This window comes from Capricornis sumatraensis, chromosome 22, assembly GCF_032405125.1.
Source record: "Capricornis sumatraensis isolate serow.1 chromosome 22, serow.2, whole genome shotgun sequence".
NCBI lineage: Eukaryota > Metazoa > Chordata > Mammalia > Artiodactyla > Bovidae > Capricornis > Capricornis sumatraensis.
Window position 1 is genome coordinate 40,841,335 of NC_091090.1, and position 144,179 is coordinate 40,985,513.

Genomic DNA, 144,179 nt, shown 5'->3' on the forward strand with positions numbered 1-144,179 from the left:
GACATGAGTTTGGGTGAACTTTGGGTGATGGTGATGGACAGGGAGGCCTGGTGTGCTGCGATTCATGGGGTCACAGAGTCGGACACGACTGAGTGAATGAACTGAACTGAACTGAATGAGAAAGAAATGGCAACCCACTCCAGTATTCTTGCCTGGAAAATCTCAAGGACAAAGAAACCTAGTGGGCTACAATCTTCAGGATCTCAAAAGAGTTGGACATGGCTTCACAACTAAACAACAACCTCCACACATGGCAGAGTGAGGTCTAGAAAACAAACCTAAGCATCTAACTTTCCTCCTGACAATTCTTCAGTAGCTTCCAGCTTTTTTTGTAATAAAGTCCTACATCCAAAGACCTTGCATAAATCAGCCTCTGCCTGGCATCACGCACACTTTGTTCCCTATGTTCCAGTCACACTGGCCTGTCTTCTGTTCACTGTCTTCTTGCCTCAGAGCCGGCACACAGGCTGTTCTCTCTGCTTGCAACACTCCTCCATTTCCCACCGTGCTAATCCTAAGTGTTTCCTCCTCACAGAGACCTTGTCTGATTTCTCCATGGAGGTCAAGACGTACTGTTAAACTTCTCTTCAGTTCAGTTCAGTTCAGTCACTCAGTCGTGTCCGACTCTTTGCGACCCCATGAATTGCAGCACTCCAGGCCTCCCTGTCCATCACCATCTCCCAGAGTTCACTCAGATTCATGTCCATTGAGTCAGTGATGCCATCCAGCCATCTCATCCTCTGTCGTCCCCTTCTCCTCTTGCCCCTAAACCCTCCCAGCGTCAGAGTCTTTTCCAATGAGTCAACTCTTCGCATGAGGTGGCCAAAGTATTGGAGTTTCAGCTTTAGCATCATTCCTTCCAAAGAAATCCCAGGGCTGATCTTCAGAATGGACTGGCTGGATCTCCTTGCAGTCCAAGGGACTCTCATGAGTCTTCTCCAACACCACAGTTCAAAAGCATCAATTCTTTGGTGCTCAGCCTTCTTCACAGTCCAAATCTCACATCCGTACATGACCACAGGAAAAACCATAGCCTTGACTAGATGGACCTTAGTCGGCAAAGTAATGTCTCTGCTTTTGAATATACTATCTAGGTTGGTCATAACTTTCCTTCCAAGGAGTAAGCGTCTTTTAATTTCATGGTTGCAATCACCATCTGCAGTGATTTTGAAGCCCCCAAAATAAAGTCTGACACTGTTTCCACTGTTTCCCCATCTATTTCCCATGAAGTGATGGGACCGGATGCCATGATCTTTGTTTTCTGAATGTTGAGCTTTAGGCCAACTTTTTCACTCTCCACTTTCACTTTCATCAAGAGTCTTTTTAGTTCCTCTTCACTTTCTGCCATAAGGGTGGTGTCATCTGCATATCTGAGATTACTGATATTTCTCCCAGCAATCTTGATTCCAGCTTGTGTTTCTTCCAGTCCAGTGTTTCTCATGATGTACTCTGCATAGAAGTTAAATAAGCAGGGTGACAATATACAGCCTTGATGTATTCCTTTTCCTATTTGGAACCAGTCTGTTGTTCCATGTCCAGTTCTAACTGTTGCTTCCTGGCCTGCATACAGATTTCTCAAGAGGCAGGTCAGGTGGTCTGGTATTCCCATCTCTCTCAGAATTTTCTACAGTTTATTGTGATCCACACAGTCAAAGGCTTTGGCATAGTCAATAAAGCAGAAATAGATGTTTTTCTGGAACTCTCTTGCTTTTTCCATTTCAGAGCATTTATTATAATAGTAATGTTAAAATTATGGATGTAGTTGGCTAGCTGGATGCTAGATTATTAGCTCATGAGGACAGATAGCTGTCCTTCTTGTTCACTGCTGTATTCTGAGGGTTGGGCACATAGTTGCTGCTCAATAACTTTGATCAAATAAAAAATATATATATACTGCCTTCTAGGAGGGTTGAATCTTGTTGACTGAGGCCCTTTGTTTTTCTGAGTAGGGTTTGGATATGGGATGTTTGATAGTCAGGAGCTGAGAGAGAAGTTAAATCTGTGAGGAAGAAGAAAAGAATCAATGTGGTTGGTGCTAAGTGGGTTGTAGGTGCTCTAGTTGGCTCCTCTTGGCTCCCAAGGGCTGATGGTTGGCATTTCTTCGTAACTCCATGTTCAGTGATATCATGTTGATAGTGTTAACTCAACTACAATGAGAATATTTACACCACAGCAGTTGGCAGCTCTACAAATAAGTCCTTTCTACCCCTGAAAGAGCTGGTTGGTAAACATTTAACACTGGATCAGTTCAGTTCAGTTCAGTTGCTCGGTTGTGTCCGACTCTTTGTGACCCCATGAATTGCAGCCTGCCAGGCCTCCCTGTCCCCAGTAAACACTGGATAAAATATACCAAAGCAGCAAAGAAAGTTGCTTAGAAATGGAGATATATAAGAGATATATTTGCAGATTATTTTCTTCTCATTCTTCCCATGACATCTTTAGTAAAATCCCTTTTATTCACTCTTGCTTTCATGAATTCTTAAAAGAGCTGAGGACAAGGGCACCACTGCTCTCTAAGTGCTGACAAATAACAGTAATTGTCTTTATCATCTTTTGTAATAACTGTAAAAATGGTGCCATCTCTTCCCCACGTGGGTGCTAATGGAGCTGCCCTCCTCAATCGGAGCAGAGTTCTTCTCACCTGCTTCATGGCAAGATGTCCGTTTCGGGCCCCCCCCCAGTTATGAGAGGCCACTACTCCATTTGAATCTCATATGAAGAGGAAAGGACTCTCTCTCATATGAAGAGGAAAGGACTCTCTAAAGTAGTGATATGTAAACTGAAGCCTAGAATAAGAAGCCAGAGGAGAGAGAATATGTGAGGAAGCAAGGAAAAAAATTCTAGGCAGAGAGGACTGCAGATTCAAAGGCTCCAAAGTGGAAAAAAGGGGCAGTGAAACTGAAATATATGAATGGGAAGAGAGTGGCCTGACAGGAGTGAGACAGAGACCACTATGCCAGTCCTTCTATACTGTTAGACACCAAGAAAGCTACATTGGCCTCAAGGAAACTGTCAGTGATTATTGTGTCATATTTTCTGATACTCAACACTGACTACAGCTCAGTTGACAGGTTCAACATTAGTAAAAGATTGCCTTATGGGTATGGAGTGCATGCTTGTCTCCTGCCTGCCAATGCAGGAGACTTAAGAGTCACAGGATCGATCCCTAGGTCGGAAAGATCCCTGGAGAAGGGCATGGCAACCCAGTGTTCTTGCCTGGAGAATCCTGTGGACAGAGAAGTCTGGTGGGCTAAGATCGCAAAGAGTCGGACATGACTGAGGCAGTTTAGCACACACTCACACGTGGATTAAGTCAGAAGAGCTGAGAGCTAGATTACACTGTTGAAAGGTTTTATGACTTCATGCCACAAAGTGAAGTTAGAGGACATATGGCAGCCAATGTCCAAGATGATCCCAAGAGGCTTAACTTTATATATTCCTCTTTCACAGTGAGTCTGGCTGACTTGGAGAACCACAAAGATACTGAGGAAATGACTGTGTGTGATTTGGAAGGCTAGGACATAAAAAACAGTGTAGCTTCCATCTTTTTCTTTTTCAGATCATTCACCCTGGGAAAGCCAGTGGGCCAAGCAATTAGGACACTCAAGTAGACACTCAAGGGTCCACATGGGATGGACTGAGGCCTTCTGCCAAAAGCCAGCACCAACATACTGACCACGAGTGAACCAACATGAAGTGGATACTCCAGTCTCAGTCCAGTTCAGAAGACTGCTGCCCTGGCTGATGACTGGAGCTTCCTGAGACCCCTCAAGCCAGAACCACCTAATAAAGCTGCTCCCCAATTCCTGACCCACGGAAACTGTATGAGATAATAAATGTTTATTGTTGTCTTGAGCCAATAGGTTCTGGTATTTTGCTATGCAGTGATAGATTAAAGCAGACATGAAAAGAAACGACCCTAATAAACTATTGCTAAAATAGTACCCATTTTTAAGAATGTCTGTAACATCAACTAGAATAATAGATGCAGCTATTTCAAAGAATAAAATGGAATTATATAGACATAGTAGAAGCTCCAACTCACTCCAGTATTCTTGCCTGGAGAATCCCATGGACTAAGGAGCTGGCAGGCTACAGTCCAAAGGGTAGCAAAGAGTCAGACATGATTGCATGACTACACACACAGTGGAAACTCATGAGATGTCATCTATATTTTATTGCAGTTATTGTTGTGACTATTTTTTTACTTTTAATTTTAACCTAATCTGTTTCTCCTCCTCTGTTGTTTTTTTAAAATCAGGAAGACAATGATCCAGACAGTTAAAATACCAGAAAACTGGATATTATCCTTGATATTATATTATGCTTTTATTCTTCCTCTTTATACCCAATCACTCATTATGCTCTAATAATAATATCTATAAGTACTTTCAGATAATTTTCTTTATTCCTACTCTCATTGCCTAGTTCAGGCCTCCATCCATCAACTCCCATCTAGACTGTTAAATAGTTTCCTAAATTATTTCCTGCCTCTAATCTTATTCCCCTGGAACTTGTTTTTCACACTGCAGCCTGTGACCTGTCTACAACACAAATATGATAAAGGCATTCCCTGATGAAACCTTTCCTGGCCTTCTGACAGCTGTACAGCATCCAGTCTCCTTAGCATGACCAGAAAGGCCTGTCAGGACCTGGCTGTTGTCTGTCTCTCCTCTAAGGAACACAGTGTAACCAAGAGTTAATTCTCTTACTTGCTGCACTTGATGCCGCTCGTTCAAAGGGTTGCTCTTCCCCAGATGCTTGGTGGATCTTGCATTGTTTCTTTTTTTTTTTTTTCTTTCTTGTTAATGTTTGCTGTGTGGACCTAAATTAAGCATCTTATTTCCACACTCCAATGAGCGTGCATGTGTGCTGTCACCCCAGTCATGCCTGACTCTTTGCAACCCTATGCACTGTAGCCTATCAGGCCCCTCTGTCCATGGGATTCTCCAGGCAAGAATACTGGAATGGGTTGCCATACCCTCCTCCAGGAGATTTTCCCGACCCCAGGATTGAACCCACATCTCTTATGTCTCCTGCATTGACAGAGTGGGTCTTTACCACTAGTACCACCTGGGAAGCCCTCAAATGAGGCTCTCTGGTTACCTATCAGTGGATTCAAGTTTGTTTGTTTGTTTTTTAAACATAAGGTCCCGCCTTTTTTTTTTTTTTTTTTTTTTTACTTATTTTTGGCTGCACTGGGTCTTTGTTGCTGCATGTGACTTTTCTCTGGATGCAGCAAGCAGACTCAGTAATTGTGGTGCATGGGCTTAGTTGCCTCACAGAATGTGAAATCTTCAAGCTCAGGGATCAAACCCATGTCCTCTGCACTGGCAGGTGGATTCTTAACCACTGGACCACCAGGGAAGTCCAGCGGGCTTAAGTTTTGATCATGGAAAACTATTTCTGATGATGGCAAGTGAGAGCTGGGTCATGTGGCAACAGGAGCATTCACACTCTGACACTTGGGCGTAAAAGACTCTGCACAGAAATAAATTATTAAAGAGAACACAGGTGCCTTTTCTACTCAGGACAGGAACTCAGTCCTGGCACACTGAGATCTGCATCCCTAAACATCTGCTGTCATGCCAATACCTTCCCTCAAGTCCATGACCTTGAAATGGAAAAAAAAGTAATCCTGTCCAAAGGCCCTGAACGTTTGTTAGTTGTGTTCTGTCAATTTCAGAAATGGGTATTGTTTTAGCAGGGAGGTTTTAAGAGGCAGAAACACTAAAGAGAGAGAAAATACAAAATAATTCTTGTGACAAATACTTTCTCTCAAGGTGAATGCAGTAGATTCTTGCATAATGAAGGATTATTCTCTAAGTGGGCTCAGTATCCATTTTTCTTGCCTGCCTTTGTGAATCTGAAGATTCTTTTACATTAGCTCAACATTTGTAACAACTGTACAGCTGAATAAAATTTTCCAATATTATCATTCATATTACTCTTAAATTTGAATATATATGTACATGTTTAGACATAATAGGCATGTCACATGATGCTGATTCTACTGACAACCAGATGGATAATAAAAACTAAATATGTGACTAGCTTTTAATGTATTTTATTTTTAAATTAATAACATTTAAATAAATTTTAAAAAATAAGATTAAATTTCAGTTTTAAAAGTAATTTGATTTGAAAATTCAATATTCATTAACTTAAATTTGTAGTTTGTCATTTTAATGATTTAAAACTTTAGAAAATATAACATTTGAAACCTTATGTAGGAAATAATTTTCATATTTTCATACACATTTTCATTAAAATAATTGAAATTTTATACATTTTAAAGATATTTACATTTTTAATCCCTCAGATAATAACTGCCAGTAGAGCACCAATTATGTGAAAATATTGATATAATAATAAATAGTTTGCTGATATGGTCAATAAAAAGAAATGCTATGGATTAAATACATAATCATTTATTAATTACAGATTTTTTTTTATACGTTTAAGCATGATTGGTCATCCAGACAGATGTAATACTTTTAAAGTCAGACATCTTGAATATATTACAAACCATGGCTTTGAATACAATACTAAAAAAATTTTTGTTATGAAGGAGTATTTGTCAAAGTAGAAAGATAATATATACATAATATACATGTGTGTACGTATGTACTTGTTTATATACAGAAAGAGAGATCGAGAAAGATTGAGGATGATTTTTGGAGGCACCTTCCTCTTACCTGGGGCCTCTACCTATCTTTTGAAATACAATTCTCTTTACGGAGCAGTGCTCCTGACTTTAATTTGGAATCTTTCACCCTCTATGCTGCTGCTGCTGCTGCTAAGTCGCTTCAGTCATGTCCGACTCTATGCGACCCCATAGACGGCAGCCCACCAGGCTCCCCCGTCCATGGGATTCTCCAGGCAAGAACACTGGAGTGGGTTGCCATTTCCTTCTCCAATGCATGAAAGTGAAAAGTGCAAGTGAAGTCACTCAGTCGTGTCCGACTCTTAGCAACCCCATGGACTGTAGCCCACCAGGCTCCTCCGTCCATGGGATTTTCCAGGCAAGAGTACTGGAGTGGGGTACCATCACCCTCTATAGTCTTGGCCAAAGTCTAGAGTTACCTCTGGCGCCTCCCTGCTTTGCTCTCTGACCCAAATATCCATGGTAATTCTAACCCTAACCATTCCTTGCCGCGCTTAGAAAAAACATTCCCAAGCCTTTATTCTGGGGGCAAACTGTTGGCTAGCACATAGGGAGGAGAGGGAGATCCAGAAGATACTGCTGTCCCAAGTCAGACCTTTCAGGAATTCCATTTTGATGTATCTAGGCTCTTTTCTTGTTTTCTATGTATGGACAACCAAACTTGGGGTTTCCTTAAGAAAATTCATTCTTACTCTTGAAATATTACTGAAGTGACTTTCTCCTATTTGTGTTTTGCCTACAGTTTCTCCATTTTGTTGCTTTGCTAATATCATGCTATAAATGTTCCATTTTCCATGAATCCCTCAACTCTTTTATCTGCTGCCTATAGCCCTTCTACATTTCTAGTGTTATTATGAATTACATTTTTTAAAATATCTTTCCTGATATTCCAATAGGCGTGTGCACAGACAGAAAATCATCATGTTTAGTGTATTATCTGAATCCTTGAACATTTACTGACATTTTAAATCTCCTTGCCTGCACTGGTGAGCTTTGGTGATACCAAAATGCTTGAGTTCCCCTCTCACATACTGCCATGTCATGCTTCTATGCCTTTAGTCCTGTTATTTTCTCTCTCTCACTCAAATACACTTCCTGCCTTTCTTCCCCTGGTGAACTCACACACTTGTCCTTTAAAACTTAACCCAAGTGATCTTTTTCCAGAAAAGAACTAACCAAGCAGATATATAAATAAATAAGATTTCTCTGACAACACAGTTTGAATTAAGTACCCCCATCTCTAACAGCGCTTCCCAGGTGGCACAGTTTCTAAAGAATCTGCCAGCCAATTCAGAAGACACAAGCGATACGGGTTTGGTCCCTCAGTCTGGAAGATCCCCTGGAGGAGGACAACCCACTCCAATATTCTCACCTGGAAAATTCCATGGACAGAGGAGCCTCATGGGCTACAGTCCATGGGGTTGCCAAGAGTCAGACATGCCTGAGCTAGTGCGCGCGCACACATACACACTTCTCTAACATCTGTCTGCGGTTTATCCTTTCATTGGGGTTGCCAGATAAAATATTTGGGAATCACTTATACTAAAATGTGTTCATCGTTTATCTGAAATTCAAATTTCACCAGGCATCCTGCTTTTGTTTTTGTTTTCTAAATTTGGCAACACAATGTATCTCCTCACTTAGTATACTGTGTAGACTTTATCTGCTTAGGTGTGTACCTCTCCATTGGGTACTGGAAGTTCCCTGCAGGAAGGGACCATGTCTTTTTTTTTTTTTTTTTTTTTTGGTGGAGAGTTGTGGGCTGGTGGGATAAGAATATCTCTTTTTTAAATCTCCATATCCCTATTGGCTGATAAACTGTCTGACACACTAGGTTATTAAATTAGTTAAGAGGTTTTGGTTGCAAGTAATACAAAAAACTTAAGCCCAAGTAAGCAGTGAAGAATTTATTATAAGAAGAGTTTCAGGGCTGGAGGGCTGCTGGCCTCAGGAACATGTGGAACTCACTGCTCTCTTACTTCAGTTTCTCTTAACCTCTGGAGTTCCTTTTTCTTTAATTGCCATGGCTTCCTCTGCAACTCACTTCATGTGAAAAGTGGCTACACAACACTCCTGAATCGTTTCAGCTCCTCTATTCAAGAAATAGACATGAATTTCTCTTCACTTTAATTCCAATTCCTAGAGAAGAGACTTTGTTCAATCAACTGAGTCTAAGAAATGAGGGTCATGTAATGTTAAGTGCCAAAGAATTGATGTGTTTGAACTGTGGTGTTGGAGAAGACTCTTGAGAATCCCTTGGACTGCGAGGAGATCCAACCAGTCCATTCTGAAGGAGATCTGCCCTGGGATTTCTCTGGAAGGAATGATGCTAAAGCTGAAACTCCTGTACTTTGGTCTCCTCATGCGAAGAGTTGACTCATTGGAAAAGACTCTGATGCTGGGAGGGACTGAGGGCAGGAGGAGAAGGGGACGACAGAGGATGAGATGGCTGGATGGCATCACTGACTCGATGGACGTGAGTCTTGAGTGAACTCCAGGAGTTGGTGATAGACAGGGAGGCCTGGCGTGCTGGATTCATGGGATCGCAAAGAGTCGGACAGGACTGAGCGACTGAAATGAACTGAACTGAACTGAATATTAATCAGAAGGCCCACCAGTGTTGACTCAATGGCTTGATTTTGGAGGAGGTACAGACACAATTTTCTACTACACAGATGCTACAGTAGTCAAGTTCTCCAGAAAACAGAACCCATAGAATATCCATATAACAGACTAGTCTTTTTTTAAAAAAGTCATCCTGTTACTGAGCCCAAGATTATTCTGCTTACCTCACAACAGGCCAATAAATTGAGAGATGAGTTCTTAGAACAAGAAATAATTATTTTAATCAGAAAGCTAGCAGACTGAGAAGTTGGCAGACTAGCCTCTCAAAAAACCAACTTATCTCAGTCAGAATTCAGGGTCCTTTTATATACAAAACGGGGAGGGGGCCCCTGTGGCACCGACCAATGGGGGAGCAGGAGCACTAACGGTCGCTAGCTGACAGTTGCTCGCTACTGGTCGCTTGCTTGGGGGAGGGGCCGATGTGAGCACCAACCAACGGCCGCTATAACTCGCACCCGCCACAACCGGTGCCCATCTCGCCACCAGAGTACCCCGAGCTGAAAGGTGTGACTCTAGAAAGCTGCCAGGTCCGAAGTAACCGCCGCTCCAGCAATGTCATCCTCCGTCCCCAGTGGAGCGAGGCTTGCAGGCGGCAGAGATCATGAAGGCCACGTAGAGGCAGTTGACACACCCGTTAACCAGGATCACTGCCTGAGGCGGCGGGAACCGTGGGCTCAGCCTTTCTCTGGCCCCACCAGTCACCTCACGACCAACAAGGCGGTCTGGGAGCTGGCACCTCCTGAGTGGAGCTCCCGTGTGCCAGTTTGCACAGCTGTGGGTAGTGGGAGCAGTGGCCTAATGAGTTAGGCCCAACTGGGCTCAGAGAGGTGCGATGAATCAGCCCCTGCCTCAACAGAGAGCACTAGCCAGTCCAGGGAAGGAAAAGGGAAGGGATCATCACACCTCGGGTTTGGGCTGGGGAGCCACCACTACCATCATATGATTTGATTCTCACATTCGTTCCATTCCAGCCTTCCTGTTGAGAGTTTCGAAAGAAACAGCACATACCATCAATCTCTCACCGTTCAAAGCATAATGAAAGCCAAGCGCTCAATGATGCAATGTGTTGTCAAAACAGCTCCAGGCATTTTTAAAAAATTGAAGTATAGTTGATTTAAATATGGTGTACCTTTCAGCTGGAGAAGACCATAATGCAAAAAGATACAGGCACCTTCATGTTCATTGCAGCACTATTTACAATAGCCAAGACATAGAAGCAACCGAAATGTCCATTGTAAGTACTCATTGACAGATAGAGGGATAAAGATGCATATGTATACAGGAGTTTCCAAGGTGGCGCTAGTGACAAAGAATCCACCTGCTAATGCAGGAGACTTAGGAGAATTCGATCCCTGGGTCAGAAAGATCCCCTGGAAGAGGGTATGACAACCCACTCCAATATTCTTGCCTGGAGAATCCCATGGACAGAGGAGCTTGGCAGGCTACAGTACATAGGGTTGCACAGAGGTGGATACATCTGAAACAACTTAACACACATAAGGATATATACAGGCTTTTTTTTTTTTTAACCGGCTTCAACTGTTCTCCATAAAACCATCTTAAAACATATGCTATGGGGCTTCCCTGGTGGTCAGGTGGTTAAGAATCTGCCTGCCAATGCAGGGTACATGGGTTCGATCCCTGGTCCAGGAAGATCCAACATCCTGAAGAGCAACTAAGCCCAAGTATCATAGCTATTGAAGCCTTAGTGCTCTAGAGCTCTGCAACAAGAGAAGTCACTGCAATGAGAAGTCCATGAACCACAACTAGAGAGTAGCCCCAGGTCGCCACAACCAGAAAAAGCTCATGCACAGCAAAGAAGACCTGGTGCAGTGCCCCCGCCCCCCGACCTCTGAAAACGATGCTGTTTTCCTCAGATCTACAAACATAATGATTCTAGAAGAAGCCCTTTGTTTGGGGGTATAGTATATAGTGTGTTAGTCACTCAATCATGTCTGACTCTGCAACCCTATGGACTCTAGCCTGCCAGGCTCCTCTGTCCATGGAATTCTCCAGGCAAGAATACTGGAGTGGATTGCATTCCCTTCTCCAGGGGATCTTCCCAACCCAGTGATCAAACCTGGGTTTCCTGCATTGGAGCAGATTCTTTACTGTCTGAGCCATCAGGGAAGCCTTCTTTGGTGGTGGCAGGGCTAAAAAGTGAGTTAAAGTAAGAGAGAGTTGCTGAGGTCAAGACGAGAACTGAGAAAAGTCTTTGTAATTATAACTGAATCTGTTCAATAAACATGGATGGCATTAGAATTTTCCTGAACCATCTGGAAAATCTTAATTACACAGCTATATAATTAAGTTTAGGAGGTTACATTGAAACCACTATATTTTTGATAACTGAAGCAATAGGAACTTTATTATGTACGTAACACTAAGAGTTGAGGCTTTCTATGTGATGTTCGTTCAGCATCTCCCCGGCATCTCCAGAGTAGCAGCTCTAAGTGGTACATAACAAAATGAGGAAAGGCCAGAGAGTGGTCCCCATTTCCTTTTTTGTTTTTTAATCTTTATTGAATTTGTTACAATATCACTTCTGTTTTATATTTTGTTTTTTTGGCTCTAAGACATGTGGGATCTTAGCTCCCTGACCAGGGATCAAACCTGCAACCCCTGCATTGGAAGGCAAAGTCTTAACCACTACCAGGGAGGTAGCCCCCATTTCTTTTTCTATTATCATATCACCTTTTTACCCTAGAAAGAAAAATAGTCATCCTAAAACAAAAGTTTTCATAAGTGACATAGCATTAGTACTATCTATTTCAGTTATGTCAAATAATCATATATATATATGTAAAGACAAAATTGTGATTTTACCAGAAACAAAATACCTCTGTGATTTTCAGAAGCTAGATAGCTGGGGCGGTGGAGGAAACTGGCTAGTCTGGTTTCAAGCTGGAGTTGGGTTTTCTCCATCTGTTTCCAGGCACACGGTGCTGCACAGGGCAGGGAGTCGGCTCAGCAGCACCTTGGATTTGGTTCTAAGGGTCCTGGGTTGAGAAAGGGTGAGTGGAAAAGATCTTGGGATGGCCAGAAGCTAGGTATGGCTGGAAGTGAGAGAGAAGATCCCAGGAGGGAGAGGGCTTCCAGTCTTAAGGGGGCAAGAAAAGGTGCAAAAGTCGCCTGAGAGCACTGGGTAGGCGGCAGGCAGGTCACTGTCCCTGATCTGTTTGGGAAGCACAAGCTTAAGGGGAGAACCAGCAAGGGGGATGCGGGGAGTCCAGGGTGCTTCCGGATGATCAGGAAGACTTAAGCCAAAGGGATCTTGCACAGCTGTAGAGAACCGGGGAGAGAAAATTTTAAGGTTATTGCAGCCAAGAGCCAGGAGCCAAGGGGTGCAGGCAGTGTGGGTCAGACTTGGGCATGGCTGGCCGGTACTAGGTGGGAGATACTGATTTGGAATTTTCTAGTCTTGCCCTCCTTGGGGAGAATCACAGAAGGAAGGAGCCAGGATGGCCTGGGCTCTGCAGCTGCCTCTGGTGGAGAAGGTGACTGAATATGGCTGGGGTAGGACTTTGATGCTAGTCTGTCCTGGATCCGCCAGCAACTGGTGCTGGTACCTGTAGCAGAGGGGAAGGAGACCCTGCACCTTCTAAATAACAAAGGTAGGGTACAGAATAAGGGGGTATAAAAAAAGTGTAAAGAGCTAGTTTGTTTCTAGTTCTTCCAGGGAAGAGGAACTTGTTTCTTTTGTTGTTTTGAGTATTGTGGGAGAAATGGACAAAGAGCTAGTAGGCAGTGTCAGGAAAATGACTCGTAATTAGCAAGCAGATGAGTGTTGAGAGACTGTTGTGTGTTGTGGGTGACTTGGAGACTCTTAATGTGTGTGTATGTGAGGGTAGTTTGCACTGGACTAAAGAAGAGGCCACAGTGAACTTGTAGGTGGTAGGGAACTGAGGCTTGATGATAAATATTGGTTGACTGCTTGGGAGGAAACGTGAGACTTCAGTGACGAAATCCACATCACTGCAGCTTTACTCAACTGTAGGGTTTCTGATTTTTGAAACATAAGCAGTGAAATGAAAAAGTGTCAGAAATAACTTTTAGACGCTTCTAGACTTTCATGTGTTAAGCCAAATGTTGATAATACCTAAAAATCTATTTTGAAAGCAAAGAAGAGGAAGAAACTAAACAATTAAAGGATAAAAGTACATAGATTATGTAGAATTTTCCCTCAAAGTACAATAAGTGGGGGGGGGGGGGGCGGTGCGGGGAAACAAGATTAGAGAACCAAAGAAGGTTGTAAAATGAGTTGAATGGCTGTTTCCAGAGGATAGTTAATGGAATATTGTTTGATTGTCTCTGCTCTTTCATTAGTGCATACTGTGAGAGTCAGAATTGGAATATTAAGGACTAAGATGCAGAATACTAACTCTGGGTGGTAAGGGGGGATTTGGGCTCAGGGTTGGGAGGTCAGTGCTGGGTCAGTAGGCATCTGAATCAAGTTCACACTGGTTGTGATCTTCTGACAAAGAGCAGGCCTGAAGGAAGAAAGAAGATAAGGCAAAGATGATATGATATGGGCTGTGAAATTTGGAGGTGAGACAGGCAAGAGAGAATAAATCAGCAAGAATGGCTTAAAAAATCCTTTCTTATTCCAGTTTTTGCTGAGTATTTTCATGAAATTACTACAAAAGGGGCAAGGCACACATTTCAGTATCAGTGGTGGTTCCTGCTCTCACCGACCTCTACCCTGTTGGCACCCGTCCACAAGCAGGTTGTGCCTGGGGCCTTTGAAAAGGTAACTGAACCCAGCTGGACAAGGGGCCTGGAGGAAAAGCAGTTTTAATCGAGGGCAGTTCGTGGAACTCTGTCACACACATCAGCACTTCAAAGAAGTGCTAGGCAGAGCATGCCGTTGTCCTGCTGAGGTGAAACTAATTTTTTCTGTCTACTTGTTTCTCTCCTAAGCATTCTGTTTCTGATTTAATTCTTGGCTTTAAAAAATAATGAATTGTAAAGCTTTGCCTTTCTCTTAATTTTACCCAATTCCCTATTTTTATCTATCAGAAGGCTTTATTGTAGTGTGCAGCACAGAAAAAAAAAAAAAAAGATAATTCAATCTATGGTGGGTTAGCGGAGAAGCCGATGGCACCCCTCTCCGGTACTCTTGCTGGGAAAATCCCATGGATGGAGGAGCCTGGTGGGCTGCAGCCCATGGGGTCGTGAAGAGTCGGACATGACTGAGCGACTTCACTTTCACTTTTCACTTTCATGCACTGGAGAAGGAAATGGCAACCCACTCCCGTGTTCTTGCCTGGAGAATCCCAGGGACGGGGGAGCCTGGTGGGCTGCCATCTATGGGGTCGCACAGAGTTGGACACGACTGAAGCGACTTAGCAGCAGCAGCAGCAGCAACAGCAGTATATGAGGTATTAATCTATCATATTTGGTACTCTAAAGAGCAGTTGTCCCCCTTCCCAGGTGGCTCAGCTGGTAAAGAATCTGCCTGCAGTGCAGGAGACCCGGGTTTGATTGCTGGGTGGGGAAGATCCCCTGGAGAAGGAAATGGCAACCCACTCCAGTCTTCTTGCCGGGAGAATCCCGTGGACAGAGAAGCCTGGCGGGCTACAGCCCATGGGGTCGCAAAAGAGTCAGACATGACTTAGCAAATAAACCACCATAAAGATCAGTTGGTTGTCGCAGAACATACCAATCCGTTGCCTTTATCCTTCTGACATTTTGAGGCCCAACCTCAAAATTCAAGAAAAAAAATGTGTAATTATTTTACAAAGTATTATGTGCAGGGTGAATGTAAGGTTGATACTTAATAATAAAATGAGTACCTATGAACTCACTACCCACTTTTAAGAATAAAGGACCATTACTATCATATCAGGAGAAGGCGATGGCACCCCACTCCAGTACTCTTGCCTGGAAAATCCTATGGACAGACTGACCAACTTATCAAAACAGTTTTCACAAATCATGCTTTTGGTGTTGTGTCTCAAAGCCATAACCAAGCCAAAGGGGACCTAGATTTTCTTCTATTCTATCGTCTAGAAGTTTTACGGATTTGTGTTTTACATTGCTGTTGCTGTTGCTAAGTCGCTTTAGTCGTGTCCGACTCTGTGCGACCCCATAGACGGCAGCCCACCAGGCTCCTCCATCCCTGGGATTCTCCAGGCAAGAACACTGGAGTGGGTTGCCATTTCCTTCAATGCATGAGAGTGAAAAGTGAAAGTGAAATCGCTCAGTCGTGTCCGACTCTTAGCGATCCCATGGACTGCAGCCCTCCAGGCTCCTCCATCCATGGGATTTTCCAGGCAAGAGTACTGGAGTGGGGTGCCATTGCCTTCTCCAATACATTAGGCCTATGATTAATTTGGAGTTAATCTCTGTGAAAAGGGTAAAAACTGTGTCTAGATTTTTTTTTTTTTTTTGCATGTAGATGACCAATTGTTGTAGCACCATTTGTTGAAAAGACTGTCCTTTATCCATTGAATTGCCTTTGTTACTTTCTCAGTGATAACTTGACTACATTTTTGTGGTTCTACTTCTGGACTCTCTTTTCTGTTTCACAGATGAGTTTGTCTATTCTTTTACTGGTGTCATACTGACTTAATCACTATGGCTTTATAGTAATTCTTCAAGTTGGGTAGTATCAGTCTTCCAACTGTGTTCTCCAGTTTTGGGTTGGCTATGCTGGGGATTTTCTCTTTCCATATAAAATTTATAATCTCTTTGTTGATATCCACAAAATAACTTGCTGAAATTTTAATTTTGGATTGAATCTATAGGTCAAATTGGAGACAACCGATCCCTTAACAATTTTTTGTCTTCATATCCATGGACACGGAATAGCTTTCTATCTGTATAGATGTTTGACTTCTTTCATCAGAGACTCACAGTTCTCCTCATGTAGATCTCATACATATTTTATTAGGTTTATGCCTAGGTGGCTGCTTCTGGGGGGCACTAATTCAAATGGTGTTGCTCTATCTGAAACTAATATAGCGAATCCACTTGCCTTTGGTTAGTATTTTCATGGCATATCTTTTTCCATTCTTTTACATTTAATTTAGCTGTCTTTGTATTTAAAGTAGATATATTATAAATAACATACAGTTGGCTGTCGGTTTTTTGGTTTTTTTTTTTTTTTTTTGGTGTTTTAAAGGCCAGATTTGGAGGTGATGGCCAGTGCTTTCATTCATTCCATTGCATAGAAGGCAGCCACGTGCCGTGCCTCGCTGCAAGGGCAGCAGGGAAGTGCAGCCCAGCTGTGTGGCCAGGGAGCAGGGAGGTACATGTTGTGATATGTGTCTGTGTCACAAAGGACTGCACACATGTGTGAGAATATTCTTGAAGTAAGTGAGGTCAGCAAGGGCTTGGTCTTTGTACTGAAGTCATGTTTATGTTAAAAAAATGTGTTGCAGAACTCTGCACCTCCCCTGTGTAGTGTCAGCATCTCTAGATAAGGCTAGAACGATGTATTTTGCCCACCTGTTCTAGTTGCTTCTGGAGGTGGTGTGGCAGAGTGAAAAAACATTGGCGTTGAAATCCCCAGTTTGCCACTTATTAACCCTGTGAATTTGAGCAAATCACCTAAGCTCTTGGAGTCTCGGTTTCTTTATTGTTAAATGGGGGACAGAAAGAAACTAGGTAAAGCAGTCAACATTTATGGAGGTGCTCCTGTGTGACACGTTCTGTAGCCCATTGGGAAATAGCCGAGATCTGCTAGTGTTGGAGGGTTTCTTGTGAAGACGTGGGTCGCAGTGGCTCACCATGGGGGCGGGGGCACTGGCAGCAGCAGTGCTGGGAGGTGCCCCTTGGTCTGAGCCCTCCTCGAGTTTGTAATTCACTCTGACGGTTATTGATTTTCACATTGTTCAGTCTTTTTCTTGTTTCGAGGACAGGTGTGACAGCTTCCACACTCTACATGTTGGACCAGAAACCACCCACCACCTCTTTTTGTACAACCTGTGAGCTAAAAACAGTTTTTACATTCTTAAAATGGTTGAGAGAAGTCAAAAGAAGAATATTATTTCATGACAAGTGAGAAATACATGAAAATCAAATTTTAGCATCCCTAATTTTTATTGGAGCACAGCCATGCTCATTTATTTACTGACTGTTTATGGCTGCTTTCACGCTACAGAGTTAAGTAGTTTTGACAGAGACCTTATGGCCCACAATGCCTAAAATATTTATTATCTGGATCTCTCAAAATGTATTTATATTTTCCATCTCCTTTTCTCTCTGTGCTACACTCTGGGTAATTTTGTCATACCAATTCATTTTGATCTCTTTAGCTGTATCTAAACTGCTGGTTTAGCCATCATTTCTTTTCTTCAACAATTATATTTTTAATTCCTAACATTTTATTCTTTTCCAAGTCTCTGGGGCAGGTATTGATCATTTCTTCTTGGTCACTCATTTTTGTAGTACTGTTTCTTAAACACTTCATACCTATTTATCTTATATACTATATCTGGTAATTCCATTATTTGAATTCTTTGAGCTCTAAATCTGACGTTTTCTGCTTCTGTTATCAATGCTGATCTGTTTCCTTTTGTATTTGTTCACCTTTCACTGTGATCTTATATTAGGGGCCTCCCTGGTGGGTCAGATGGTAAAGACTCTGCCTGCAATGCAGGCGACTCAGGTTCGATTTCTAGGTTGGGAAGATCTCCTGGAGAAGGGAATGGCATCCCACTCCAGTATTCTTGCCTACAGAATTCCATGGAAAGAGGAGCCTAGGGGCGCTACAGTCAATGGGGTCACAAAGAATCAGACATGACTGAGTGACTAACACTCTATTTGGTAGATACAGTCTGTGGTCCTATGTGGTCTTGTCCGGAATATGGATGAGTTTGCTCTGCTGAAAGCCAGAGAGATGACTCTGAGCTGGAGCACTAGAGCCTTCTTCCAGTTTATCTGGTTTAATCTGAATCTTAGGTTTAGTTCTTTAGGCTTTCTTTGTTGACCTGAGACATTTTTTTCTCAATTCCAGCAACAGTATTAGAAATGCAACTGGTAGCCAACCTTAGGCTTATCTGTCTTTACTGTTTACATGCTCTTCAACCTTTTTAGCTCAGCTCTTTTTTATTCTTCTGGCCCATGGGAATTCGTTGTAATCTCAGCAGTATAATAAAAAATTTTTTCTGTGCAGTCTAGATGTTTTGTAACAGGAGGTTTCCTGGCCATTTAATCTGTCATACTGCCAGAGCAGGAGTCCTATCCAATTCTTTCTTCTTCACTTAGAAATAACTTTGCCCCCCTGTTGCTGGTTTAGCTCCTTCTCAGTACCAGGTAAGGGAATAATTTCTACACTTTCTATTGTCTCCTTTTCTTTGCTGCACCCCTATGCCTGTCCCTGTCTTTAGTACTCACTTTATTCCTTCGATAGATAACCAAACTTTGAGTCAATGGTGATGGTACCTTCTCTTTGACTAAAGAACAGCTGTACTTTGGTTTCTTGCCAAGGGTAGGATTTGGCTGTGGCTCTTTTCAAGCATCTTGGGTCTCATTTTGCTTCCTCCCATTTCTAAGCACATACAACCTCTCTTCCCCTCCCTAAACTATTGAAACATGCTCTTTGTTGACATGGTTTAATTTTTACTTACTGATGTCTTTATTTCAGATCTCTCCTGTGGAATCAGTGTTCTTTCTTGTTCCTTGGGTCTCCAGAGTATGGCTTAAAGCTAAGTGCTTTTCGTCCTTTCTTTATATCACTGCCCACATACTGTTCTGTCACTTTTAGACTGATTGGTTACTTCTGCAGTTAATGCCATCAGTTACAAATGGCTTTATATGCAGAGATAAGGCAGATGAAAATGCATTGTAAACTGTAAAGTCCTGTACAATGCTACGGGCTGTTCAAGGCTGAGAGACACAGTATAATTTAGGTTTCAGCTGAGGCAACTGTTCCTGAATTTGATTATGCAGCAAAAAAGTCTTAAAGGCTTCTGGAGCTGAAAAGTAGTCTGTACAGGAAGAGAAGTTTGAGTCTTTCAAGGGGGAAATGGAATATCCTATTTAGAAGCTGTTGTGGATTCAATTCTTCCTCTGTTTAAATACAGCAAATTCATTTTTATCAAAGACTGAGGACAAAAGAACCACTGAGGAGTCCTTCAACTTAGCCTTCCAATGGTTTCCATCTCTCTCAGTTTGTAACTGTGCAGAGGCACAGAAGATAGTGACAGCATCCATCAAACATGATGGGGAAGAGTACAAGAAATTAGTGCCAGTGGACAGGATGGCCACAGATCTTCCAGAAGGTGATGTTAACTCAGAATGAACTAACCACGTCAGCCAGGCTGTGGTTCCAAGAGTAAAACTGGGAAGAGGCAAGTTTCTCATATATGTCTGAGGAGGAGGAACTAGGAGACCTTAAAATATTGCAGAAAAAGCACTGGATTAGGATTATGGAGATGGTTTTCTTGGTGAAAAAAAAAAAGCTAAATTGTCACATGAGGACACCAGCTCCTTGTTCAGGATCAGGTTGCTTTCCAGTTCAAATCCTGTGACTCTCTGGTCATTATTAGTTGACATGGTTTTGCTCAAGTTGAAAAAGTAGGCCTTAATTAATGTTTTTGGTTTGTTTATCTGAATCCCCTGCTTATCTGATTCCCTTGTTTCTGTATACCTGATGTGTGCAGGCAGCTACTGAAATTGATGCAGGAAAGAGAAAAGACACACATATTCTTCCTTTTCCCTAGGAACTAACTCTGTCTTTTCTGTTGTATATACTCAAGTCCTAAAACAGCCCAACAGAAGCCCAACATGCCAGAATTTCCAGTTTTGTTACTAAGGCACGTGATAACATGGGGACTTTGTCCCTTCTGTTTCCCACAACACTTTTCAGACACCTCAGCATAAGGAATTCCAGAACTTTTTGATAGGACTCTTTGCACAACAAAGTATAATAGTAATTCCTAGTGTTATAAACGTTCCAGAGTATTTTAAGAAATTGTTCTATTTGTCTTTCAGTCCCAGATTTAAGGGCACAACAGAAAGCTTGCTCTTTGCATTCTGTGGATCACTGCAACTTCCTGCTGTTAATGGTATTTCTGTTAACTTCTGACTGACTCCTGGGTGATTAATTCTAAGTAGGCAGGGCAGGGATTCTCATTCATATCCCAAGGCATGACCTACCATTTAATCTTTTCATTTTCTTTCATGATATCTGGATTGTAGCCTAGATCGGATTCAAGTGCTCCCCAGCTTCCTAGGTACTAGAAGATGAATCCATTAGCTATTCAAGTTTGAGTTATGCCTACCCAGGCAGTCTTCTGCAAATCTTCCTGCCTCCAGATGCATAGGCCCCTAAAGCTCTCTGGATCAGAATCTCTCCTCCTTGTACAGCTCTCCAATAGCAAGGCTTTATCTTCCCTTCATTTCCATTTTTGCCTCAAAGCATCTATCCTTAAGTCTTCCAAATATGGCTTCAGAAGAAAAAATCACTTAAGAGCCTGTCCTCAGAATTTAATTCTCCTAATTAAAACTTATTTCTCTCCCTACTAGACTGTAAGCTTCTTCATGCTGATAAGGATCTATGTCTTTTTCTATTTGGACTCCAGCACTTGCAACCATATCCGGCATATAGTAATCACTTCATGCTCATTCCAAGAGTGACTGAATGAATAAATGAACAACTACTTCACTTAATGAACATGGAGTGAATCGAACAAGAGAGGCAATTACCTGTATTGAGAAATAATCTACTGCCTTCCAGCTCCTTATGAGGAAGAAAACTTGACTTGGTGTTTTCTCGGTGTACAAATCTGTCTTCCATACCTGGGGTGGCTTCTGCAGGTGATCAGAGATATGGCAAGTTCTTTTGCTTCCTAAAGTGGCAAACACTCACAAGTGGTCAAAAAACCTTTTGCTTAATGTTCCCCAGATCCCAAATAAACAGGAAGGCATATGATATTTTGAATTTTTGTTCAAACTTTCCCCTTAACTTAAGCATGTCTTTAGAAATATAATGTAGGAGCATAAGCCAATAGTAAGAAACCATCCACAAGGCTGAACTCTTAAAAAAAAATCATTTTATTGATCCTTTACCATACAAAATTTATTCAAATTACACCCATTTGAAGTGGTAAGATCACAGCTAGAGAACAGGTTACCCTGTAACAAATCTATTTACAAAATCCATCATAAAAGCTTTTTTTTTTTACATTATATTACATATTTTCTTTTTTAAACTAGCATACAACACAAAGCTAAACTGATTAGTAGTTTGCATACTCCCAATTCTGGGAGAAATACTTCCTTTTGACAAAATCTCGTACCCCACAGGAAAAGAAATTCCCACAATCGGACAGTTGCCACCCGACTCACTCTGCAAGGCATCTTCCTTCAAATCCCTCATTTCGTACACACGAGTTGTCATGCACACACTGAGTTCTTACTTTCTTTCTCCTGAAAGCTAAAGCTTTAAATACTGCAATTGTATTTACAGATCTACACTTACAACAAAAATGAACACAAGAACCACCACAACAAGAACAACAAGAAAAAAAAATAACACTCTTTAAAAATTACAAACCAGCTAGAAAATATTCTGGCAGTGTTTACAAATTAATTGCTATTTTTGTACAAAATTGCTAGATAATGAAAATATGAGGAGACTGCATATCAACTTAAATAAAATGATTACTATGCACAAATCTGTACATATAAACACACACCTAACACTGTTTGACAGCTCATGTGTTGCTCTTTATACAATTTACTCTCTAAGGCTCACGCAGTCATAATTCGCATACTTGTAACTTTTAGCCATTTCATGTGTGAGCTTTAATAGCAGCAACTCAATGGTACCAGGAAACCTGCATACTCAGTACTTAAAGTAACACAAATACTGTAGTACTAACCCACTTCGTGTGCCAGAAACTTATGTCAAAAAGAAAATGACTAATGCAAACAGAATACAGTATGGACGTCTACTTACTATACACCAGTTAAGCCCATTAACTGGGAAAGCCTTATGCATGAAGGAACTTTTAAGACTTATTAGGATTCCTTTCGTTTTTTAAAACAATAAATACGGCATCACGTTACGAAAAGGTTTAACGAGAAATTCAACCAAACACACAACCACCTAGCCAGGTGAGCTCAGTCTTTAGACTTTGGGAAAAAAATCAGCTTTGTGCAGCTGGCAAAGAGAATTACACAAAGCTGGAAGCAGAGGCAGCTAACCAGATGAGATAAATATGGGAAATAGGGAAAAGCTTGGCATAAATGGTTTCCCATACAGGAAGAAAACCCCACAGTGCATTTCCAGTAGGCACTTGACACAAAGCTCCCCCTCCCTCCCCCACCCAATGCTTCATCTCGGACCAGGTCCAGTGTGTGTCCAGGGGAGGAGGGTGGGGATGGAGGCCGAAGAAAAAGGAGGATAAACTGCACCTTTGTTTTTCTTCTCAAACATACACCCATGCATACCTACACAAATAGTTTAAAGTGCTGGTGTCATTTGTGTTGACCCCACCACCACTTTGCATATTGTGGAAATCTACCTAGAGTAAATTGGCTGGGGCTTTCGTGGGTTTTGTTTTGTACTTTTCCTAAGGGATATAAGTAAGGAATATTCTGTAAGATGGTATGGAAAAGCCCAAATGAACTTTTTGGCCAACCCAGTATTTCTTTTTTCCCATCCTGTTGAATCGAGTGCCTACCATGTGCCTCCCACTGTGTTGGGCAGAACAGCAATTCAACTCAACCATTCTTGGTGTTGAGGTTTAATTAATTTATTAGATGACTCCCTCATTCCCACAGTCGTTAGCATCCAAGGAATGGATGTGAGGTACTCTGCCACATTCCCAGTGGGAGATGGCCATCTACCCTGTGGCCAATGGGAAAGCCATTCTTGGACTCAACTGGTAGGATTTTGCCGCTGTCAGGAAGCCTCCGACTTGGGATGCCATTCCTAAAGAGTTAAGCAGAAGATGCCCTGGCATCCTGCCCTGCCTTTTTTCTACAGCCCCAGCTTTCCTTGGTCCAACCTGCTCCTTCACAGTGGAAGGGGGAACAGGGGTTCTGGCCAGGACTCCTGTAGCCCCCGACACAGTGGGAGCTCCCTGCTCTCAACGGCTGAAGTGAAGTGCTACTGATAGCATGCTACTCACGACAGGGGGATGTCCTTCTCCCCAGAGGCCTCTCCATCCGACCTCATCCTGAGAAGTGGTCTCCCTGAGTGCAGTGTAAGAGCCCTTTCCCTGGTCACAGGGGGCCTGGGAAGCCCAAGGGACGGAGGGATCCATCCATACCTGCTGCTCCTTGGGGTCTGACCTGGTTCTCTCCAATGGGCCACGCCCCTGTCAGTGAGCTCCACTCGCTCCGAGCACCCCCTCCTGGGGAAGGATGCGAGATGGGGCAAAGCTTCTCGCCGAGGCTATTAAGCCTTAGATCACACATGCTCTGATCAGTAGAGGTTCTCTACCTCTGCTTAAAATAATTTGAATTAGCAAAAACCGCTTCAAAGTAAACAATTAAATTGAAATGGTTGATGGGTGCCACAGGAATGCTTAAATGGCAGCTAAAAAAAAGAAAGAAAGAAAAAAAAACAATCCACAAAGAACTCCTAAGTAGGCATTTGCTATAAACTTCAAACTTACAAATACGTTGGGGGCAAGAGAGTGGGAGTGGTTTATGGAGACATGAAAATCCACAACAGCTTAGAGGGGCAGAACTCGACTGTTCTTCTGTATCTGCAATGAATATTGGAGAACAGTTTCTTCATCCGAAAGGCTGTGGAAGATCTCTTGGCCTCCAAGTGGGACACGCGGTCCATAGCTTAAACTGAATTATGACAGTAATTTAAATATTCCTAAGAAGAGCTGAAGAAATCCATTTCATACTTTTGCATGACTTCAAGTTTACAGTTCCTGCAGTTTCCATCCCAAATTAGCAGACCCCAAAGACATGCATTCTGCGGAGAAGGCACGGCTTGAAATGCTATTAAGGAAGATTGCTGTTTTCGAGTGGGCCAGGTGGCCAGACCCCATTCTACAGCCCATCCGTCAGGCACAGCAAGCCAATCCGGGAGGGAGGGAGGGAGGAAGAGGACGGGTGAGAGACACCTGATTGCACATTTTCTCACTTGCTGACTCATCCAGGAGATTTTGGAGCCTGGGGCAAGGCAGGGCTTTCCCAAGGGAGCCTGCAACTGTGCGTTGATAGACAGTTTTGTTTTTTTTAATTCATTAAAATGTCAGCTTTGTCCTGAAGTCTGTAGTTTACTTCATGATACTATCTTGGAGGAAGAAGGGAGGAAGGGACAACACTGCATGACACATGTTCTGGTTCCATAATAAAAAAATATTGGTTTATAAGGGGAGTTCACACAAAGCATAATCAACTACACATAAAGTCTTCCACCAGCGGGAGCTTTTCCAAATCATAAGCATCAAAGAGATCACTGATGCCTTCTTCCTCCCCGAGGCTTAGGAGATAGTCTTCTTGGAGCAGGGGAGGCAGTAAGTTCACAAATGGTCCTTCTAGGTTGGAAGGAATTTGGTCCTCAGTCTGCTGTAAAAGGTTGGCCGGGGAGGCCAGAGGAGAAAGGTTTGCCATAGAAATCGAGCAATCACTATGTCCTGAGTTGGTTGAAGCCAAGTCTGAGAAGAAAGAAAAAGGTGGTGGAAACAAGAATATAAGTCAGGCAAAAATCTATTCTGGAGGAAGCATATACATGTTGCTGTTACAGAAGCATGCACTCTTTCGCTAAGGACAATTAGATGACGTTACGACATTGTTGTTGTTTAGTCTGTAAGTCATGTCCAATTCTTGTGTCTCCACGGACTATAGCCTGCCAGGCTCCTCTGTCCATGGAATTTCTCAGACAAGAATACTGGAGTGGGTTGCCACTTCCTTCTCCAGGGGAACTTCACAACCCAGGGATGGAACCCATGTCTCCTGTATTGGCAGGCAGATTCTTTACCACTGAGCCACTAGGGAAACCTGGCATTATGGTATAGATCACCTCTTATACTACTGTGCATTGTTAAGGAGGGACTCTGGTCAGCTTTTTTTTTGTTCTTGTCTACTCACTCATCTTTTAAAATATCAACTGTTAACAAACAAGAATACAGGTAGCTTCAAAGATTAGAGACTAACAAGTTCAAAAACAAGTTTCTGATACCAGTTAGTCATCCTTTAGGAAAAACAGAACAAAACATGCAGACGGAAAAGCTGGCTTCCCCATAGAGATCACTGATTTTAACTTAGTCTTTTTTTTTTTAACAACTAGCTTATTAAAGATAATTCTGAAAATACAAATAAAAGGACACATCCACTTTGAAGTTCTAGGGTGGGGGGAAAAAAGTGGTCTTTGGTTTTACCATTTGAAGTGCCTTTTTTTTTTCTCTCAATGTTAAGTCAGATCTGATTATTTAAATCACTTCTTGCTGCTATCTTGGGAGGGAGAAAAAATGAAGTACATATCTCCAATCTGAGACAACAAAAAGACTACAAAGAGCTTCCTTTGCTGTGGAGACAACGAAGGGAGGAATTAGATTTATTTTTTCTTCTCTTCCCTTATTCTCTCCCCATCACACTGGGGGGGGAAAATTAAGATAAAACTTCTTGGGCAAAAGGCTTCCTTCTCCCAACTTTTTTTCAGTTCCCTCTCCAATGATCTGTGATATCACTCAGAGGTATGTGGCCAAGTATAGCTGGTGGTTCAGCTGGACAGCTCACACCTCCACTCTTCATTTTCGCTGGTTTTCCAAAACATTGCAAAGAAACCGTTTCTGCTGATAGCAAAAGCCTGAGGGGACTCCATTAAGTGGGTGGAGGAGCCGTTTGCCCAAGATCATTATTTTCTTCTGCAAACTATTCGGAATTTTTTTTTTTTTAATGTAATATTAATGATAGAAATTTTTGTTTCTTGCCAAGACTTGTGATTCTGATACTGGATCCTTCTAGTTACCTTCATTTTTAACATAGTTTCCAAATGACAAAAGTGGAATTTTTACCTTTGGAAGTGGGTTTAGGGATATTCCCATTGTGGTCTTGGTTGTTTGTTTTCATTGGACTGTGTGTTTCAGTCTCTTCTGGACACAAATAAACCTCAATGGGTCCTTGGGTACTTGCCAAATGTATCTGTAGGCTCTATGAATAGAAGCGAGAAAAGTTCAAACTGGAAGCTGTTTTGTAATGTTCATGGAAAAATGGAAAGTAAGGGTAATTTTCGTTGTTGCGTTTGCTTCTCCACTGGTAGGCTATCTCAGTCAATGACTGTTAACCTATAGAGCAGGGGTCAGCAAACTACAGCCCGAAGGTAAATCCTGTCCACCAACTGGCTTTGTAAATAAAGTTTTATTGGGAAAAGTTACACCTATTCTCATTGTTTATCTGTTGCCTCTGGCTTCTTCTTCTTTTTTTTTTATGCTGTAACAGTAGGGCTGTGCAGTTGAGTAGTCACAACAGACTATAGGGCTCACACAGCCAACAATATTTACTTTCTGGCTCTTTATAAAGAAAAACTTTGCTGATCCCTGCCAAGAGGAGATGAATCTTTTTTTAAAAAAAATTTCTTTTATGCAAACTATTAAAAGGTCTTTTAAATGTTCCAAATACCATATTTCCATGTTACTCATTCCTGAAGAGTAGATTTTTTTTATATTGAACTTTAATCGCCACTACATGAATAGTAAGTAGTCTTAAGTGCTAGGAACTGAGTTTAATAAAAGAATACAGAACACTTACATTTAAAATTCTTCATCTATGTCATAAACCTATTATGATCATTTAAGACGAGAACTCTACACTAGATGGGAGTTTGTAAATTCCATTCTTTTTATTTTGTGTGCATTCTTTTACTACATTTCTTTATCTTATAGTCTAAGCTTGTATTATCAAAGTATATCTGAAAACAATCACAAAAATATGCTCTAATTCTCATCTATCAACAATCCCAAAGTCTCATTTGATTGTGTAAATGTTAATGCGTTATAAATAAATAAATTCTTTAAATGTGCTAAGATAAGGTAGGGAGCTACTTTAAAACATCTATATCTCTATTCATGGTGGGGACCATATCCAGGGTAATCAACATAAAAGTCCCCACTGGTTCAAATCAATCAGAACCACCAGATAACAAATTATGAAAAAGAGTAAACCACAAAAGGGACAGGGCCCCATATGCCACTTTGTAAACTATCAACCACTTTGAGTTGAATGCTCTGCTATGTTAAAATTAGACCTTATGGACATTCAATACACAGCAAGCTGTTCATATGTTTTTAAGGTTAGGATTAAGTAAAACAGATGGGGAAGAACTCTCAAGCTTTCAGGAATATATGGATTTTAACTGACGTCAATGGTTCTTTAAACACTAGGCATTCCAATTTGCAGCAACACGGATGGACCCCGAGAGTGCCATACTGAGTGAAGTCAGTCAGATAGAGAAGGAAAAATATCGTATGACATCCCTTTTACGGGGAATCTAAAAGGAAATGGTACAACTTACAAAACACAGACTCACAGACTTGGAAAATGAGCTTATGGTTGTGGGGGTAGGGGGACAGCTGGGAGTTTGGAATGGTCAGGTACACACTGCTATATTTAAAATGGATAACCAACAAGGACCTACCATATAGCACATGGAACTCTGCTCAGTGTTATGTGGCAGCCTGTATGGGAGGGGAGTTTGGGGGAGGACGGATACATGTTCTATGCATGGCTGAGTCCCTTCACTGTTCACCTGAAACTATCACGACATAATCAGCTATACTCCAATACATAATAAAGTTTATAAGGAGAAAACCAAAAAAACACCGGGCATTCCAAAAAGATCTCTGCAGATGAACAGAGATGTTATCTCCTTACCTCTATTGGGTCAGGCACTTCAAGTCTTGTTTCTGGAGGGGCTTTCACAACTATAACAGTTTGGTCTTTAAGGCCACTAATTTTTCGAATATCTTGATATGTAACATAAGCTAACGTAATGAGTGTTAAGGAACTCTTCCAACTAATTGTCTCAGATGTAACCACTATGAACAGAACCAAATAGATGCATGGAAAACATTTTAAGTATTCTACGTCTTATTATCTCCTTGTAGATCTTCCAAACAACAAATCAAATATATAGCTTTTTTCCTGCCCATTTCTAAAAAGGCCATGGCTACTTGAGATATTAACATAAAAACAGAAGCAGAATAGTTAAACTCTCAAAAGAAAACTAAAACTCAGTTTGGTCAGGGCTTTTCAAACCAGATTCTGAATGTTCTGTCACTCAAGCTGAATGACGGCAGAATCTCAATTTACAGAAAAAATTTGAGCTCTATTAGCCACAATTTTGTTGAAACTGCAGTAACTTCTATTTGCTACTCTACTATTTGAAAGTGTCAGCAGCCACCCAAAATGAATGAATGAGTAGCAACTACATTTATCCGTGGAAGAACTCCAAGTCCCACTCAGGCAGACAGCTTGTTTTCTTAAGTGCACCTGGGCTGGTTGTGCTATAGACTGCTTGCTGATAAGAGTGTCATTATTTCTCTGTTAGGGAAACTGTCCTTTCTATAATATTATTAACTACAATATTTTGGTGCTCACAAGGAGGAAAGCAGCTTCCAGATGCTCTGCAAACTAAATGATTAAGGAAAAGAGAGTAAAATCATATTCAGTACTCTCAGTAGCTACTTCTGGGCACTGAACAATTCTTTAAAGTGCCCTGACTGACAGTCAAACCTAAGAGGATATTATGAAAGAATATGGTATTTATTATATGATAAAGGTATTTGTGCAAGCTTGCTTAGAGAGACAGGCTTTGACTTGGTGCTACTAGAGAAGAGGTCACATAGCTTTCTTTTATAAAGGATAGGGAATAACATAATTAATCTACAATGGCTTTAGCCAGTTGCTTTTTTATATTAACTTACCAAAAAATGCCTAGGATGAAACAGCAAATCACAAGCCAATGAAGGCATTTCCGAAGAGAACATAGTGAAAGGAGTCTGTGATCTAATATGTTCGATACAGTCATAGGACTTAGCCTAGAGGAAATGATGTCCCTTAGATTAGTAGCTTTTTATTAGAAATTAAAGGAAGCTATGAACCTACTGTCTAGAAAAAAACACCTTCACCCATAATCTACATGCACATTAAAAACATTTTTTTTGGCTGCACTGAGTGGAATGTGGGATCTTAGTTCCCTGACCAGCAATCAAACCTGCCCCCTGCAGTGGAAGTACAGAGTCTTAACCACTGGATCCCCAGGGAAGTCCCTGCATGCACATTTAGGGGCATCTCTCACAGACTATTGGAGTAGGAAATGGCAACCCACTCCAGGCTTCTTGCCTGGAGAATCACTTAAACAGAGGAGCCTGTGGGCTACAGTGTTTGGGGTCACAAAGAGTTGGGACATGACTGAAGCAACTGAGCATCCAGCATCTCACAGCCTAGCATGTTAAGTCTCAGTAGTTCAGACAACAGCTAATTTACTGCTGAGCTTGACAGAACAGCTCATGCAGGATTCTAGGTTTTAGGTCATCTGTCTCATCAAGGAAGCCAATTGCTTTCTTTATGGAAGACTTGACAGTTGTGAATTTTTACTGAGAACAGTGGGGAAACTGATAACTAGGTACTTGCCCCACAGCCCACTGTCAGAAAGCTATCTGACAACTTATTAAAATAAAAGCTCATCTACAATTACCCAACATGCTACAGGAAGGAAAATTTCAACACATATGTGAACAAGCTGTACCACATTCGGAACTGGATGGCAAATTGAAATAAATTGTGCAAACATATTCTCTAATCTTACAAACTTGAAAGTGCTTCCCCTGTGGCTCCCTCCTGAATTTGTTTCTCAGGATAGCAGTCCCTGTAAGGAAGCTTTCACCTTCTGCCACAAAGGCACCAGAGAAAGCTAATGTAGGTGATAAAGCTACAAGTTGCCAATCATGTGTAAAAACCACACCTCCTCCTCTAAGGGGGCTCCTGACTACACAATGTAGGAAACAGCCCAGCTATAGCTATTCTTATTTCTTCCCCTGTAAAACCACCCTGGAGGGCGGGGTGGGCGTCAAATCATCACACCTCTTCTCCAGCTCACTAACCATCAGCTGACAAGGTTAATCCTTTGGCCAACAGGAAATGAACAATTGAGTTTTTTTAAAAAACTGCTTGAATTGGAAAACAAATGTCTCCATAACTTTAAGCGAAAGGTTACTTTAGATGAGACTCTACAAGAAACTGGGCAGGTCACTTTTTATTTTTTGTCTAACGAAGATAAATGTGGAGCTAAAACTAGAGACAGGATTATTTAAAATACTGGTTTTGTTTTCTACTAATAACTGAGAAGATTGCAAAATCTTCTTGTCAACACAATGAAGTAATCGCCCTCCTCTATGGTCTGACGTGAAGTGATGACCAGTAAGTTCCCTTCAAGCAGTCAACAGACTGCCAGCCAGTTAAGAACAAGAGTTGGCCTTCTAGTACTTTTACATTCAAGGACTAGAAGAATGGATAAACTGAGATTTCTTAAGCCTTAGGGTGCTTCTGAAATCAGTTTTCAGTGCTGTGATTCAGCACTGTTGCTGCTGTTTAGTCCATCAGTCATGTCTGACTCTGTGACCCCATGGACTGTAGCCCACAAGGCTCACCTGTCCATGGCATTCTCCAGGCAAGAAGACTAGAGTGGGTTGCCCTTTCTTTCTCCAGGGGACCTTCCCCACCCAGGAATCCGACCCGCCTCTCCTGCATTGGCAGGCAGATTTTTTACCACTGAGCCACCATAATGTGCTTTAAAAATTATAGAACAATTCTTCTTACACTCATTCAAGTCCTTCAACTATAGTTCGGTCACAGAGTCAATAAATTCCAACTGCTTCCAATATCTGATGAAATGAAAACAGAATATAAGAACCCCAACAATGACAGCTAACACCCATCCAAAATCCGGGAAGCCTAAGATGAATCTGCTGAATGTTATCATTAATATGAATACTGACACCTTACAGATCTCATGAATAGTGTTGCCCTATGCTATGAATGTACTCGTATGTCCCAACCACACGTGAATAAAACGCTTTAAAAAATAGTTCCCGTCTGGTTATCAGAAGAAAGATGATAGGATACAGTCTAATAACTATCATTCCATACATACTGAATACACATACATCGCCCCCCCCGCCCCCAACTTACTTGGATAAAACTAGGGTAAAATTCTACCTTGCACATAAAAGTCAGATGGTCAACTCTGGAAATAGTCTAGAAAGCACTGACCCCCACTGAACAGGTGGCACAAAGGATATCTTTGATTCTCTGAATCCTCGGTTAACAGTTTGAGGTCCAGGGTGCAGCTTTGGATCAGTTCATCTAATTTCTTCTCTTCCTGACTGAGCTCGGTCACTTCTTTTGACAGGCCTTGACACTGGGCCAGCATGCCCCCGTCCTCAGACAGACTGCAGCCCCTGGAAATCCAAACACAGACTCTGCCTGGCTGTTCAACGGGCCAAAAGGGTGGTGGGGGCGGTGGGGGGTGGGTAGGGGTGGGGCAGTGAAAGGTAGGGCTGGGAGAAATGGTCCTTCGGGTAAATGTCCCCTCTTGAGGCAGGAGGTCACATTGCTTGTTAGCAAAGTGTTAAAATTAGAAAGTTTATACATTTTTTAAATACATATAGTCCTTCACTTTTCACACCATAGAAATTAAGTGAAGAAACACTGCTATTTTCAGGTTTCTTTCCTCTATAGGAGGCCTGTTTCTTTAGAAGACTCAAATTCAAAGGGCAGAAGGAGGCAGCTCTTCTTCCTGCCACGTGCCTCCCAGCGGGGAAAAAGAAATGGGGAGGGGGGTGTGGGGGGAAGGAAGGAAACAGTAAGGTAGAGAGACTGGAAGGAAAAGATGGAATCGTTCAAAAATTCAACCAAACATCATCCCAAAAAAGCATGAAAAACCTAGGTAATTTCTGAGGGTCTTATATCAACAACTAAAAAGGAAAAGGAGGTTAAGGAAACACAGATGTGCTGGATGCAAGAACAAAGACCAATCCCCAACAGGTCTGTCTCAACCACTAGCTAAAATGGGTTACTGAATCGTCACAAAATTCCAGAAAGTTCAAGAAAACTACCTGTTTGTTTTATTATGTTTGAAGCAGTATTTTTTCAAAGTCAACCCATAACAGACTAATTCCCTCTAATAAGGCTTTGGAAGTTGCTTCTCAAATACTGGGTGTTCAGATTCTCTGTCCGTAATTCACAAATGATGTGATCACACATTTAATCACACATTTAATCATGCACGTGGGTGTGTAGGTGACAAGTATTATCATCTCGGCTTTCCAGAAGGAACGAAGGCATTTGTCTTAATTTACACAGAAAGTGAGTTAATCTGCAGTGAGAACCATGGATAAAGATACTGTGTATATACACGTATGTGTTCATACACAGCCATAGACAGTTTCTAAATTCCTATTAGAGACAAGCCAGAGGCCTGTGTAAGCATCTATTAGATTACATGGGAGCACACATGCTGATATGAGGGTGACAGTCGGACAGCAAGTTACTGTACATCTGCAGGGCCCTATTTAATCCCAGGATCCCCTTGCTTGAGGCTGATTGAATATAAATCCTTTTATCTACAATACCATCTAAACAGAAGGTCTCTTTGTAAAGAGACTTTGAACTTCTGGCTAAGGGAACTGAGGAGAGAGAAAAGAGTAGGAGAAAAAAAGGAATGAAGTGTGGGCATGAGTGTGAAAGCTGGGGCTGGGAGAAACCCCGCTGCAGTTTGCAAGGAACCCCACCCCCAACCCAGCCCAGGGCCAGCAAACTGGAGGTGGCGGGGGTGATCCATACTCACATCCACTGCACGTTATTTTTAGACTTCTTCTTAATGAGGTGGATGCCTTCCAGGACATTGGTGATGTCATAAATCCTTCTCTTTTGCACCTTCAGCACCTCTGCTGCCTTGTTCAAATCCAAGACCCCATCAGGTGATTGGCTCAGTAGCTGAATGAACTTCTTGGTGAGCAGACCAAGGGATGTATCATACCGTGTTTTTTCTGAGGGAGATTTTGGAGCTTAAAGAAAAACAAAAACCAAGCGGGTAGGGGGGATAGGGGGAAAGGTAAAGAAATGAAGGGTTTCTTTGCAGTCAAGCAAGCCCCCTCTCCCCCAGCAGCCCAGGTATTAGCGTCAGAAGTAAAGCTGTTGTTGCTGATGTTTTTGGTGAGTCATAGAAAGCTATAAACTGCTTTATTAGAAAAGGAAGGGATGGAATAAAAATTCCTGTTTGATGAAAGTGTTTCACTGTGAATTTCTCAGTAGTTTTTATTTTGACTTATCTTACTCTCTGGGACTAGTGAAGTATCTCATAGATGGTAGGTGTTCAAAACTATCTGTTGAATGAATGAAAAGTGCTGTAGCCTCATGGAATCAGCACACATGGAGCCTTAACTCAATGGGTTCAGACTGTGAACCTCTCAGCTTTTGATGACAGACCCATCCTAACTGGCTTTTCAGACTCCTTTATCTGTTTGTATATAACTTGTTTACCAACTTTTCAAATAATGTAGATGAAGAATGCCTAGGAAAGTCTGTCAATCCCATCTCCCATCCCTCTGGTATGAAATATCCCCATTTAATATTGTATTTACTCTCTTATAGGTATACAGGTCAAGGGTTTAACTGAATATGACACACAATTTGTGGACTCCCTAATTCATAAACTACAGGTTAGAAGATGAAGTCTAAATTAATTTAGCCTCCACATTAAATGCCAGAGACATAAAGGACAATTAAGCTATTTACAACCTCCTTTTCTCTCAAAGAAACAAGGATTGTGTTGATGGAAATGCAAACTAGCTGCAATTCACTGGTCTCCATCAATTCTTATGCTGCCATATGCTGAGCTAGAGATTTAGGCCAACGGAGGTAACACCTAATGCCCAGCTAGCCTTGGTCCCTCAAGTAAGGTCCATGTAGGCAAGTTAAAGTTAGATTTGACTATGGAATGGTACCAAAGAGTTTACATTCTGAGTTGAAAAACCAAACTGCTCACATCAACAGAGGCCTCCCCTGAAGTCAGCATACAGGTAACAGGACTCACTCTGTAAACCTTTCACTGGGTGTCTGCAGACATATTTATTTTTTTGGACAGGCAAAGACAGAAATGAAAAAGAACCAAACATGCCAAAACTGTCCACACCTCGGCGTCCCTTCAGCCACAAGCTCTGAAAGTTGGGAAGCTCACACCTGGGGGAGGGAGAGACGACAGAATCCTTACTTTTTGGGCTGTCTGGACTCCGGAGTGCCGCTCTTCCTTTGCCCTTGGGGGTTTTTAAACCATCTGAGAGGTACTGCTGGCCGCTTTCTCCTAGCTCCAGCCTGCGCTTTGCCTAGAATAAGAGAGTACAGTTGTTGGTCGCGGGTCATGTGGACGATCACAAGTGAGGCTGCGGCCTGGCTCCTGCCAAACGCAGCAGGCTTGCATCAGCCCTACCCTGGCCCCCTTGGCCTCCTCTGGGTCTCAGGTCCCTCCAGCCTGGGCTGCCTGGAACCCTCCAAGGTGGGGCTCTCGCCTCCTGTGCACAGATGGACAAATCCAGTGATCCTTCAGGCTTAGGCTCTGCAGCCACTTTGTTCACTTACTCATGGATTCCACACACGTGCCAGGCATGGGGCTGGAGACTAAGAACACCACAGGGGCCGTGGAACTTTAATTCACTTTCCCCTAGCAAACCCTGGCTGCTACCTTCATCTCTGACCTGGACTGAACCCCCTTCCATGTGTTCCCCCAAACACTCTAGGTTTGTTGGTATCATAACACTTGCTGGATATGAGTTATTTTACTTATCTGTTTCTCATTTCCTTTAAGGCAGGGACTGTTTCCCATTTATCTTTGCATACCTAGGGCTTGGCACAGAGCCTGGGTTTCTGTAGGTATTCAATCACACACACAGTCTCTCTCTATACATATACATATACTGATATATTCAATGAAAGAAAGAGTGATTGAACAGGAACACAACTAGTCACAGACTACAAATGGTCATTCATCAGAATAAAAAAATACCACAAACACTCAATCTTGGGCTTCCACTAGGATTACTTTCTGCATTTTGTTATCAACCTGGGCAAACGAGAAGTTCTCACCCAACTTTTTCATCTGATTTTCACTTTAAAAATATCCACTTTCTGTCTTCTGTGTACTGGGCTCTGGGCTTAGGGAACAGAGCTAAGCAAGACAGATAAAGAGTCCCTTGGTTCTTACTGTGTAGAGACCAGGAGAGAAGCCAGATAATTAAGTAAGTAACTGCTGACTGCACGAGTGTGAAGGGCGTTCAGACAGGGGTGGTACCAGCTAGACACCCACATGGCAATGTGCATTTAGGCTCATTTCAGGGCGGATTCTTCTAATGAGGAGATTCACAATTTCAAAATAACTCCCCATGACATAGACACCGAAGTAACAACTTATCAGCTGATGACACATATCCAGGTTCTCTACGGAAAAGTTATCAGCTAAATTCATTCTGTTCACTACAGTGGCCATGAGCCACAGGAGGCTCATGTGAACGGACATGTGCTGTCCATGTAAGACACATGCTGGATTTCAAACACTAAGGGTGAAAGAGCTCATGAATCTTTTTTTTAATATTGATTACATGTTAAAATGGTGCTGTTTTGGCTTCATTAAATAAGATACTATTAAAGTGATCATTTTATCTATTTCCATATCTATACACACACACACATATATATCTTTTTATTGTGTGGCCTGCGTTTGTGGCACACATTATCTTTCCACTGAGCAGTGCTGAGCTAAACATTGTCCACTCCAAAGGCTCAGAAATGACAATTAGCAAATTAACTCTGTGTGTGTACTAAGCAGCTTCAGTCGTATCCAACTCTGTATGACCCTATGGACTAGCAAAGCCCGCCAGGCTCCTCTGTCCATGGGATTCTCCAGGCAAGAATACCGGAGTGGATTGCCATGACCTCCTCCAGGGGATCTTCCAGACTCAGGGACTGACCCTCCCCCGTCTCATGCCTCCCGCATTGGCAGGTGGGTTCTTTACTACCACTTGCCCCACCTGGGAAGCATGTCATCATCTGCTCCCAAATAGTCCGTCAAATCCTTGTATGGGCCTGTTGCTTTGGCTGGCCCAGCGAACATTCCTTCTTCATCAGGCAAGTTCCCTGATTGTTCTTTGGGGAGCATCTCTTCCCAGAGACAGGTGTATCCGTGCACACAGGTGACCCGGACTGGGCTTGTCTTTCTTTCCATCCTCCCCCTCCCCCACAATGATTGAATCAGATGACCTAGAACCAAAGCTGGGTGAACAAGGCAACCCAAGGAAGTTTTCTGGAACTGCTAGGAAGGGGTGTGGCTTGTTAGTAAGGTTAAGCTGTTAGCCAGAAATGGCCTGAAAATGAGGCCTCCCCAGGGGAAAGCGGAGTGAGGAAAAGCAGAGATGGGAGTCTGAGGCCATCCTTCAGAACTCTGCGTAAGGTCATGAAGTTGGTCTTCCCCAGACTTTTCAGTTACACTAGCCAATAAAGCCTCTTTTTTTTCCTCAGAGCACTTTGAGATGGGCTCCTGAAGGTGTGCTGAGGACCTTCTGAAGGACCGACCTCCTGAAGGAAGGTGAGGTGGGCAGAGTAAGAGCCTGTGGAAATGGCTGAGTCACGACGGGCTCCAGTGCAATGTGGAGCTGGCGTGCATCGCTACAGAGGGACAGGGTGTGGTGGCCACTTCTTGTGGTCTTCAGGAAATTATTACTGGGAGAGACAAGCTTCATTTGAGGCTTACCTAAAAGTAGAGAAGGAGAAAAGCTCTACAGCTCTGCTCTAGAGATGCTTTCTCTCTGTAAAAAGGAACCCAAGAACTTAAGAGAGCTGTATTCTCTGCCCCGGTTAGCGCCCACAGAAGGAAAGTAAAATGGGAAAAGAGCTTGGGATCCTAAACTCGTGCACCCTACAGGCTGCATCCTCCTGACCCCTCAATATTATGAACCATCTGCTGGCCAGCAGCCTGGGGACAAACTCGTTTTTGCTTCCCCACCCTAGGCTGTTGTTTCTAACTGCTCTGAGGCTAAGGTCTGTGGAAGCAGTAGGCTGCGGGCTGGGGGAAATTCTGAGATCTGTTGCTAAGAAATTCAGATTCAACTTCAAGGACCAGAACTAGTCAGGCTGTGTGACTTTGGTAACCAAGCACCAAACCAGAGTGGACCAAATCTCAATACTAGATAGAAAATCGACTCAATTTGAAAGGCACCCGAGAAACTGACGGCCTATGACACCTCCGTCTCTAAGGGAATCAGTCACTAAGCCTGTGAATTTATACCCAAAGGAAATGAAAGAAGGGCACCCTCAGAAAAATCCTCCCAAAGGATAGAAATCAGAGTGGCCATCTTGGCCCCACAAGCAGGTCACATCTCCAGGAAGCCTTCTGCTGCGGGGAGGACACAATGCGCTTTGGGAGGTGAACTCTGTGTGTGATCTCCCCTTTTTCAAATGGAAGTTTAGAGCTATCCTGGTACCTTTCTTCCACTGGGTAGTGAATGGGGACTAAACTGAACCACACAGAACTTGTGCAGGTCCTAGATCTGAAGACAGGCACAGTAACAGGACTCTGGGGGAAGGGCTCCACATTTTGATATATGATCCAACAGCATTACCTTAATGGTTACCTTAGCAAGTTCCAGCACACATGCTTGCTGAAACAAACAAGAAGCCAGATGGGAGGATTTAAACAGGGCAGGTAGTCTCCACCTACACACCCCCTTGCCCTGGGCAGAGCAGCAGCACAGAGGAAAATCTCCTCCTGGTTATCTCAATGTTTGTTTGCTCTTAGTCTTGCTGAACGGAGAGCTACCCGGTTTATAAAGGGATCTTCATACTACACGCCCTCTACCAGTAAAGCAACTAATACATCTGGTACTTAACAGAAGGCCCAGCCATTTGGTCCTGAGGAGGAGTAAATGCTGACCATGAGCCATGCAGCATCTTCCTGAGCTGTCATTATCAAGGGTGGCTTTTACTGGAAAGGAAGTATGTGCTAACTTTAGGACCTCAGCCCCAACTATGATGACATGACTCTCTATGGAAGAGTTGCACCATTAAGCGGTTCAGAAAACATACACATGAAAATAACAGGAATAACTGTCAGGCAGCCAAGCCAGGCAGTTCCAGTGGGAACATACATGGTTTCTGTCTTCCTTGCTATTTCTTGCTCCTAATTTTTTCATCTGGGGAACTTCTTCACAGTTCTTAGTTTAGGTGGTTTCTTTGTCTCCAAGCTTGAGAACAAAATGTCTGACACTGTTCAGCATCTTAGGCTGGCCCTTCCCATTAAAGTTGCAGAGGTGGGTGCCTCAATCTGGGCCCACCCATCAGCATGGTCCAATGACCAAAGCAGGATGAATCAGTCAGTAATGGGATTTCTGATGGATAGTACTGGGTTCTTTTCACTGTGAGTTATTAGGCTAGTAGGACATGAGCCTGGAGCTCTCTAGGAGATGAGCCAACAGAGAAGAAAGCAGAGTTAAGAGCTGAAGGGAGACTGAGTCCCTTCAAAGGGGTTGCTAGATGTCACCAGTCCCCAAAACAGAGCTACTATGGACTTTCATTTGTTGTGAGCTGACAAATGTCCCTTTTTGATAAATGACAATGGTTAGATTACTATCACTTGCAACAAAGAGTCCTAGATACAGCCTTTTAGTATTAACTATAGTCCCTTGGACTGCAGGGAGATCCAACCAATCCATTCTGAAGGAGATCAGTCCTGGGATTTCTCTGCAAGGAATGATGCTAAAGCTGAAACTCCAGTACTTTGGCCACCTCATGTGAAGAGTTGACTCATTGGAAAAGACTCTGATGCTGGGAGGGATTGGGAGCAGGAGGAGAAGGGGATGATAGAGGATGAGATGGCTGGATGGCATCACTGACTCAAATGGACCTGAGTCTGAGTGAACTCCTTGGTGATGGACAGGGAGGCCTGGCGTGCTGCGATTCATGGGTCTCAAAGAGTCGGACATGACTGAGCGACTGAACTGAACTGAACTGACACTCAACATTTGAGTGCTTACAATATATCATATAACAGGTTAATCGCTTTCCACTTGACTATGTATCTTATTTTTACAACAACCCCATAAAGTGGTTAATATAATTTCCTACTTTACAGGAGAAAGTGGAGATTTCGATCTCTTAAATAACTTTTCCAATATCCCCACAGCCAGTAAATATGTACTCTAAAGTCTGTGTCTATAACCATTCCATAAAATGATAGTGAAAGATTGGCATATAAAAATATTTGAAGTTATATTAAACTGATAACATCTTACTTTATGATAAACTTGTTTTATTTTATTCATAATTAAAAAAAACCTTTCCTTTACATAATAAACGCATAAGATAATTTAAGCAGCACAAATGGATATACCTGGACAGCTAATCTGTCTCCCATTCTTTTCTGTTCCTTTTAAAATTTTTACTGAGGATAGCTGATTTTCAATGTTGTGTCTTTCTCCCACTCTAGATCCCCAATTCCCTTCCTCAAAGTAAGCACTACCAAGTTACTTAGATATCCTTTTAGACAGGCTGTGTAAATACAAGTACATATAGTTTTAAACCATCACACCTTATTAAAAAAATTTTTTTTAAACACAAATGGTAGCAAACCACACACTGTTAATAATATGTCTTGGAGTTTGGTCCCTATCAGTATACATAGAATGACTTTATATTTTAGAGCTGCATAATAGTGTATCCATTAATATATCATGGTTTGTTTACCTAGACAGACACCTACTAATGGGCATTCAACACTCCTCTGTTATAACCACTTCCCCAATAAATATTCATGACAGCATCATAGGCTAGGCATTCCTAAACCCATCTTGCACTGAGGCAGAGAAGTTAAGGATTTACCTAAAATCTCAGTTAATAAATCACAGAAACCAGGATTGAACTCGGGTCTGTTCAAATAGCTTGTCAGTGACCATGACTTCCTGGACTGATTGACACGTCTCTCCTTTGCTGGATAGTGGTTTCTGAGCTGTTGGGGCATGATTTCACTATCATAACACATAGACTCTCCAGGTTTCCACACTGGACCATGAGCTCAGATCTTAAGTAGCTTAGTTTCCCCAAAGCCTTGCATATGGTATGCACTCAATCAAACTGACGTATTTATTTTCAATGAATCGAGGAATAAATTCCCAACGTTTTCTGGCAGGTAAATCACAAAACTCCAACATTACCAACCTATAAAAGGGATAAATATATACATACATATACATACACACAAACATACGTCTACATGTTTTGAAATATTTTTTTTCAGACATATTTATAAAGGGAAAAAATTAAGGTTGCACAAGAATATCTCATGGGGGTAAAAAACTATAAAACTATAGACCTCAATATGAAATTTCCCATGTATCCACAGAGGAGAGAAGTCTGAAAAGATGCACATCCAATGTTAATGGAGATTATGTCTAAGAAGTAAAATTAAATATGAGGTAATGATTTCATGTTTATAGTTCTGTAATATTTGGTTGGATTTCACAAAGTGAGGAGTCTGTATACACATTAAATGTCTATCTTTCAAACTAGAACTTCCATTTTTTGGAGTATATTCTGAGAACATTTATGTTGTTTCTACAGTTTGTCTATTAAAAACAGCACACCCAGTTTCTTGAATATTTATACTTTTCCATATATATCTAACATAAATGCCCAATCTCAGAAGAAAAATTCAGGAAGTTATTCTACATTTATATAATGTAATGTTATACAATTAATAATGATATACATTTATGTATATAAGTTTAAGGATACATAATAACAAACAGTTTAACAGTATTAATCTTTGGGTGGTAGGATTACAGTGATTTTATTTTCTTAACTTTTTTCTTTTTTTTTTTTTTAATGCTTTATTTATTTATTGGCCTCACTGTTCCCTGACCAGGGACAGAACTCATGCCTCCTGCAGTGGAAGCACAGTCTTAACCACTGGATTCCACAGAAGTCCTCTTCCTAACTTTTAATATTACTAAGTCACTTTAAAGTGAGTGTGGGTTTCTCGCATCAAAAGAAAAATGAAAATCATTTCCATTTGGAGTTCAACAAAAAAAGTCTAGTGGTTTATACTCACTCAATGTGTATAGGTATTGGTTCAAAACAAAAATGGGGGTAGGCTACCAGAACAGGCATCCCATTTTCATGGTGGGAAGGGAAGTGGTGTTCTTATTTAGCATTCAACTGAGTCATAGGGAAAAAAAAGATAAATCAAGAAAAAAATCATTCTGGGAACATTAAAATAAACTCCCTTTACCCTGGTTAACAGATCTGAGCAAAGGAAAGAATTTAGAGATATTTTGTCTCCAAGTCAAGGGCAAGATAGGGCATTCTGAACAGAGGGAGGGAAATAGAGGAAAACAGACTTTAAATAAATAGCATGAGGACCAGATTCAATACAACAGTGAAATAACCCAAAGGAGGCGATCTCCAGCTTGAGACCAGACCACACTTGAAACTCACTTGGATTCTGGCCATTAGGTCAGTGGGTTAGGGCACGGGGATTTTAGGAAAAGAATACCTAGTTTCCAGCTGTGACTATATATTAACTCAATCTGGTTAACCATTTAAAAAGGGAGTGGGAGCTGGGGGCCTTAAGCAGGCAGTCCAAGCACAACTGGAAGCACAGTGACTTGCAAGGGCCCTGGTTTGGAGGGGCTAAGTGGGTAAGGAGGGGAGCTTGGGCTCGGAGGATGAAAGAAGGGCCAGATCATCGTCCCTGAAATACCAGACTAATAACCACACTGCAAGCATCAATCTTTCATTGAACATGAAGTTACCTAAGAGGAAGAGCTCTGGTCTTCCCAGTTTTTTCCAGCAACAGGTTAAGTTTAGAATCTATCAAGAGAAGCTGTTAGGTGAGAAGCCTACTCAGAAACCAGTATCTCAGGGGACTGATGAACTGAACGGCACCCGAGAAGCGCAGATGGGAGCACTTGGCACCGGCAGTAGCCGGTGTGCGTTTTGCTTGGAGATGCCGCTTGAGGTCCCACATTCAGCCACGAGCATCTGATGGGCAGAATACTCTTTTCTTTTTCAGGTGCCCCCCTCCACGCCTGCTTCACGGCCCCAGCCAAATCCTTCTATCACTTCTCACTGGACTACTAGAATGGACCCCAAAACTGACCCTGTTGCTTCTTTTGATTTGTAAACAACAGATTTAGGCATTTTAACTTCGCTCTAACTTGTATTCGTGGACTAGTTTGGGAATCTAACCAGGACACAAGAATGCTTCTGAAGGAAAAGAAATCTTAAATTGACATACAAACTTTTGGAACAGAAGTCAATTACTTACGAACTGGTGACTGCCTTCCTTTCTATATTTAAAAACTTTGAATTAAAAGTTACTTGACTGTGACAACCTAGAGAGGTGGGATGAGGTGGGAGGTGGGAGGGAGTCTCAAGAGGGAGGGGATATACACATGGATACTTACAGCTGATTGAGGTGGGTACTTATGGCTGAATGTGGTGGGTATATGGCAGAAACCAACACAATATTGTAAAGCCGTTACTCCCCAATTAAAAATAAAAGTTACTTGAGGAAATAGATGGGAAAAATATATTTTTTAAAAAAACCACCCTGTCCATCCCCCCACCCCCACCCCATTCCCCATGAAAGTGGGAAATAACTCTTTCATATGAAGGTATAGAAAGCCTTATCACCAGAATTAGGGAATTCAAGGGTAAGGAAGCCATATAAACAAACTTTGTTACTTCTTCATCAGTTTGTTACCCCAAGCACAAGCCCCTTTGTGGTTAAGTTTTCACAAGTAATTGGTTCTTCATCTAAAATGATAAATGGCCTGCTTTGGTCACTTTGGGGATCTTAGTCCTCTGAGACCTCGTGCATATGAATTGCTTTTTCTTTTTTCCCCCTCCTCTGTTAATCTGTTTTGTGTCAATTAAATCATTACACGAGCCAAAGGAACTCAAGAGGGTTAGGGGAGAAATTCCCCCCTCTTGAATCAATCACAGAAACTGAAGACTCCTAGTCCTCTCTCTCAATTTCCCTAGAACCTGGGCTAGGGTTCCCTGGGCTGGGACAGGCAGATACACCTTCCCTAGATATGCAATTTGGAGTTGTTCTGGCCCAAGAGCAGATCGGTGATGATGGCTGCGGTGAAATGTTTTAGCCGTGGTTCTGGCTACAGAACATTTCTTGTTTCTGCCTGTTTGCCAAGCCTGGTTCTCTAATCTTCCTGACAATTTAGTGGAGTTATCCAATATCCTTTCAATAAACATCTTTTCTGCTTAAGCTGGCCAGAGTTGGGTACTACTGCTTGCAACAGAGTCAGTTTCCGGATCCTGCTGTTAATTCGTTGTTTTCCTGGAACGCCTCCCAACAGTAAGTAGTATGGAAGAGAGAGTCTGAGCCCTTACATGCCTGAAACGTGTGTTCCACCCTCGCACCTGATGGTCTGTCTAAGCTAAGAATCAAAGGTTGACCGTCAGCAGCCCTCAGGACTCTGAAGTCACTGTTCCCAGGGTTTTGATATCCAGGGTGGATGATGAGAAACCTGCAGTCACAGATTCTCATTCCTTTGAAGCTCTGCGATTTTTAACTTCCCTCAAAGCTTCCAGGCTTGTCTCACATTTATTGTAAAATTTCACAACACATAGTCAGGTGTGCGTCTTTTTTTCACTCACTGTGGGCTTCTAGAAACTACATGCTTGGCCTTCAGCTGTGAGGAATATTTATGCTGTAAGCCATTCCCTCTCATTGTCATGGTCTCATCTTTCCGGAATTCCTATTCCTCTTGGCTTGATCCTCTAAAGCTTTTATCTTCTATTTTCCATGTCTTTTTGTTGTTGTTGTTCTACTCACTAACATCAAATTTACTTACTTGCTTACACCAAATTTAGCTTTTACTTGACTTAAAAAACGGGCAACTAGATTTTTAATTTCCAAGAATATTTGTTTCGCTCCCTCAACCTATTTTCATAGCATGTTGTTCTTGTTTTCTGAATAGAAAAGCCTCTCTAATACCACTAATTATTTTTAAGTGTTTTTTTTTCAATTGTGAAAGTCACACAACAGAAAACATACTATTTAACCATATTTAACACTATAGTTTAGTGGCATTAAGTACATTCACTAGTGCATGTATGTGGAATCTAGAAAAATGGTACAGATGAACCTATTTGCAAAGCAGAAAGACAGATGTAGAGAACGTATGGACACCAAGCTGGGGCGGGGGGGACAGGGAATTGGGGAGTGGGATAAATTGGGAGATTGGGATTGACACATATACACTATTGGGTCTCTAAGTATAAGGCACTGTGCTTGGCACTTTATATCAGTAAATGAAACCACATAATAAAGGCAACTGTTTCTTTTGCAAACAGGAGCTGAAGCTCTAATGTCTTTCTACCCCTAATAATATGCTCGTCTTAAAAAGTGAAGATCTCTGAAAACCTTTAACAGAGTAATTCTGTCAATCTGTCTGTCTGGCTATGTATCTCAGACTAAGAGTAAATGGGTAAGAAGCTTAAGATAAAGTAATGATTAATAAGTTATATAGACCTAATACTACTCAGATGAAATAAGAAAAAATGAGTAATACTTTTAATAATAAGAAACACTATGATCACCCTTTTTATCCGTGAGTCACAGAGGTCTCTAAATCAGAGTGGGCAAAAGATTTTTATCCCCTCTGCAATGCTTACACTTTATTGCTCCCTTCAAAGTCTGAATTTTCTATGCTTTTACAGAAAAATAAATGACAGGGAAAATTGTGCAATTAAATTGCTAACTTAAAAGACAGCTTTACATTTATTCATACTACCAAATTCATAATGTGTTCTTCTTTAATTTAAATGATTGCTAGCCTTGAATACGTAGTTATTGCCCATAAAATGGAATTCAAGAATTCTTCTCTTTAGACATCTGAATTTCCAATTTGGAGGTTGGCAAAAGTATTTAAAGTATATTCAGTGATGGGCAGTTAGGAAACAGGCTCTCATTCTGCTGCTCCCACTGGAGTACTATTTAATCTCTACTTCCCTTTCCAATTCCTAGATTTTTTTCCTTAAGATTTTACCTCCTTTCATTAGCAGTGGAATAAAACAGGAAGACCAGGTAGTAAATATCTTAGGCCTTGTGGGACACAGCTCCGTTGTAACTGCTCAAATCTGCTGTTGTAACAAGAAAGCAACCAGAGCACATACATATACCGGCTTGACTCTCTTCCAACAAAACTTTATTTAAAAACAGGCAGTGGAACAGATAGGGCCTTGGGCCACAGTCTATGGACTCACAGGATAAATCATCACCATCTTATAAATGTTCATTATGTTTTATCAAAGGACATCTATGTTGCTCATACCAAACACTAAAATTTTATGAAGTGACAAAGCCAATCATCTTTTGGGCTAATGAAATTATATCTCTGTCATGCTTAATGTTATCTGTGAGGACTCAAAACAAGTACTAAAAATAAAAGCAAATCTGAGCTATCCATTTGAAGAGTTGGACCTCATCCCATCCATGGAAAACAATGATAATTAAACACACAAAGGTACTTCTTTTTATGTCCTCAACCATTCACCTCTAAAAAAGGTAGTTTATAGATGCAATAAACAGATATAAACAAATTCTTACCATGGGTTTGATGGATCAGTTTTAGAGTAGTAATTCACTGTTTCATTACTAGCACCAAAAAATATCAGCAATCTTTCTCCCACTGAGTTACTGTTAACACATGAGGGTAATTGTTCTGAATCCAGACTGGTGAGTTCACAGAAGCTTGCTTCAGAACATAGTTGCTAAAATAGCTTGTAGCACAGTGCTGGTACCTTAAATCTCAGAAAAACAGCATGTGTTTAATTATCACCCAGGGTTCAAGGGACAGGGCACTTCGCTCTGGAGGACATAGATTCACAAACTATCTCCTGGTACAGAAGCAAGATATTAATAAATGGACTTCAAGAAGTAAGAATGGTTTGGGAAGATTTATGACCCTAAGAACTAATTGAAGAACTCCTTCTTAAAGTAGTAAAGTGTTACTTTAAGAAATACAAAGAACATAAAGCTGACATCTGCTAGTGTCGAATCATGTCAGCAATATTCAGTATTTGTACAATTGACTTGATGGCCAAAAAGTGTTGTTTTCCTGCTCACTCAACTTTCATTTTGTGGCAAACTCAATTCCTCTATTTGAGGGCTGGGAGTTTCTAGCCTGCAGTAGTACAGCAGGAAGGAACCCAGGTGAAGGCTGAGTTGAGAAGATGTTGCTTAGAGTCTGGGAATTCAAAATAGCTACAATTTGGACAAAGCACCAGAAAGGAAAGACCTATTTAAAGAGAGAATCTTAGAAATCTGCAGAAGGTCCCTTGAATTCAGCAGACCCCTGACTGGTTGATGTATGTGAAGACACGAATCAAGTCCAGGAAAAACAAACACCCAAAGGGGATGGAAAACACCGTCGAGAGTTCCCACAGGGCGTCGAGAGTTCCCACAGGGCCTGAAACTACAGGCACATTGTTCCTACAATTGTTCTCAGGCTGGAAAAACAACAACAACAACAACTACTCATAATTCATGAGGTATAGGGTAGAAAACTCAGAAAAGTGTTGTCTCATTGCTGAGGCAAAAGTAGCCCTTGAATAAACATGCTCTTGTCCCACCCAAAAAAGCAAGGCCTGACAGATCAAACTGTTTCTAAGAAACAAAACTGCATTTCAAAACAAAACTCAAGAATATTTACAGAAATACAAAAATGTCTAGCACCCAATAATGACTGTCATCCAACCAGAGATTACCAGGCTTCCAAGGAAGCATGAAAATCCCACCTATATTTAGGAGAAAAAAAAAAATTCAATCAATCAATCAACAGAAATGAACCTAGAACCAACACAAATGTTAGAAATAGTAGACAAAGACATATATAAAAGTTGATGTAACTATATTGCATATGTTCAAAAAGTTAAGTGGAGACATGAATGACATAAACGTAGTTTTTTTCAAGAAGTTCAGTATCTCAAACACAAGAAACATAAAGAAAACTGTATCAAGGCATATCACAATCAAATTGTTCAAAAATCAATGACAAAGTGAGAAAATCCAAAAAGCAGCCAGAGGGATTAAAAAAAAAGGACAAGTTAAAAAAGGAAATTAAAATGATGGGAACTTTCCCATTTCTAACTATGTGGTCAGAAAATAGTGGAGCAACATCTTTGAAAGCATTGACAGAAAAGAAACTGTCCAACCAGAATTTCATACCAAGCAAAAATATCTTTCAAAATCCAAAAGGCAAAACAGAGATTTTTTCTGAGACACAAAAGCTGAAAAAAACTTTAACCAGTATATGTGCACTAAAAGAAATATTAAACAAAGTCCTCTGAGCAAAAAGAAATTATGCCAGATGGAAGTATTTGTTGTTCAGCAGCTCAGTCAGGACAGACTCTTGGTGCAAGTCCATGGACTGCAGCATGCCAGGCTTCCCTGTCCTTCACCATCTCCCAGAGCCTGGGCAAACTCACGTCCATTGCGTTGGTGATGCCATCCAACCATCTCGTCCTCTGTCATACCCTTCTCTTCATGCCTTCAAGCTTTCCTAGCATCGGGGTCTTTTCAAGTGAGTCGGCTCTTTGCATCATGTGGCCAAAGTATTGGAGTTTCAGCCTCAGCATCAATCCTTCCAATGAATATTCAGGGTTGATTTCCTTTAGGATTAACTGCTTTGATCTCTTTGCTACCCAAGGGAGTCAAGAGTCTTCTCCAACACCATAGTTCAAAAGTATCAGTTCTTCATCACTCAGCCTTCTTTATGGTTGAACTCTCACATCCATACATGACAACTAGAAAAACCATAGCTTTGACTATATGGACCTTTGTCGGCAAAGTAAAGCTTTTTAATACCTTGTCTCGGTTGGTCATATCTTTTCTTCCAAGGAGCAAGTATCTCTTAATTTCATGGTTGCAGCCACTGTCTGCAGTGATTTTGGAGCACGAGAAAATAAAGTCTGTCACTGTTTCCACTGTCTCCACATCTATTTGCCATGAAGTGATGGGATCAGACGCCATGATCTTTGTTTTTAGAATGTTGAGTTTTAAGCCAGCTTTTTCACTCCCCTCTTTCACCTTCATCAAGAGGCCCTTTACATTTGTCTTTGCTTTCTGCCATTAGAGTGATATCATCTGTATATCTGAGGTTGTTGATATTTCTCCCGGCAACCTTGATTCCAGCTTGTGCTTCATCGAGCCCAGCATTTTCCATGATGTACTTTGCATATAAGTTAAACAAGCAGATAACAATATATATACAGTCTTGACATACTCCTTTCCCAACTTGGAACCAGTCCATTGTTCCATGTCTGGTTCTAACTGTTGCTTCTTGACCTGCATACAGGTTTCTCAGGAGGCAGGTAAGGTGGTATGGTATTTTCATGTCTTGAACAATTTTCCAGTTCGTTGTGATCCACACAGTCAAAGGTTTTAGTGTAGTCAATGAAGAAGATGTTTTTCTGGAATTCTCTTGCTTTTTTTTTAATTTGATCCAACGGATGTTGGCAATTTGATCTCTGGTTCCTCTGCCTTTTCTAAATCCAGCTTGAACATCTGGAAGTTCTCAGTTCACGTACTGTTGAAGACTCACTTGGAGAATTTTGAACTTCATTTTGCTAGCATGTGAGATGAGCGCAGCTGTGTGGTAGTTTGAACATTCTTTGGCATTACCCTTCTTTGGGCTTGGAATGAAAACTGACCTTTTCCAGTCTTATGGCCACTGCTGAGTTTTCCAAATTTGCTGGCATGTTGAGTGCAACACTTTCACAGCATCATCTTTTAGGATTTGAAAAAATTCAACTGGAATTCCATCACCTCCACTAGCTTTGTTCATAGTGATGCTTTCTAAGGGCCACTTGGCTTCACACTCTAGAATGTCTGGCTCTAGATGGGTGATAACACCATCCTGGTTATTTGAGTCATTAAGACCTTCTTTGTATAGTTCTTCTGTGTATTTTTGCCACCTCTTCTTTTATCTTCCACATCTGTTTAGGTCTATACTTTATTATGCTCATCTTTGCATGAAATGAGAATACCTGACAGCTCTGTTGTAAAGAATCTGCCTGCAATGCAGGAGACCACAGTTCGATTCCTGGGTTGGGAAGATCTGCTGGAGAAAGGATAGGCTACCCACTCCAGTATTGGGCTTCCTTTGCGGCTCAGGTGGTAAAGAATACACCTGCAATATCGAAGGCCTAGGTTCAATCCTTGGGTTGGGAAGATCCCCTGAAGAAGGGAAATACTGGAATACCCACTCCAGTATTCTGGCCTGGAGAATTCCAAGGACTGTATAGTCCATGGGGTAGCAAAGAGTCAGACACGACTGAGCAACTTCCACTTTGCAAGAAATATTCCCTTAGTATCTCCAATTTTATTGAAGAGATCTCTAGTCTTTCCCATTCTATTGTTTTCCTCTGTTTCTTTGCATTGATCACTTAAGAAGGCTTTCTCATCTCTCCTTGGTATTCTTTGGAACTCTGCATTCAGATGGAAATATCTTTCCTTTTCTTCTTTGCCTTTAGCTTCTCTTCTTTTCTCAGCTATTTGTAATGCCTCCTCAGACAGGCCTTTTTGCAGTTGTTTTTCTTGGGGATGGTCTTAATCACTGCCTCCTGTACAATGTCACAAACCTCTGTTCATAGTTCTTCAGGCACGCTATCAGATCTAATCCCTTGAATCTATTTGTCACTTCCACTGTATAATCGTAAGAGATTTGATTTAGGTCATACCTGATTGGTCTAGTGGTTTTCCCTACTTTCTCCAATTTAAGTCTGAATTCAGAAACAAGGAGTTCATGATCTAAGCCAGAGTCTGCTCCTGGTCTTGTTTTTGCTGACTGTATAGAGTGTCCCCATCTTTGGCTGCAAAGAATACCATCAATCTGATTTTGGTACTGATCATCTAGTGATGTCCATTATAGAGTCTTCTCTTGTGCTGTTGGAAGAGGGTGTTTGCTATGACCAGTGTGTTCTCTTGGCAAAATTCTGTTAGCCTTTACCTTGATTCATTTTGTACTCCAAGGCCAAACTTGCCTGTTACTCAGGTATCTCTTGACTTCCTACTTTTGCATTCCAGTCCCCTATGATGAAAAGGACATCTTATTTGGGTGTTAGTTCTAGAAGGTCTTGTAGGTCATCATAGCACCATTCAATTTCAGCTTCTTTGGCATTAGAAGACCCCTCATTATTCTAATTGGTTTTTCCCCAGTAACTTCCATGGAGGCTTCCTGTTTCTGGGAAACATTTTAAATGTACTACCCACTTGCAAAAAAAATGTAAGTTTACCTGCTTTATAATGACAGAATTTTACCAACAGGCCTACCTGTTCTTGAGAAACTTCCCAGAGTTTAAAAAGATAGAATGGATTCACTGGAAAGTGAATAAAATAATACTGATAAGACACATATTGCCTCTAAGATGAGAATTCAGCACTCAAAATGTTCATGTTATTACATGCGGCTATTTTTTTGTACCTTTGTACCTGAAACATTTTATAGTAAATTAAAAAAAATTAAACAATGAACAGGAGTTGGCTAGTAAAAGAGTAGGTACATGCCCAACAATTTGGAGGGTAATCTGGCAGTGTGATCAACATTTTAAATGGGCACATCATTTTGACCCTACAATTGCACTTCTGAGAACCAATTTAGAGATATACTAAAAACACATGCACAGAGAGCTAAGTACAAGGATTTAAATACAGCTTTGCATTTAACAGGGTTGGGGGCGGGGGGGTGAGGGGAGCTAAAAAAAACCCACAAAACCCTAAATGTCTGTTGTCCATTAACTGAGGAATGGTTAAGTAAAACATTACATTATACACCCATGTTATATAGCTGCAGTATTTTATGGTGAGATCTATCTTTGGCTTTATCTAGGTAGAGAAAGAGAAAAAGCAAGTCGGAACAGTATTTACCCTATGGTATCCTAAGTAAAAGCAAAAACAACCACCGTTGAAAATACACAGAAAGGCCTAAGTGGAAGTCCATCAATGAGGAGGAAGGTGAGAGATGAAGGAAGGCACTAAGTTTTATAGACTTCTGCTAGAAGGTATATCATAATACACTACCTTGTGATTCACTTCAAAAACTGATTAAAAAAGAATATTAATAGAGGAAACGTTAAAAACAAAAATGCCTAGGGACCAGGAATTTGCAAATGACCAATGTGAGGAACTAGAAATTAAAGATGAGAAGTGTGAGGGCCAGCCAGCCCTGGCCTTCGTGATGATGAGGTTTGGGGATGGCTGGGCTTCTGGGAGGCAGGGTGGGCGGAAACTCTGTGAAGACTGACAAAGAATCAAGTCTATGAAAAGGATGGAAGGATAAGAGGGAGAAAGGAAGAAAGAAGGGGATGAGAGCCTTCAGGTTTTAGGATTATTGACCATTTCTATAATATCACTTCTTTGCTTCCCTATAATTAGGTAACTTTCAAATTTTCAGAAAGGAAATTGATTATCCAATGCCTACTGTGTACTTTCATATAGATTATTTCAATTAAGGAAAGGTGGGTCCTCTGACAAATTTTTCACTTCTTAAGATGAAAATTTCTTCTTATAAAAAAAACAATGTAAACATAGTGATGTCAATTCTCAGATACACTGACTATTTAGAAGCACAATATTAAACACAATACAGTGGTAACTGGAGAATTTCAGAGTTCCTTTGTCCTTCAGTGTCCACAGGGGATTTGTTCCAGTACTGCCTCCCCACCCCACTGCCCCTCAACCAGGATACCAAAATCAAAGGACTCTCAATTTTTTTGTACAAAATGTCATAGTATTTGCATGTAATCTATGTACATTCCTCCCATATACTTCAAATCATCTCTAGATCACTTATAATATCTGATATGCTTTGTAAATACAATGTAAATGCTATGTAAGTAGTTGCTAGTGTGCATGTCAAATTCAAGTTTTGCTTTTTGGAACTTTCTGGAATTTTTCCCCCAGAATATTTTCAATCTGAGGTTGCTTAAATCTGTAAATGCAGAACCTGTGGATAGGAAGGGCTGACTGTGGTCTCTCCATATAAAGGTAATAAGGGAGTCTTGGTTTTTATAGGTTATCCTGGGATTAATGAGTCTCTTCACATAATCCCTGTAAATCCATTCCACCCACTGGTGTTCTTCGTGGCAAGATCACTGAAGAGCAAATACTTATGGAAAATTTAACATAGATCCTAATTCATATGAGCCCCAACAAAGTAAATATGGGATTAAACAACTTTTGAGATGGGAGAATCACCTTAAAACACCCAGACAGGGAACACATGATAGAAGACCCTCATTATTCTAATTGTTTTCTTCCCAATAACTTTTACAGACGCTTCCTGTTTCTGGGGAACAGATTATTTTAAATGAACTACCCACTTGCAAAAAAATGTAAGTTTACCTGCTTTATAATGACAGAATTTTACCAACAGGCCTACCTATTCTTGAGAAACTTCCCAGAGTTTAAAAGATAGAATGTATTCATTAGAAAGTGAATAAAATAATACCCATAAGACATGTATTGGCTCTAAGATGAGAATTCAACACTCTAAATTTCTATTCTTTAAACATTTTTATTCTTTAAACAATAAAGAATAGAAATTTCTCACCAAGTAGGACAGCTAGTGAGTTTTCTAAGGCTGAAGAAATGGAGAAATGGTCTTAGGCAGGGGAGGAGAGGAGTCGTCTGTGTGAGTGGGGGCCCTGATTTAACTGCAAAGCAATTCCTGAATGGTACGTACTGCCTGACCTAGGTTTTAAAGACCCCTCAGTCTGGAGAACACAAAGCATGGGTCCTCTCTTTTTAGATTTGCAGGGCAAAACAATACAGCCATCAAGATAGAAAAAAATATAACCCTTTGAAAGGAGTCAAATTCTCCTACTCACTTTTGCAGTTTTTATTTCTCAGGTTCTGACACACGAAATGGACTTTAATTCCCTGTTATATTAACGTGAGCAAACATTTTGATAGAGATTATCATTCAGAATCCTTTCACTTACCCAGGAAAGGTTCAGAACAAGGTCTTCGCTTTTTCTATTTCATAATGAGCCACTACCTTTGAGGTCCAGAAGAAAATCAAACAGAAAGGCCTATGGCAGTGATGCCTAATGAATACATATGAAATCGGTTCATTTCCCAAACGCACATAAAAAGATCTTGCAAACATATTAGGAATAAATGCTATGAAAAACGTGGGATTGAACACTGGTGCTACAATAGCTCTAAAAATGTACAAACTTGATAATATTGAATTCAAAGAGCATGTAGGCAAAAATGTTTTTTTATCGCGAGTTAAAAAAAAAAAAAGCTACTGGGTTGTATAGGAGATGATGATAAATGTTAACCTTTAGTAATGATGAAAATCAATAACAAGCTATAAAGCTTATCAAGGACCTGGCTCTATTCAGCAGCTTGGTAATTACAGGAAAAGCAGCGATTTATCTGAACAGCGCTTAAGCTCAGTCGTGGAACAAATCAGGTTCTTTTTTAGGGGCCAATGGAGCTTGTCTCTTTTTTTAAAAGTGAGGGTTTTTTCCTTTTTCTAACCCCCTTTATCTTTTTACTACCTCTAGCCTATGTACCTTATTCGGGGCACTGGATGTTATCTCGATAGATATTATGTTAATTGGGAGACAAAAGAGAGATCATGAAAATGACTTAAGTTGAACCTGACAACTTGGAGAACAATTTCTCCCCTGTCAGTATACAGTCTGCCCTCTGGCTCAGTGGGTTCCGCATCCAGGGATTTTGGTATACGTAAGAGTCCTGGACCCAAATCTCCCGGGGAAACCGAGGAACAACGGAACTTACTTCCAGATGCCGGCATGGTGGAGGCACGAAGCACAAGCACTCTCTTCATCTCTGCAGTGGTACCTGCATCGCGACCAAACACCGCTCCTTCTGAGTGCTGTGAAGCCTCCTCCCGCGGCTTCTGGGCCAGGAAATCTCGCGGTTAGCAACGTGAGGTCACAAACCGGAAATGCATAGCTTTTCTTGACCTAGGACCCCTGGCGAACGTTCCTATAACTTGTGTTAAACTTTTCCACAATTAGTTATTATAAATGTGAAATGAGTACCTGGTCATTAAAAATAACAAATCTGTGTGATAAGTTTCCTGATCTCTGCAAACCACTATGTTTACCAACCTGAGGATGTTAAGATTTTTATAGAATAAATGGAACCAATCCAAAAAATAAAAAACCTGGATAGTTTTTATTAAACATATCATTAATGAATCCTGTAATTACTTTGGTACTTTTTTCAACTGGTGAACTGACATTGATTTTTCACAAAAATCTCTATTTGTACTCACAATTGCATTTGCTCACTGAAAGACATGTGCAGTGTAGGCAGCCACTTCATAAAAAGCAGAGAGGAAAGGAGGGCTATTTGAGTCACATTCCAATTTTGGAGAACGCTCTTTATTTTGATATTCTCAGAGTGGTTTATAAAGGGGAATAAAATAAGAAGCTACAGGAACATATACATTACTGTTATTTCTACCACAGTAGTATATCATTCTGTCAGTTCACAAAATATAACTTTAAAAAAAAAGATTTTTCTCTTAACAGTGAGACTGTGAAGGGCAAGAAATGTTGGCCAAGCTGCAGAGCTTTCTGGGCCTCAGTTTCCTTGTTTGTACACAGTGAAGACAGGACTAGAAAGATCCCTAGAATACGTTCCAGAGTCTTGATGCCTGTGAACATTTCTGAAACCTCATCTACTAATAAAGTTCATCTACTAATAAAGTTCACTTGTATTTACATTTCTAAGCAAGATCCCTTCCATAAGAGGGTTCTAACCAGACCCTGGGAAGTGTTAAATTCACCAGAAATTTTTACTAGATTGGTTATGAAAATAAAGACACTTCAAAAGCTGTCATAGAACCTGAAGCAGAAATTTAAGAAGAGCAAAAGTCTCTTGATTTGTGACTTAGTTCATAGCCAAACACAGTTTTGCCCTCTCCCCAGCTCCTTCAACCGTTAAACTTGAGTGGCCAAGGTGTGTGCGTGGGTGTGTAAGCAACCTCTGGATCATTTCCCAAGCTCTTTCCCGGGTTCCTCAGGGTCTGGTTCTAGACTTGTCTGGAGATGTAAAAGGGATGAGAGAGTTTCTTTTCTGTCCCCACCCTGATATCACACTGTTTATGACCAAATGGCACCCTTGTCAAAGCATCTGGGACACCCTTGCCTCAGGGCTTGTGCAAAAGAATGTTTGCTTTATTATGAACAGTCCCCTGTCTTCAGGGAATGCAGAATGTTCAAAAAGTTTGCACTCAATCTTCATTTTCCCTTTCGGCCAGCTATGATTCTCTACAGAGAAACTTATATGGCAGAGTCAGTTAATAAAGTCACAGACTTCTAGGCGTGATTATCGACTCCTGCTGTAGAGAAAGCAGTATCTGACGGGCAAAAGGCAGGAAAAGATCTGAAAAGGACCACGGCTTTCCCAGAGGCGCTCAGACAGCAGAACCTTCAGGAGGTCAAAGTTTCCAAAGAGGGTTGGAATCAACCCACTAAATGCACGAAAGCAGAGCCAATGGGAAAGTCCAATAATGACCCACCTGGACACTTTGTCACTTTCTCTTCAGCCAACCAAATCAGAGAGGCTGTTACCACGAAATACAGGGGGTTTGGAGAGAAACACATGCTACCACCCCGAATCTTCAAAAGATGAGAAAGTCATCCCCAAAGCAAGTGATTTAAGTTTCAACCCAGTTGCTGTTTCAACTACAAGTTTCTTGTTCTGATTGTATGGGGCATTTTCAGGACCATTTTCTTTGCATGTGATGTCTGGTCACTGTTAAGAGTCTTTGTTGTGATATGTGGGATGACGGTAAAATAAACACCCAAGTCCTGGTTCCCAAACTTGGACATACATTGGAATCAACTGGGACATTACTGATTAGGTATATGGGTGTGGTTTGGGTGGCAAAACTGTGTTTCATATTCATTTATTTAAGCCTTTTAAAATGAAATATAGTTAATTTGGGTTTCCCTGGTGGCTTAATGGTAAAGAATCCTCCTGTTAATGAAGGAGACACAAGTTTGTTCCCTGGGTCAGGAAGTTCCCCTGGAGGAAGAAATGACAACCCACTACAGTATTCTTGCCTGGAAGATCCCATGGACAGAGAAAGGAGCCTGGCGGGCTATAGTCTATGGGGTTGCAAAAGAGTCACACATGACTTAGTGACTAAACAACAAAAACATAGTTAATTTACAATGCTGTGTTAGTTTCAGGTGTACAATATATATATATGAATATATATATTCTGAAAAGGAATATATATTGTTCCAGATTATTTTTCATGATAGGTTATTACAAGATATTGAATATAGATCCCTGTGCTATACAGTAGGTCCTTGTTGTTTATGTTTTATATAGTAGTGTGTTTATAGTAAGTCCTAACTCCTAATTTATCCCCACCTCACCATCCCCTTTGGTAACTATAAGCTTGTTTTCTATGTCTGAGTCTATTTTTGTCTTGTAAATAAGCTCATTTGCATCATTTTCTAGATTCTACATATAAGTGATATCATATTTTATTTGTCTTTCTCTGTCTGACTTATTTCACTTAATATGATAATCTCGAGGTCCATCCATGTGGCTCTACATGGGTGGCAAGAGTTTTTAAAGCCTTGCAGCTGAGCCTCACGCCTAGCAAAGTTTCAGAACTACAGCTCTAAGGTAAACCCTGGTTGGCAATTAGGCTCAGAAGGTACTGCTGTTTATGAGAAGTCTGCCTTAACCTTCCAAACAGAAGCACAATTTTGGTGTAGGGAACATTCATCAGAGGGAAATATGTATTCTGTTCTGATACCAAATTATTTTTAAAGGCAGAAGGGCAAGAGACAGAAAGAACGATGATGCTTTGTAGGAGTAAGGCAGGTCTTCAATGCTACAAAACTTCCTAGCGTATGACAGAAACCAGTTGTTTTTTTGTTTTTTTTTTTTTACTATATGACAAAGGGAAGCACTGACCCAATCGGCTGAATTCTGGATGGAAGATGTACTAGTCCAAAGCACTAATGACATTATCTCTGGGAGAATCCAGAGAAGACGTCTATTCTAAGAATACTACTGTCAAAGAGCAGATATTGTCATTTCTTACCAGTCTTTAATTTTCCCATGGCAAGAAGATAAGGATCAAACCTATCTACCCTAAAGGCAGTGCTCTAAGGTTGCAATTTTCCATTCACAGATTGAATATAATTTCTAAGGCCATGGGTCCCAAACTTAAGCACGCTGAGAATCACCCACAGGGCTTATTAAATGCAGACTGTTGGACCCTGAGCACAGATCTGTGATTCCAGAGGCTGAGGATGCAAAGTTGCATTTCCAAGTTCCCGGGTGCCACAGATGCTGCTGGTGTGAGGACCCTATGTTGAGGACCTCTGTCCCCAGAGCTCACAAATGGCATGCTCTGAAGTAACAAGAAATGTTTCTATCTTGCTTCAGGCTTTGTGATAAAGAGAAAACTCACTTTGACTGAAATGAGATATTAAGATAAATCTTGAGATTTATGTCAAGAGGCAAATTTGTATCATCCCCCTAGAAAGGGACAGAGGAGTTAACTTCATTCATTCCCTTGTGAGTAAATGTTACTCTCAGAGGAGAAAATGAAAGAGATGCCTCAAGTTAAAAGAGGAAGACCTTAAAAGATTTACCCTCAAAAAAACATCAACTCATGATTTCTTTTTTTTTTTTTCATGGTTTCTTGTTTTAGAAAAAAATAGTGGCTATTTTTCATTTACAGAATGCTTATTTCATAATGCGGCATCTGTGCTGTGTGTCCAACTCCTTGCAGTTCTGTCCAACTCTTTGCAATCCTATGGGCCGCAGCCAGCCAGGCTCCTATGTTCTTGGGATTCTCCAGGCAGGAATACTGGAGTGGTTTGCCATGCCCTCCTCCAGGGGATCTTCCCAACCCAGGGATCGAATCCACATCTCTTGCGTCTTTACCACTAGTGCCACCTGGGAAGCATTTAATTGGCTGTAAATGTGGGCTTTTTAACTAAGTGGTCAGGGCCATTGACTAATACCTGGGAAAAAAAAAAAACAACAACAAAGTTGAGTCTGTACTTTATAAAAGAGTAGGAAAAACCTCAAATGAAGCAAATATTGAAATATTAAAAAAAAACCTACATAATTCTGCAAAAAAAATAAAACGGGCTCAATTTTGTATGTGTGTGTGGAAGGGGGATAGTGGAGGATGCTTTCTGTGACTCAAAATCTGGAAGTCAACAAAGAAAGAATGGAAAAAAAATATGCTTTATAAAAATTGACTTCTGAGTGTGGCAAACCAAAACCTTAAAGACTAAAGAAAATGATAAACTGAGGAAAATATTTGGAGATCATATCATGGTCTCAGAGCTAATTAATCTCCCTATTAGATAAAGCGCTCTATAAATTAATAACACAAAGACCAGCAACTCAGTAGAAAAGTAAGTTAAGTACAGGAAGATACAGTTTGCAAACAAAGAAATACAAATGGCCTTTAAATGGATAAGATGTCTCATCTCACACTCTCTAAAAAAGGCATGCAAATGTAAAATATATATTGAGATATGGTTTGCATATCAGACTGGCAAAATTTCAACAGTGTGAAAACTCACTCTGTTGGTAAAACTCTCATATACTATTGGAAAGAGAGCAAAATAAAACAATTCGTAGAAAGGGCAATTAACAACATCAAGTATGTGTAAACATATTCTCTGATCAAAATTTTGACCCATCCTTCAGGAAATTGCTCTGCAGTTACAGTTGCAAGTGAGTGAAGCTGATACATCTGCAACCTTGTTTGTAGTAAAAGAAGACTGACAGAATCTATGAGACTATTCATAGAAGCTTGGTTTAGTAACTACAACTTCCATGCAGTGGAATGTTCAGTTCAGTTCAGTTCAGTCGCTCAGTCCCGTCCGACTCTTTGCGACCCCATGAATCAGAGCACTCCAGGCCTCCCTGTCCATCACCAACTCCCAGAGTTTACCCAAACTCATGTCCATTGAGTCAATGATGCCATCCAGCCATCTCATCCTCTGTCTTCTCCTTCTCCTCTCGCCCCCAATCCCTCCCAGCATCAGGGTATTTTCCAATGAGTCAACTCTTGGCATCAGGTGGCCAAAGTACTGGAGTTTCAGCTTTATCATCAGCCCTTCCAATGAACACCCAGGACTGATCTCCTTTAGAATGGACTGGTTGGATCTCCTTGCAGTCCAAGGGACTCTCAAGAGTCTTCTCCAACACCACAGTTCAAAAGCATCAATTCTTTGGCGCTCAGCTTTCTTCACAGTCCAACTCTCACATCCATACATGACCACAGGAAAAACCATAGCCTTGACTAGACGGACCTTTGTTGGCAAAGTAGTCTCTCTGCTTTTGAATATGCTGTCTAGGTTGGTCATAACTTTCCTTCCAAGGAGTAAGAGTCTTTTAATTTCATGGCTGCAGTCATCATCTGCAGTGATTTTGGAGCCCCCAAAAATAAAGTCTGACACTGTATCCACTGTTTCCCCATCTATTTCCCATGAAGTGATTGGACCGGATGCCATGATTTTAGTTTTCTGAATGTTGAGCTTTAAGCCAACTTTTTCACTCTCCTCTTTTCGCTTTCATCAAGAGGCTTTTTAGCTCCTCTTCACTTTCTGCCATAAGGGTGGTGTCATCTACATATCTGAGGTTATTGATATTTCTCCTGGCAATCTTGATTCCAGCTTGTGCTTCTTCCAGCCCAGCATTTCTCATGATGTACTCTGCATATAAGTTAAATAAGCAGGGTGACAATATACGGCCTTGACGTACTCCTTTTCCTATTTGGAACCAGTCTGTTGTTCCATGTCCAGTTCTAACTGTTGCTTCTTAACCTGCATATAGGTTTCTCAAGAGGCAGGTCAGGTGGTCTGGTATTCCCATCTCTTTCAGAATTTTCCACAGTTTATTGTGATCCACACAGTCAAAGGCTTATTTACCTCCAAAAATCACGACGTAGCTCTGTATGTTCTGACATGGAAGGCTCATTAAAGTATTTCATTAAGGGACCTACTGTATTGCACAGAGAGCTCTACTCACTACTCTGAGTATATGAGAAAAGAATCTGCAGTAACAAAGACTGGATATATGTACATGTATAACTGAATAACTTTGCTGTATACCTGAAACAGCATTATAAATCAACTATATGCCAACAGAAATTTTTTTTTAAAGTATTTTGTTAAATGTAAATACAAATTGCAAAATAACAACAGCTGTCATCTTTTGTAAGAAAAGGAGGAAAAGAAAAATATTTAATTTTTTGAGTTTGCACAAACAGTGGAAGAATTCACAAGACACTAACGGGAACAGGAGGGTGGGGTGGTGAATGGGAACAGGCCTGAGAGTACGATTTTCAGATACACCTCATAAAAGTTCCTCTATAATAAATAGTGATTGAAATCAAAGTGTGCTGGGCTAAGTTATCTCAGTCGTGTCCGACTCTGTGCGACCCCATGGACTGTAGCCCGCCAGGCTCCACTGTCCATGGAATTCTCCAGGCAAGAACACTGGAGTGGGTTGCCATGCCCTTCTCTAGGGGATCTTCCTGACCCAAGGATCAAACCTGCATTGCTTAGATCTCCTGCACTGCAGGCAGTTTCTTTACCATCTGAGTTATTACCAGGGAAGCCCCAGTCAAAGTGTAGTACTATTCAAAACATGAGAAAACTTTGGTGTCTGTGAGTACTTTTCCTTTACATGTTTTCAGCACCTTTCAAAGTCCTGTACCCTGCCCCCATTCAAAAAACAGGGCTTAGCAAATACAGTCAAGTGATAGGGTTGGGCCAAAACCACTGACCTCTAGGAGGTCAGACATTAGGTGGCAAAGTCCACTCTGTAGGCAAGGGCTTTTCAGAATAGCATTTACTACAACTGGTCTCTGAAGATGAAAGAAGCCAGGCTTTTAATTTTACTGGATCATTCAATTTCTATAAATATTCTCTTCCAATTGAGTCAATGAATTTCCATTTCTTTGCAGCCCATGCTTTTACGCCACACTCAAGATGTTTGCCATCCAGTGTTTTTCACTCAGTGGCACTCTCCCCCCACTTTTGTTTTAATAAATAAACAATCAACAGAAGCACCTAATTATAGACTTCAGGAACATAAAATTCCCTAGATCAGACCAAGAATGACACCCTCCCCTTCCCCCACATCTCAGACCTGTCTTTTCTCTAATTCAAAACCAGGAAACATCTTTTGATACTGTACAAAGTACAATATATAGAATATACAAATAAGTCAGAGTAACCAAATTTTTAATACCTCCATGCCTCCCTGAAGAGATGCCAGTTTTTACATAATCTCTGAAGTATCTTATTTTAAAATCATCTCTATATTCAGATGGTTGTTGCATAAAATTTATAAAGTAAATATAAACTTCAATTTGTAGTTATCAGAGATGAGGGGAGGGGGGGAGGAGGAATTGGATGAAGGCAGTTAAAAGGTACAAACTTCCAGTTATAAATAAATACTAAGGAAAGTGAAGTCGCTCAGTCGTGTCCGACTCTTTGCAACCCCATGGACTATAGCCTATCAGGCTCCTCTGTCCATGGGATGTTCCAGGCAATAGTACTGGAGTGGATTGCCATTTTCTTCTCCAAGGGATCTTCCCGACCCAGGGATAGAACTCAGGTCTCCCACATTGTAGACAGACGCTTTACCGTCTGAGCCACCAGAGAAGTTGTCAAGGATATAATGTACAATAAGAGAAATATAATTAACACTGCTACATGTTAAATCTGAAAGTTAAGCGTGTACATCCTGAGTGCTCCTCATTTGCCAAGTGTGCTAAGTTGCTTCAGTTGTGTCCTACTCTTTGCAACCCTAAGGACCATAGCCTGCCACTGTCCATGGGGTTCTCCAGACAAGAATACCGGAGTGGGTTGCCATTTCCTTCTCCAGCGGATCTTCCTGACCCAGGGATCAAACCCGCGTCTCCTATGTCTCCTGCATTGGCAGGCAAGTTCTTTACCGGTAGCTCCATAAACACTTTTTTCTTTTCTTCTCTTTTGCACATATACGAGATGACAGATGCTCACTAAGCTTGTGGTAATCATTTGATGATGTAAGTCAAATTGTACACCTTAAACTTACATGGTGCTGCATGTCAATAACATTTCTATAAAATTGGAAGAAGAACAAAAACTAAAGTTAATATAAACCTTATATATATAAATGTTATAGAAAATTTTAAAAAATAAAAGCAAGCACATTTATTATTCTGGCCACATGTCAAGGCACTAGAGTTACAGTTCTGACTCTGTGTCACATATCAATGAAAGAAAACAAGTCAGCTGACCTTTCCTGCATGGACTCTCAGCGGCAGGAACCTACAAAAGGGCCTTTATCAGCAAGCACAGACCCGGCCACTGCACAACACTCCCTGGAGAACCAATGATCATTTCCCGGGAGGTGTTTCTAGGCTGTGCACAGAGAGTGCTCCTGACAACCAAACCAAAAAAAAAAAAAAAAACCACCTACTCCACAAACTAGCTTTCCAGCATCTCTTGCTCAATTTCTACAATTGCTACCTGTAATCTACTTGGAAAAACAGAATGGGGTTGGACAAGTGAAAGACCTTTCACCTCAACCCTAAAGAAGGAAATCTGAGGAAAATCCTATCCACTGTGTCATCAGGAAATGGATTAGAGAGACCCAAGGACATTATCAAGAACTACCCATTTCCTGACCCTCGATATGGCCCTGAATTGCTGTGTGACCCAGGGCAAGTCACCGCTTTCTCTGGGCCTCTATGTACTCATCTCCAGAAGGTGGTGGTGGTAGTTGAGGTCTCACAGAGGTCTTCCCCAGCATTCTCCAGCAGAGACGGGAACTCCAAGTTGCTTAATTCCGCGAGCTTACTCTGTCACAAATAAATTATGGTGACGACAGGGGCTTCTGTTGCTTTACAATGAATGAGCGTGTTGTAACCTAGCTCGTGGGCAGAGTGACTTCACGGCCTAATCCTTTCGATTTCTGACTCCTGATTATGTAGCAGTCTCTGCATGAGATGACATAGTATAAAAATAAATTCTCTATTTCATCCTGTCCCTTCCCCTTGGAGGCTGGATCAGTACAAATCACTGACACTCAGGAAAAAGTATCCCAGAAGATCGCCGTGGGTCTCTGTCGAGGGCAGTGGAGGAACTGCCTCCTTGAGAGGCCCAAGCAGAGAAGGCAGGGGCTTGGCTGGTCAGGTGTAAAGAAAACGGCAGGACCTACTCAGCTCCGCTACTGTGAGGTTCTTTCTCTCTCTCCCTCTCTCACACACAACCAATAATGCAGTACTGCTTAGCTCATTTGTCCCATGGGCAAAAAAACCTCGCAGGAGAGCCTGGGCCCTTCCCCCAAGTGTGTCAAAAGCTGCAGAACACCAAGGCAGTGGCTGGTGTTATTCCCCTTCCAGTGGCATTCAAGACAGCGTGGAGGGTCCTCTCTCCTCTGTGCTCTGAGGACCTCCCTGTCTTCTCTGGAGCCACAGCTAATACAATACATTAATCTAACTTATCACACTACATCCCGATATTAGCCAAGGAAGACACTTTTAAAAACTAATGTCTTCTGGGTCCAAGGTGGCCGCGTTTCTTTATAACGATGCAGTAAACCAGTGATATTTTACAAAGCTGCTTTTTTGGCATGAAGGTTTATTTGTTCTTAAACTTTCTAGGTTTTTTATATATATATATAAAAGGCACCGAGCCTCTGCTGAAAGTTGGATTGGGGTGCTCAAAATTATTATTTCATCCTTCCTGAACTCCTATGGCACAGATGAGGAAACAATGGCAAAGCGAGCAGCCACTTGAACCCGTCTTTTAAGTCCCAGAACCTGTCTTTCTAATACCCAATTTCCCACCAAGAGTGGATGAGAAAACAAAGTCCTTGGCTCTGAGAAGCCCGATTTCAAGATGTACCATCGTTTCATAAATGAACGGAGAGATCAATGGTAAGAGGCAGATAACATCTGCCAAAAAATGTCATGTCTTGGAAAATGGAGAAAATACACTGATTCTTACACAAAAGCGACAACTCATGATGACCTGCTCCCCACTTCCTGCCCTGATTGAGGAGGAGCCTGAGGTTCAAAAGGCTGTGATTTGACCAAGGGTTCAAGGCGTGGCAGGACCAAGGCAGTTCAGCTCCAAAAAGCACGCACCTATTATGTGGCAGAAACTAGGCTAGACCTGGGTCCCGTGGGATACCGGCCTCCGGGGAACTTAGCATCAGAATGAAAGCTCAGAGGCCCTGATGCTATGTCCCGGCCATAAACTACATTCATTCATAACTCAGGGTGACTTTCCAAGGCCTTTAGATTGACTCTGTAACATTTCCTCAGACTTAGTAGAAAGCCTTGAATTGAATAGTTAAGAAAGAAAATGTGTTTTCTCTGTTCTTTTTGTTTTGTCTTTTGACATAACATTTCATTTCCAAGGGTCTCGCTGCTACTGGGTGAGGATGTGAACAACGTGGGCAGAACTGCCAGGATGGCACTCACTCTGCTTTCTTGCCTTTTCTTCTGGAATCAGTCACAGTAAGGAACTGACATACAACGCGATAAAGAGAAACAGACCCATGACTTGGACAGGTGGATGGAAACTAACATTTTTTGAGGGCTACTAGGGATCCTACTAGAAACTAGATGTTCTTGTTTTGTGAAGGGATGAACTAAGAGATGGATAAACCTTTAAACTGTTCAGGTGGCGCAGCTGGTAAAGAATCTGCCTGGCGATGCAGGAGACACAGGTTTGATCCCTGGCTTCGGAAGATCCCCTGAAGTAGGAAATGGCAATCCACTCTAGTATGCTTGCCTGAAAAATCCCAGGGAGCCTGGCGGAGGCTACAGTCTGTGAGGTCACAGAGAGGTTGACACAACTGAGCACATACTGGCTGGCTTAATCTGTTCAAGGTGTCAACTACGCAACTCTTCTGCAAAACACACTGGACATTTCAAAGGTCTGAATGAAGCTTATTTCACAGAGGCTGAACTTGTGATGAAGCATGAGTATCTAATATTAAAAATCTCTTTTCGAGACTTCCCTGGTGGTTTAGTGGTTAGGACTCCACACTCACAGTATAGGGGCCACCAGTTCAATCCCCGACCTGGGAACTAAGATCTTGCATGCTGCAACACCTACCCCTCCCCGCCCCCCCACAAAATACCTCTTTGCTCAAAAGTACTATATCAAATCATAAATGTGTGGTACAGGACACCATAGGGAAGACAGTAACGTGTCTTCAAAGGTACAAGGCACTAATATGGAACTTTTATCTCAACAAAACTTACAAGCTAAACAATGATCAAACAGTTGATAGGAAATTTAACTGAAATAAATAAAATAAAATAACCACTAACTTTTAACTTACAGAAGACATGCAATATTAGTGCACTGTAGTCCACCACACTCCTCTGTCCCTGGGATTTTCCAGGCCAGAATACTGGAGTGGGTTGCCATTCCCTTCTCCAGGGGATCTTCCCAACCCAGGGATTAAATCCAGGTCTCCTGCGTTGCAGGTGGATTCTTTATTGTCTGAGCTACCAGGGAAGCCCATATCGTCGCTCAGTTGTGTCCGACTCTTTGCAACCCCATGGGCTATACAGTCCTTGGAATTCTCCAGGCCAGAATACTGGAGTGGGTAGCTTTTCCCTTCTTCAGAGGATCTTCCCAACTCAGGGATCGAACCCCGGTCTCCCACATTGCAAGCAGATTCTTTACCAGCTGAGCCACCAGGGAAGCCCAAGAATACTGGAGTGGGTAGTCTATCCCTTCTCCAGTGGATCTTCCTGGCCCAGGAATCAAACCAGGGTGTCCTGTACTGCAGGCAGATTCTTTATCAACTGAGCTATCAGGGAAGCGCCTATATTAGTACACACACAGTCAAATAATTTCCATAGGCAATAAAGCCATGGGAATTCACACAGGCTGAGACAGCATCTGAAGCACTACAGTTTTCAAAAAACGTTATCCCAAATCCCTGGGGATAACAGAGATTATCCCCATACTGGGGATTCCAGATGAAGAAAGTGTGTATTTGTAAAGTGTGAGGGTATGGGGAAACAACAAGTTGTGATGTGGGACGGTTATGTCCATATCCAGCATAGTAATCCAGGAAGAGAAAAAGAGTGAGGACCCAAAAAGGACAAGGCTACAGAGAGAGACAGAAATTAAAGCAGAGGTCTCTGCCCCTACTTGTGCCTACACAGCTCCCACCACAGATGGTGGTACCCAATCTACACTGGCCTTTCCCACATCGTACCCCCAAAGGAATGTGGGCAGGTCCAGCTTTCCTCATTGACAGACATGTTCCTTCATCTGCCAAAAAAAAATGGTGCTCAAGCTACCTACTTCATGCAAATGTGTCAAAGGTTACAATATAAAAGGTTTCATAGGTTTACAATAGCTAGGACATGGAAGCAACCTAGATGTCCAACAGCAGAAGAATGGATAAGGAAGTTGTGTTACATACACACAATGGACTATTACTCAGCTATGAAAAGGAACTCATTTGAATCAGTTCTAATGAGGTGGATGACACTGGAGCCTATTATCCAGAGTGAAGTCTGTCAGAAACAGAAACACCAATACAGTATATTAACACATATATATGCAATTTAGAAAGAAATGATGACTCTATATGCAAGACAGCAAGAGAGACACAGATGTGAAGAACTGACTTTTGGACTATGTGGGAGAAGGTGACGGTGGGGATGATTTGAGAGAACAGCATTGAGACATGTACATTACCAAATGTAAAACAGATGACCAGTGCAAGTTCAATGCATGAAGCAGGGCACTTAGAGCTAGCGCTCTGAGACAGCCCAGAGGGATGGGGTGCAGAGGGAGGTGGCAGGGGAGTTTGGGACCGGGGAACACATGTACACCCATGGCTGACTCATGTTGATGTATGGCAAAAAACCTCCACAATATTGTAAAGTAACTAGCCTCCAATTAAATTAATTAATTTTAAAAATTAATGTAAAATTTAATTAAATTGACTAATTTAAAATTTAATTTAAAAAAAATCTCAGATTTCCATAAAAATGATTATTTGGCAAACCTACATGAAAGGCTTTATCTGCATTGATGAAGGAAAAGAATCATGTCCAAATATAAGTGTGTACACACACACACACACACACACACACACACACACACAAATACATATGCAGTTGAAGGTGTCATAGCATTTCAAATAATTCTAAAGTTTGCTTAGTTTACTGTTACTAACTAATTATAAAAAGGTGTAAAAAGTTGAAGGTTATGGAGACTCAAAATAATTCTAACCTTTGCTTGAGGAAATGAAAAGTACAGAAGTTACCAAGATAATTGGTAAAATAATATCTGACATGTGAGGAGCCTTTCCTTTGGGTAAGCAGCAGAAGATAAATTTTTCATTTAGACGACCCGGCAGCTATTAAGATGGTTACCGAGAGAATGAAAAGCCTGGAAAGTAGGCTGCTTCTGGAGGGAGGGTGAGCCTTTGCCACGCAGCTCCCTTTACAGTGGACACACAGACCACAGCACCCACAGCCAGGCCCCAGGAAGCCTTCCTACAGCTCACAAACAGGCCTCTACGTCCAACCAGGTAACAACACGACAAAAACGCTCCTTTCCCCAATCACAGCCAACTCACCAGATAGTAAAAACAGTTACTCATGGGAAACCCAGTGAGGAATGAGGCCTGGTGAGCAAATCAGAATTAGGCGACATTCATAGGGGTCAAAACAAGGATTCCCAGCCTTGTGCAAGGCTGGTGGGAATGTGGAAAACAGCTCAGAGGTTCCTCTAAAAGTTAAACATGGAAATGCCATGTGACCCAGCAATCCCACTGCTGGGTCTATACCCAAAGGAATTGAAAGCAGGAACTAAGATATTTCTACACCAGTGTTCATAGCAGGACTATTCACAATAGCTCAAAGATGGAAACAACAGCCCATTGAAAGATGAACAGATAAACAATGGGTGTATTATGTACACAATGGAATATTATTCAGCCATAAAAAGGAGTGAAGTCTTGATACATGTTACAACATGGATGTACCTCAAAGACACTAGGCAAAGTGAAATAAGGCAGACACAGACGGACAAATAGTTTATTATTCCACTTGTATGAGGCACTCACAGTAGCCAGGTTCAAAGACAGTAAGTACAACGGTGGTTACGAGGGACTAGGGGGCGGGGGGTGTGGGGAGTTACTGTGTAGCAATTTCTATTAGGGATGGTAAAAAAAATCCTGGAAATAGTGATGATGGTTGTACAACATTATAAATGTACTCAGTGTCACTGAATTATACACCTAAACATGACAAATGTTATGTGATATATATCTTACCACAATAAAACTAACTAACTAAACAAAGATTCCTAAAGGATTGCTCACCCCCGCAGGTCCTTGCCTGGTGTGGGTTTCACTGGATTGCCGGGTCTCCCCACCCCTACCCCTGACCACTTTCCCTCTCCTTGACCATCTGTACACAGTGAGATATCCACTGAAATTACTCCTGGCAGAAGGAGGCGGAAATAAACTTGAGTTAAAGCAGCTTTGTGATCCTCCGTCCTGTTGTTCCACTGAGAGCTCCAGCGTGTGACTTCCCAGTCCAGAGGAAAAGAACTCATTCCTAACGAGTTTTCACAGAGACGGTAACTACCAACACTTAAGATCATTATGGAAAGAAAACTTCAGTGTCTCCACTGGTTTCCAGAGAGCAGACCAAATCCCAAGTAAGAAAAACGGCCTTTTTGTACTGGAGTCACTGACTTCCTACCAGGAAGCCTGAGAGACAGAGGTGAAGCCTCGAGGTGTGTAGATGGTTTTTGCTCTCCTGACGGGCAGGGAGGGGGGCTCAATTTTCTCTTCTCTTTTTTGGACAGATGGATATATAACTCTCATGATAAGAAGTAAGCTAGGGCTAAGGTAAAAACTCATAGCAAAAAAAAAAAAATCACAGCAACCACTTGTTTCTACTGAATAATTCTACAGGAAAGTTCAATGTAAGATAATAGTGACACTATTAACCTAGGTTATTATAATTAAATAAAAATAACTCATTATTACCATTTCTTTGATAGTAATATCTCTGCCACAAAATATTCATTGGTTAAGTGTTTGTGGAATGATGAATACAACTCCCTCCAATGAAAGATGAGTTCAAAATCTCTGAAGCTTATAATTCAATAATGTGACTACATCCTTGATGTACAGTGACGGGAGTTCAGAAAGTGCGATGAAGGGTCCTGATAGCACAAAACGTATTTTTGTTTTTAATTTTACTTCTTTATATTTATCCTGCTTATCATTATAATTGAGTTTCATTCTATTTATTTGACTGCACCAGGTCTTAGTTATAGCATGCAGGATCTTCGATCTTCATTGGGGCATATGGGATTTTTAGTTGCGGTGTGTGGGATCTAGTTCCCTGACCAAGGACCAAACCCAGGCCCCCTGCAATGGGAGCTTGGAGTCTCAACCACTGGACCACTACAGAAGTCCCCATTCATAATGTTTTGATAAGGGGATTTCACAGCAACAGGTGAAGTATTGGGCAGAGAACACCCTGGCTAGGCTTATGACTCACTGCTTTCTCCACTGGAGTTTATAAACAAAATACAAATATACAGAATGCATGGGTCATAAAGTATCTTCATTACATATGCTTAAGTAGGATGAGGTTTGTGAGGTCAATGAAAGGTGAATTTTTTAAAGATTTTTTTTTGGATGTGGACCATTTTAAAAGTTTTTATTGAATTTGTTACCACATTGCTTCTGTTTTTTGTTTTGCCTTGGTTTGAGTGTTTTGGTCCTGAGGCATGCGGGGTCTTAGCTCCCTGACCAGGGGTCATACCTGCACCCCTCCATATTGGAAGGAGAAGTCTTAACCACTGGGATACCAGGGTAGTCCCTCTTTCTTTCTTTTTTTTTTTTTTTTAGAAAAAAAATAGGAGGAAAAAAAGAGGGATTCAGATGGACACGTCACTACACTGGTAATCAGTTAAAAGTATGTGGAAAGAACTTCAGGATTCAAATCAGATCCAACAGAGAAATGGGCAAATAAATTAAGAATAAACATACACACAAACAAAATGAAACATGTGAGTAAGCATCTTCCTCCCTCTTGAGAGAGCAGCTTGCTTTGTCAACCCATGTGGAAGGGTGGTGTCTACATTCTAGAATTCAGTTCAAAATTTCAGCCATTTTACATTTGTTTTCACATTGACAAAGCAGCTCTTTGCTGCTACTTATTTATAATTTAATTCCCCTGATGGTTCTAAAAACAAGGGAAGAAATATTTTCAAACAAAAATCATTATTTATACAGCTGGAGTTTCCATTTAGTTAGGAAAATTAGTAGAAAAATATTTGGTCAGAATGTGAGATAAGTTTTGAATATTTCACAAAATCTCAGACCATCAACTTCCAAATCTCTTTTATTGTGTGTGTCTTTCCCAGAGCCAACAAGGGAACCCCCCAAATCAACTAAATTCATGGGTTCTCATCTGGGCAACTCCTTTGGCAAGAGATGGGGGACCTTTGAATCAGTGGCAAAAATAGCTCAATTAAAATACCATTCTAATATGTAGTTTGGTTTTGTCTGAAAATGGAAACCAGCAACTTGCTTGCATGAGTAAACAAGACAATTGCTCAGGCTGGGGTCTACAGAACAGAGAGCAGAGGAGACAGCTGGCAATTATCTGGCTAACTTAACCAGATAACTCATGCCTAAAAATTCACTCTAGTGCCCAAATTGCCCAGATCGGTTATATTCATAGAACAAAAGAATGCGATTACCAGATCCTCCTTCCAATCTGTGTTGCCTAGGTGGGCTGTTTTAAAGTGATGCTCTTATCACAAACCATACTTAGTTCTCCACTTCCCCAGTGGAGAGCAAGCTAGGATTTTCACAATATAAGTTTGAACATTTGCTTCACATCAAATGAAACAAAAATTTAAGACAGATCGAGGGACTGACAAATTGCATCAGAGGTACTACTTTGAGTGAATACACCTTGAGACAAAGGCCAAATCAGGAGAGAGGCTATCATTCCTAGCATCTAGAAATTCTAATGGGAAAAGATACTTAGAGTAAAAAACAGAGAAAAAGCATTTGTATTGATTATGCAAATTAGGGTGAGTGAAATTTGAAAACATGAATACCCTTATGCTTATTTAGCACTTTATACTTTACAAAGCTTTTCACAACTAATCCTCACACTATGGAGGGTAAATTGGGTATTATTATCCCCATTTTATGGATTAAGAATACAGGGCTCTCAGATTTGCTGAAGAGAAGCTAAGGTCGAAGCTGAAACTTGAACTCAAGTCTTCTGGATCCAAGTTTAGTGCCCTTTCCAACACACCATGCTAAGGGCTAAAGTTAACTTAAAGCAAATAAAAAGGATCACATTACCCAGTCAAATCTGTGGTATTCACCATCACAAATAATCCTAGGTCAACTCATGTCGTTAAATAAATCTTATAACCAAGCATGGCCGGGGAATACAGATGGTGCAGGGAAAGTGGTAATGAAAAAAGCAGCATTCCCACTGGCTTTGTCTGACCCTGGGCAATCGATTTCTCTGACTCAGTTCTTAAGCAGCAAAGCAAAAGTACTAAGTACCGAATCTCCAAAGTCCTTTCAATAGCAAGTTGGTTACACAACTGAGTGGCTTCACTTTTTTCTGTTCATGCCTACTCAGAATTCCGTGTTGAATTTCTTTCCCTTCTGGATATTAGATGCTTCTCCAAGTCAATCACTCTCCATTCTCCCCAACTAAATAGAATGTTTTTGCTGTTGTTCAGTTGTTAAGTCATGTCCGACTCTTTGGGACCCCATGGACTGTAGCCCACCAGGCTCCTCTGTCCATGGGGTTTTCCAGGCAAGAATACTGAAGTGCGTTGCCATTTCCTTCTCCAGGGGATCTTCCCAACCCAGGGATCAAAACAGAAACTGGGTTACGAAATGCATTTTGCCAACTTTTGGCCAACCTAAGCAAAGCAATATATGAACACTGAAGAACCAACATTTTGAGACTTATCTAATGTTTTCTGTAGATTAGAATGCTGTTTCTTTTCCAAATTGGATTTGCATCAGCCAATTTTTATACTCTTCTGATAGATCAAGGCTATCAGAACCCAGAATAAGAACAGTCTTGCCCTAGAGAGAAGAATTGTTCCTTTAAAATTGATGCCATTTCAAAGGCTGATAAATGCTATTCAAAATGACCGGTCACCTGTAGCTGGCAATGACTGATGTTTCTTTCACTTTCCGTATCTGTTAGGTCCAACCAAGAGACTTCATTTTCTCGGTAGTACATCCCACCTGGGAATGTTGATTTTTGATATTTTAAAAGGTATGAAAGATTTCCCTGTTCCCTAAATGGACTTAATGGCTACAATTTTATAAGTCCATATTAGAACTTTACTGGAATTCAAGGGCTTGCATTACAGTCACTGTGATCTCTTTACCTGCATGCTTCCCTACTCCTGCCTGGTCCTTTTGTTTAAGGGAGGGGGGAAAGGGCTGCTAATGAGAGAAAGCTCCTAATGCACAGAGAGAGGAAGAAAATCTAGAATTTCCATTCTACTGTAAATGTTCTAAGAGAAAACGCAAATATTCCTTTTGCACAAAGGCACTTCTTGGTGTATGATCTTAGTTTTGATAAAGTTCTCTTTTTCCCCAGGGGAAGTTGGGAGGAACAAGAAAGCAAGGAAAGAAGGAGCTGTAATAACAATTGCTGAGACCGGAGTTCGATCCCTGGGTTGGGAAGATCCCCTGGAGAAGGGAATGGCAACCCACTCCAGTATTCTAGTATTCTTGCCTGGAGAATTCCATGGACAGAGGAGCCTTGTGGGCTATAGTCCATGGGGTCGCAGAGCTGGACATGACTGAGGGACTAACAACACTTTTATTATTCTAGAATAACAAAAGGAGCTCATTCTTCTTACCTCTGCTGCTGCTAAGTCACTTCAGTCGTGTCCAACTCTGCATGACCCCACAGACGGCAGCCCACCGGTTCTGCTGTTCCTGGGCCTGTTATCCCTTTAATTATGATATTCAGCCAGTGCAATGAATTTTAGTAACACATATTGTTCCCTCTTTTTAATTTTTTTTAAAGTTAACAAACAGACTTAGTAAACTTTTACTATGCTAAAAAGTCTGCTCTTGTTATCAAGTCAAAAAGTCCAAGCAATATTCAAGTCGCCACATATTCAGGGTGCACTATTAATTTTTTACATGACTTTGGGCAAGTTATAACCAACCTAGGTCTCAAGTTCTTCCTCTGTAAAATGGATCCACTAGTAAACTACTTCAAAGAGCTGTTGCTGGGAAGAACACATAAAAACCATGATGAAATATTCTGAAATAATCCAGTGGGACCTCACTCATCCACGGTGATGCCCACTAGCACATCGATGCTGTACTGAGGGCTGGGGGCAGATGCCAACTGTCCTGGCTCTGGTGCCATACTCCAGGGCCTTTCTCCATGGAGTATGCCTGGAACTGGTCACTCTCTAGGCTCCCCACCTCCTCTCCGTCTGCCAGGCTTTGATTGTGCGCATGTGCCTCTGCTGATTTTGGAGGGTAGAAGCCACTCGCTCTGCTCAGTATGGCGCGGGTCTGGTCCCCAGTGCTGTCATTCCAGGGATGCCCAGAGGCATTAAAAAGTTTGCAGCAGTGAATGGGGTGTCCAGGCAGGGAAAGGACATTCAGCTACCTGGCCCCTTTCGGATAAAAATGAGACCAAGAAGAGAAGCTTCCAAGGTCTGACGGTTGAGCTGAATAAAAGGGCATTTTGGAAGAAACCTGCATTGCTCTATGTATTGTCTAGAGAAAGAACAAGCAGAACACTTTTGTCAACACTGAAGAATCCACTGATGCATTGAGGTGTTTTTTGTGGGTCTAAGAGGCTTCTCGCATGAGAAGAGAAACTGAGATGTATCACTGGTAAACTGTTCTTCTAACACCTTGACATCACAGTTTAAACTATATATAAATATGTCACAGATTATTGTGTCTTCGGGTTCAGAGACTCCCAGATCTTAGTGACCAAACCACTCCCTAATTATATGGTTCACAAACTGTTAAGTGACCAGTCCGAGGTTTCTTGGGTACTCTGCACCAAGTTCACCAGGATTCGAGCCTCCTGACCCTTGCTGGCATACTCCTTTCTTTAGACCACAACAGAGACTTACTCATGGTTATTTTCCTTTAATAAATTCTTGCCACAAGTGAATTTAGGCTGTTTTTAATTAAGGTCTTAAACCAAAAGATCATTTGAAAGCCCTGTCCCTCCCACAAGGCAGGACAAGCTTGTTTTGACCAGCTGTCCTAAGATTTTTCTGCTCTATCATCAAAGCTTGCAATATCCTCTTACAGTCCTGTCAAGGTGAGTATGTCTTCCAATCAAACTACAAGAAAAAAAGAATCTTTCACACAAGGTCCATCTCAAAATTACAAAAGATCCTGGGGGCCGGAAGAAGACTCAAGAAGAATCAGTAAGCCCAGAGCAGGGGACCATTTTTGATAGGAATTACCAACCATCCTAATTTAAGATAAAGTGATATGACCCGTTTTTTTGTTTGTTTTACATAATTCCACTAAGCCTCTTAACTTCTTTTGTGCCAGGGGCTTCTTCTGGGGAAGCCCATGTACTCTTGCTCAGACTAATGTTTTTATATGCCTAAGATAAAATACACAGGATCATAAAGGAAACACTTGTACTGAGATAGATACAGCTACTCAAAAATATTAAAAAGACATTTATGATACAGTAATCTGTGTGTTTCACTAAGCATTCAACAAAAATATCCAGTAGCAGGTCCAAAAATCACTGTCTTTTTGAAGCTGTGATGAGCATTTGAAGATATCTGCCACCAAGTGTAACACGATATGAAAATATCTGTGATTTCTATAGGTGATGAAGTCACAGGTACTGTCAGTACTGCTCTGATTTATTGCCTACATTCATAATGAAAGGAAATGCAACATTTCAGTCATTGCTGCTGTAGTTTAGTTGCTAAGTCATGTGTCATTCTTTTGCAACCCCACAGGTCACCAGTCTTCTCTGTCCATGGGACTCCCTAGGCACGATTACTGGAGTGGGTTGCCATTTGCTTCTCCAGGGGATCTTCCCGACCCAGGGAGGCAACCTGCATCTCCTGCATTGTCAGGCAGATTCTTTATCACTGAGTCATCTGGGAAGCCCCAAATTTCAGTTAGAGGCTAGTAAAAATAAAGAAAGAAAAATCTAGAATTCTATTTGGGAACCCATCAAGAACCATACACACTGGGGCCTTCCCTGTTGGCTCAGTGGTAAACAATCCACCTGCCAGTGCAGGAGACATGGGTTCAACCCCTGACCCGGGAAGACCCCATACGCCACGGAGCCACTGAGCCGGTGTGCCACAATTACTGAACTGGTGCCCTAGAGCCCAGGAACCACAATTACTGAGCCCACGACTGAAGCTCAAGCACCCTAGAGCCTGTGCTCGGCAACAAGAGAAACTACCATGATGAGAAGCCCGTGAACCTCAACTAAAGAGTAGCCCCTGCTCTCCGCTACTAGAGAAAAGCCTGCATGGCAACGAAGACCCAGCACAGCCAAAAACACATAAAATTGTTAAAAGAAAAAAAAAGTTACTGCAAACTCAAAAAAAAAAAAAGGACCATACACTGACCTGTGATCTCCCTGAGGTCTTATTTGCTCTGTGATTCCTGAGACCTATTTAACAGTAAGTTTAATGCACAGCCTGGAGGAGGGCATGGCAGCCCACTCTAGCATCCTTGCCTGGAGAATCCCATGAACAGAGGAGCCTGGTGGGCTCCAAGACAATTGAGCAACTAAGCACAGCACAGCAACACACAGCAACAAGACAGGCACTCAGTAAGTATTTGAACTGGAGTAAGCAAATATGACCTAAAAAAAAAAAAAAGAAGATGCTGAAGAAACTTAGTGACCTTCAACCTCCCACCCACTGCCAGCAACTGAAAAGAAACATACCCTTAATCCACTGCAACAGACTCACAACTAGCTGCATGGGACCCGGAAGCCAAGTCCACAAGGACAGCTGGTCAACTGGACGGTCCGGGCCCTGGAGCCCAGTTGAGTTCTTTCATTTAGCAAATATTCACCAGGCACCTGGTCAGTGGCGGGCGACATTCTAGGTACTGGGTGAAGAGCCCAGGTCCAGAGGGAGGTTAGTGTGACACAAATAAAACGCAAGAAGAGGAGACAACGGCTGGTGGGAGAGCGGCATTTTTAGACTGGCTGGTGGCAGGGCCCTTTCTGAAGTGTTGGCTGAGTCAGTCCCGACCAGGAACCACGGCCACGTGGGAAGACGTGAGCGAGGCCATTCCAGGCAGAGGGAACAGCAAGTACCAAGGCTGTGAGGTAGGAAGAAGGTTGGCTCGGGCCTTTCTTACTTCCGAACTTCTTTCCCTCTAAAAAGCTGCTCTACTCCCTAGACCCCCCTTCCCTCCCACAAAACACCACCTAGAGCATCTTCCTTTGTTCTGTGGGACCCTTGAGAAAACACATAAAAAGGTCCCTTTCCTTCCACTCACCTGACTGCACCATGACCTGTCAGCATTTCCTCTCACAGACCTTAAAAAAGTAAATATGACCTTAAAAAAATAAGTAGTAAGATGCTGAGGATCCCTTCCAAGGTCCCAAAAGAGACTCTGTTCATCTCTGCCGTAACCTTCCCTTCTTCCCTTCGTCTATCACACGAGTTCACACGCTCCAGGCCACACTGATCTCTCAATCAGGGAATCTCAGGGTAGGAGTTCCACAAATCACCTAATTCAACCATGACCTGTCATAATCTGATCATTCTTTCAGGGATAAGAAATTCAACCCACTGAAGGAGCCCATCTCCCCTAAACTTCTAAGTTCACGGACTATACCATATAGTCAGTTATTATCTCAAACAGTTTTCTGCTAATGTATGTCTAATAATCTCTTCTTCTTCTTTAAGACATTAAGCTCCTTCAGGCTAAGAGGCAGCCTTGCCTGGCATGACTGCTCCAGAATGTAGGCTGCTCACTAAACTTAAAGCAAGATAGCCAACTACTGTAGTTTTTTTCCACTCCAAGTTCCTAGACCTACCTCTCCAAGGTCCTAGGATAGACAAGATGGAAAATTTTTGTGGAAACAGCCACAAACTTGGGACCAAATAATTATGGTGGGGCGGGCTTCTCTGGTGGCTCAGACGGTAAAGAATCTGCCTGCAACTCCAGAGACCTGGGTTTGATCCTTGGGTTGGGAAGATCCCCTGGAGAAGAGAATGGCTACCCACTCCAGTATTCTTACCTGGAGAACCTCATGGACAGAGGATCCTGGTGGGCTATAGTCCATGGGGTTCCAAGGAGTCGGACATGACTGAGTGACTAACTTTCACAACAGTTCATTTTCTACGTCAACCTTTTCTTCTTCACAGGCGTTCTGGGCTGAGGAACATCCACCTCAGAATTCATAGGTTGAAGCGCTAGCCCCTAGTACTTCAGAGTGACTCTTTCAAGAGATGACTAAGAGAAAAAGAGGCCGTTAATATGAGCCCTAGCACAATGACTGGTATCCCTATTAGATGAAGAGATCTGGACACACAGAGGGACACCGGGATCCACATGCCCAGGGTCCATGAGAAGAGGCAGCAAGAGGGTGGCCATCTGCAAGCCAAGATGAGCGGGGCCTCAGGAAAAACCAGCCCTGCTGGCCTGAACTGAACCTAACCTTGATCCTGAACTTGCCAGCCTCCAGAACTCTGAAAAATAAATTTTTATTGCTGAAGCCACCTAGTCAGTGGTTATTTCGTTATGACGGCCCTAGCAACTAATGCAACAGGTGTCTTAACATTAGACATTTCCAAAAACAAAAACCAAGACAGGGATTTGGGTGCAAACAGTTTATTTGGAAGTGCTCCCAGGGAGAAGAAGTGGGCAGCAGGGGGCAGGAGGCAGATGTATTGTTTAAGAGAGTGTGGACCAGTTCACGGCCATGGGTAACAGAAGGCCCCCTAAAATTGTTCTGGGAGGCAGGGCCATTTAACTGGTGGCTTCCTTCCTATCCCAGGGAGCGGAGGGTTGCCTCTACAGGTGTTAGCTCCCTTGACTTGTAGGCTGCAGTGCGTGTGGCACTAGAGAGCTCCTCGGGAGAAAGCAAAAAGCAGTTCTGCTGGCACCGGAGGTGGCTGAAAACAGGGTGGACCGCAGGAAGAAGATATGGGACCCAAGGGAATGTGCAGTTAGGTGACGACAGTTGACACAGCTGGCTCTTCCTCCAGAGGCAAAAAATTCCTTAAGACAGCAACATTCTGCGATGGACCCATTTCCAGGCCACAAAGACGTAAAAGATGTTGGCATCCATGACAGCTGCTTTCTTCCCAAAGGGTAAATATGGGTATCAGTAGATAATTGAGAGGAAGGTTACAGAAGACTCACTTGGGCATGCAGGCTTTCAGTAGACTCCTGCGAATTCTTTTATTGTTTAAGATTCTTTTTTTAATGTGGACCATTTTTAAAGTCTTTATTGAGTGTTAAAATATTACTTCTGTTTTACGTTTTTTGGTTGGTTGGCCACGAGGCACGTGGGATCGACCTTAACTTCTCAGCTGCCTAACCAGGGATCAAATCTGCAGCCCGTGTTGGAAGGCGAAAAGTCTCAACCACTGGACCACCAGGGAAGCCCCACAAAAAATTCCGTCTTTCAGAGAAGAATTTTGGTTGGCTTTTTTTTTTTTTTGCTATTTTCCAAAGCCAATCTAAAGTCTTTTACAATCTACCTGTTCCATTTGATGTAACAGGCCCTTCAGCACTGAAAAGGAATTCTACCACTTTACGAGAAGCAGAAAGAGTTTAGAGATTATTAAGTCCTCATTTAAATTCCAGGTAATCCCTGGAAGTCACACCATAGAAAGGATTCTCTCCCATCCAAGTTTAATCTCTGAAGCTGAGTTTTAAGGTCAGATATATGGCACTTCTGAACTTCAGATGAGATTACTTCTAGTTTATTCAAGCTACCCTTAAAGACAGATGAATGGGATCACAAAACAAATTTTCTAAATTTCCTTCAGAAAATTATTTCCATCTTTTTGGCAAATAATTGTCTGAAACGTATTATTTAACAGTTTTGTAAAGTACAGCATCCAAGATGAAGTTATGCAGGGAGATGCCAGACATGAGTGGTATTTCCTGGTATTTTCCAATACTCTTGAGTTCTATCACCAGAGTTGCCAGATTTAGCAAATAAAAATGCAGAACACTCTGCTGAATTAGTTTCACACAAACAGCAAATAATTTATTATAAGTATATCCTAAATATTGCATGGGACATACTTAAAGGACTTATTTATCTGGTGGCATCTTTTATTTTATATGGCAATCCTACCTACCTTAATATCCTAGAATGGAAAATTACCAAAATTAGGATTTAAAAGTAAGATTTCTTTTTAGAATTTAAACTTCCTATTTTAATTTCAATAAACCACATGCTCAAAGCATGACTAGTTCAAATAAGCTGCTATTCTAATAGACAGGATTCCCATTAGAATTGATGGTTCATTCTAACAATTATGGTCATTCAATTTGAAAGAAATTAAAAAGTTTAAGAATAAATATTAAAATTCCCCTGAAATCGATGTGCAGGAACAAAAAGCCATAAACTACCTGTACAAAAAAGAGCGATTAAAATGTATTAAGAACCCATTTTATTTGAATAGCTTACTGTTTACCTAGTGCTTACAAAAACTAAAACATTAATGTAGGCTATATGACCCTGGGGGGGAAAGAAACACACAAAAAAGAAAGTTGTTGAGAAAAATTGATTGGATTTGAATGCTTTACACACCTCGAGGAGAGCTGAACAATTTCTTCTGTCTCCTCCTCCCCTTATACTCTGAGACATGGTCCAAGGTTTTCAGGACTTAGAAGACAGCTCACATGGAAAACACTATACCTTAGGAAATGAGTACACCTTGTTTGAAAAGATTTGAATGATTCTGCAATAACAGAAGAAAGTCTGACTGCAACAGAAGTAGGATTACCTGAGAGCACGACCTCTCAACCTCAGCACTGCTGACATTGGGGGCCTGATAATGGACTTCCCAGATGGGAGATGCAAGAGACATGGGTTCAATCCTCGGGCCAGGAAGATATCTTGGAGGAGGAAATGGCAATCCACCCCAATATTCTTACCTGGGAAATCCCCCGGACAAAGAAGCCTGGCGGGCTACAGTCCATGGGGTCATGAAAGTGTCAGACACAACTTAGCGACTCAACAACAATAATCCTGTGTTGCAAGGAAGGCTGCCCCTGTGCATTTCAGGGTGCTTAACATCCCTGGCCTCTGCCCACCCGATGCCAGTAGCAACCCAAAATGTCTCCAGACATTGTCAAATATCCCTCCCCAGGAGGGCAGAATTGCTCCAGTTGAGAATCACTGGCCTAGGAGAACCTTTAATCCTGAGCTCCCGGCAATTTTTTAAAGTATCATTGCAGCACAGCTTAGAACAACAGAGAGAAGGGGGAAAAAAGTTATAACAAAATTTGCACCAAATCCATGATGATCAAAATTGCTCTAAATATATTTATTGGAGAAGGCAATGGCACCCCACTCCAGTACTCTTGCCTGGAAAATCCTATGGACGGAGGAGCCTGGTAGGCTGCAGTCCATGGGGTCGCTAGTATATTTAAATGCAACAGGTCTATTTATCTAAAGACGCCTCCAATTCTCTTTATATGAGGAAGTGGAGCGCTGTTTTCGGTCCCATCTCTCCTACTTGCTCACCACGTCTAGAAGACCTAACCTTCTGGTCACTTTCTATGATGTGCCTTCTCGTCTGTCTATCCATCAACCTGGAGATGCAGGCCATGAATTGTCTCACCTTATGGATGAGTAAACTGAGGTCTAGAAAAGCGAAGTAACTTTACTGAGCCCCCACAGCTTGAGAGATTTTAAAACTAAGTAACTGCAAAGTTCTAACCTCTTAACCTCAACGTGGGGGGAAAACAAGTCACTAAATGTCTCTGACCTTCATTCTGTTTCCTCACCTGCAACCCAGAAATAACATTTCTCAGTATTTCTCAGAATCGCTGCAGGAACTTAAATTTCAGTTCAGTGAGTTGTTAGATGGCAGGGACCAAAGTCCTGGCCGCGGGCAGGCGGCGATCTTCAGCGATTTCTGAATGACTGTGGCATTCTCTAGGCCTGCTGCACTTGAACTGTGCCCATCTCAAAGGCCAGAAGAACCACACCCTGCTTCTGAGATCTACTTAGACTAGAAAATGAGCCAACTCACTGTGAAAGAGCACTATCAGGAATGCAAATGTAAACAGTAAACAACATAATTAACCCTTAGGACTTGAAAAGAGGAGAAGTGAGCGACATTAAGTCTGGCTGGGAAAGGGTGTGGTGACTGATGGGAGGACTCCGCCCTCAGTGGTTCCCCTCCTTGCTAGGGTCCCAGTCACTCCCAGTGGAGCACCCAATGTATGGGTGCAGCTGAGCGGCTACCCTGAGCCCCCAAGTACCCCTGTAGCTTAGTGGACAAAGTCACAGGGGATCTGAGCGCAAGGAGGCCATAAAGATGGCTCACACCTGACAGATCAGAAATGAGCCAAGGTGTGAAAGAACTGATCTGGCCCTTCCAGGCTGTGAGCCCCACCAGGCCCCAGGTCGCCACGAGAAGCCTGACCCCCCAGCAAACCCCTCTGCTGGCTGGGCCCTGGTCCATCCTTCTTTCCTAAGCAGCCTCCCAAGAAATCACCACGCAGTCTGGCCCGTCTCCAGCACAGTCATATTTGTCACACACCTATCTTTGCAGGAGTAGTTTCGGGACCCAATTATTATTTTGAACCTCTAAAGGAAAACGCCATTAGGGCAGCACATTCCCTAAAGCACAAGGGAAACGTTTCATCTCTGGTTTACAAAGTCACACTAGGGTGAGAAGCAGCTATGGGTGTGAATACAGGGAAGGTTCTCGATTTCTATCACAGGATAAGAAATGCAATGAGGTTGAAGTCCATTCAATATGCTTGAGGGGAGGGAGCAGTTAGCAATGGTGGGCAACACCCCGCTGCTTTATTATGGAGGCAAAACCAGCTAATGCAGTACCTTATACAGAACTTTTGATTCTAAGTCCCTTTCCCCATTTCCCCCCACCTCCCCAGTTATCATAGTGGGGAAGGTACAGATAGGTGGTTTGGAGTAGCAGTAGATCACCGGCTGTTCGAAGAGAAAAATGTCTCTCTCACCCATCATTCCATGAAGCCGCATTTAGATTCTAGGTCTAATTTCAACAGATATCAGCACAACGGAGCTACGGTTACAGTGGACAGATCATTTGTCAAGAATGGAAAAAGCCAGGATGCCGAGGCAGTTGTATTGGGGGTGGCGGGGTGGGGCGTGGATGGGAAGGAAAAAGTGAAAGTATATTTTAAAAGAAAGATGGAGAAGAATGGCTAATAGAGTGGGCAGAGTTAAAACTTCAGCCCCAGGAGCAAGGGAAAGCTCAGGTCAGCAGAGGAGAAGCCAGGGCGTCAGTTCCCCGCATCATGTGGTCACCACCAGAGCAGCCCCGCGGCCCGCCTGGGGGTCATAGTCCCGGGACACTAGGTGGTGTTTGGAAAGATCTGCCCAATGGGCAGGTGGGACTGAAACGGATGTATCAGCCCTAACTGCAGACCTAAAGTCAAGGCCGGGTAGCCAGTGCTAAATAGGTAATAAAGTAACCATACATTTACCTTTCAGTCTGGAAGGAAACCTTGCAAGTTTTCACAAAATTAAGAGTGCAGTCATGCAGCAAAAGAATTCTTTGATGAAGTGCCTTGTATGTTACGGTAAAGTGGACTGATTAAACAAGTGAACAACAAAGCACAACTATATATTATTATTTTTATACAGGTCCCTGAGATTTAATAACTATGCCTCTATCCTTACACCTGCGACTGTTGAAGAAAAGGAAAAAAATGAAAGAATTTAGGATATTAAAAAACAAAATTTGACCTGCTGATTGCCAATTTACTGCACACGAGAAATTCACTAAGCATCTAATAATTTACATTCGGGGGTAGTAGTTCTGCCCGGCTATTCTGTTAGGTATTTTAAATTATAATTTCAAATGGACTCATTGTCACAGGCCTCTGGGTCCATTTTACACGCAAAATCAATATACTACTACTAATAAATAGGATTACTTTTCCACAGCTCCTGGTGGGAGCTCAGCTGGACTTGTTTGGGAGGCAGTTTCAAAGTTCTCCTAAGAAAATTACTTTCCTGATGTTCACCCTTAAAAAGCCACAGAAGGCACCTGAGAGAAATTGAATCCAGAGGCAACCAGCAGTGGGACGGGAAGTCTTAGACTGGTGCTCACTTGCTCAGTTGTGACCAACTCTGCGGGCCCGTGGACTGTAGCCCGCCAGCTCCTCTGTCCAGGGAATTTTCCAGGCAAGAATACTGAACTGGGTTGTCATTTCCTACTCCAGGGGATCTTCCAATCCAGAGATTGAACCCGTGTCTCTTGTGTCTCCTGCATTGGCAGGTGAATTCTTTACCACTGCGCCGCGTGGGAAGCCCCATAGACTGGTAGGTAGATGGATTTAGACAAAGAGAGAAAGCGTCCCTGTTTAAACCCTCCTCTTAGGACCTCTGCAGGCCTTTGTTCCTCCAACATGTGCTGCCCTTTCTCTGAAAATGTAGAAGCTCCCAGAGTCCTGTCTGTGGCCTCTTCCATCAAAACACCCCTCCTTTAACATCCAGGGCTGTGTATACCTCACCTCTGTATGATCCATGCCCTGACCCGAAGATGCTCTCAGAGCCGAGGATGAGTTAAACCAGTATCCAGCCTAAGAAGCATCTGCTAAGTGATTCCTCTCCTCTCACTTTCTATATTTTACACTGTGACCCCACCTTGACTCATCCTAAATTGGAAAAACTACTCTTGGTAAAGCCAGGTCTTTCAACTCTTGCTGCCCCAATGTGTGAGTCCTTAGGAGAGATCTTGTTAGGTCTTCTTCACACAATAAAGACTGCTTAAGTGCCATCAGCTGCCCCGCAGAACACGGAAACTCTTGACAACCCACCCCAGACAAAGGCCTGTAAGTATCCCATGAAGAGACTCCACGTGTCTGGGGGTGGGTGGGGAGCATCAGAATTAAGAGAGAGGTTTGAAATCCTTTCGTCTGGAAGTGTAGCTGGGGACAAACAGCTTAACCACTGAGCCTCACCTTCCACCTTTACAGATGAGGGAGGGTTGCTTTACAAGATGAAATAATATATGTAAGATGCTCATTGCCATTCCTCGTGTACCAAACTATTCAATCAGGTTGTTGTGGTGGTGGTTCAGTCACAATAAAGTAGGTAACTGTTATCTTTCTTATGGCCCCAAACTGACAGTGGAGAGGGGAGAGAGAACCCCAGTCTGTACAATTGCAAGAATGAACAATGAAAACCAATAATGAATCAATAATGAAAAGCAATTTTAATGAAAAAAACAAGTATAAGATGAAAGGGGATGGGATTTTTCCAATTTATAGCAAAACTTAGCATAAAATTACTGTATTTAGAGGGATAGTATTTCCTTAGAAAGAGACAAAGCTATCAGTAGAGCAGAGTAGAAGGTCCAGGCACTGATCAACACAGATCCGTGCACGAGGCTGCACATGTACACACACACAACAAAAGTGGCATTTCAAATTTATGGGTAAAGGCTGAACCACTCAATAAATGGCACTAGTATAACTAGCTATCCATTTGGGAAAAATACAGGGTCAGATCTTTAACACCTACACACAACCCCTTCCAAAGAGGTTAAGCATCAATATAATAAAATTATAAGATCAGAAGAAGAAAACAGAGAATAGTTTATAATTTGGGGATTAGGAAGGGCCACCAAACTGACAAAAGTAAAGACTATAATTTTATATATTAAAAAATGAGCAAAATTTCTGTACAGAGAAATACATCTCCTAGATAAAAGAAAAATGACAAACTGGCAAAAAAATATTTAGTACACACACGTGTGCACACACATACAGAGAAAGTGCAGTATCTGAGAAGCTCCAATAAATCAGTAAGAAAACTATAAATAGCTGTATAAACACAAATGATAAAGGATTCAAAGAAGCAACTCACAGAAATACATTGGGCAGAGATGTTTAAATTGACTAACTTCTCTCTCTTTCATCATCTGTAAAATCACAACAATAATCATACCAAATTCACAGGGATGTTGAACTTTAAATTAGTAAATTTCATTTAAAGTGCTTAAACAATCCTGTCACATAAAACATCCAACAAATATTATTAACCAGCAGCAGTAATAATAGCAGCAGTGGTGGTGATGACAGTCGTATAATTAAGGAAACACAAAACAAGAATCAGGAGATAATATCTAGCATTTCTAGCAAAATCATCATGAGCGAAACTGCAAAACAACTAACGTGATCTCACATTGTAAAGAGTATGAGAAAAAAAGCATTCTCCATACTGGTGAGAGGAAGAAGAATTGCTTTGGCTTTTAGTGGGGAACAATTTGGCCCTATCTATCCAGCATTTTGGGTTTCCAGGAAGCTCAGTGGTAAAGAATCCACCTGCCAGTGCAGGAGACATTAAGTTCAATCCCTGGGTCAAGAAGATCCCCTGCAGAAGGAAATGGCAACCCATTCCAGTATTCTTCCCTAGAAAAATCTCATGGACAGAGGAGCCCGGCAGGCTATAGTCCATGAGGTTGCAAAAGAGCCGGACGTGGCTTAGTAACTAAACAACAACAATCCAGCATTTTACTATACGTGCCCTGTGACAGAAATTCAATATATGTACAGAAATCTACATATTCAATACAATATATGAATATGTATTCATAGATATGAACGTATCTACATAGTCAATAGAATATATACAATACAATCTACAAATTCAATATATGTATAGAAGTCTACATATAAGAACTTTGAATGGAGTGTAATCTATAAAAAATTTGAATCACTATGTTGTACACCTGAAACTAATATTATAAATCAACTATACCTGAATTAAAAAACTTTTAAAGAAAAAATCTAGCCTTCAGAAATACACATATGCACAAAAACATATGCACAAGGATATTCAGTGTAGAACTGTTTATAAAATTAGGAATAACAATCAAATAGGAAGAGTTAACTACATTCTGGCATATCGCATATAATGGGCAGCAGTTCCCTGGTGGCTCAACTGGTAAAGAATCTGCCTACAATGTGAGAGACCTGGGTTCAATCCCTGGGTTGGGAAGATCCCCTGGAGGAGGAAACGGCTACCCACTCCAGTATTCTGGCCAGGAGATTTCCAAGGACTGTATAGTCCATGGTGTTGCAAAGTCAGACACGACTGAGTAACTTTCACATACAAGGTGTAATGGACATTAAGATGGAAATACATCTAATACCTGTTAAGTACAAACTGCAAGCTGCAATTTGCATGTGCATATAAGATACATATTTGCAAGTGGATATAAAAGTGACAAACCAAGCTGTGGTAGTCACCTCTGGAAAGTGAAGCAGGACTAGGAGGGAGTGGAGAGGGTATTTCAAATTTTACTTCACTGACTTAGACCATCTTTGATTTCTTTAAATAACAAACCTGGACTAAAAACAAGTATTTTCCCTTAAAAAAAAAAGGCAACAAAGTCAGTGTTATCCTTACAGACACCACTGGACGCCTGAGTAAATGACAGTGTCCATTATGTTCTTCCAGCAGAAGGCAGGACTCCCGACCCTGCAGGTGAGCTCCAGAGGGGAGCCGGCACAGTGGGAAGATGCTAACAGGATGAGTCAAACCCCTGTATTCTGACTCAGCTAATAACCTTCTGATCGCAAACCCAAGGCAATACCAATTTCTGCAACTGTCCACTTGGCAGTTATGTTTCTCAGACTAAATTAGTAAGTTTGCATTCCAGTTCATCAACCTCCAGAACTCTGATTTACACCAAGTAGTCCTGAGAGCAATAAATAAAGTCCTTAATCATGCCAAGTTGGGGTCTATGTCTAGTCTGTTTGAGTACACTTCTCCAAGGTGCAAAAAGCTGGAGATTAGCTGACTTGAAAGGGGCAGCCCACAAGCTGACCACTGTAACTTTATTCTTCTATTACAGCAAAACTCCAGGGCTCGGTAACCTGTTACTGTCAAATGGGATGATGCTTGTTTAGATCCGTCTAAAAAATATTTATGAAACTCAACTATGCAGCCAGCATGGCTCTAGTCTTTTACTTCTAGATACTAGATTCTAGTCTTTTACTTCTAGCCTAGAGACTTCTTTTATTCTGCACGGCACAGGGGAGGCCCACACCCTGGTCCCCAGAGCTAGTTTTGGAAAGGGCGGTGGGCACTGCGTCATAACAGACCTTCAGAGGGGCGCCACTGCAGGGCCACACCTTGGCCACCCTTACCATATACAGGAGCGAACGTTGAAAGTCAAGGACTGAGAAAAGCTGATCCTTATTCTCAAGCGAGGCAGGAAGCAAGAAATGAGTACTGCTCACCTTACTTTCCCAACCTCTAAAATACAATCAACCACAAATGGCAAACTGAAAACCATCACTGTAACCAGAAGTTGTTTTGGCTGGAAGTGGGGGGAGGAAAGGCCCACCGATGGCCAGAGAGACACTTGTAGAAGACGACAGCAACAGGACCAAGCTGGACCATAGTAAAGCTTTATAACCTTCCACATGCACGTTCAAGACAAAACCCTTTATCAAAAGGAACCATCAGTCCATCTCAAACACGCCTTTTAACATAATCAACATAATAGTAATTAATTAGCATTTGTAAACTGAATATGGCTCTTAAACATTAACAGATTCCATATAAGCAGAACCAGGTTTGGGTTAGTGCAGAAGAAAAGAATTTCTATTAATCTGATTAGGGCTTAAAAAAAAAAAAAACCCATCTTTGGGACTTCCCCGGCAGTACAGGGGTTAAGATGCCACGCTTCCAATGCAGGGGGTGCATGTTCAAACCCTGGTCAGGGAACTAAGATCCTACACGTCTTTCAGACAAAAAAAAAATCCATTTTCATGAAAAAAAAAAAAAAGAGAGAGAAAAATCAGGTAACATATACTTCTTTTAAGTCTCTAAAGTTTATTTAATTACATACATATTTAATACGAGTTTTAATAGATCAAAACTTCTGATTCCATGATTTTGGTTATAATTTATACGATGGTTATTCATACTCATGCAAACTGTCTATAGTGAAAAGCTTTTCATATGAATAACTGTGGTATCTATTTAACGCCTTTATTGGTTTTCATAATGAGTTGGGAACAGGGGCGGGAATTTATCAAGTGGCTGGACACTCTGTGCCCAGCTCCAGGCTGGACACTGGCCCAGGGTCTCTCGTTTCATTTACTCCTCACAGTATCTTTAAATACCCAAAGTACCAGACGTGTACGGACAGCTACCATTTCATCTTCAGGGAGCCTGGTCCATGTAGCTGGCTTATGATGTGAGGGTTTTTTTTTAGTGGTGCTAGATAGGAAAGAATGGGATTCCCTGGTGGCTCAGGTGGTAGATACCTGCAGTACAGGAGACCTGGGTTCGACCCCTGGGTCGGGAAGGAAATGACAACCCACTCCAGTATCCTTTCCTGGAAAACCCCGAGTATGGAGGAATCTGGTGGGCTACAGCCCAGAGGGTTGCAAAGAGTCAAGACATGACTGAGTGATTTCATTTTCACTTTCACTTTCAGATAGATAGGAGGACGATTAAAGAAGACATTAAAAGAAGGAGCATAACTGTCAAACACACACATCACAAGGCTCTGGAGAAAAGGGAAGGAAGCAGTTTTCCCATTCTCAGGATGCTGAAAGACCCAAAGATGGCTAAGAATGTCTGTGACTGAGTTCTGCGCTGTGGCTTGCAGGACCCTCCTGTTTCAAGGAGGGAGGCCAGGCCCGGAAGAGATCAAAGCACGCTGCCAGTTTTGAACTGTCATGATACAGCTAAGACTGCCTTTCGTAAGCTCTGCTGTTTTTGGAAATGCACTATATGGGGCAGGCCTTCCCTGGCGGCTCCGACAGTAAAGAATCTGCCTCTAATGCGGGAGACCCAGGTATGGTCCCTGGGTCAGGAAGGTCCCCTGGAGAAGGGAATGGCAACCCACTCCAGTGTTCTTGCCTGGAGAATTATATAGACAGAGGAGCCTGGTGGGCTACGGTCCATGGTGTCGCTAAGAGTCAGACATGACTGAACAATTCACACATACACTATATGGGCAACTCCCTCTCTGATGGCAGCACGTAACATAGCCCAACCCAGACCTTGGTTTCCCCTAGTCCTTTTTGTTGAGAGGCATCGTTTCCCCAAACCGTGCCTCTCAACTTGGGCTGGGGGTATCTATCAAACCCCAAGCTGCTGGCCACACCCAGAATTTCTGAGTCAGTAGGTCTAGGGTATAAATCCAAAATTTGCATTTCTAACAGGCTGAATGCTGCTGCTGATCTAGAACCACAGATTTAAGAAACAACATTGTAAAACAAAACGAAACAGAACAGGATCCATCTAACACAGGAACGGGTGCTCTGGGACAACCCAGAGGGATGGGGTGGGGAGAGCAGTGGAAGAAGGGGCGTCAGGCTGGGGGTGGGGGCACACATGTGCACCCGTGGTTGCATACATTACGTTGATGTATGGCAAAAACCACCACAATACTGTAAAGTAATTATCCTCCAATTAAAAAAAAAAAAGACAGGAACAGTAGGAGGTTGGGAGGAGGTGGCTATTTTGCCAAAATGTGGCAAATTTTTCATCAATCGTGATCCAAGTCACATGAAGGCAGGGGATTTTTGTGCCTACACAGCTGCATCCCGGAACTTAGAACAGGGGCTGACATATATACTCGGTGCCCCAAACATACCTGCTAAGTAAGTCAAATGGATCAGTTTGCCCCGTGGTGGGAGATGGAGGTGCGAGGAAAGTGCTTGTGCAAACACCAGCAAGGAAGGGAACGGTTTTTAATAGCTGAACTGCCCTGAGAGGGAAGCTCAGCTTGACAGCAATGATTGCAACAACGGCAATAACGACACGCATGATGACAACACACAGGTCGGAGTGCACATGGCCAGCGCTGAAGCCAGCACTTAACATGCGGGAGGGCGTTCAATTTGTACAATTACCTAAGAGATGGGAACCCTGATTCTCCTCATTTAACAGGTGAGGAAACAGGTTGGAAAGTAAGTGATATGACCAAGTCCTTAGTCTATCAATGGAGAAGCTGGTCCCGAGCAGGTCCCTGTTCTTTCAGAAAGTCTTTTCTTAATTACCCAGTTGAGTCAATGATAAATGCAAAACTTCTTTGGCCTTCTTGGAACTGCAGACTTTGATCCCTTCTTCTCCAGCTTAGGGAGGGGCTTCGAGTGGCCCTTCCTTGAGCGCCTGCCTGCTTGTAAAACAGGCAGGGCTTTGCTGGCTACACAGAGCCTGTTTCCTCTGTATCATCTGAGTGGTGGACAGTGATCCTAGTGCTGGGGCTCCATGTGGAGCATGCCCAAGTTAAAGAGCTAGTTCAGTGGCTCATCAACAGGCCCGGGGAGGGGGCCAAGGAGAAGTGCGGGCCAGTTTTGCCCTCAGGGGACACTGGACAATGTCCAGAGATATGTTGCTTCTCGTAACTGGAAGGTGCTACAGGCATCTAGCGGGCGGAGGCCAGTGATGCTGCTTAACACCCCACGGTGCATGGGACCGCCTGCCCACCACGAGGAGGAGTCTGGCCAAAGTGTCAACGGTACCAAAACGCTGCTCCAGTTTTGAACCTCCAAAATCCTTCTCCGTTCTCGCCCCCAGGATGGATGCCTGAGAAATTTCATCCATACTCTCTTAGGTCCCTCACCATCTTTTATCTCATCTTAGTTACTGAAAAACTTGTTTCATCTCCCCTAGATCAAAACTGCCAACATCTGCTGGATCATCGAAAAAGCAAGAAAGTTCCAGAAAAACATCTATTTCTGCTTTATTGACTATGCCAAAGCCTTTGACTGTGTGGATCACAATAAACTGTGGAAAATTCTGAAAGAGATGGGAATACCAGACCACCTGACCTGCCTCTTGAGAATCCTGTATGCAGTTCAGGAACCAACCGTTAGAACTAGACATGGAACAACAGACTGGTTCCAAATAGGAAAAGGAGTACGTCAAGGCTGTATATTGTCACCCTGCTTATTTAACTTATATGCAGAGTTATATGCATATAATTTATATGCAGCCCATCATGAGAAACGCTGGGCTGGAGGAAGTGCAAGCTGGAATCAAGATCGCCAGGAGAAATATCAATAACCTCAGATATGCAGAAGACACGACCCTTATGGCAGAAAGTGAAGAACTAAAGAGCCTCTTGATGAAAGCGAAAAGAGGAGAGTGAAAAAATTGGCTTAAAGCTCATCATTCAGAAAACTAAGACCATGGCATCCGGTCCCATCACTTCATGGCAAACAGATGGGGAAACAGTGGCTGACTTTATTTTTCTGGGCTCCAAAATCACTGCAGATGGTGACTGCAGCCATGAAATTAAAAGATGCCTGCTCCTTGGAAGGAAAGTTATGACCAACCTAGATAGCATATTCAAAAGCAGAAACATTACTTTGTCAACAAAGGTCCTTCTAGTCAAGGCTATGGTTTTTCCAGTGGTCACGTATGGATGTGAGAGTTGGACTATAAAGAATTGTCCTAAGAATTGACGCTTTTGAACTGTGGTGTTGGAGAAGACTCCTGAGAGTCCCTTGGACTGTAGGGAGATCCAACCAGTCCATCCTAAAGGAGACTGGTCTTGGGTGTTCATTGGTAGGACTGATTTTGAAGCTGAAACTCCAATACTTTGGCCACCTGATGCAAAGAGTTGACTAATTTGAAAAGACCCTGATGCTGGGAAAGATTGAGGACAGGAGGAGAAGGGGATGACAGATGGTTGGAGGACGTCACCGACTCAATGGACATGGGTTTGGGTGGACTCCGGGAGTTGGTGATGGACAGGGAGGCCTGGCGTGCTGCGGTTCATGGGGTCGCAAAGAGTCGGACACGACTGAACTGAGCTGACCTCCTGATGAACTTGAAGGCAAGAGTATCTTAGTCACTGGAGCACCCAGAATACTGGGAACCCAGTCAGCTCAGTGCTCAGTATCTGTCCTGTAGTTTGTTTTCCCTCCAATGGTTAAAAACAGAGAATTCAGATGTAATCAATTCTCAAGAGCTCTTACCATGGAAGAGGGACGGTCGGGTGTATACACTAAGCTAGGAATGCACAGTACACTTCCTATAAACACAGCTCATTGAATCCTTTCAATTACTGAAGGAGACAGGAGCACTATTTTCGGTAGTTACAGCTCATAGATGGAATTTGTGAAGGATCACAGGCTGGTAAGTGACAGGGCCCATTTCTGGAGCCAGATTGCCAAGCCCTCTGCTCCCCAATGCCGTGGGTAGCCAGAGTTGAAAACCTCCCTCCTAAAGACCAGTCCCAGGATTAGAGTGTCTGAGATGCTGGCAAGGAAAACAGGAATAGAAAAGACTGAAAACTTTACCACATTGTTAGTGGAATCATCACAAGTTTGGGTATCCACCACACCAACGAAAATCGGTCAATTCCAGGGTTATTGCAAATAGGCTTAAACACAAGTTACACATTTAAAAATCAATAACAAAGAATTTACTTTCATTTTTAAATTTTAATATGCTAGGGCTTAAGAAAATAAATCCAAGATTTTTTTTTTTAACCTGTAAAATCAGAGAGCCTAGGAAATCATGGTCAAAAAAGCCATCTTAGTTCAAGACATAATTATGTGACCTTTCTCTATGCACAGCTCTCTCCAGCTGGCTCCTCTTTGCTTTGAGAGGCTGTAAACTGTGGGCTTTCTCAAAGCAGCCAGGAGCCAGGCCCAGACCTGGGAAAGCACATCATAAATAACAACTGATGGCTCGTCTCTGGGAGCCCTGACAGTATTGATCCTCCCCCCGCCCAAATCAACCTGATGAATCTGTCTCGTTTTCATATTCTAAAGGGAGAAGTGAAAATGAAAGGTTTTTGTGGCACTTTTTTTTGTTGTTTTAAAGCTAGGGAGATCAGTTCTCGGCTGGCTGTTATTCATCAAGCCTTCCCCTCTAACCTCTGTGCCAAAGCCATATTTCTAGTGCTGGGTCCCAGCCTCTTAGAAAGCTGGGTGGCCCCTGGCATCCCTCACAGCCAACGCATTCCAAACTCATCATTCCCTGCATGTGGTACAAACCCTGATGGAGGAAAAACTCAGTCCATTCTTTCAGCCCCATAAGCTAACCATGTGGGAAGACAAGGCCATATATTTCTTCTCTCTTCCATCTGGCCTTTCACACCATCCCATTGCTGTCTGGCTTCTAGATTCATCAACACTGTAGCACCCATGTTCTAAATGGTATGCCCCACTTCTCTTTCCAGGGGGAGGTCTGGCTTTTTGCCCACATGGTAACCTGTTCCAGGCAGGCCCAGACCCAACAGAATGGAAAGCCTTCCTACTATCAGGCAAAGCAAATCCCTCAAGGGCAGGCTGTCCAGGAAATTGCCATGGTTCCCAGTGGTGCTGTGCCAGGCAGCAGTGCTCCCTTGGACCCTCTAAGATTCTCAGCCTTTCAGGAAGTCCTTGTTTTACCTCCTTTGGGTTTTGGGTCACATTTCTTTGGATGGTTTGCCTTTGGCAATGAGCTAGAAATCCAGAAGTTGGGATAAGGGTAGGTATGGGATACCGGTGCACCTGGCCCTCGTTTCTGGGGTCTGCAAGGAAGGACTTGGGATGAATGGAATGTGCGCTGATTCTGCAGGCAGCTCCTGATTCTGCAGGTCATTCCAGCTGCAAGAACCTTTGCTTGTGCTCAACCACCTGCAACAGTGTTTCCCAAATGTTCCAGAAGGCCAGCGCACTTCTCTGACTGAGGGTAGAGAAAGTGCCTGGGAACCTGCATCTGGAACACACGCTGCAGGCAATTCTTATTCTCGAGCAGCTTGGAAAAAAACACTGGATCCCTTCTTTTTGACAGATATCTGGGGTCCGTCCTATAGAATTTATACCATATCAGAGACCATAGAGGATAAAGACCAGAAACAAGCAGTGACCTTGGAGCCAGGCTCCTTGGGTTCAATTTCACCTGCCTCACTCCTCAGTGGAGCCCAGAGCTAGCCACTTAACCCCTCACTGTCAGCTGTGAAGAATAAGCATGATAATGACACCCACTCCACAGGTTATATGGATAATGTGCTAATGCACGTAGAGCACTTAGTTTAGGGCCCTCCACGCGTGGGCACTTGATAAACATTAGCTATTATTATCCCATAGACCAGAGACTGCTGAGAGGCAGCGCTAAAGCCAGATCTGGCCTAGAGACCTATTTTGTTTGGCTTGCACATTTTCCTTTTTAATTGAGCCAACATTTAAAAACTGGTAGATTCCTGGCCATTTTAAGACACTTGAAGACCTGGCAACAAACGCGGCCTGTTTTCCCCTCTGGCAACCATCACCTGGGGCAGGGTCCCTTGGCACTCTTCAGAAAGGGCATTTCTTCTCTGTTCAAGACCAACCCCCATGCCACTTATTCTCACCTTCCCATTCCCCCCTGGTGGCTCAGACAGTAACGAATCTGCCTGCAATGCAGGAGCCCTGAGTTTGATCCCTGGGTCGGGAAGATCCCCTGAAGAAGTGAATAGCTACCCACTCCAGTATTCTTGCCTGGAGAATCCCATGGACAGTGGAGCCCAGTGGGCTATGGTCTGTGGGGTCACAAAGAGTCAGACACTACTGAGGGATTAACACGTTCACTTTCCCATACCCCTGGCCCTTGCAGGAAGGTAATCTCTATTCTAGACCAGTCATCTCAATGTATCCAGTGTTAGGTCTGAATATTTCCATTATGGATGCCAGTCTAGCTGGCCTCCTTATGCCTACTTCCCACCTCGCTATTTGGCTTCAAGATGTCTCCCCAGCCATGATCAGCCTCCCCAGCCCTCCCTGTCTACCTAGTCCAGAGGTTCCAACTGAATGCACATTAAAATGACCTGGGACACTTTCAAAACCTCATGTCTAGATGGGGGTATTTCTCCAAAGTGCTCAGGTGATCCAGAAGTACAGCTGCACGTGCTCTAAGGTTGGTGACTACGGGAGCCATGGCCTCCTCATTCTGCCGGCCCGGCGGGCACGTCCTGTCGACACTGTACATCCAAGGACGAGATGAGTCGTGTTTTCCTCCCGACTCCTGTTTAGTCTTGCCTGCGACTCAGCTTGTGTTTAAAGCCTGGCTCCCCAAACAGACTGTAAACGCAAAGAGTGGGTGGATCGCACACCTCATACTTCTTTTGCGTCCTCAACAGGAAGACTGGGGTGCCAAACACACCATGGCTGCCTGATGAAAAGGCCTCTTCTCAAATAATTGAGCATCCACGATGAAGGAGCCATGGCAAGGGCAACATGAAGACAAACCACAGGCTGGTTTTCTTGAAGCTTGTGGGTTTGGAGGAAGAGCGAGTCAAGGGCACCGCTGATGGGGATGGAAGGTGAACTAAAATGTGCTACAGGAAGGAAGGAAGCAGGAACTCGAGGAAGGGGAGGGGACCCGAGGCCCCGGGAATCAGGGGAGGCCCTGTGCAGGACGTGTCCTTGATAGGCCACCGGGAAGGACCGAGAGGAGCGAGCAAATAAATGCCTTAGAGAGAAAGCTCCTGGTGAGCTGCAGTCCACAGGGTCACCGAGTTGGACATGAATAAGCGACTGAACAACAAAGAAGGAGGGCAGCAGCACCTTAAACGCTGCGCCCGCCAGCATCCCAGCTGGGAAGAAGAACGGGAAGGGCGAGATTTCCCAGGACCTCAAACGGTAGGGAGGAGGTTGTAATTAATTTGATAAGTCACTCTAGCATCCTTCTATAAACGCCAGGCAGAGGGAGAGGTGAGGGCTAAGTGGGAGGAACAGGCAAACACACTGAACCACCGGGCGCTGCCAGCCGGAGATGAAAGAGGGAGAGTGGGGCCCAGAGGCAGAGCCCCTCCCCCACACCGACGTGGGGCCCTCCCCATCCTGCCAGGGCCCAGAGACTTCGGACACCCTGATCTCCACCATTCTGTCTCAAGCTCTCGTTTACTGTACAGAAGTGACATCACGTTAATAGTTGCAACTTTTGTAGCACAGATCATCACAGAAATAAAAATTCTAGTCATGAAACTATCACTACTGAGAGGGCTATTATAATGAAGAGCATATTTTTCGGCTCTTTCTCCCAAGTCCATGCACAATTTATAAAGACATACGAAAATCCTGAAGAATATGTTTAGGAGAACCCGCCTCACAGTTCACTGTTCCTCCCCATCACCGTCATTTTTAGAGGCATCACTGGGTTTGGATGAACGCTGGGGCTGGTTCTGAAAATAAACTACTGGAGGAAGGGCCTGAGAGACAGCCCTAAACAGAAAGAGCAATTCCATCAGGAATCCACCGAATCCTTCCCATCGGCCAGGCACTGGTCTAGACACCTTACGACATGAACTCATTTAATCTTCCTGATCCCATGAGGTAGGTATAGTGATGCACCCATTTTACAGGGGAGGAAATGAAGATCCAGAGGTTAAGCGGATTTGCCCAGCGACACAGTTGTTGAGAGAATAAGAACCCAGACACTGGCTTCACGCTCCATCGTCTGAATCGTCTACTTGGCTGCCGTTTACTTTGCCCTTTAGGTGGAGGGCATGGGTTTGGTACACAGAAGCTTTCACCTCTCCTAAGGGCCGCCAAACCCAGAAAGGCTCAGAAGGGATGGGGCCACAGGGCGGCTGCTCGGGTTCTATTTCTGGAGCCTTAAAGCATCAGACACAGAAAAGGGGCCAGGGAGGGGTGAAGTCTACAGGCTCCGAGTGGACCTCCCGTGACCCCCAGTGTCCAGAGCTGCAACATTCAGGATCATCTCCAGAGCTTGGAGAAGCCCTTCTCAGCAGTCAGGCTGGAGGAGCCAATGGGATCTCCTGGGTAGCCAGGCATGAGCTGGCTGGGAGCACCAAGAGTGGTCGGCTCCCCCGCTTCCTGAGATGGACTCCATCCTCCATAGAGTCCTCCAGGGGAAATCCGCTTCACTGTTGACCACAGGTCTCACCAACAGCTGCCCTGATCGAGACTGTACCTGCAGGCGACACCTTTCCGGTCTGTGAATTATAGACCAGCTATATATCCCCGCCCCCTAACTAGTCAGTGGACTACCGCCACACTGGATTATGTTTCACTTTTGAGCTTCAGGGCTTGAAGTGATTCTATTTTTAAGCTTTCTCAATTTCAGGAGTAAAAGAAGACGTTTTAAGGAAATTAGTTCTGGCTTTTAGAGGATGAGGACTTCCTCTGAAAGAGTTAAACTGACCGGCCATTCTGTTTAGCCAGCAATCTTCAAAGACGGCAGGGCACCTGGTCTAAGGTCACTAGGTAAGGGCCCCTGACCTCTAAAAAGCACAGCAGTCACCCAGGATGTGGATGGCCCAGACAGACCTCCAACACCAGAGCTACAGCGTACCCCTCTCCCAAAGACGATGGCAAAAATCCTTCCAGGTTCTATTCTCAGTGAAGTGTATGTTTCACTTTCTGAGCACCGGAAGTGTCATATCCACATAAGTCTGCAAATAACACATAAAGCTTTAAACATGCTACTCTCACGTTTCTATGAGTCAGTCATTCCTTCTGTTTTTTTTTTTTTTTTAACTCCCTCTCACTGAACATCTACAGGAGCTTCGCTTATTTTCTATTTTTGAGAATGAGCTGTTACTCTAAAGCCAACTGTTCAAAGGACACTTTTGTATGTGTCTATTTTCAAAAAGTGTAACCATTCCTGAAGGCAATCTAAAATATATTCTACTCATCCCAATTTTCCCATACAGGGCACATGGGACACAGTTAACTTTCTCTTGGCGGATGAGGCTTCTAAGAATTCAAGTCTCCGGTTTCAGTTCTGGCTTTGTCGCTAGTTAGCTTGTGACCTTGGGTAAGTAACTCAACTGCACTGGGTCTTAATTTCCTCACCTGTGAAATGAAGGGCATTGGGTCACATGATGATTCTTGCTTTTATAGCTCTCACATGTTATGATTCAAAGGCCATCAAGAATATTAATTATTGCCTGTGCTAATTGTAAGACTTGTTATAAGAATGTTGCCGGGACACTAGAAATGGCCCCAGACAGTTGGGCTAAAGTAATAGAAAGCAGACCGAAGTCAATTACTTTTATTCTTCCCACCTCCTCCGAAGTCCTCTCTATTACATCAGCTGTCTGTTCTCACTATCAGCCTCCACTGATGTAAACCTAAGCAGTGGTCTGTTTCACCCAGGTTCTCCAGCAAAGCAAGGTACACAGGATTTGTGATTATAATCTGGTGACTAGGGGGCTTACCTCTTTGATCCGGGAGCTTGGGCAGCCCTACTGTAGATGACCATAGCTGCCACAGCAACAAGCTTGATCCCCAGTTAAGGTTGGAGGCTACCTGAGAATACATCCTTGTAACCCACACATTCTTTGCGTTCTAAAAATGCATTGCTTTGGGGGAAGAGTGTTTGAAGCAAAAGCGAAAACAGAAAACAAACCAATTCTCTTTCTACTGATGCAGAAGCTGTGTGTATGATCCCTCTATATTACCCCACCATCACCTTTGTGGATTTCTTGACCCCATCCCAGTTGCTGTTTTTTTGTCTCTTCTGCTGTACAACTTGTCCTTGTGTAAGATACATTTTCCAAGTCACTCTTGGAAGCCAAAGAAGGGGTCAGGGTAGGAGGAAGAAGATACCACTGGTGGTTTCCTATACTCACTGCTTTCCCAGTTAGCTGGCCTTCTTAGTCCCCTGAAAAATTATTAGTTTAAAAAAAAAAAAAAAAAAGCTTCTTAGCCATTGTAAATACAGTACTTGAAACACTATTTTTAAGCTGCTAACAAGCATGAAAAATATGCATTAAACCACATGCTTAGTACCTCAAAGAATTCAGGGAAGTTCCTCTATTTAAAAACTAAAATGAAACAGAGCATCTGATAAGAATTGCAATCTACCTTCTTTGCCATGCACTATTTGCAATGGTTTCACGTGCATCTAGGAGTGACATGATTTAGTGAGCACAGGCAGTGGTTGACTTTTCACTCATCCTAGTTTAAAATGTTAGTAGAAAGCAGATGGTTAAAAAAGAATTGGGAGTTGGTCAGCCGAGGAAAGTGGATGAAAACTGGACATACAAATGGAATATATGAAACTCATGTCAAATTAGAAGAGCAGCCAGAAAATCAACTATGAATATTTGAAGCCTTGCCAAATGGGTCCAGGTCCTTTGGAAAGAGGCTTAAGGTACGGATGGTATATCGCTGGGAGTGGCAATAAGACAACTATGCATTATACCTGTAAGAAATGAGAATAAAAGCCACTTTTCTCTACAACCTTTCAATCTCCAGGTGCTGTTATTTATTCATGTCTAAGATTAGAGTATTATTTTCTGTTTTCAAGTTAGCTTTTGCACAACACAACATTAATCTCAGAATCTACTCTTCCAAGTATTATACAAGGTGACGATTTATAGAAAAAGAGAAAAAAAAAAAATCCTTTCCTGTTTGCAAGCTTGGGTTCCTTAGCTCACAGAGCCACATTTAAGAGTGCTTTGTTTCAGAGGATGATTAGAGTGGCACCATGGGTACTGATTATAGTAGAGCTATTTGTACTGCCCGAGTCTGGGCACTGCATTATATTAAAACTTCCATTTTGGGGTATGTAGTGACTAAAAATTCTCTCCTAGCTTAAACTTGGCACTAACCATCTATCTCAGCAGAAGCAAGATTATTGAGTACAGAACCACAGGAACCCAGCATTTTTCTTCTTTTATACTCATACAGAAAAAGAAAAGAAAAAAAGACTCAGCTGTAGCACCTATGGTTTCTCCATTCTTACACGGAAATTTCAAGCATTGTGGGTTCCTTCCCAAAGTCTAATCAGTGGGCTGCTATGACTGGATCAAATTAAATCAGATGTGACAGGTCATTGTCTCTTGCGTTAATAGATCCCAAACTTTCTAGAAGTGGGATGAAATCATTCAGCTGCTTTTTAGCAGAGACAGAAAATGATGAAGCCCCTTCTGTTCTAGAAAACAGTGCTTGTTGACTGTGGTTTCCCTAGATCCCTTCTGTGTCCAACAGCTCATCATCTGAAACTGCGTTTACCTGGTGCATGTCTCTGCCATGGCAATGATGAAGAGCCCAGTTCTACAAAAGCTACAGAGCACAGGCTGCACCCAAGGATGGTAGGTCCCTGGGATCAAGGGAAGAGCAAGGCCAGAAAGTGAGGGTGAGTTGATCTAGATTTGTCTCAACTCAAGCCACAGGCTCATGCTGGGGTAGCACATCACTGCCATCTCTAACATAGGCCTGTCCTAGTGATGTATCCCTATTGTATCCATTATTGAAGATCACTGTGACATATGGATTTAAAAACTCAAGTAGATATAAATAGTTATGCATCACTTTAGAAAGAGTTTTAGCCATTTTACTCATACATGTCAACAAAGGGGCAGTGTACACATGTTCTTGTATTATTTCTCTAAGTTAAAAAAAAATAACATTTCTGGATATCCATTTTCTTAGGCATCTACTATTTGCCTGGTTCAGCGCTAAGTGTTTTACTTGCATTGTCATATTTAACCCTAAAAAATACTTTCATGTTCATATTTCTTATTGCCCCCTTTTTACAGTGCTGTTGGTGAGAGAGATTGTTATTTGCCTAAGATCTGATGACTTGTAAATGACACAGGCAATTGCAGCTAGTAAGGCAGTACTAAATGTGTATACATATATCTATAAATAATATATATACAAATAATAGATACACACACATATATGGATTTTTTCCACATTAAAAAACAAGTGAAGAGTATGCTCTTAAATTCCAAAGACAGAGCATGGAAATCAGAACCAGGTAGGTCTGCAACTGTGGCAACCTCAATAGGATTTCTCAACCTGTTTTGGATGCAAAGTGTTTAAATGATCTCTTTGCTCAGGCAATCACTTAGCGCTCCCGGTGCTGTCTCTCCTGCTTAGGGAAAGAATATCAATAGAGGGCTAATACAATTTTGATAAGAAAAAAAAAAAAAGAAACCAAACTTTATACAGTTTTCGTGTCTTTAGAATAATCATCTCACGAAAAGGAGGATAAAGTTTTGAAATAGTTTGGAAGGCGGTGAGGGTAATTTTCAAAACTTAGATACAATGAACTACAGAGAAGTTTGGCGACACAGTTTCAAAGACTCGGCCCAAGTGGGCTAAAATTCAAAAGTTAAAAAAAAAAAAAACACCGGTGGTCTTGCAATTTCCCATGATCAAAACTACCCTCCCATAAATCTGAATCCAATCCCAGAAGTATGTCAATAGCTGGTTGTTTCAGATTAGGTTTATGATATAGGGGCAGAACTGAGTAGGGGGCATATATGTTTGAAATATATCCAAGCGTGTTTAGGTAAAGTCAGTTATAGTATTTAATGCCAGTAAAAGCGTGGCATATTTCTGTGACTGAGAATCCGGCACAGTGGATACTGTATGTGTGAGCAGGTCCTATACTCTTTTCCCCCCTGCTGGCAGACCCTAGTCACTAAACGCGATGAGAGCTCCTTTGACTGAGAAGGTATCACACATCCCCAGCAAGTATCTCCGGGGCTGAAAGCACTAAAGACCCAACTCGAGGAGAAATTGAGAAAAGTCAGGAAATAATATATTTCACTCTTCCCAGATCTATCTCTTGCCCCCGAAGTGCTGCCTGGGTGCTGCCGCTCTTAAAGACCTCTGCAGAATCTTGAGTCTTCCCAATTTCAGCCCATTCGGAGCCGAGACAAGGTGAGGTCAACGACGGGTACGACCAACCCACCATTTACCTAAACTGGGTCTGGTTCGTTTCTAGCCTCGTGGGGGCCAAGCCTCACCACGAGGGAGAAGACTGGAGGCATGGAGGAAGGGAATGCAGGGGAGAAAAGGAGAAAGGGGGAAGACCTCCCGGCCACACTTCTTTCTAGTATCAACAAAAAAAGAAGCCGCATACTGACCTAAATCATCTCTCAAAGGCGCTTTATAAATTACAGGGACAAAGGGAGGGGGTGGCGGGTGGCCTGGGAATCCTACAGACACCCTACCCTCTGACCCGCCCCCCTCCCCCTCCAGCACAAGGGAAGGAAGACAGAAAACAGAGCTCAACTCGGCCATCGGCGAGAAGCCCCCCTCCGATCGCCCATCCCTCGGCCCCCCTAGGAAAAAATCCACGTAAACGCCATACCCACCCCCTGGGGCGGACACTCCTGCCCCCTGGGTTCCTAGAACCGGAGGCCGGGGCATTTACTTAGTTACATTTTTCTTGCTTACTCATTTCCCTCGAGCACCCAACCCCCCGTTCCCACTCCAAAACCCCGCTCAACCGCCTACCCTCACGGCTCCAGCCCCCCAACAGAATCCTGTGCCCCCGCGGCGGCGGCGGCCCCCCGAGCCGTCCCGGTCACTAACCTGCTGCTGTAAGGGCATTTCCGAAACCAGCCTGGCTCCGGGGGGGAGGTGGGGGGTGCCGGCTGGAGAGGGGGCCCGGAGGGCCGAGCGGACCGGCGGCGCCGGGCGAGGGCGGGCGCCCGTGGAGGGGGGGGGGGGTGCCGGGGAGAGGAGAGGGAGGGTGGCCACGCCGGGGGCGGGTGCGAGGGCGCCGGGACGGTCCCAGGCCAGGGAGCCGGCGAGCAGGAGGAAGTGGGTGCCCCCTCTCCCCCTCCAGCGCCCCCTCCCGCCGCCGCCGCCTCCTCCCCAGTCACAGGCGCGTCCTCCGCGCACGTGTGCGAAACGTCACCGGCGGGTCCCGGGGAGAGGGACAGACCCAGGCGGCGGGACGGGAACACGGCTGCCCCCGCCCTCCGTCGCCGGGGGGCGGAGAGGGGGACAGGGCGGGGGGAAGGAAGGGGCAAGGGGAGAGGCGGGTCAAGGGCAGGCCCGGGGCCCGGCGAGGAAGGCCCGGGCGCTCGGGCCACGCGGGCGCCGCCGCGATGCGCCCAGGCCGGGGCCGCCAGCCCGCGAGCCCCTCACCCTCTAGACAGCCCACGCCCGCGCCCGTACCCGGCTCCCTGCTCCACCGTCCGCCTCCACTCCCCCCAGCCCCTTTGTTGCCGGGAGTTAACAGATCCCCAAATGTGTCAAAGCGCAACCTGGCAGAGCCCCTGCACTCCGAGCACGCCTTAGGGACCCCCGGCTGCCAACGGGCCTCGGAGGCCGGAAGGGGGGGCCATCACCGCCAGGGCCCCCACCTCGGTTTCCACCCCCCGGAGTCTCCCACTCCCCAGTTCCCTACTCCCTCCTCCACCCCCTTCTCCATCCGGGGCGTGACCCCTTCCTACGCCCGAGAAAGAGGAAGCTTCGAGTTGGAGGGGAGGGGAGAGTGGGGGTAGGGAAAAGTGCAGGAAAAGAATAGGGGGGGCCGCGAAAAGTTTCGGAGTTTTTGATGTGGTTCGCGCCAAGGCGATCCCCGCCGCCCCGCGCTCGCGGCGGAGCCCCCCGACCCTCCGGGCGCTGGCGGGGGTCAACACACGAGTCTTTAACAATAAACCCTCGCTGGAGGGGCAGCCGCCGAGGCCCGAGACGCTTGGCCCCGCACTCCCCACCAAGGGCGGCCCGCAGCGAGCCCACCACCCCGCGCAATGCGAGCCCACCTCCCGCCCGGGCTGGGGACGGTGGGGACGGGAGGGCATTTACCGGAGGGCCGCCGCCGCCGCTGCCGCCGCGTCCCAGCGCTGGTGGCTGCTGCAGCAGCCCGGCTCTGCCGGAGGGTCCGTGCGGCGTGGTGTAGATGAGGCTGCCAGCGGTCTGCTCCACGCCGGGGGCACTGGGGAGGAGGGGGCCGGCGGCGACGGCGCCGCTTTGGAGGGAGGAGGAACAGGAGGTGGTGGAAGTGTTCGTGGTGAGGATCTGGATGTACGCGCTCGGGGCGGCGGCGGCGGCGGGGAAGCCGGGGCTGGCTAGCAGTGCCCTTTTGTCCATGGAGGCTGCAGCGGCCGCGGCGACGACAGCCGCCCCCTCCCCACCCCCGGCGGTCACCAGGTACTGCTCCAGGGCGGGCTGGATCCCCTTTCTCATCTCTCGCTCCTGCTCTTTTTATTGCTATGGTAATATTAACGTATTGTTTGCAATTTCTTTTATTATTTGCAGTCGGAGTTTCCAAGTCTCTCCTTCTCTCCTCCCCGCCCGGCGCTTCCGAGCCCCTTCTCTCTCTTTTCTTTTTATTTTTCCGCACCGCACGGGCACCGGGGGCCAAAAATAATCGGGGCCCTGGAGAGAGGAGGGTCCCGGCCGCACGGATATCGGGCCCCGAGGGGGGATGGAGGCGTCGGGGGCGGCCGATGCAATGGATTGCGAGGCGGCGGCGGCTAACCGAGTGCTGCGGCCGGCAGCTGAAAAATGGCTCCAGGAAGCTGCTGCTGACAATGAATGAAGGGATACGGTTTACGCGCCAAGGTCCTCCCGCGAAACTCAGATTTCCCGCCGGCTTTTCAAACCATATTTGCATATCCCCGCCCCTCAACCCGCCGAGGACCGTTCCCACAGCCCATTGGGCCTCTGTCTCATTCCTTCCGTCCCAATTGTGGAGCAGGGCCGCGACTTGCCGGTGTCAATTGGCTACCGCGCATCATGGTTGTCGGGGCGACAGGGCTCCTATTTGCATAGGCTTCCTCGATTGGCTGGGGCGGAGTGTGGGTTTTAGGCGGTGGGGGGTAAAGTCTGCCTTCTCTCCCACGGAAGACCACGCCTTGTACAGACTCCTCCCCCGTCCCCGCCCTCCAGCCGGGCGGGCGCTGCTGACCTGGGCAGGGACTCCGCGCCCCGCAGACTCAGTGTGGATTTAACCTAGAGCGCAAGTTTCGCTTTTGGAAATTGTCAAGGTGACCAAGGGGACACTTTTCGGGGACTCGCTTTCGTTTGACCAGTAACCGTAATAGGTGAACGACAGCGAGAGATTCTCCCAAGTGTGTGCCAAAGGCAAGTTGGACCTTGCAAATGACGCCTGGCAGGTGGAAACAGCCCTTTAAATCGTGGGTTTCCCCCTTCCTGAAATCCAACCAATGCGGCAAGAGCTGATTCCGAGGCCGAGGCTGACAGACAGAAGCATGTGGGCAGACAGAATCGTGGGGGCAGAAGGTTCGACTGACGTGGTTGCGGGCACCATTTAGTAACCATTCTAGATCATTTCTGATAGTTTCATTATTAGCCTGATGGGATTTAAGTAAAAATTAACTCCGAATGTTTGGCCAAGTGAAATCTTATAACGAATTCTGAGTTCAGCAGACACCTCCAACCCCTCACCCTCTGGCCCAGAAGCATCCAGGGCAGTTAATCTGGGCTAACCTAGGACTGATCGGCGGGTTTCTAATCCGCCAAACAGTAATCCGAAGAAGTACATGCTTCCCACGATGACGTCTTGCTCCAAACAAACGCTGCACGCCTGGCACCAGCACTTTACAATTTTGGTTTCCTAGCAAGTTCTCTGACAGGACGACCTAAACTTATTCCAAAATATTTTCAAAGAATGTTTTAAAGTAAACTAGACATTGCCACCAGAAAAATATTAAATTATTGTCAAACTGACTTTTGTACTGCTGCAAGTATTCATGGATTTTAAAACTGAAGATTGCGCCTTTAAGACTAAGCAGGAAAAGGACCCAGAGCAGGTTAAGAGAAAAGGTGTACATAGGTCAGGTCATCATTTATAGTTCCAGTCACTGAAAATTGTACAAAATAACTGCTGATCTGGTGTTCACTGGGTGATGAGCATTGCAATACCTCCAGCCATTTTGCAAGACTATTATTATTAATTTCCAAAATTCATATACTCAGTCCTATGAAAAGCCTGACAAGATATATCAGTCTCATTACCTGAAATAAGGTGAGCTCAAAGTATGGTTAAAACTTTCACCAGGCTGAGGAAAATTTTGGTTTTAGCATTCAAGCTAATTGAGGATCCAAGGCCCAGTACCCAAACCTTTATTAACATAAATGATACATGTCATCAAACTGACACTATCTTTAGGACAGATTAAGTGGTATTCATAGGGCATCAGTGCCTCATTGGGCTAGAGGCATAAGGTATTAGCAACTTCCTTTGTCTTGATCATCAGTGTTACTTTCCACTGTGGGTCACTGTGGAAGAAACTAGTAACTACTTGGGTATCACCAGCTGTAGAATGTCACTGGGCTTTACCGATGGCTCAGCAGTGAAGAATCCTCCATTGTAGGAGACACAGGTTCTATCCCTGAGTCAAGAAGAACCCTTGAAGTAGGACATGGCAACCCACTCCAGTATTCTTGGCTGGAAAATTCCATGGGCAGAGGAGCCTGGCAAGGCTGCAGTCCATGGGATTGCAAGAATCGGACGCAACTGAACAGCAATAACAGAACATCACTGGCAGCATGAATTGGGTGGATATAGTGGGGGTTGTGGAAGGAGTGATGGTACAACAGGCACTCTTGTTATAGACCTACATTTTAAGATGAGAGACAAGCCTAGGACTTGGGACTGTGCACAGGATCTCTGCCTGAACTCCTCACACTCCTTCTTACTGCTCATGGTAAGATGGATAGGACATAGTCACAGGTAGCAAGTGTTCACCACCTAGACCTACCCCTGTGGTTCTAGTTTAGAAAGATTTGAAATATTTACCGTTCTACCTTAGCCAAGTTATACTTTTTAATGTAAGGTATTTGCTGGAGAAAGACATGTTTTGACATGTTATGCTCAGTGAACCCCAGGGTGGGGTGGGAAAGGTTCAAAGAGAGAAGAGGAAGCGCTGGAAGTTAATTTGTGGAGAGGTAGAATGTTTCAGTAGAAAGAAAAGGGGATTTGGAGCCAGAGTGATCTGGGTTTAAATTCTACCTCTTCTACTTACTGGCTATCTAACTTTCATCTTTAAAAGCTTGTGTTTTTGTATGCTAAATGAGATCCCATGTTGTTAATACTGATATCACAAGATTATGATGAAAAGGAGCAATAATAATAGCACTTTAATTAATAGGTATTTATGATTCTGGGCTTCTCCAGTGGCTCAGCAGTAAAGAATCTGACTGCCTGTGCAGGACAGTGGGTTTCAATCCCTAGGTCAGGAAGATCTCTTGGAGAAGGAAATGGCAACCCACTCCAGTGTGCTTGCCTGGGAAATCCCACAGACCATGAGCCTGGCTACACTCCATGGGGTCACATAAGAAGATTTGGACATAAATTGGTGACTAAACAACAAACAACAAGTTATGAATCTACTTATTTGTGCAATTGTGCTGTAGCTCTTTTTGGTCCAGTTCTGACTCAAGCCTCTAATCTTCCCGGATGTCCACTTGCCATGGCAGCTTAGCTTTGTTCCAGGGCAGGAGCACAGTCGAGTCCTGGTTAGGGGGGATTATAGAATCCTGACTCAGAAGTTCAAGGTAACAGGGTCAACTTTGCAGCTCCTACTCCAACCCGCTCATCTGTCGGTGGCCAGCTTCTGACTGGTCCCTAAATCCGAGCCCCAAGATCTTCCCTCAAAGGTCAGACTGCTCTAGCACTGGAGCCAGACTGTTTCTGCCAATCACCCCCACGCTCTCCCTTGCTCTGACAGTGACCCAAGGCAACTAACTGTCCCAGAATTGGTCCCTGATTCTGTTTGAATGGTGTCAGTGCTCCCAAAACACATCTTCATACTGATCTCTAGAACCTGTGATTGTGACCTTATTTGGAAGAAGGGTCTTTGCAGATATAATTAAGCTAAGAATCTTGAAACAAGATCATTCTGGATTATCTGAATGGGTCCTAAATCCAATGACAAGTATTCTTAGACACCCAGAAGAGAAACGTGTAGAGAGGGCGAGATGGCCATGTGAAGACAGCATCAGAGGTTGGAATGAGGAGCAGAATTTGAAGAATGCCTGCAGCCACCTGAAGCTGGAGGAGGCAAGGACCAGAATCTCCTCTAGAGCCTCTGGAGGGAGCAGAGCCAACACGTTGATTTTGGACTTCTGGCTTCTAGACCTGCAATAGAGTAGGTTTCTGTTGTTTTCAGTTCCCCAGTTTATGGTGATTTATTATGGCAATCCTGGGTTGGTTAGCCTGCCTACCTAAGCCTCAGACCTCTTAGGTGCTACTCACCCTGTTTTGAATTGTTGCCAAGATACTATTCTTTACTGTACACAGATGATATTGCCAGCCTGGGTGATAGCTCCTGTTGAAGATTCTTCAAAGTATGACTTGCTGACCACCTGGTGTAGACTTACCCTGCTGCTGCTGCTGCTGCTGCTGCTAAGTTGCTTCAGTTGTGTCTGACTCTGTGCGATCCCATAGATGGCAGCCCACCAGGCTCCCCCGTCCCTGGGACTCTCCAGGCAAGAACACTGGAGTGGGTTGCCATTTCCTTCTCCAATGCATGAAAGTGAAAAGTGAAAGTGAAGTCACTCAGTCGTGTCCAACTCTTAGCGACCCCATGGATTGCAGCCCACCAGGCTCCTCCGTCCATGGGATTTTCCAGGCAAGAGTACTGGAGTGGGGTGCCATTAAGTGCAGATTCCTAAGCTCTACCCCAGCCAGTCAGAATCCCTGAGACTCATTTAACGAGTCCCTCCAGGTAAGTCCTTTATGCTCTAGAGTTGAGGGTCAGAGTCAAATAGTCTGCCCATTATTTCCCATTGCTACAGCCAGCCTTGCCACCCCAATGTCTAATACCCTGATGGGTGCTTCCAATCTCTTACTGCACCTTCTTATCCTGCCATTTATTCTAACAAGTTCTTTATTCACATGCACACACACACACACACACACACACACACACATTTATAGACTTCCCAGGTGGAGAAGGCAATGGCACCCCACTCCAGTACTCTTGCCTGGAAAATCCCATGGACGGAGGAGCCTGGTAGGCTGCAGTCCATGGGGTCGCTAAGAGTCGGATACGACTGAGCGACTTCACTTTCCCTTTTCACTTTCCTGCATTGGAGAAGGAAATGGCAATCCACTCCAGTGTTCTTGCCTGGAGAATCCTAGGGACGGGGGAGCCTGATGGGCTGCCATCTATGGGGTCACACAGAGTAGGACAAGACTGAAGCGACTTAGCAACAGCAGCAGCAGGTGGCACTAGTGGTAAAGAACCTACCTGCCAATGCTGGAGACAAGGGTTTGATCCCTGGGTCAGGAAGATCCCCTGGAGAAGGCATGGCAACCCACTCCAGTATTCTTGCCTGAAGAATCCCCAGTCCATAGTGTTGCAAACAGTGGGACATGACTGAAGCAATGTAGTATGTATATATATATACATACACACACACATTATACACACTATTGGTAAAAGTCTTCATTTTTCAGTGTCAAATACAATTTGGCCAATAATAAGATCTATATAAATAACTCCCAAGAAATAATACTATTCAATATTAAATGGTTGTCTTGGAATTAAATGTTAAATCTTCAGATGGAAAAATTATGAGTTTCCAAGATTAAGGAAACTGCTCACAAACCCAGATAGTCTTTGGAACATCAAAGGTTTAAATTGTGCCTCTAATTTAGTTTAGCCAAATCTGGTTCCTGCATTGGATTGAGAGTATAGAGTTTTGAATCTAAAGATTTGAATCTAAGGGTTTTCTATTGCAATTCAGTTGGTTGCCCACATAGAAATAACATTCTGTTTTTTATCTTCCTGGTTAGGAGGAAAAAGGAGCATGTCCTTAAGCCATTACCATAGCAAACACTAGTAACAAAATTTCTAGGTGCTTATCCTTGAAAATTGACCATTATGGTTATTATAGATAGTTTAGGTGCTGGTGTCGAGTTTCTTGTCTTTGGTTCTTTGACCAGTCCAGGAAGGTACCGTTTAGATAGAGCTTTTGTGTTTTTAAATAAATCTCAGATGAACTTCCTGCATTAGAGCATTAGTCTCGTATCATCTACTGAATCTGAATTCTGGTTGGACTCCAGGAATCCACATCATAAACAGGATAATTGTGATGCAGGTGGTCCACAGAATACACTTGGGGAAACACTGCCACACAGGCATGCATGCCCCAGCAACCTGCTCTATGCATTGGCTTCCTACGCAATGATGACATAGACAATTCTCTTGTATATAGAATCTCTGAGCAACTAATGTTACCATTGTTAGTGTAACTATTTAGCCTGTACCCTGATTGCAGATTGCCTCTTCTACTAAAGCTCTTCCTGCTCAGTTAACAATACTATTTAGATACACTATACTGGATAGGGGAAAAAATGGTATTATCTCAAAGGTGTGTGTTTCCTTGCTGTTTTGAAGCAGATTTAAATCTTTTAAAACTTTTTGACAACTTTTAGTTGTCTCCTTATTCACCTTAGCTCACTGAAAATGTACTTACTTTAAAGATCCTATAAATAGAGTGACCACCCACTAGTGTAGGATATAAGTAAGTCACCCCTCTCAGTGTGGTATTTTTATCCTTAAAAAGCAGAATTTCTTAGAAGAATCTTACAGATCACACAGTAGTTACCAGGCTTTTATTGAAACAAAAAAAAATACAGAAAACTAAACAAAACAAATCACAGATTAGTGAATTATTACAAGGTGAACACTTGTAAGCACCATTCAAGTCAAAACGTAGAACTTAATCGGCACCCCTGAAGTCCTTTTCATTCCCCACAATCCTGATCACAGCCCCTTCCCTCCCAATAAAAGTACCATTAGCCTGATAGTTTTAAGTCTTCACTTCTTTGTTTTTTAAAAAATTTGTCACCCAAATATGCATCACCGGGAAATATAATTTGGTCATGCCCATTAAAAAATGATATGCCTTGATATGCCTTTCTCTGTGCTCAGTCACATCTGTAGCCCACCAGGCTCCTTGTCCATGGGATTTCCCAGGCAAGAATTCTGGAGTGGGTTGCCATTTCCTTCTCCAGGGGATCTTCCCAACCCAGGGATCAAAGCTGCATCTCTTGAGTCTCCTGCATTGGCAACTGAATTCTTTACCACGAGTGTCACCTGGGAACCTCTGATATAAAGTTTTTTTTTAATTTATTGAAATATAGTTGATTTATAATGTATCAGTTTCAGATATACAGCAAAAAGATTCATTTATATATATGTATAAATTTTTTCTTTTATTCTCTTATATTCTCTTCCATTACAAGATTCTGAATGTGGTTCTCTGTGCTGTACAGTAGGCCCTTGCTGGTTATCTATCATATATACACTAGGGTGTATCTGTTAATCCCAAACTCATAATTTATCTTTCTTCCCCTTTATTAACCAGAAATTTGTTTTCTATGTCTATAAGTCTATTTCTGTTTTGTAAATAAGTTCATTTGAATCATTTTAGATTTTAGATTCAACATATAAGTAATATCATATGATATTTCTCTCTCTACTTGACTTACTTAGAATGATAATCTCTAAGTCCATCCATGTTGCTGCAAATGGCATTGTTTCATTCCTTTTCATGATTAAGTAGTATTCCATCACACACACACACACACACACACACACACACACACACACACACACACACACCCCACATCTTTGTCCATTCATTTGTCAGTGGAGATTTAAGTTGATTCCATACTGTCCTGGTCAGTTTTGATTCCACTCCCAGCAGTTCCTCCTTGGTCTTCCTCTCTGTCTTAAAAGGGAGCCCTGAGGGTCGGTTTTGAGGGGAGGTGGGTGAGACTGCTCTGGTCCCTCTAGACCTTCTACTGCAGCCCCTTGCTCTCACCTGCTCCTGGGGTCGCTAAGAGTCAGACACGACTGAGCAACTTCACTTTCCCTTTTCACTTTCCTGCATTGGAGAAGGAAATGGCAACCCACTCCAGTGTTCTTACCTGGAGAATGCCAGGGATGGCAGAGCATGGTGGGGGTGTCGCACAGAGTCGGACACGACTGAAGCGACCTAGCAGCAGCGCGTAAAGTGACGAGTTGTTTTCTTTTCAGTTTCTCAGAGAGAACTTGAAAAAGTGAAGAAGAAAAGTGGTCCCCTTAGATAATGGCTAGAATGAGATCTGGGATGGGAGGAAGCAGGAGGATGCAGGCTACCTTTTCAGACTTGATAATCTGGACGTACTTCTTTCTTGTGGGTTTTAAATAGGGAACGTGGCGGGCAGCATGTCACAAATGGACCTGTGGGCAGAAAAGTACTTTTTCTTCTCCACCTTGGTTTCCTTGACAGCACTGCCTCTGGTTTCTCATTCTAGCCCTCTGACCTTCTGGATCTCCTTGATGGCTTCATTTTCTTCTTTATTTCCTTACAAATCTCTTTCTCCTCTTCCTCTTCTTCATTCTCTCTGGGTAATCTTTTATATTATTATTATAAAATCTGTATAACATAGTAGATGTCATTTTAACCATTTGTGAGGGTAAAATTCAGTGGTATTAAATAAATGTTGTATAACCATTGCCACTATCTATACAGCAAACTTTTTTTTTCATCCCCAACAAAAATCTGTATCTACTAAACTATCTCCCCATCCTCTTCTTCCCTCAGTTCTTGGTAATCACTGTTTTACTTTTTGTCTTTATGAACTTGACTACTCTAGGTAGCTCATATAAGTGGAATCATATAATTTGTCCTTTTGTGTGTGGATTATTTTAATTAGCATAGTATCTTTGGGGTTCATCTGAGTGGTACCGGGTCAGAATGTCCTTTTTTAAGGATGAATAATATTCTATTATATGTATACACATTGTGTTTGTCCATTCATCTGTTGGTAGACTCAGGTTGCTTCCACCTTTTGGCTATTGTGAATAATGTTGCTATGAATATTAATAAGCAAATATCTGTTCAAGTACCTGCTTTCAATTCTTTTGGATATATAGGTATACCTTGGAGATATTGAGGCTTTGATTCCAGACCACACAATAAAGTGAATATCACAATGAAGTGAGCCACACACATTTTCTGTTTTCCCAGTGCAAATAGGATATGTTTATACTGTCCTGTAGTTTATTAAATGTGCAATAGCATTATACTAAAGCAACAATATACATACTTTAAAAATGTTTCATTGATAAAAACTGCTAACTGTCATCTGATCCTTAAGTGAGTCATAATATTTTTGTTGGTGGAAGGCTTGAAATATTGAAGGAATTACCGAAATGTGACACAGAGCCATGAAATGGAACAAATGCTGCTGCAAAAATTGTGCTGATAGACTTGGTTGATGCAGAATTGCCACACAACTTCAATTTGTAAAAAAAAAATTACAATATCTGTAAAAATACAGTAAAGCAAAGCATAATAACATGAAGTATGCTTGTATACCAGCAGTGGAATTTCTGGGTCATATGGTAGTTTTATATTTAACTTTTTGAGGCACTCTTGGGACAATCTTGACATAAGCTACAGTGTCAACAACAGTTTATGTAGTTTTGTCCCATAGAACTTTCTACAATAATTGAAATGTTCTATAATTCTGTACTGTCCAATACAATAGCCATTAACCACACATGGCTAATGATCACATGAAATATAGCTAGTTTGACAAATGACTTGAGTTTTTATCCTCTGTCCATGGGATTTTCCAGGCAAGAATTCTGGGTTGTCATTTCCTTCTCCAGGGGATCTTCCCAACTCAGGGATCAAACCCAGGTCTCCTGCAATGCAGGCAGATTCCTTACCATCTTGAACTGCTAGCAAAGCCCCTTATATAATTTTAATCAACTTAAATTCAAATTTAAATAGCCGCATGTGGGTTAGTAAATCAGACATTGTATATTGACAGGCTGTGACTTCTTCTAATTCTTTATTTCCAATCTGGCCATTTTTCCTGTTTTAAATACACACTTTCACTAACTTTCCGCTGACATTTCCTTAAATCACATGGCCTTTATTTCTTACATGCATTGTCACTGCAGACTCCAATATTATTTCCTAAGGAAGTTGGCATCAAAGTCCAGTTACCTCTACTGCCAGAATGATCGTGTCTGCTTTATCCTAGGCACTTTCATTGTATCTAGACTGTCTCCATGTGCAATGAAATCTAAGTGAAATTTCTAAAATGTAAATCCAACAAACTGTCCTTCTGAGGCTCTTCATTACCTGAAGATTTAAGACTAAATTCATTATCTTCATCTACAAGTTCTCCAGTTATCTCTCTAGCTTCACTTCCCATCATTTTCCAGTAGGCAGCATGAACTCCAAGCTGTGCTCACACTGTCTGGAGTATCTCAAATGGTCTCTCCCACTTCCATGTCTAATATAGCTGTCACACTGCTTAAAAAATGCCTACCGCTCCTTGTCAAATTTTTTAAAATATTTATTTATTTGGTTGTGCCAGGTCTTAGCTCTGGTATGCGGAATCTTTGATCTTTGTTACAACATGAGGGATCTTTAATTGCAGCACATGGGATCCTGTTTCCTGACCAGGGATCGAGCCCCAGCCCCCTGCACTAGGGGCGCAGAATCTTAGCAACTGGACCACCAGGGAAGTCACCTTGTCAAATTGATAAACTCTTACTCATCTATTAAGACTTTGCCCAGGGGACATCTCCTCTGCAAAGCCTCCTAAGATAGCCCTCCTCATATTACTTATTTATCAGATAAATGCTTGTTGAGCATCAACTTTGTGCCAGACCCCAATTCAGGAACTGCGATGTAAGTGAGAAATGGATAGACTTAAAGCTGTCTTCATCCAGCTTGAAGATACAGGCTGGCAAACAGGAAATGATAATAGCATGGTCATTGTAATTACATATTATGATATTAATGATATCTTATTTAATCGGTGCTGTGAGGTAAGGCAATACACAGGGCTATCAAAACACTAAGGACACCTAACCCAGGCTGGGAGAAGAATTTAAGGAAGGTTTCCTGGAGGAAAAAAGAAGGTAGAAGAATGAGTAGGGATTATTTCATTATTGTGGAGTGGGAGCAGGGAATATCGGATGCATGACTTGTTGGAGGAAATGAAAGTGTTTCAGCAAGAAATTGTGAAGAAACTTACCATTAACAAGATATGTGGAGTTTATTCTGAAGGCAATGAAAGGTCACTGAGACAGATGTGTGACATGGTAAGACTTGGTCTTAGAAGGATTCCTCTGGTGACAGGATGGGGAATGTATTGGAGGGGCCAGGACTGTGGCAATGATCTAGGTCAGTCAGTCAATCAGTCAGTTCAATCACTCAGTCGTGTCTGATTCTTTGCAACCCCATGAATCACAGCACGCCAGGCCTCCCTGTCCATCACCATATCCTGGAGTTCACTCAGACTCACATCCATCGAGTCAGTGATGCCATCCAGCCATCTCATCCTCTGTTGTCCCCTTCTCCTCCTGCCCCCAATCCCTCCCAGCATCAAAGTCTGTTCCAATGAGTCACCTCTTCGCATGAGGTGGCCAAAGTACTGGAATTTCAGCTTTAGCATCATTCCTTCCAAAGAAATCCCAGGGCTGATCTCCTTCAGAATGGACTGGCTGGATCTCCTTACAGTCCAAGGGACTCTCAAGAGTCTTCTCCAACACCACAGTTCAAAAGCATCAATTCTTCAGCACTCAGCTTTCTTCGCAGTCCAACTCACATCCAGACATGACCACTGGAAAAACCATAGCCTTGACTAGACAGACCTTTGTTGGCAAAGTAATGTCTCTGCTTTTGAATATACTATCTAGGTTGGTCATAACTTTTCTTCCAAGGAGTAAGTGTCTTTTAATTTCATGGCTGCAATCACCATCTGCACTGATTCTGGAGCCCACAAAAATAAAGTCTGACACTGTTTCCACTGTTTCCACTGTTTCCCCATCTATTTCCCATGAAGTGATGGGACCAGACCAGAGATGGGCAATCTAGCTTCTGGAGCAAATCTGGCCATTGTGTGTTTTTGTACAACCTGCAATCTAGAGCCATTTTTAGACTTTTTTATTCTTTTGAATGGCTGAAAAAAAATCAAAAGAAGAATATATCCCATGATGTGAAAAATTAAATAAAATTCAAATGTGGCCTGGTCCTGGCCATTAAGTCTTTCCTAAGCCTTAGATTTTCCTGCTTTAGAGCTCAGAGGCCCACTTTCCCTTCTGTTGATTTTGCCTAGAGTTGACCTTACTTTCATTCTACCCAAAACTGGTGAGCTATCCATGAGTAAAATCGAAAGATTTATCCCTCTAGGGATAGGAACAGGACTCACTTGTCCTGAGCTTGTGTGACACCAAAAATAATAAGATAGATAAGATCAGTTCAGTTCAGTCGCTCAGTCATGTCTGACTCTTAGCAACCCCATGGACTGTAGCATACCAGGCTTCCGTATCCTTCACCGTCTCCTGGATCTTGCTCAAATTTATGTCCATTGAGCTAGTGATGACATCCAACCATCTTGTCCTCTTTTGTCCCCTTCTCCTGCCTTCAGTCTTTCCCATCATCAGGGTCTTTTCCAATGAGTCAGTCCTTCACATCATGTGGCCAAAGTATTGGAGTTTCAGCTCCAGCATTAGTCCTTCCAGTGAATATTCAGGGTTGATTTCCTTTAGGATTGACTAGTTTGATCTCCTTGCAGTCCAAGGGACTCTCAAAAGTCTTCTCCAGCACCACAGTTCAAAAGCATCAATTCTTCAGTGCTCAACATTATTTATGGTCCAACTCTCACATCCATACATGACTACTTGAAAACCATAGCTTAGACAAGAAGGACATTTGTCAGCAGAGTGGTGTCTCTGCTTTTTAATACACTGTCTAGTTTGTCATAGCTTTTCTTCCAAGGAGTAAGCGTGTTTTAATTTTGTGGCTGCAGTCACCATCTGCAGTGATTTTGGAGCCCTCAAAAATAAAGTCTGTCATTGTTTCCATTGTTTCCCCATCTATTTGATGTGAAATGATGGGACTGGATGCCATGGATCTTAGTTTTTTGAATGTTGAGTTTCAAGCCAGCTTTTTCACTCTCTTCTTTCACCTTCATCAAGAGGCTATTTAGCTCCTGCCATTAGGGTGGTGTCATCTGCATATCTGAGGTTATTGATATTTCTCCCGGCAATCTTGATTCCAGCTTGAGCTTCATCCAGCCCAGCATTTCACATGAGATACTCTACATATAAGTTAAATAAGTAGGATGACAATATACAGCCTTGATGTTCTGCTTTCCCAATTTGGAACCAGTCCATTGTTCCATGTCTGGTTCTAACTGTTGCTTCTTGATCTGCATACAGGGTTCTTAGGAGGCAGGTAAGGTGGTCTGGTATTCCCATCTCTTTAAGAATTTTCCACAGTTTGTTGTGATCCATGCAGTCAAAGGCTTTAGCGTAGTCAAGGAAGCAGAAGTAGATGTTTTTCTGGAATTCTTTTGCTTTTTCTATGATCCAGTGGGTGTTGGTAATTTGATCTCTGGTTCCTCTGCTTTTTCTAAATCCAGCTTGAATGTCTGGAAGTTCTTCATTCATGTACTGTTGAAGCCTAGCCTGGAGAATGTTGAGCATTACTTTGCTAGCATGTGAGATGAATGCAATTGTGCAGTAGTTTGAACATTCTTTGGCATTGCCTCTCTTTGGGATTGAAATGAACTCACCTTTTCCTGTCTTTTGGCCACTGGTGAGTTTTCCAAATTTGCTGGCATATTGGATGTGGCACTTTCACAGCATCATCTTTAAGGATTTGAAATAGCTCAGCTGGAATTCCATCACTTCTACTGGCTTTGTTCTTAGTGATGCTTCCTAAGACCCACTTGACTTCACATTCTGTCTGGCTCTAGGTGAATGATCACACCATCGTGGTTATCTGGAACATTAAAATCTTTTTTGTGTAGTTCTTTTGTGTATTCTTGCCACCTCTTCTTAATATCTTCTGCTTCCATTAGGTCCATACCATTTCTGTCCTTTATTGTGCCCATCTTTTCATGAAGTGTTCCCCTGGTATCACTAATTTTCTAGAAGAGATCTCTAGTCTTTCCCATTCTATCATTTTCCTCTATTTCTTTGCATTGTTCACTTAGGAAGCCTTTCTTATCATTCCTTGCTATTCTTTGGAACTCTGTATTCAGATGGATATATCTTTCCTTTTCTCCTTTTGCCTTTTGTTTCTCTTCTTAAGGTGAGATGAGGTAGAACTGAATGTCATTGGTGGGCATATGGCTTAAACCAAGCCAGTGAAACTCCACTCAGGATTTTTTTTTTCTATATCTATTGGAAAAGAGGAATTTTTTCTACTGTATTCTAAGTTGGGAAGGTATAAGTCTAAATCATCTAGAGACCACCATTTAGAGAGAGACTGCCTGAGAATTAAGTCAATGCAAAGGACAATGCAAGTGAAAAAAAAAAAAAAGAAGAGAATTCAAGTACTAATGATACAGTTAGAGTCCCTAAGCCTAGGTGTACTTTCAATTATATGAGTTGGATCCTCTTTGCTTAATGTAGTGTGAGTTGGGTTTCTGTTATTGCAAATGGAACAATTCATACATATATGGATGTGAGAGTTGGACTGTGAAGAAGGCTGAGCGCTGAAGAATTGATGCTTTTGAACTGTGGTGTTGGAGAAGACTCTTGAGAGTCCCTTGGACTGCAAGGAGACCTAGCCAGTCCATTCTGAAGGAGATCAGCCCTGGGATTTCTTTGGAAGGAATGATGCTAAAGCTGAAACTCCAGTACTTTGGCCACCTCATGCGAAGAGGTGACTCATTGGAAAAGACTCTGATGCTGGGAGGGATTGGGGGCAGGAGGAGAAGGGGACGACAGAGGATGAGATGGCTGGATGGCATCACTGACTCGATGGACATGAGTCTGAGTGAACTCCGGGACATGGTGATGGACAGGGAGGCCTGGCGTGCTGCGATTCATGGGGTCGCAAAGAGTAGGACATGACTGAGCGACTGAACTGAACTGAACTGAACTGATCTAAAGACTTATGGAGTTGAAATCTATGAGCTGTTGTATTTTTTTAATATCAGATGTTGTCTTAGTTTGAGCTCCTTAGCCAGAGATAAGTATTAGGGTGTGGGTGGTTATGTGGGTGAAGATATCTAGGATGAAGAAGCAATGAGAGTGAAAGGGCAAAATCCAATAAAGAGGGGTTGTTGATGACCTGGGGACCCTCTGGGTAAACCGCCTCAGACTCGTCCCACCCAAGGAACGAGACGCAGGCATCTACGCAGCATCTCTGCTCCCTCATGTATCAGAATTTAGGGCTGCTGGTGCACCCAGCTGAGTAGGCTTCCTCACCTTGGGAGAAAACTTCAAGCAGAACTGTAGGGAGGTGCTGGGCTTCCACGTGAGGTGCGACAGCCTTGGGGAACTCTCCAGCACAGCTACTCTGCGGTCACAGGTGAACAGTGAGTATAATGTAGTGCACTGAGTCGACAGGCCACACTGTTACCCATTCTGTATTAGTGGTCAGCTGCTTCTGTTAATCCTGTGCGCTCTTAGGAATGCCCTCGAGTGGAGAAGCAACCTTGAAAGAAGCAACAGAGAAAAAGCAGAAGAAGAACAAATGGGAAAGGTGAAAGGCAAGAAGAAGAAAAAGACAGAGGTGGAATTGTAGGAGTGCTGTGGACAAAATTGCATCAAATGCCATTTACTTGCACGAGTGATGTGTAAGATGAATGGTAGGTGCTTTGGAAAGAATATTAATATTTTTAAGACCTTGGGTATGATGAACACCAAAGAATTGATGCTTTTGAACTGTGGTGTTGGAGAAGACTCTTGAGAGTCCCTTGGACTGCAAGGAGATCCAACCAATCCATCCTAAAGGAAATCAGTCCTGAATATTCATTGGAAGGACTGATGCTGAAGCTGAAACTCCAATATTTTGGCTACCTGATGCAAAGGACTGACTCATTTGAAAAGACCCTGATGCTGAGAAAGATTGAAGGTGGGAGGAGGAGAGGATGAGATGGTTGGATGGCATCACCGAGTCAATGAACATGAGTTTGAATAAACTCCAGGATTTGGTGATGGACAGGGAGGCCTGGTATGCTGCAGTCCATGGGGTTGCAAAGAGTTGGACATGCCTGAGCAACTGAACTGAACTGACTGATGATTTATTAAGTGTAATAATACCTTAATTTGGGAGTGCTTTACAGATTATAAAGCCTTAAGCTTTTAATGAAGGTATTTTAATTTTACAAGTAATCTATGAATACAGTCTTCTTTTGAACAATTTAAAATATTCACAATAACCCACTTGGCTAGGTGCTTTTGCCTCTTGAGATACATAGGTGTTTCTAACCTTCTGAAAAATCTAGGTATTTTTACCCTCTCTAACACAAGGGATTACAGATATCAAATGCATAGCCCCAAATCATACACTTGCTAGATGGCAGAACTAAATTTCTTTTTTTTTTTTTTTTACTTTTGTTAAAAAAAAAAAAACTTTTTGTTTTATATTGAAGTATAGCTGATTAACAGCATTGTGATAGTTTCAGATGGACAGCAAAGGGACTCATCCATACGTATACATGTAGCCATTCTCCTCCAAACTCCACTGGCAGAGCTGAATTTCAAAGTCCGATGTTCCTATTCTTGATTCAGTGGCACTTCTACAACTCATACCCCCTAAATGGGAGCCCAGTGACCTATATATAACAGAGGTCTGAAAATGGATCACTGGTCTAGACCGAGTACCCAGCTCCTCCAGAGAACCATACCTGGTTTCCAAGTCATTCTCAAATAAAATTGCAGATTCTGGATGTTATGGCTTGAGTCATGTCCCCCTCAAAAGATATAGTGAAGTCCTAGCCCTCAGGAGGAGAAGAGGATGACAGAGGATGAGATGGTTGGATGGCGTCACTGACTCAATGGACTTAAGTTTGAGCAAGCTCCAGGAGATGGTGAAGATGGGGAATCCTGGTGTGCTGCAGTCCGTGGGGTCACAAAGAGTCAGACACGACTTAACAACTGAATAAGAACAACCCCCAGTAGTGCACAATGTCCTCTTATTTGGAAACAGTCATAGTTAAGTTAAACAAGGTCATACTGGAATAGTGTGGGCTCTTAATCCAGTAAGACTGGTGTTTGCATAAAAAGATGGCCACGTGAAGACACAGGCAGGGAAAACGCCATGTGATGATGAAGGCAGAGATTGGGGTGTGTAGCTGCAAGCTGAGGAATGCCCACAATTGCCAGAAAACTACCAGGGACTGGAAGAGGCAAGGAAGGATTCTTCTACAGCTTTTAGATGGAGTATGGTCCTGCTGACACCATGATTTCAGACTTCTAGCCCCCAGGACTAGGAGACAATAAATTTCATTGGTTTTACAACCCTACATGACAGCAACCTAGGATACTAACACAGCAGGTAAATTTGTTTCTAATAAATTCTACAAAGGTAAATGTCTTTGCTAACATCTTATTTGCCAAAGGAAAAAAAAAATCACATTCTTTTCTCCAGGATAGTATTTTCTGTTTATATGTTACGTTTCTCAACACAAAACAAAAGCACACATAAAAAGCCAGAAACAATATGATTTTTATCTTCTGTTACTCAATGATGGTTTCAAAGTTCAAAGAGAAATGATGTGTTCTTGGTTTAAGAGCAAGTAGCTGATATTTAATTCCTATAATTATTTCCCCCAACATTTATTACAAAAACAGATTTCTTTTTAAACTCTGAGGTTATTTTTTTTTTGGGGGGGGGAGAAATGTATAGAAAGATACTTACACATTATGGTTGTGTGAAAACATTTTAAACTATGGCAGAAAGTATATAAAGCATGGCTACCATTTGAAGTATATATTAATGTTTTTCCCTTCATAATAAAGGTAATTTGCAAGAAGGTTACTGAATTTTCTTTGTTGAACTAGTTTTGTTGGGGGATGACCTATAGGTATTAGTATGAAGAGAAGGACCCTCCGGTACTAATATACCTCCCTCTTCCCTTTCTACCCTAGCCTAAAATTCCTTCTCTTACAGAGTCATTTCTTTGGGTTAAGCGAACAAAGGTCAGGACATCATTGTTTTGAGAGATTGTAATAATTCACAGATGACATGTGAGACAGGTAACTGATAAGTGTTTAGATTATCCATGGCTCTTCTCCCATGAGCTGATTAGCCTGGAATAATTTACTTGATCTGTTAAAGTTTACCAGCAATGTCAAAGAATCTGGATCAGAGAGGCTAAATTTGGTAGTGGAGAAAGCACAATAACATGAGCTTGGAGGACTGTTGGAGAGACCAGAAGGCTCTTTATATTATGTGGACAACAGCCCTTTCTGTCTAGGAAGGTCATCCTCCCCTTTGGCCAGGCAGCTTTAAGGGCGGGAGTGGGGTGCTCCCAAGCAGGGAGGAAGGGAGGTCCATCCACCAGAAAGATGGACCTACTCTGTTGATGAATGAAGGAGGGGCCTGGATAGAATGCTGTATCCTCATACCCTAGTGAGGAGGCAAGACAAACTGTAGGACCTTGGATAGCAATGTCTGGGAGCAGAAAGATGGGAGGGATGGTGATGAGAAAGCCCACTTGAGGGTGAGCAGGAAGAACAAAGGAGGAGAGGATGCTCCCAGGGTCACCTTCCCGTCTTCCTTTTTGTTGGTTTTTATCAAGAAGTGACCTTATTTTCATCCTGCCCAAAGCTGGTGAGATATTCAGTGAAAAGCTCATCCCTTTAGGTACACACTATTCCCATTTTTGCATCTCTCACTCACTGTCTCTCTCACTCTTTCTTTCTCTCACACGCACACAAATAGTACCTAATGTGAAACTGTTCAATACAAGGCAATTATTATTTTGACTTTGGACTGTTAATTCAACAGGAGGTAATTTGCCTGCCACCTTTAAAATCCCTCCTCTCCTCTGCTCATGCTACTGAAGGGAGAGGGTAGGTCTCTGTTACCTCGGCTGTGTTGTCTATCACAGGAAGCTTGGTACACTTCTTGACAATGAGAATACTGTTTTGTATGTTCAGGAATGTCTCATAAGTCTTTGTTGGTTGATTATGTCTACATTGCCCATCAAATTGTATCTACCCAAGCTCCGTACATGTAAACATCCTGCTCCAAGACGTCTTTCCCACATGTCATCCTGAATATAGAACAGAAGAAAATGAAGCAAGGAGCAAGCACATGTTACCCAGACGCACTTGTTTTACTGCAGAATCAAGGGCAGAAATATGCAGAGACTAATAGACTTCAGATGAGCAAACGTTAAAACCTGTGTTTGTGAATAAATAGAAATGACTTTCTGGAGGGAAGAAAGGGTGGCAGAAAGGGGGTAGGGTGAGAAGGAATGTTTGGAATTATGGGAAGGACATCTGGTTCAGTTAAAGAATCAAACCTGAGAAAACAAAAGCTGGGGGTCTGGATGCCCAGTTTATGTTGGTGAGAGCTTCCTCAGAGCTGGGACTTTGTCCTTTTCACTGCTGAGACCCTAGTGCCACAAGAGACATACAAGAAATATCTGTTCAAGGAATGAAGGATGAGTGAATGAATGAATCTCTACAAATAATTTTCTTTTCAGGAGGATGCCCATTAGACCTATGGTGTTTCAAAATCAAAGGTTAATTTTATTTTATTTTAGATGATGACTTCTCTGTTCAACCAGGATCTTGCTGAGTATAATAAGGGCAAAGCCTCAGTGATGCGAGTTTGGATGAGAAGTCCAGGACGTCATCTAATTACCTCTCTACCTGTTACATCCCTCTTCATTCCTAATGCTCCAGTTCCCTGGATATGGGGAGAGGCACCCAGGGATTGTGTTCACAGGAAGCTTCCCAGGTGAATGTAATGGAGACACTCCAGGCTTAGACACTGCATCTCCAGGGTTCCCCTGGACACTAGGCTCGATGCTCCACAGGAGCAGGGAATATATAGGTTGCATCTCCCACAACTGGAGGGCCATCTTCACCCTGGACCACTGTGCTATTTTCCCTACTTCTATTTCTGCAGTTGCCTGTTTGTGGTCTTCTAAGCTTCCCCTGGAGCTGATTTGGAGTTATCGTAGATGCTCAGTGAGAGTTCATTTGTCTAGCTTTTTCAGAAAATTTGGGACTAGGACAGACATAGTTTCCTCTTCATCTGAGACAGAGCTTTCCCCTCTTTGAAATGTCTCTCTCTCTCATTTTTCTTCACAGCATCCCAGTGGGTGGGGAAAGAGAGGTTTTGTTTTTGTTTTGGCTGTGCTGGGTCTTAGTTGCAGTATGTGAGATCTTTAGTTGTGGCATGTGGGTATAATTCCCTAACCAGGGATCCAACCCAGGCCCTGCTGCATTGGGAGCATGGAGTCTTAACCACTGGACCACCAGGGAAATCCCAAAAGATAGGTATTTTAATTCTTATTTCCTAGATGAGGAAACCAAGGACTAGAATAGTTATTCATTTCACTCTTTGCCAAAAGAATACTACCAAGTGCAGCTGGGATTGGCTTCCATGGACATATGTACAGTAATTGGTTTTCCTTAAGCACTAACAAAAAAGAACTTTTCTGGGGAGACTACATTAGAATAAGCCCTTATATGAATGTCTTCTACTTAGCAGAAAACTGGTAACATAATTACAATACAATCTGATGGTTTTGTTGAGCAACAAATACAATCTTATATTTTATTTCAAAGATTATATATTTTGCAATTAATTGATATTGTTGTATGCACTTTGGGTCCCTCAGTTCCGTTCAAAGTACTGCTTAATATCTTTCTCATCACCAATATTTATACATTGCATTTCCCATTAATTTTCAAGTTTGTTCTCTTGAAGTTTCTAATAAGCTTCCTTTGTAACTGAATTCCTCCTCTTCCTCCCCGGTATGCATTAAAAAACAGACATCCTCTGAAAGGCACAATGTTTAATGTATTATCTTGCAGTCTAATTCTCAGACTTTTTGAGATAACCTTGAAAAGGCATCAACTCCATGGCATTCTGTAATGAATATCACAGGGACGTGCGTGTTTTGACCCAAACCATGAGAGGAGTTCCTTTGGCAGCAATCCCAGAATTTGGGTCTGCAGATCATAAGAATGAGTTTATTTATGGACAATGATGATGTGAAATCTTCTGTAGAAATACAGAAAATTCTAATCATTGCCTTACTCTCGAGCATCTCTCCTCAATCTGAGCATAATTTCTTTCAGTTTTGATCAGGATGTGTGATGCATAACTAATGGGCTTCCCGCAGCCATCTGGCAGAGTGTGTGTGTTTGCAGCTCATGCTATGGCAGAAGCGAGACCATGAGTCAAATTTAAAATGAAAGTGAGCTACGGGACACTTGAACTTGTAAGAATGAGTTCTTGTTTTGCTCTGTAAATTCTTTCTGGTGGGACTGTCACCTTTAAAAGTTGGCAAATCTCTGTAGTCTTCCCACTGGTCTCCTTTACCTGTGCTGACAAAGGTAAGTCTGAGTTTATCAATGGCTTTGTTCCCAAAGAAAAGTTTGCTTATTTGTAAAGTTTTAAAGCTTTCTTTAAAAAAGTTAATTTTTACTGGTTATCAAACCAGTCAATCCTAAAGGAAATCAATCCTGAATATTCAGTGGAAGGACTGATGCTAAAGCTGAAGTTCCAACACTTTGGCCATCTGATGCGAAGAGTCAACTCACTGGAACAGACCCTGATGCTGGGAAAGACTGAGGGCAAGAGAAGAGGGAAGCAGAGGGTGAGATGGTTGGATGACATCATCACCTCAACAGACAGGAACTTGAGCAAACTCCAGGAGATGGTAGAGGACAGAGAAGCCTGGCATGCTACAGTCCATTGGGTTGCCAATAGCTGGACACGACTTAGCAACTGAACAACAACAAAGCTTCCTTTAGTTCGAATTACTCTCTCATCACTAATTGCTAGAATATGAATTAACTATATGAAGAGGCTGGATTCTGAGGACTTTCTCACTCTTGAGAAGATGCTTATGTATATAAGCATCCAATATCCAAAATTGTGTTTGTTTGATAATTATAAGAAAACAGCTTAATTGACTTGCTTGAAACTATTGTTACTGTCATTAGTTCTTCACCTCAAGATGGGGCACCAGAGTGCTTCCAAGTAATACTGGGGCAAATGAGGACACTGGCACTCACGCTTACTTTCAGGGTAATTTATGCTGTTTATAATTCTTGCATGAAATAATTTTTCCCTTAAGAAATACTTACTGCCGTGTGTTTTTCACATTATCCTACTCCCAGGTCGGAACTTTTTTCTGCATCATATTCACATATGCAAGTCCATAATATATTAGTTATTCTTGTCAGTGTAATTCATGGCAAGCCAACTTGAATTTGCTTAGATGCCAAGGAAGAGTTGAATAACTACTCTATCTCATTGATTCTAAAATTTGCATTATAATTTTTTAAATAGCTCTGAAATGAGTCTGACAATTGATGGAACATTACTGTTTTTACAAGAATATTTACATAAAATGCATACATAACATGTGGTGCATCTTTTGTGCGATGGTGTCTGAAACTTCATCGGGTAAATCACAGAGGGCTGTAATGCAGGTACATCCTGGGGACTACTTGAACCAGTAGCTCAAGTGCTACTGGAACTCTGTCTACGGCCATGGCTTCCCTCATTTGGGTGAGCTTTATTTCTTTCATTGCAGACTAGTAAGAGACAGGGCTATGAATAGCTCTCTAGGGTCAGATCTTATGGGTTCCACCACCAAGTCACAAATTCAAAACCACCAGTAAAGGTAGGCATTATTTTGGTTTGGCTCCAGTTGCCACCCCTTCGCTCACCCACCTTTGGCTGGGAATTGTAGTCATGCAAGAATGATAAAGAGCATAGATGAACAAGGGAAGGGAAGTTCTGAAGTAGCCATGTATTGAATAGATGGGAGTCGGGATTGGAGGGCACTTCTCAGGAGCAGAGAGGTCAGTGCTGGGGGGGACGGTGCCATGGATGTCCATTACTGTCATATCTGTATTAACAGGTGACTGGCTATCCTGGTTTGGAAATGTTGACTCTTCACCAGTTTCCAGTTCCCACCTTGTTCTTTTATTTATTTGTTTATTTGGGGCTGCATTGGGTCTTAGCTGTGGCATAGACTCTCTAGTTGAGGCCCAAAGGCTCAGTAGTTGCCCCACAGCATGTGGGATCTTAGTTCCCCACCATGGATCAAAACCACATCACCTGCATTGCAAGGTGGATTCCTAACCACCAGATCACCAGGGAAGTCCCCTACCTTGTTCTTATAGCTGGAGCCTCTAATTCTCTCTTGCAGCTGTGCACTCATGTATAGGACACATTGTAAGAAAGCCAATTCAGGAAAAACAAAGATATTTCTAAATCATCTCTCTTTTCATCCCCTCATTCACAGAAGTCCCTCTGTTGGGACTACTCCCCTTCCTTGGCTTTTGACAGTATTTCTATTTCCTCTTGAACCAGTTTAGTTACTTTGTTAATTATCACTCTTGTCTCAGACATAGTTGGGTGTGACTTGAAGAACTGCAGCAGGATGACACATTTATTCATGCAGTTCATTATTGAGCACCTACTGTCTGCCAAGCACTCTGCTAGATGGGAATATCCAGAGATAACTATCCTGTACCAGTTAGGATTCCAGTAGAAAATGTATGGTATTTAAAGCTGGGTAAGTTGAAGAGAATGTGGGGTGGAATTGGGCAATTGGAATTGACATATGTACACTATCGCTACTGTGTATAAAATGGACAACTAATGAGAATATACTATATAGCACAGGGAACTCTAATATACCGTGGTGACCTGATATGGAAAGAAAATCCAAAAAAAGGGGGGATATAGGTATATGTATGGCTGATTCATTTTGCTATACAGTAGAAACTAACACAACATCATGAGGCAGCTATACTCCAATAAAAACTAATCTAAAAAAAAGAGATGGTTTAAAAAACGTTTAAAAATGAAGAGAATGTAGACAGAGTGTAGGAAAACACATGGGATAGTGTAGTCTTCTAAGACCAGTAACAGCAGGAATCCCTTACCGTCCTTTGGCATGACGCTGGGGGAGATGGGGAGCAGAGCTACCGGGACATGGGAGGTGAAGGAGAAGAAGGACCAGGAAGGTAAGCAGAGATGCTCCTGCCCAGGTGTGGTTGTCAGTCAAGGGCCCCGTTCAGCCAAGGACAAACCAGCAAGCAGGGAGCTGGGGAATAAATACCCTGACCTCCTCACCCTGATGCTGCTGCTGCTGCTGCCAAGTCACGTCAGTCGTGTCCAACTCTGCGACCCCATAGACGGCAGCCCACCGGGCTCCCCCGTCCCTGGGATTCTCCAGGCAAGAACACTGGAGTGGGTTGCCATTTCCTTCTCCAATGCATGAAAGTGAAAAGTGAAAGTGAAGTTGCTCAGTTGTGTCCAACTCCTCACGACCCCATGGACTGCAGCCTACCAGGCTCCTCCGTCCATGGGATTTTCCAGGCAAGAGTTCTGGAGTGGGGTGCCATTGCCTTCTCTGCCTCACCCTGATGGGTCCCTTCCAAACTGATTGGAAGCCAGTGAAGGAGGAACCCAGTTGATGCTTCTGTACATCAGCCTCCTCAAGGAGAACAAGAAGGAGTAGGGCGGAGTAGATCTGGATGCCCAGATGAAAGGTATCCTGCAAGTCCTCAAGTAGCTCAGTATCTAAGACAAATAGGAACAGGTACTATAATATGATGTGGGATGCAATAGAGTAGCTGTGTAGTGTACTGGCGGAGAAGGCAAGGGCACCCCACCCCAGTACTCTTGCCTGGAAAATCCCATGGACGGAGGAGCCTGGTAGGCTATAGTCCATGGGGTCGCGAGGAGTCGGACATGACTAAGCGACTTCACTTTCACTTTTCACTTTCATGCATTGGAGAAGGAAATGGCAACCCACTCCAGTGTTCTTGCCTGGAGAATCCCAGGGACGGGGGAGCCTGGTGGGCTGCCGCCTATGGGGTCACACAGAGTCAGACACGACTGAAGTGACTTAGCAGCAGCAGCAGTAGTGTACTGGAGTTATTACTCTAGGCTGCTTGTTGGGTACAATTCTGAGTGTTTAATTGCATGAACTAAAAATCATATGAGGTACTAGGAGGAAAAGTAGCCTGGAAGGACCAGATAAGCTTTTTGGAGAAAGTTGAGTCTTAAAGTATGAGATGGTCAGGCTGAGCTGGGTTCAGGGAAGAGGCAAGAGCAGAGAAATAGAGGAATAAGTAGCATTATGTGTAATTAGAACCTCATAAATTTCATTATTGTTGGAGTTTGGGGAAGAGAGCATTGGGAGGAGATGGAAGAGGAAGGCAGGGGCTGGATGATGCAGAGACATGGAACTTTTATCCAATGCATGATGGGCAGCAAGTGAAGTTTCTTTTTCAACTGAGATATAATAGACATATAACATTATGTCAGTTTCAGGTTAATGTTATATGTCTATTATACAGAGTCGGACACGACTGATGCGACTTAGCAGCAGCAGTTTCAGGTATACAGTGTGATGATTTGATAGTTGTATATGTTGCAAAGTGATCACCACAGTAAGTCTAGTTGACGTCTGTCATCATACATAGCAAACATTTTCCAGTGACGATAACTTTTAAGATCTGTAACACAGTATTATTAACTATGGGCTTCCCTGGAGGTTCAGATGGTAGAGCATCTGCCTGCAATGCAGGAGACCCGGGTTTGATCCCTGGATTGGGAAGATCCCCAGGAGAATGGCAGCCCACTCCAATAGTCTTGCTTGGGGAATCCCACGGACAGAGGAGCCTCGCATGCTATAGTCTATAGGGTCACAAAGAGTCAAACACGACTGAGTGACTAACACACACATGCATTATTAACTATAATTTCCATGCTGTACATTACATTCCATGACTTATGTTTTATAACTGGAATTTGTATCTTTTGACTGCCTTCACCCATTTCACCCACACCCACCTCTTGCTTCTGACAAGCACCAATATGTTCTCTTTACTGATGAGGAGTTGTTGTTGTTATTTTTTTTAATTCCACATATAAGAGAAAGTGAAAGTGAAGTCACTCAGTCATGTCCAACTCTTTGCGACCCGTGGACTGTAGCCCACCAAGCTCCTCCATCCATGGGATTCTCCAGGCAAGAATACTGGAATGGGTTGCCATTTCCTTCTCCAGGGGATCTTCCCAACCCAGGGATCGAACCCAGGTCTCCTGCATTGCAGGCAGATGCTTTAACCTCTGAGCCACCAGGGAAGCCCTTAAATACATGAATACAGTCTCTCAGAAAACCTCCTATAGAGACACAGAACTTCAGATCTAAGCACTAACATCAAAGATTTCAAGTAAGGAAAGGAAGCCAGGTTGAAAGAAGAAGGGGGAGGAGGCGGGAGAGGGGGGCAAAAGGAGTGGCCTTACAGATGTCTCCTGCCACCTACAGATACCCAGGCATTATGGGACTTTTCCCTGGGCCTCCAGAGAAGGGAGGACTGGAACTCGGCCCTACCAGAAATCAGACCAGACCAGAACCAGAATTCGAGTTCTCTGCCAAGAGGAGGTGATCAATCTCCAATCCTCAGCTCAGGCTGAGGGCCCTTCAACCAGATTCCTACGTCCAGGACCAGGGGACTAGAAAAACAGGGAAGGATAGGAAGGGTTAAGGAGAGGAAAGAGAGAGGGAAGGGGAGAGAAGTCAATAAAATCTCTTGTTCCTTACCGGTCGGGGCACTCTGGCCAGTTGTCTGCGTCAGGAGGTGACCAGGGACAAAAGGGTCCCAGTTGCGGCCGCTGGGTCTGGTCCATTGGCAGGCAAGCTGGCCCCTGAGTACCCTGAGTGGTCAGGATGTCAGTCTCAGCGAAGAAGAGTCCCACCAGAGTCACCATTTGTTGCAGGAAGGCGGACCCCTTCCAGGGCCCGAAACTGGGCTCTTGTCTAATACTGGGCGATGAATTGTCCAAGGAGAAGCATATAAGAGAGATCACATGATATTTCTTTCTCGGACTTATTTCACTTGACATAATGCCCTCAAGATTCATCGATTTTGTTGCAAATGACAAAATTTCTCTTTTATGGCTGAATGATCTTCCATTGTGTGTTGATACCACATTTCCTTTATCCATTCATCCATTGATGGACACTTAAGTTGTTTACATAGTGTCCATGGATGTTGGCAGCAATTGAAGAGTTGGGTTTTGGGGTATCTGTTTATTTATTTGGCTGCATCGGTTCTTCAGTGCCACACGTGGGATCTTCACTGCGGCATGTGAGATCTTTTGTTACCCTGTGTGAGCCTTTTTGGTTGTGCTGTGTGGGCTCCACACACACAGGCTGAGTAGCCCCACAGCGTGTGGGGTCTTAGTTCTCCCACCAGGGAGAACCCGCATCCCCTGTATTGGACGGCAGATTCTTAACCACTGGACCACCGCGGAAGTCCCAGAGAAGTTTGAAAGAGGAGAGTGAAATGGTGAGCTTTGCCGTCAGCTGACCCTGAGAATGTGGGAAGGATGGTTTGAGGGAGGCAAGACCAGAGAAGAGGAGATCAATAATAGATCATCATGGTGGCAGCTTCCCAGGTAGCTCAGTGGTAAAGAATCTGCTTGCCAATGCAGGAAACGTGGGTTCAATCCCTGGGTAGGGAAGATCCCCTGGAGAAGGAAATGGCAACCCACTCCAGTATTCTTGCCTGGGAAATCCACGGACAGAGGAGCCTGGCAGGCTACAGTCCATGCGGTTGCAAAGAATCGGACTTGACTGAGCATGCACGCGCATACGCGCAGTGGTGGTAGAGGAGAGATGAAGTGGCAGGAAGTACTCAGGCTGGAGAGGGGATGATGAATCTGAGAAATGTTTAGAATTCAAAAGAGGCAAGTCTCAGGTATCAGAAATGAGGGTTGGAGGTAAGGAACTGTAAAAAATGCCTTTCGGGTTTCCAGCTTCGGTAATGGTCAGATAGTAGTGTGTCTAGCTGAAAGTTATAGACAGGGAGAATTGTTCACTTGGGTCAGTAGGACATCCAGGTGAAACTGTTTAGCAAGTAGTTGAAAAAGAAAAAAAAAAAAAAAAAAGCCGAAACTTGAGGGAGAGATAGAGAGAGGTAGGGTTGATCTGGGAGTCTGAACACGTAGATGAGAGGTGGCTAAGAATAAGGGAAGTGTTACCAAACTAAGCTTGGATTTGCTCACCCACGCACAGTAAAGTCAGTCTGGTTGTGGTGAAGCAAAGTGCAGCGTTTACTGCAGGGCACCAAGCAAGGGATCCAGGACAGCGAGTGCTCAAAAAAGCTCAAACTCCTCCAAAGTTTTCAGCAACGCATTTTTAAAGGCCAGGTAAGTGGGGCGGGGGTGGGAGGGATGCATTCCAGGGTACAGCTCGTGCCCAATCCTCTGATTGGTTCGTGGTGAGGTAACAGATGTCACAGGTATTAACCTGATCACCTTAGGCTTCAGCAGGCATGGGGGGCTACCTGCTCATGATTATCAAGTAGTTAATTTCTTCCATTTGGTTAGGGTTTCACATCTCTAAATTAACTCAGAAAACATGCGTCAGATACTGTGACCTGGGCATTCGAGCAAGGAGGTACAAGAGTGGATGGAATTACTCAGAGGCAGGGTGGAGAGGGACAAAAGGACAGTGGACTTCTCTTGAGGAAGAGCGTGGTTGGACAGTAGTTGGGAGAGAGCACAAGGGAGATGTGTAGGATTCAGAAGGGACTTCTGTTTTTTAAAGGAGTAAACATTTCAAGACATCTACTATTTGGACACTTAATTTCTCTCTTCTTGAAACTCCCTACCTTCTTGGCTTCCCTGTAATTGCTTTTCAGTGGCCCCCTTTTTCCCCTCTTCTCACTCTTCCTGATTCTTGCACTGATACACTTTGTTCTTCTGTCCCCTGCACTCATACCAGTGCAAGTACTTAAATATCCTTGATGATTTTGAATAGTAGTGGTTCTTGCTGACTTGTTCTCACTTAGAGTCTAAACACTCCTGTTGCTTCAGGGAGGGCCCCAGAGTCTCCCTAGATGTGAGATCATTTCCTATAGCACACCCTCATTGCTGCAGGGGGGAGTTTTACTGGCGCCAACACCACTTTCAGCCACAACCCTCCTTTTGACGTCACCTGATCTCTCTTCCTGCTTATCTTCCTAACACCTTTACGCCTAACACCTTTATGTGCCAACAGTTGGGTGTACTATAGAGACAGGAATACTATTATTTTATAGAGAATAGGTTACAGAGGATAGGGCTGCCAATGACTTTTTTTTTTGGTACGCCAGGCAGTATGCAGGAATCTTAGTTCCCCGATAGTTCCCCGACTAGGAATCGAACCTGCACCACCTTGCAGTGGATGTGTGTATTCTTAATCACTGGACCATCAGGGAAGTCCCCAATGATCTATTTTTTACAGTCAACTTCTTATAATCAGGTCTCCAATAATCAGCTCCTTCTACCCTTCCTATTCTCACAAGTTTTCCATACACTCATACACCAAAAACTTTAGAGAAGGATCAAGGAACAAACAAAACAGAGAGGAGGGTACAGCATTTGGGTCGAACACTTTTGCAGCCCCACAGGCTGTAGGTATTTCCTGTATCCCTCATGCTTCTGAGCTGAGAACCCTGGCTTTGTCCTTCTCTCCTATTCTTGATTTGAGAAGTTTGATATAATTTAGGTACTTTCCGGGAGATATAAAAAAGAAAACATCATCATTCACATGTGGGAATTATTTAAGGGTAATCAACCCTAGAACACGAAATATTGAGTCAGAGTCACTGGTTTGGAGACCAAATTCCTCTCTGGAAGAAACATTTGGGCTTATCACCGAGTTTGTTGTTAATTGCTGAAATATTATGCTCCCCACAGTGGACTAGCGATTACAAGACAGTTCCCCCCTCCCCCACCCGTTTCAAGAATTCATTGCAATAAATGGCCTATTCTGCCTTCTGCTAATTGAATCTCCAACCCACGATGCATCATGTTAGTACTGCTCTAGTAGAAAATGGATGTCATCCATGCTTATGTAACTTCTGGTTGAGTGCTTTATGCTCCAGCCATGGTTATCTGTGAGTCATAATTATGTCTGTGTTAAAACACTGCTGCAAGCTGTGTGTGCCTGCGTGGGTGTTTTATGTATGGGTGTAGTCTGCAGCCTGGGAAGCCAAACCTGTTGGTGGAGGGATTTTCATTTACCCGAGAGAAAGCTCTTAACACTTAACAGAGATCGTGTTAATTTCACCTGGTTTTTTACATGGACAATAAGGTTTGGTAGCAAAAGTGTAACCAAGTGGGTGGCTGATGCTTTCCTTCTTTACCTGTTTCTGAGGATAGGAGTGGAAAGGAAAAAAAAAATCAAAGAAAACTCTTAACTTCTCTCAGGATAGGCAGGCTGTGGTTAGTTCTGTCTGTCCAGTAGTTCTAATGGGTTCCTCTAGCTTTAGAGGAAGATTCTTTTTCTTTTTTCTTGAGTAAAGGGGACTCCAGGGAGTATAATGGATAAGAGGGTAGATTCTGAATGCAGACCACCTCTTCAGCCCCTGGGTAAATTTATTTATCTGTAAAATGGGATGATAACAGTATAATCTCGTAGGGTTACTGTAAGGATTCAATGATTTAATGCAGGAAAAGAGCTTAGTACCTAATGCATCATGGTACTCAAATAGCTGTCTTCGCAGGGGTGTGTGTGTGTGTGTGTGTGTGTGTGTGTGTGTGTGTGTGTGTGCATGCATGCTCAGTTGTGTCCAACTCTTTGTGACCCCATAGACTGTGGCCCACCAGGCTCTTCTGTCCATGGGATTTTCCAGGCAAGAATACTGGAGTGGCCTGCCATTTCCTCCCCTAGGCAATCTTCCTGACCCAGGGATGGAACCTGAGTCTCCTGCGTCTCCTGCGATCGCAGGCATATTCTTTACCACTGCATCACCTGGGAAGCCCTTGAAGGGTTCAATATTAGTCCGAAAGCTGGAGCTGGCTCACTTCCTTGAATTTCATGAAAAAATAAGGTCTTCAGCACTGTCTCAGGTGGACACATCTGGCTGGTTCTCCTCTCCTCCATTTTCTCCTCTCTCAAAGGTCCCGCTGCCTGGGTCTGCCTTGTCCTAGACGCTGGTAAGGTCAGATCTTCCTTTTCCTTGCGTTACATCTTCACGCCAGCTGCAGTGTGTTTGTCTTTTGTTCCCCTTGGTTCCTTCCACCCCCACTCCGCCCCCAGCCCCACAGCACGGTGCGTCCTCTCCAGTGCTGAGGCTTTTCAGCTGCTCAAGTTCGGGCAGCTCTGTCAACCCCCTGGTTTGCTCTGATGATGTGTGGGTGACTCCGTGACTGTCTTCCCGCCTTATCTGAAACCAGTTTGTTTTCAGTGTGGTGCGATAATTGGAGGGCTCGATGCATTTCCTGATTTTCCTGCACCCTCTGGCCATGGTAGAGGGGCTCCTCTGAGGCTGGAGCCCTCTTAGAAAACCTGGGCTATGTGCTTCTCTCTGAGTTCATTCGTCATTTTGCATTTCTACAGGGTTTGGATCCCTTCTCCAGTTTGGAGCAGTGGTCCCCAATTTTCTGGCACTTGGGACCAGTTTTGTGGAAGACAGTTTTTCCCTGGATGGTAGTGGATGTGTGATGGTTTGGGGCAAGTGCATTACATTTATTTATTTATATAATTTATTTGTTTGGATTGCTCTGGATCTTCGTTGCTGTGCTCAGGCTTTCTATAGTTGCATGGAGTAGGGGCTACTCTTCCTTTTCAGTGCACAGGCTTCTCATTGTGATGACTTCTCTTATGGAGCTTGGGCTGTAGGGCATGGGCTCAGTAGTTGTGGAACGGCGTGTGGAATCTTCCTGAGCCAGGGATCGAATCCGTGTCCCATGCATTGGCAGGCTGATTCTCTATCACTCTGCCCCCAGGGAAGTACTCAAGAGCATTATATTTATTGTGCACCTTATTTCTATTATTATTATATCAGCTCCATCTCAGAACATCAGGCATTAGACCCCGGAGGTTGGGGACCCCTGGTTTAGAGGGTAGCCTAGGAGCTTTCCTGTCCAGGTTATTCCAATTGACTATTTCACCCAATTTACCTCAGCAGCCATTTCCATTCCCTGCAATCCAGAAAGCAGAAAAAATAAGGGTAATCACATAGATTTGGAGATATGAAGTTTTGATGAGAAGGTTTAGGGTTTAGTAACTTGGGACCCAAGGAACTGGGGTTGGCAGCCCTGCTTGACCCTGAGTCTCTGTTCGTTCTGGACGATTGTTTCAAGGTTTATGGCAGCGGAATAGGCTCCTTTCCTCACTGATGGCTGCTGATGAATTTTTGGAGGACTTGCTTCTACTTTTTCCCATTATTTCCTTAGGAATGCAGTAAGATTCAGCTTCATTCTACCATATTAATCCAGAGGTTGTATTTTTTCCTTTTCGTATAAAACAACCTATTTCATATGCAGTAGAAACCCTGATTCATGAGCCTATAATACAGTTGTCTTTTTTTCTAGCCTGGCTTTTTTCTTTATAAGGCTCCACACAAACCAGAAATACTTGAGCTACCTCGTCAAATGGCACCATATCTATCTTCACCCTTCAAATATCTTCCTAGTAACTGGGATGATGGTGGATTAGAGGATCAGTGCAGTGTGCCATACAAGCTAATTTGCTATAACCAACCTGGTGACTCAGAGGTTAAAGCGTCTGCCTCCAGTGTGGGAGACATGGGTTCGATCCCTGGGTCGGGAACATCCCCTGGAGAAGGAAATGGCAACCCACTCCAGTATTCTTGCCGGGAGAATGCCATGGACTGAGGAGCCTGGCAGGCTACAGTCCACGGGGTTGCAAAGAGTCAGACATGACTGAGCAACTTCAAAATTTAGGCTTCCTCAAGAGCAGTGAAGTGGTAGAGGGATTATCAGCCTGGGCTTCAGAGCCGAATTGCTTGGGTTCCGTTTCTGTCTCTACCACTTCCTAGTTAGCTATGCAAACTAGAACAGGTTCGTTTCCTGTGTCCTCATCTGTAAAATGGGCTGATTATAATTAATTTGACCTACCTCTTAGAATTCCTAAGAGGCATAAATAAGTAGTTACATGTGATACAATAGCTCTTTGCTTGTTGTAACTATTTAATATGTAGTATTTAATATGTATTTAGCAATCTTCTTACTCCATTGTTTATTGTTTAATGAAGCCATTTCTGGCAAATCTTGGCCTTCATTGACTACAGGAGCAAATATATCTTTATTTAAGAAGAATAATGCATAAATATAACAGCTCTGCTGGTAGAAGAAATGGGAGTAGGAAGGGGCAGAGATGATGTAAGAGTGGGAATTGCTGGTGCTAGCTGATGGGCACATGGTCATTCACATATTAGTTCCTCATTTTTGTGAATGTTCATTTTCCATAGTTAAACTTTTAAAGATTAAACAAGAGATGAAGTCTGTAATATGTCATTGTGGATCAGTGCAGTGTGGTGGGAGGTTTCGTGTGCTCTAGGTGGGAGGCCAAATTGCCATAAGCTGCCTAGAAAACAAATTGACAGGATAAATCAAGGACCCTGAAAATGTTTGACCCGGTTACTATTGCTTCCTGAAAAATTACCCAGAAACTTGGCTTACAACATCATTTTATTAAGTTCACAGATTCTGGGAATCAGGAATTCAAACAGTGGGTTTGTTATTCAAGCAGATGGTTTGTCTGCTCTAGGACATGTGGGGGCTTCAGCTGGTAAGACCTGAAGGCTGGGGGTGACTCAGTGGCCAGGGGCTGAAAATCTCAGAAGGCTTGCTCACTCACAAGTTTGGTTTCTCAACTAGCTGTGCACAGGCCAGCAACGTCCCCTGAAGTCCTCCCTTGGCTTCCATGTGGGTTGGCCTCCTCCCCGCGTGGTAGCCATGGGGTAGTCGTGTTGTGTATATGACAGCTCAGAGGTTCAAGTGTGAGTGCTCCAGCCATCAAATTTCAGAGACCACACAGCATCAGTTCTGCTTACTCTGTTGGTTGAAGTTGTCCCAAACCTGCCGAGATTCAAGAAGGGATATAGACCCTCAGCCCTCCCTAGAAAGAATGTCGGAGAATTTCAAGGTCATGTTTCAAAACTACTTCAATGTTTGTCTTCTGACTCTTGGATTTCACTTCTCAGAACTTATCTTAAAGAAACAATTCAAAATGTGGACAAAGTTATATGCTCATATATATAATATAATATACTTATATTTAATACATATTTATGTTTTTTAATTATACTGAAATGCATTTATGAATGCCTTTCAGTGTAGCTTATAATAATGAAATGTTGGACTAACAATAGGAAAATGAATAAATGCTAGTGAACCAGTAAGATGATGTAAAGCCGTTAAAATAGTGTTAGAGTTTCCCATACATAGAAAGACATTCATGTTTTACTTAAAATTGACAAATATAGTGTCCAAACTGTATAACATATAATTTTAAATGTTTTTGCAAGTCTAGATTGTTAAAAATTGCAAAGAGAAAGATGAAAAGGAACTATTTTAAACATTAACAATAGCCATCTCCTGGCAGTGAGCTTATGGTTACTTTAAACTTTTTTCTTTATAGTTTTCTGCTTTTCCAAAAATATTTGAAATTCTTAGATATTAATTTTATAATTACAAACTATTTTTTTTAATTCCAGTATATTTGATGCACTAAAAAAAAAATAGCTCAACCACTTTGCTTATTATATTGGACTGAAAAAAATACTTGCTGGCTTGATTGAAACATTCATGTATATCACCAAACATACACCTTCTGGACTCTAAAAGAAGGGTGGACTAACTGGGCCATAGCAGGATTGGCAGAATTTTTCTGAATCCAATTTTGCCTCATCTATCCCTCTTCCCTCAGCCTGTCCCCTCCATTTTTAGGACTAGGAGACCCTCACTTCTCTGCTCAGAGTAGCCGAGGTCTGGCAGGAAGTGTGTGTGTGACAGAGGCCAGTTTCACCCTCCCTTAACTGCTCAGGGACCAGGAAATGAAAGCCAAGCCCTCAACCACCAGCTTGGAATTTCCCTCTGCAGCAAGCTTTGGTTCTTCAGAGTCTTCATGAATTTTTTCTAGGAAGCATCCTCCTCTGCTACCCCAGGTGCAGAAGTCCTTTTCTGCCCATATCCCAGTAAGACTTGCCCTGGGCCTCAGGGAGTCCTCTGTGTGCCCGCTGCTGGCTCAGTTCCCCTTTCCAAGGGCTGCAAACTGTCATCCCATCATCTCCCCTTTTTCCACTCTTTACCAGTGAATTGACAAGATTGGTTATAAACGAGCATTTGTGTCTAGTCTCATCAGAGGTCATCCCTGGAACCTGTCTGCCTCGAATCCATAGTTTCTAGTATGACTCAATCAGCTACCTTGGCCTCCATCTCTGCTGCCACCTAACTCAGAGGGCTGTGCACTTTGGTACCCAACTTGTCCTAGACTCAGATCCCCTCTTAAGATGACCTTGTCCATCTTTCTCTTCCCCAAGACCGTGCCCTTCGGGATCTACCAATATATGTAACAGTTTGATATATCTTCGTTGCATCATACAATGGCTAAAGATGTCGCTTTCCCATATTCTATCTAATATATCTGTATGTGAGCTCAGTTGTGTCTGACTCTTTCAGACTACATAGACTGTAGCCCACCCGGCTCCTATGTCCATTGGATTTCCCAGGCAAGAATACTGCAATGGATTGCCATTTCCTTCTCCAGAGCGTTGTCCTAACCCAGGAATCAAACCCATGTCTCCTGCATTGGCAGGTGGGTTCTTTACCACTGAACCACCAGGAAAGCCATATAATATATCACTTCTTTAAAAAACACTTTAAACATTAATCAGTTAATATATTTGGTAGGCATTGAAGTAAACTGGTCCCTGAGCTACCTACTATTATAGGTTGTATTTTCATAACAGTTTCCTGGTCTGAATCACTGATGATAATGCTCTGACATTAATAGTCTATTCCTTGGGATAGTTTTTAAAGCAGTTTAAATAATCAAAACTATTCAGAATTTGTTTTAGATCCCCTAGAATGAATACCTCTGGGCTTTTTATTTAATAGCATATCACAAAGTCATCTTCTGTGCGAGTTACTGACACCAGCTGTCCACATCCTTACTTTCTTGTTCACTTGGTAATAGAGGAACAGAGGAATTAGGGCAAGGGAAAAATACAGTTTGAGATAGAAATGGAAATGATTTATGATGCACACTCTGACTAATACAGTTAAATCACTTGATCCTCTTAGAGGATTTGCAAATTGGGAAAGATTTTATTTTCCATTCCAAACCTAATTTCGACTACTAAATTGTTTATAAACTCCAAAAAACAAAATGTCATCTCTGCCGCTTGCCACTCACAAATATCTTCGTTCTTCTGAGGACATGTCAGGGTCACATGGCAGGATTGCTGCCTTAGAGTTGTTAGCTTGGCTATGAGACTTGCTTTGATGAATGAGTTATGATCAGAAGTAAAAAGATGTATCACTTCTGGGTGAGGCTTTGCGAACTAGGGTGTGCTTTGCCATATTCGGTGTCCCTGCTGGGTTGAATGGAAATTTTATTACCCTGGTTCCCAGGTACCTAGGTGAACAGAATCTCCCCAACCAAGATTGGACATGTGGTAGGATGAAGAAACACATTTATTAAGCCACAGAAATTTCACAGGTATTTGTTACTGGAGCATAACTTAGTCTATCATGTCTGGTATAGTAGGTTGCTAGCCAGATGGTGACTAGGTATGTATGTTGGTAGAAAGATACATAGACAAAGGGATGGAAATCCAGATGTACTGGTAGTAGTTGTTCATGGGTAGGAATATAGGTCTGGAAAGCATAACTGTAAATGTTTACTCTAACACTGATTAATTAGTCTAGTGGTCACTATCTCTGATTACAATTCATTTGATTGTCCTTACTCTGAATTAAAAACTATATTTCGATCTTGTTGCTATTTATATAGAGTTTTCACAAGGTATTAGGTTGGTCAAAAAGTTCCTTTGGGTTTTCCCATGACATGTTACAGACAACTCAGAGGAACTTTTTGGCCAGCTCAATATTTTAAGTGAAAAAAAGCCAAATTATAATGCAGGATATACAGTATGACTCAAATTTTGCAAGGAAAAGAAATATATGATTAGAGAAGTGTCTGAAAGGCTATATACCAGAATATAAACTTCTTGGGAATATAGGTGATTGAAATTTTCTTTCTGTATGTTTATTTTTATTCTAAAAGTATAAGTGCATGTCATAAACAGCTATTACTTCTGTCCTAATCGGAACTACCCTGCTTTCTGTCCGTGTGGTTCTGTTTACCACCTTCTATCCCACTAAGAGAAAAGCAGATAGATAGCACCTAAAGTTAGCCAATCTGATACTTTCCTGGAATCTAAATCTTAATATGGATAATATAGGAAAAGATGGTTTTTAGAGTTGAATTTCCTGTTGGCTGTGTTAAAAGAGACCTGAAATTTCCTTGGTTTCTATCTTTCTCGAGGATTTAGGAATTTCTTGATTTTAGGGTTACCCAGCTTCTTCTATGGTTTTGTCTTTGGTTTTTCAGTTACCCTAAATTGATTTGGCAGTTTGCAACCAAAGTATCACTTTACTGACACAACATGTATTGCTTGTTTAGTTTAAAAGATTAGTGAGATAAAACATAAAGAGTAAATCAATCTTGTCCTCTTGCCTATGAAAAATTAAATCATGGAAAGGTTTTGGGCTTTTAAAATTCTTTTTTCAAGATGATGGTAGTTATTACCAAGCCTTTAAAAAAAGGAACAAGAGATTTATAATCAGCTAGTGCTGGGTGTATGTATGTGCGTGTTTATGGGTCCCTGTAGCATTATGAGGTAATTGGAACTTAAACTGATACACGTGTGAACTCAGACGCACTGAGTGTCTGTGTGTGTCAAGGCGATATGAGTCTGAGTGTGTGATGATGAGAATAGTGGGTCAATATCCTTCCATCCTAGCTAGCTGTCCACCATTTCACTCATGCCTCCTAGTTATATAAACTTGTTATTTCTGGCTCCTTTCATGCGGTGAATTGAAATGCCCCAAGCAGGCAGTCACCCTTCTTAGCATTCTGTTCCTATGCTCTCCATCCTCCAGTACTTTTTATATAAGAGCAATTCCCTCTCTCATCCCTCATTCAATTAATATTTGCTGAGTAATTGCCAGGAGATGTGCCAGGTGTTGGGGATCGAAAGCAAATGAGATGAGATTGTATTTTAAGGAGACTGCAGATTCATAAGGACAATGGAAAACAAACCTGAAAACCCTTAGAAAACCAACCAAGATGACTCTGAAGTTCCCTAAAACCTAAAGTGCATTCCCCATCCCCTACGTCCCGGGGAATGAGAGTCTGATCGTCATTAGTGCTATTCCCCAGTGTTTCTGGTCCTCCTCCGTCACGGATCCTGGTAGAATTTCACTTCTCCTCCCCCTTGAAATGAAGTCTAGCCGTATGACTTTCTTTGGTAAATATGATCTGAGTGGAAGTCACGTGTCACTTTTTTAATGTATTATTTCATTTATTTTTGGCTGTCCTGAGTTGCTTTGCTTGGGCTTTCTCCAGTTGAGGCGAGCGGAGTTTGCTCTGCCATCCCGGTGCTTCTTTCCTTGTGGAGCCTGGGCTCTCGAGCGCGTGGGCTTCAGTAGTTGTGGCTCGAGGGCTCTAGAGCACAGACTCAATAGTTGTGGCGCCCAGGTTGAGTTGCTCTGAGGCATGTGGAGTCCTCCCAGACCAGGGATCAAACCTGTGTCCCCTACATTGGCAGGTAGATTCTTATCCACTGTGCCACCAGGGAAGTCCCCACATGTCGTTTCTGAGAAAAAGCTTTTGTGAGCAAGTACATGATTTGCTGTGTTAGGGGCTGGTCATGTTCCACATGGTGAGGCTCTATTAGGTGGGGTCTCGTGCTAAGAATGGCATGGAGTAGAGCCCACTACTCCTAAACAGTCCCCAGATAGATAGTGCTGTAAGCGTGAAAAAGCTCTGTTGTTTTAAGCCACTGAAATTTGGAAGGGTTTGTTACCTCAGCATAACAGATACTGTGAACATCTCCCAGATTTGGCAGGAGTTTTTGTGGTCCTGGATCAGGCTCTCAGTTAGGACTGGGAGTCCTGGGTGACCAGTAACATTAAAGGAACAAAGATAACACTGAATTTAGTTTACCTGGAATTCCTGGGAGGAACAGACCTTTTAAGTTCTAAGGAATTCAGCCCTAGCCTCAAAGGGGCTGCTTCACCATGCCATGAAGTCTTTGAAATAGTAAAACCCATGGGTACCTACTTGGTAACGGTAGATCCATACCTGGTGGAAAAAAAGGGCCACTCCTGAGAACCAGGACTAGAACCATCTGCAACAAAACAGCCCTGGAAGATGCTAGGCAAGCTGGCACGCCCTGCTGAGTGTCCATAATCCTGAAATCTGGGTTTCCCGTTTGCCTCCGCATTTAGAATCTCAGAAGACACTTCTAACATGTATTTCACCAGAAACATAAATGTTAGAAAAATCACCAGAAATTAGGAAAATGCAAAATAAAGTAGCATGATGATCATTTTCTTGAGTTATTAATTTGGCAGGATATTTGAATTGTCCTGTGTTGGCACAAGAGAGGAAAATATAAATAGCTACAGTCTTTCTGCAGACCAATAAGGTAATTTATATCAAACACCTTAAAAATATGTATGCTTGTTAACCCCTTCTTCTATGGTGATGGAATTTTCAGCCAGGTTACCCAGGATAAAGATCACATTCCCAGCTTCCCCTGCCGCAATGAATGGGTACATGAGTAAGTTCTGGTCAATGGGATGAGAGCAGAAGTGACGTGTGTAACCTCAAGATTGAGCCCTAAAAGGGCAGGAGTGTAGGGGTGCAGTGTCTTGTTCCCCCTTTTCCTTGCCTGGCATTCACGTGTGTCTTTCACTCACATGGCTAAGAGCAATGTCTAAAGATGGCAGAGCCACAAGATGGAAAGAACCTGGATCTTGGATGTCACGATGCAGAATCACCATCCCAACTCTGATTTTATCCCAGATATAAATACACTCATGTTATTTAAGCTACTATTATGTCACACATGTGGCCCAAAATATACTAAGTAATGCCTCTGAATTCCTACTTTTGGATGT

General features: G+C 42.8%; 1 protein-coding gene across 1 annotated transcript; it reads right to left on the reverse strand.

Annotated features, from left to right (window-relative positions):
• Window positions 1–24,607: 24,607 nt before the first annotated feature.
• On the reverse strand, window positions 24,608–104,423 carry E2F3 (E2F transcription factor 3). The gene is made up of 7 exons (XM_068961047.1): window positions 104,043–104,423; window positions 34,485–34,596; window positions 33,060–33,279; window positions 31,513–31,671; window positions 28,085–28,199; window positions 26,230–26,365; window positions 24,608–24,870 (listed from the first exon to the last, which is right to left on the reverse strand). Exons 1-7 carry the CDS (start codon window positions 104,421–104,423, stop codon window positions 24,608–24,610), a joined length of 1,386 nt encoding a protein of 461 aa, XP_068817148.1.
• Window positions 104,424–144,179: the final 39,756 nt, after the last annotated feature.

Excerpts from the sequence above, each read along its gene's own strand:
- E2F3 (XM_068961047.1), bottom strand. The coding sequence starts at position 104,423 with ATGAGAAAGGGGATCCAGCCCGCCCTGGAGCAGTACCTGGTGACCGCC. Across the intron at positions 33,280-34,484 it reads GAGTCCAGACAGCCCAAAAA|CTCCAAAATCTCCCTCAGAA; the intron begins GTAAGGATTCTG and ends TTTTTCTTTAAG. Across the intron at positions 24,871-26,229 it reads CCCTAAACCCACTTCCAAAG|ACTTGGCTTCAACCAACTCA; the intron begins GTAAAAATTCCA and ends CTTTCTTCTCAG.